At 36.3% G+C, this 144,179-nt stretch overlaps 2 protein-coding genes and 1 pseudogene across 9 annotated transcripts; 2 read left to right on the top strand and 1 right to left on the bottom strand.

Annotated features, from left to right (window-relative positions):
- The first annotated feature begins 30,042 nt into the window (after positions 1-30,042).
- LOC140512088 (ribosome biogenesis protein NSA2 homolog pseudogene) lies at positions 30,043-36,834 on the top strand (annotated as a pseudogene).
- Positions 36,835-51,058: 14,224 nt separating this feature from the next.
- On the top strand, positions 51,059-89,560 carry GNPDA2 (glucosamine-6-phosphate deaminase 2). 6 transcript variants are annotated; one of them, XR_011969575.1, is made up of 8 exons: positions 51,059-51,237; positions 52,952-53,113; positions 56,093-56,194; positions 58,093-58,275; positions 63,451-63,635; positions 71,409-71,583; positions 77,115-77,182; positions 88,512-89,560. XR_011969575.1 is itself a non-coding variant. In XM_072620645.1 (8 exons), the coding sequence occupies exons 2-8, from the start codon at positions 52,990-52,992 to the stop codon at positions 88,531-88,533; spliced, it is 990 nt and encodes a 329-aa protein (XP_072476746.1). In that variant the 5' UTR covers positions 51,059-51,237; positions 52,952-52,989; the 3' UTR covers positions 88,534-89,560. The 6 variants fall into 6 exon arrangements, 3 of the variants coding, with proteins under 3 accessions (XP_072476746.1, XP_072476747.1, XP_072476748.1); XR_011969576.1 differs by lacking the exon at positions 88,512-89,560 and adding an exon at positions 80,957-81,420; XM_072620645.1 differs by lacking the exon at positions 77,115-77,182 and adding an exon at positions 82,443-82,641.
- Positions 89,561-90,170: 610 nt separating this feature from the next.
- On the bottom strand, positions 90,171-122,105 carry GUF1 (GTP binding elongation factor GUF1). Of its 3 annotated transcripts, none has more exons than XM_072620644.1 (17): positions 121,709-122,105; positions 120,556-120,667; positions 120,084-120,232; positions 119,768-119,848; positions 117,908-117,985; positions 116,558-116,641; positions 112,874-112,938; positions 112,482-112,685; positions 111,137-111,276; positions 109,199-109,322; positions 108,200-108,332; positions 106,514-106,657; positions 103,868-104,001; positions 101,056-101,157; positions 93,526-93,645; positions 92,574-92,610; positions 90,171-90,422 (listed from the first exon to the last, which is right to left on the bottom strand). In XM_072620644.1, exons 1-17 carry the CDS (start codon positions 121,889-121,891, stop codon positions 90,285-90,287), a joined length of 2,028 nt encoding a protein of 675 aa, XP_072476745.1. In that variant the 5' UTR covers positions 121,892-122,105; the 3' UTR covers positions 90,171-90,284. The 3 variants fall into 3 exon arrangements, with proteins under 3 accessions (XP_072476745.1, XP_072476743.1, XP_072476744.1); XM_072620642.1 differs by having other exon boundaries at positions 93,515-93,645; positions 121,709-122,079; XM_072620643.1 differs by lacking the exons at positions 90,171-90,422; positions 92,574-92,610; positions 93,526-93,645 and adding an exon at positions 93,748-93,979 and having other exon boundaries at positions 121,709-122,079.
- Between the last annotated feature and the right edge of the window lie 22,074 nt (positions 122,106-144,179).

The following is a 144,179-nucleotide window of genomic DNA, read 5'->3' as shown; positions in this document are numbered from 1 at the left end:
AGCAAGAGTTAAAGGGGGTTGAAGAATAAAGGACAGGAAAGTCACCAAATAAAAGGACGCTCCAAAAAGTCTGTGATTAACTTCGCCTGACAGTGATGGTCATGCTGTGTTCACTGCTGAAAGAGACAAACCCTGAGTACAAAAGCTGACATGAGTGTGGCCAATTGGATTGCTCATCCCTGGCCTTACACTGGGACAGAGTAGCTAGAACTGACAACTCAAGGTTGCAGACTGAAAGCACAGTGAGACAGTCAATATAATCAAATATAAATAAAATTAACCTCAGCTTGTAGACCATTTCTCCTTGAGCACTGGATTTGGGGACAGAAGATTTGGAATCAAATCTTTATTTATATGACCTTGGCAAGTAACTTTATATCATTTGACTTCCATTTCTTCATCTCTCCAGCGAAAGGGTTTGGACTTTATTATTTCTGAAGTCCCTTCTAGATCTAAACCTATAATTAGAATTATGTTTGGGACTTTTCATAAAACTCAAGCCAATTCAGACAGCTTTCTCTGCCCTCTATCTAAAGCCATGGTCACTGTATTTCCCCCTTCCCCTCACTGCTGACTTTAATGTTCATTGTAAACTAGATTTTCCCTCTACAAAAATGAAATGGGGAAGGGGAAACTGATGCCTTGGATTAGGGCCCTCCCATTCCTGTACCTTACCATCCCCTAATAGAACCTAAGGGCCCATCACAAGTCCTACATGCCTTTAGTTTAAATCACCTTTTAAAGGAATAGGAAATTTCCACTCCATTGTATACACCATCCAAGCCTTGACTCACCTTGACTCCTTTCTCTATCCATAATATTCCAGAAATAGTATTCTGTCCATACCATAGGGCTATCTAGACTTCCATTATTTGCAGGAAGAGCCTGAGTAGTTTTCTGTAAAAGTATTGATTCCAAGTATAATACTATGTTACGATTTTGACCCAGAATTCATAGGAGGGACACTCAGAAATCCCCATCAAATGCCAAGGGATATTAATCTCCAGTACTTCTCTACACTCTTTTCCTTCTTTCTTCTATTTGCTTGTTTTTGTCTAAAATGGTACAGCCATCCATTTTCCCTGGTGCTCCATCTATTGTGATTCACCAAAGCTACACTTAGAAAAATGAATGGCAATTTCTGTCAATGCCAGTTACCCATAATTGAGCCATTTGGGTTGGTGGCAATGGGAGAATGCTTTTCAAATCCTGAGGTTTGGTGCATTAAGATGTCGATTTTATAGTCCTCCTGTCCAGATATTTACAGGAAGCAATTACACCTACTGAACTCTCTTTCTGTGTCTCTACTGGGGTTTGAATTGACTTTGGAAAAAAAATCATTTTGATTTATAAAACTATGCTAAAATATAGTTTGCTTGCTTTTGATTTACTTGCGATCAAAAAATAAAATTAGAAGTATAATTTTGTCAAGAATTACCTTAATTACTAGACACATAGTTGGTGTTTCAATTGTTATTTTCCCCTCATTTTCTTCTGAAGAAAGGAGACCCCCTACATGGGAGACTGCAAAAATATTAAAGCAAAAGAAACTACTGTAGTTTTGGCCGTCAGTGGCCCCTTCCACTCCCCAAAGCCCTTCAATACCATAAATTAGAGTTCTGAACAAAAGGTAGGAGGTGCACAATCATTATTTGTATTCCTCACTGAGGATAATTTAGTAGGGGTATTTTGTTTGGTTGGTGTGTTTTATTTATATTTTTGTCCTCCGTGTCCTTTCTAAAAATTCACTCCCTTAAATATTTTTAAGCAGATTGTGGACTTCAGATTTTAAAAGGACACTGGAAAATAACCATCACTGCTCTGCTTTGGGAATGTTAAACAAAGACAAGGAAAAGACTGATGACTTCTTATATCTTAAATCCTTTTCTTCTGGATGCCAATTTTTTTCTTGTAGCTATAAAGTTACTTTTATATAGTATAAAAATGTAAAAGTACTGGGGTGGTTTTCAATGACCTTTCAGGGAGCTTCAGTATCATGACCACAAATGTAATCAAAATATGTCTTTGGTGTGACTTGGAAAGGTTTAATAATGTTGAGTTTTTAAAATGTCATGTAGCATAACCATCAATTTTCCATTATTCATGAGAATGGAGGGAGGAGGTAGCATGGGAAGAAACATTCCAGGGATCATTTGTGTTTTTGTAGATAATGACTGCTGTAATTTATTTTGAAATCAATGTATTTAAATCACATCTTGATAAAAAGTAAAATTACCTTGCATTCCAGGCAGATGGTGCAGTGAAAGGAGTGCTAGAGTTGTGTGACCAGAGGACCTGCATTCAAGTCTGGACCCTGCCACTGACTAGTTATGTGACCTTGGACAAATCATTTCACCTAGCTGAGACTGAGGTTCTTTATCTGTAAAATGAAAAAGACTAGATGATGTCTAAAGTCTCTTCTAACTCAAAATCTATGATCCTACGTGCTAGTTAGCTGTGAGGATGGGGAGTCTACGTTTATAACTTTTTAGAAATTAATTTGTATAAATTTTTCTTAGGTAAAAATATTTTTTATTCTGGGTTGGGTTTATTTATGGGTTGGTTTGTATGTATACTTCTTCAAAATACAGAGTAGTTGACTCTCGAAGTCAGAAAGACATAAGAATTCATCAAGACTATGCGCTCTTAATCACTGTTTGTCTTGTGGTCCCCTTTGGCAGGCTGGCAAAGCCTATGAACCCATTCTCAGAATGATGTTTTTAAAGGAATAAAATTAAATGGGCAGAATTACAAAGAAAACCAATTATATTGAAATAGTTTTCAAAATATTTTTAAAAGCAAGTCCGTGGACCGTAGATGAAGACCTCCTGTTCTAGACCATCTCTGTGTTAAATATATGAACCTCTTCTACAGTATCCCTAACAAATGACCAGCCAATGCTTAAGCATTTGCTGGTACCTTGGCAAAGTCAGAACTAGATGACTGGGACGAGTTTACCCCACTGTTGTCATTGAATTTTGAGAACACTCAAAATACTTGTACTCCTTGGAGAGTTCAGAAACCACAGAGTAACCACAGAGATGACAAAGAAAGCCCATCTTGGGAGCCAGGTGACAAAGTCAAGAGCACTGGGCCTGAGGCCAGAAGACCTGAATTCAAATTTGTTCTCAGACACTTATTAGCTGTGTGACCATAGGCAAGTTGCTTAACCTGTTCTCCTCAGTTTCCTCAAATTTGAAATGGGAGCCATAATAGCATCTACCTCCCAGAGTTGTTGTGAGGATCCAATGAGATTGTAGTTATGAAGCATTTAGTACAGTGCCTGACACAGTAGTTGTTTAATAAGTACTTGTTCCCTCCACTACCCTAACCTCTCCATGCCTATTTTGCTGATCAAGGAACATAGATTTTAAAGTGATAAGTGAGTCTAGTGGTCTTTAAATTCAATCTTCCCATTTTACAGACAAGGAAACTGAGAAGTAGAGAGATTAAATGTTCTGGATTACCTCCTCACTCCAAGAACAACATTCAATACAACATTTCCTCATGACTGATAACAAAATAAAATTGGAATCACCATGGTGATTTCCTTAGAGTTACTTATCATTACTTAAAAATCCCCATAGATTTTCCTAGGGTTGCTTACAATGCTCTGTGAAGTAAGTGCAGAAGAATAATTTCAGTGGCAAGGGAAGAGATTGTGAATAAAGTCAAAGACAGGAAGACAAAGAACTCAAAAGAACAAACTATCTTTGCATAGGCTATATCCTTTTGAATCTTGCTTTCTAGTGGCAGCAGTAGTGGCAAGATTGGAAAACTGTCCAAAGCCTTTCCTCCCACCTCCCAGAATTCCTCTTCCTATGACTCTGCTGCTATTTATTTACTCCAGATTGCTGACAGGAGCAAGTGGCCAATTCGGGGCTCTTCCTTTGGCAAAGTTCAAAATAAAAAGCCACCTGGTGGAGGAAATTAGCTGCCAGCTGCAACTCCCTCTCCCTGGTCATGCTATGATCTAAAGGGTCCCCAATGCTAGAGGATTCCCACTTCATTTTATGTAATATTTCTAAAGCTTTCGATTTTTCTACTATTCTGATGAGACCTCCCAGACTTGTTTCTCTGCTGGAGTCTGCAACATTCCCTTGGGCAAGGCCATGTGACCAATCCTGCCTCATCCAATTGTCCATCATCACTCAAGCCAGGCAATAAACTCCTTGCACTGGATGACTCCAAAGGACTTAAATTTAATCCTACTTAACATCAATGTGTTTGGTATGCTTCTGTCACAGGAAATGCTTAAGACTGAAATCAAAGATGATCAGGAAGGCTTTGGAGAGATGAATGCCTTTTAATAAACATGCCATGGGATGTCCTTGGAGGTTTTCACATTAGCAGGAAGTGTGAGTTGCCATTCATATGGTAATGATGTTGATAAGCTTGAGCAACAAGCATTAATACGTTGATATTGATATTGACCCCAAAGGATCTCTTAGATGCAGATGAAAAACAGAAGAAAAAAGCATTTCAAACACCACTGCCAGTGGCCAGAAGGTTAATGCAGAGATAGAAGGCATCAAGAATTTTCAATGCTGTATTTCTGATCTGCTTCCTTTCTCCGGGCTAACTTAGAATTTTACCAACCAAAAATGATCTTCAAGTAATCTCAGTTCTTTTACTAGATATATAATTAGCTTGGTTCTTATTTTCTTATCATATTTTTTAAAGCTTGTAAAATGTGAAGATGTACTTTATGTTCTAGAAAAATATGTTTACACCCTCCGCCTCCACTTCCTGTCCTCTCACCTCTCAACCCTTTGCAATCTGTCTTCCAACCTAGTCAAGGAGCTGAAACTGCTATTTACAAAGTTGCCAGTGATTTCTTAATTGTCAAATCTAAAGATCTTTTCCAGATCTTATACTGTTCTTACCAACCTATCTGCTGTATTTAACAGTTTAGGCCACTTTCCCTTCCTAGATACTCCCTTTCTTCTGGACTTTCAGAATACTACATTCTTTTGGATCTTTTCCTATCTGCCTGTCCACTCCTTTTCATCATTTTTCCTGTGTCATCATCAATAGCATTGATTGTCCCCTAGCTTTTACTGTCACCCCAAGGCACTGTTCCTTCTCTCTGTCTCTCTCTGTCTCTGTCCCTCTCTGTCTCTCTCCCAAAAAAAAAATTGGGGTCACTTCCCATTAATTTATCATCTCTATGGCAATGATTTCCAAATCTATATTATCCACTACAGTCACTCTCATGAACTTCAATCCTGCATCACTAATTTCCTATTGTACATTTTAATCTGGATGTCCTAAAGATATCTCCAAGTCATCATGTCTAAAACAGATTGTTTTCCTCATCCCTCCTACTACCCACACCTCCTTCTCTCAAAGGTCCTTCTTGTCTCATAGTTTCAGTGTTTCCTCATCTCCCCCTCTCCTTCATGCCACATAGCCAAATCTTACTGTTCCTACCTCCAAAACATCCCTCGTATCCAACATCTTCTTTCTACTCACACCACTACCAGACTCCTCCCCATCAAGCCCTCTTGCCTAACTGATTATAAGGGTCTCTTAATTCCCTGCCTCTCTGTCTCTAGGCCCCCACTCTACAGTCTCTTCTTCTGGTCCTCCCTCTTCTGAGGGATATGGGGGAGACAGAAACACTGTGTGATAATAAGCAGCAGCTATGGGTGTGGAATGGCTAGAAAGGGAAAAGCAGGTCCAGGGATCTTCTCCATATATACACACATGTGACCAGAGTGCTTGAATTTATTGCCCCAGGCCAAGGTCAGTTCCAGGAATGCTTCTACTGCCTCAGTTGTTTGAACTGCAATTGTAGAATCTGTTGAAGAGCAAAGAGTTTCCAACAGCTTGAAGTGTGTGACAGCAAGGACCGCAACATACACAGAAGGGTCTGCTGTACAGGTTCTTAGATCTCCTTTTCTAAAAGGAAAGCAACTTTGGAGAGATCAACAATCATTTTAATCAAACACATATATCATTCACTTAGTTCAGGGGAAAAAGTCAGCACCCTGAACTTCAGACAAAATATAAGCAGAGAAATAAAGACCAACAGACAGGGCTTCCAACTGTCTGACCATAAGCAATATATTCATCACAGATCAATAGACAGATCCAACTATCTGACCATACATACAGAGTTACCAGAGACAGAAGCACCAACATCTAGATTTTCAAAACCAAGTGGGTCCTTAGCGGCTGCACAGACTCTCCTCTGGCTAAGCAAACACTTGCAACAAGTAAATGACAAAGTAAAACCTCACCTCAGAGTATTTATGCACTTTTCAGTGCCTGAGAGCACAGCCCTCTGACCCAGTGTCTCAACAGAAATTAACAAAAGGTATTGAGGTCTATTGATAGGTGGAGAGTATCTTTAACTCTTTCCCCCACCCACCATTAACCTTACATGAACATTACAAAGTGTCCCCACACTCTCTCTTCTCCAGCCCAGTAGATTTTCCTGAGAACTCCTTGAAATAGCAGCCTCAGCACACAGAATGATATTTGTCAGCACCACCACTCACTTCAACCTCTTTCTCTACCCCCCAATCTCTTGGTATAAGCAGTTTCCCAGAAGTATTCCATGCACACTGCTGTCAGTTTCACCACACTTTCTGCCAGTGGCACCAAATTCAGGATATTCCCAAATGCCTTCCTCTGAAAGAATTCAGTCTGGTGCAACTCAAACCCAGCACCACACTACTTAGCTGCCTAACCAAAAGGTAAAAAGTTAGTTGAGAAAAGACTAGAAAAAAATTTGTAGCTGTGTTCTGAGTTCTTATGATGATGGATGATTATCAGAGCTTAGAACCCAGATGCAATTTTTTCTTCCATGCTAAGAGGAAATAACAACTCTCTCTGCAAACCTTGTTGGCTCTGCTGACCGAAAAGACAAACCAAGACAAAACAAAACACTATCTCCTTCTAATGGTGATCCCAATTCTTATGTATTCTGCTTCATACGTGTTGTGGATAAAGAACAATTAATTGAAAAATAAGACAAATGGCCCCTAGGATACTTGATGGAAGAGGAGGAGAATTGTAGCTGTTTAACTCAATGATTTTGATTTACCTTGTCATTCTGTTTTCATTAAATGCCTTTTACTAAGTATTTCATGTGTCAAAAACTAGTTTGATCTTTTATAGACTACACTGGATGGGGGTGGGGGGAGGATCAAGATGAAGGTTTAAATATCTGAACTCTGAACCCAGGTAGTAGAGGTTTCAGAGTCCTATGAGGGACCTGAGATACCCTGTGTTGTAACATATGAGTATAGACATCAAAAGATTCACATTATTAAACAAAAAAAAACAACGAAAGGCATCTTATAGGCAATTTCATGTAATCCCTTTATTTTTTAGCTGGAGACACAAAAACTCAGAGGTTGTGACTTATTGAAGCTTATGCAACTGATGAGTTGAAGAACCATAACTAGGATCCCTTTTTCTTCAAACCATTGTTCTGGATGTCAAAATCATGCCTTTACTTTTGTCTCTTCTTGGAATTGACTTCTGCTGGGGCCTCCTCACTCTAGAATGTCCTCTTAACCTTGACTAGACCTCTGCAAGACCCATTTTTATAGTTCCTGGTACACAGTAACTACCTAATACTTCCTTCCTTCTGTCTCTTATTAAAACCATGTCTGCTTATCATCCCTGAAAACCTAAGGAGAAGAGTAAGCTTTTTTTGTCACTAATGCTATCTACTATTGATGATAATACAATTCTTTCCTTATTCCAAAGGGAAAGAAAATGGCTATGCTTGTCCATGTGTATATGAAAGATGGGGTGGGAGAAGAAACACTTTTCTTGTGCACTAGCTCTATAGCACTGAAAATAGCTCAAACAATAGCAAAAATAGCAAAGAGCAAATAGCTCAAATCTGTGTATTTTTCCAAATGCAGAATGTAAAACTGAAGCATAGATAAGACAAGACAGAACTCAAATGGAGATGAGCTAGAAAGAACATTAACAGCATTAATAACTCACCTTTTAGTATCACTTTAAGGCAAACCAAGTACTTTCCTCACAAAAATCTTCTGAGAGAGGTAAAGCAAGTATTATTGAATAGAGAAGGAAACTGAGATCCAGAAAACTTGTGATTTTCCCACATACATATTATAGATGGTGATTAAATAAGTATGAAAGCTGAGGCTTGAATCCATATCTCCAGATAATATTACATTACATTTTCTAATTACCTATACCTACACTTGGTTTAGTGCACACACACTCACTTACACACACGGAAAGAGCTGCGGAAAGAAGAAATTCCACACAAATGCTTTCCAGACAGGAATGTTTGATACTCCTCCTTTTAACTTATACTGTAAAGTGAGAGAACAGCCTAGAAGTATTCATACTTATGAATACTTCAGACTCATGAGTTAGGGATGGACAGCATGCTTTATATTTAAATATTTTGAGTAATATTCTCTTTCATCCCATAGATAATTTTTTTTTTTCAGGCTGAGCACTCTCTGGTGGCTTGTGGAAACACTGCAGGGTTTTAGGAAGACTCCTGCCTGGGCCAGAAAGAAAATGACAAGCCTGTTGGGCTTGGTGGTGTAAATAGAGCACCATTTGGTGAGCAATTCAGACACACATAAGGGTTAAGAAAGGGTCAAATTACCCAAAAGTAATCATCAATCATTTGCGTAGAACAATGTGAAAAAAAAAAAAAAACTTAGAGTGACTTAGACTATTCATGTTTACTGGACAGATAGGAAATATGATCTGTGATAGACCTACAGGATGAGAAAAAGGATTACTTATACGGTGTTCTTTCAGTCATGAAAAGGCAAATTGAAAGGGCTCCTTTGCCACCTTCAATTGAAAAAAATATTTTTTATTGCCATTACAGCAATTCACTTGTTTCAAATCTGTTTTTAAAAAAGTTGCTTTGTTTTGTTTTGTTTTACTCCTGAATTAGCATCAGGAGTCAAACCCATATTCAAGACTTCATTCTGTCACTAAGTATAATGTTTGGAAAGTCACTTGTCTCTTGTGCTTCATTTTCCTCCTTGGCAGTTGGAGGATCTTTTGGTTTGTTTGTGTTTTTTAATTTATGGAATAAAACAAGCATTTTCATAATACAGTGTTATTTAAAAAAAGATGACTGCACATGAAACTGCAACTCTGTTCATGTTCAACTTGCTATTCCTCTTAAATATATAACAAAGTTATCTTAAAAGATTCTCTAATAGAGATTTTTAAACCTTTTTTTTTTTTTTGCGGGATAGACTGCCCAAAATACTGCTTTTTAAAAATTCATAATTGAAGAAAATTTTAAATTTCAGATGTAAATATTTTCCCATCCAAGTTCACAGACTCTTAAAATCTACCCATGACTCCTAGTGGCCAGGGTCATGAACCTCATGTTAAAAACTCTTGTTCTAATTTGGAACTATGTCCGAAAGGCTATAAAACTGTGCATATCCCTTGATCCAGCAATGTCACAACTAGATCTGTATCCCAAAAAAATCATAAGAAATAAAAAAGGACCCACACGTACAAAAATATTTATAGCCACTCTTTTTATGGTGGCCAGGAATTGGAAATGAGTGGATACCCATCAGCTGAGGAATGGCTGAACAAGTTGTGGTATAGAAATGTAATGGAATACTACTCAGCTATAAGAAATGAGGAGCAGGCAGATTTCAGAAAAACCTGGAAAGATTTACATGAACTGATGCTTTATGAAGTGAGCAGAACCAGAAGAACATTGTACACAGTAACAGCAACATTGTATGATGATCAACTTTGATATATTTATAACTCTTCTCAGCAATACAATAATCTGAGACAATTCCAAAATACTCATGATGGAAAATGCTATCCACATCCAGAGAAAGAACCATGAAGAATAAATATAGATCAAAGTATACTGTTTTTTTTTCTTTTTTTATTTTTTGTGGATTTTTCTTCTGTGTTCTGATTCTTCTTTCACAACATGGCTAATGTTGAAATATATTTAATATGACTGCACATGTATAGCCTATATCAGTTTGCTTGCCATCTTGGGGAGGAAGGAAGGAGGACAGGGAGAAAAAAAAATTGGAACTCAAAATCTTATAAAAGTGAATGTTGAAAACTATCTTTACATTTAATTAGAAAAAATAAAATACTATTAAGTGGAAAAACAAAACAAAACCAAAAGAACTCCTAAGATAATTCTATTGTCAATTAAAATGTATTTACTGGTCAATCTCTTTAAAATTTTGACTATGTGAATTAATTAAATAATTATTATATTTTTATCTATGGGAACTGAATTCTAAATTTAGGCTCTCCTTTCCCTAATGTTCACTTATAGGGCAAAGCTACACATCCCACATATTTGTTTCTTTTACATAAAAAGTATGTTACTGTAATATGTAGATAAAGAGTGACCTCCAGTGGTGAAAACTATTAGTATTGAATCAGGTAAGATCTGAAACAAAATCTACTAAGATCTAATGTTGTATGTATGGAGGCATATTCACTGACGTTATTATCTGCTTACCAGGGTCACGGTGGGTTGATGAATGAGAAGTTAATAAGTTCTTATCTAGTGATGTTTGTGAAGCACTGAACTTTGGACAACATACAATGAACATTAAATATGTAGTTCATACTTGAATATGAAATATTTTCAATTTAACAAAGCAGCACTTAAAACATGCAGAGTATTGTGCTAGCAATTTATAAAGAGAAATAAAATGTTTGTTTTCAATATGTTTTCAAAATGAATTAATTGGAAAACTTTCAGTCAATATTTGAAACTATGTCTGAAAGACATGAAATATTTTAGTTTTTTTTTTTAATTATCAAAAGGTAAATTTAATTACACTATCTGTGGGAGCACTACTTAATACTTAAATGAGCCTTTGCAAAGAAGAGTTTTTCCCTTTATTGCTAATAAGATGGATGTAAGCATTATCTCAGAGTATTTTAATGTGCATTTCTCTAAATATTAATGATTTTAAATAAATTTTCACATGATTGTTGGCAGGTTACAGTTCTTCTTTTAACAACTGTTCATATCCTTTGCTTGTCTTTTGAGGAATATTTTTAACCTTATCAATTTATGTTAATTCCCTATAAATTTTTAAATGTTAGATTTTTTTATTGAAGATTTTTAAAGAAAAAATTCCCTCTCAGTCTTCATCCTTTCTTATTTCTAGCTCCATGAGTTTTCTTTTGCACAAAAATTTTTCAATTTTATATTATCATTTGTTATCTTTTGCTGATTATGAACTCTTCCCCTATTCAGAGCTGATAAAGAGATTGCATTATCCCATAATTTCTATAACTTGACCTTAATATTTAGAACACTTATCCATTTGGAATACTTAATAAGTAGACTGCTTTTTTCATTTCTTTTTAGATCTTTCTTACCTTGTTTGTCAGGCTGATCAACTTTTCTATTTTTATGTAATAGTAAAAATTTTACCTTCAAAAACTTCATTTTTGTAATATCATTTGAAATCTAATAGCCTCACTTTTCCACTTTTTTTGTTCTCTTCCTTGATAATTTTTACCTTTCATCCCATCAAATTTTTGTGATATTTTGTCTGATTCTATAAAGTATTTCTTTAATAATTTGATTGGTATAGAATGATTTGGGTGGTTGTTCTTTACTATATCAACGTCACTTTGTGGTGCATATTTAAAAAATCTCACAATTTATTTAGGTCTTATTTTATTTCTGTAGCTCTCATAAAGGAGTTTGCCTAAAATTCTGTCTTGTTCTGTTCCCCCTGACAGCCTCCACCTCCCACCATTTTAGTTGTTGTTGTAAAAAAATCAGGAAGTAAAATTACAAATTGGAAGCTAGAAGTCATGTACAGGTTGTCCCAAAGATCAAAGAAATATAATTTACAAACTATTTCACATACTAGTCCAAAATCACATCCTGGTAATATGTGCTAAATAAAGGGAAGGTCTTGCTGTCAGAGCCTTTTAGTCTTATTACAAGTAAATTTTGGATAAGTTCCAGATATCTGCAGTAAGTCTAGCAGAATGCTGAATGTTAACTGATAACTTTGAGATGATGTGGATATGTTAACTTTAAAGTTTTACTGGCAAATTTGAAATGATTTGGACATGTTAATGAACTAATCCCAACATAGCATGGATAAGAGTTAGTTCTCTAAAAAATTTCTATAAAAATAAGACCTCAAATTCCCTCCCCCCACCACCTGTCTCAAGCACTTGTCCATCTCCACATAGGTCCATGCTACCTATTGCTTCCAACTCTAATTCATGATTACATGAGTTATTTTCTCTAACTCCTCCCTCCCCGTTCTCTTCTGCAAACCAAGAGTACTTGGTCAATTTCATAATTCCATAAATTAATTGTCAGGAGTGTGTGTGTGTGTGTGTGTGTGTGTGTGTGTGTAAATATTAATGAATTTTTTAGATTTTGTTTCCTGCTTCTTTACTGAAGCTATTTCTAGGGAATTGGTTGTTTTTCTAGGGTTCTCTAAATCTGCAAACATGTATAATTGTATCTCTTCTTTCTTTGTATTTATTTCCTCTCTTTTTTTTTTAATCTTGTTGCTATAGCTAGAGTTTCTACTACTAATAAAGGTAATAGTGGAGACAGTGAACACCACTGCTTCACTTCCAATCTTATTGGGAAAGCTGTCAGCATTGTTTTGATACAAATAATACTAATTTGTGATTTTATATAAATGTTTTCAATCAGAGAAAAAAGTATTCTTTTAGCACAAGTGGTAAATTTAGTCAACAACTATTTTCCTGTAACTATAGTCACATTTCATTTAGCTTATTAACATGTTTATTCTAATTGCTTTTCTAATGTTGAGCAATCCTTATGTTCCTGCTATGAATCTAAGTTGTTCATAGTAAATGATTACTGTTATTTTTTTGCTAATGTTTTAATTTTTTGCATAAAAAGTCAATTCCGTTGGTTTACTATTTTCTTTCTCTTCTATTAGTACTATATTTGTATCACAAAAAAAGCATCTGAATATGATTTTTGCTTCTCTATTTTTGCAAACTGTTTATGTAGCACAGGCATTATTCTTTAAATGTTTGATTCACTTTAAAATTGCTATGAATTATATAGTATAGGTACATGTTGCTATTACTATTGCTTTTTTTAAATTTGGAAGCATATTCATTGTTCACTCAAATTTTCATTTTTGTTTTTAGTTTTTATAACATTATTAAATATATTACTTTCTAATAATTTTCTTTATTTCCTCTCTATTATTGTTAATTCCCCACTCTTATTTTTGTCTTCCCTTATATAGGCAAATTCAACCCACTTACCTTCAAGTCACAACCTTAAATATTTGTGTATCTATCTGTCTGTCTGCCCTCCCCCTTTCCCATTCACATTTTAAATAAATAAGCCAAATGGAAGGATGGTTCACTAGTTAACCTTGGAGAGATAAATAAAAAAGTCAAGATAGTTGGTTTTATCATGTATCCAGTGGCAACAAGAAACATTATCTCATAAGGTATTTAATAATCTTGTGTTGTAGAGCACGGTAAGCATTTGCAAAAAATATACAATAACATGAAAATGACTGTGACTTATGTACAAACAACATCTACTGCAAGGGATAATGAGTTGTAAAAATTCAATGAAGAATCTGATAACACTATCCACAAAAAAGTCAACCTATATTTTGAAACACTGTTACTTCTATATGATTCCTTGGAAAATTTTACAGATAATTCTGGTCACTGCCAATTGATTATTAATATCAATTATGGCATTATATAGAGGGATATATGCTCCCACAAGTGTTTGCCACCACTATCATGAAGAGTGTCCAAATGCAAGAAGGATATTCTGTGGATGATAAGGTCCTTCAGGTCAATGGTGTCAAATTCAAAGAGAAACAGTGTGGGAGGTGGAGAGGGGAAGTACTAAACATACACAAGATTTCCTATGGGTCTCATAATAACTTAGAAAACCATTTATTAATATAATCTATGTTTGACTGTACTTTTGTTTATTTTGTTAAATATTTCCCAATTACATTCTTCTAATTTAAAATCTTTTTAGACAATATTTAGTATTTTATTCTTCCCCAGTTGCATGGAAAAACAATTTTTAACATTTGTTTTTAAAACTTTGAGTTCCAAATTCTCTCCTTTCCTTCCTCCTCAATCCCCTCAACTGAGAAGGCAAGCAATTGTATATAGGTCATATATGTGTAGTCATGCAAAACATTTTCATCTTAGTCATGTTGTGAAAGAACACATAGATCAAAAAAAGGGAAAAAGCCATCAAGAAAAATAAAGTAAAAAAATGTGTGCTTCAAACTGTATTCAGACACCATTGATTCTTTCTCTGGGGATGGATAGTGTTTTTCACTATAAGTCCTTCAGAGATGTCTTTAATCATTGTATTGCTGAAAATAAATAAGTCATTTACAGCTAATCATCTTACAGTACTGCTGTTACTTTGTAGATAGTGCATTTCACTTTGCGTCAGTTCATGCAAGTCTTTCCAAGTTTCTGAGAGCATCCTGCTCATCATTTCAGTATTTTTTGTGTCTCTTTTACCAAGCTGTTGACTTTTCATGATTTTCTTGCATCACTCTCATTTCTCTTCCCAATTTTTCCTCTAGCTTTCTTACTTGATTTTCAAAATCCTTTTTGAGCTCTTTCCATGGCTTGAGACCAGTTCATATTTTTCTTAGAGAGTCTGGATGTTGGAGCTTTGATTTTGTTATCGTTTTCTGAGCGCATGTTTTGATTTTCATTGTCAGCATACTAACTTTCTATGGTCAGATTTGTTTTTCTGTTTGCTCATTTTCCCTAGGGTATTACTTGACTTTTAACTCTGTTAAAGGAGGGCTCTGCTTCCAGGGTGGAGGGTGCAATGTCCCAAGCTTCAGGGGTTTTATGCAGCTGTTTTCAGAGATATTTCTAGGGACCTATATGTTTTCAGTTCTTCCAAGGTGGTATGATCTAAGGAAAAGTGTTTACTACTCTCTCAGCCTGTGCTTTTGTCTGGGAGTGACAACAAGCACTCTTTTCTGCCCTGGAACTGTGAGGAGGGTCCCTGTTTCACTGTGGCCACATGTTCCTCTTCAACCTGGGACAGCCACCCAGTAGTGCAACCCAGATCTGAGTAAGGGCAAAGCAACAGAATCCTGCCTCAGTGCTAGCAAAGTTATAATCTCCTTCTGACCATTTGTTTGACCCCCTTACCATCTGTGGGATGAGAGTTCCAGAAGCAGCTGTTGCCACTACTGAGTCAGTGACTCCCAAGGTCTGAGCCTGGTTTGCTAGAGCTGCCTGTACCTGACTGTTCTCTATTTTCACCCAGCACAACACTCTTTCCTGCTGTGAAAAATTGTACTTGGTGTTTGTGGGCTGAAAGCTCTGGAAAACGCCACTGCTGCCACTGATTCAATGGCTTGCTGATGGATTACTGTGTCCTGTGTTGTGACCTGTGCTGAACTGCACTCCTCTCCCACCCTGCTGTAGACACTTCCTGCCAATCTTCTCAGTTGCCTTGGACTGGAAAAATCATTTCACTCCACCTTTTTTGTGGCTTCTGCCACTCTAATATTTGTTTAGCAGCATTATTTAAAAGTATTTGGTACTGCTGGATCAAAGGGTATGCACAGTTTTACAGCCCCTTGGGCCAAGTTCCAAATTGCTCTACAAACACAACTACAACAACAGTGTATCAGTGCCTTAGTTTTCCCACATCCCGTCCAATATTTATCATTTTCCTTTTTTTTTGTCATATTAGCCCATTTGACAGACATGAGATTGTACCTCAGAGTTGTTTCAATTGGCATGTATGACTATAGATAGCTTTAATTTCTTCAATTGAAAATTGTCTGTTCATGTCCTCTGATCGTTTATCAGTTAGGAATGACTTATATTCTTATAAATTTGACTCAATTCTCTTTATATTTGAGAAACGGGGCTTTTATCAGAAACAGTGACAAGTAAAAATTGTTTCCCATTGTAATATTAATTTATATGGAAAAATCTTTCCCATTCATTAATAGGCCCATATGATCTGTTTGAATCGCTTGGAAACCTAAATCACATATGGTGGGAGGAGCTTGATGAACAACCAGAATAGGAAGGGTGAAGCAGAACAGTGAGTAAGTGAGTGAGCATGGTCAGGACAGAGGAGGGAGGATGCAAGCAGGCAGGCACAGCTTAGGCTTGTGAGTGTTTGCTTCTGAGGAAGCCCAGGCAGAGGGGTGGAGGCTTGGGAGTGGCTTTGCCCCCTGTGGTGATCATTTTTATTAACTTCTTGGTAACCATGACAAATTGAACTTTCTCATCCTGGGATTTAGCTCTCTGGTGTCTGAATAAATGTTTTTCTTCTACCTTCTATATAGTCTGTTATACTTTGTTACTGAGAACTATGCCAGTATATTCATAGTCACCACCAGTGCTGTGAATATTGCCTTGGTGATACATTTGGCATTATGAACAGGATTGCAGGGTATAAAATTTCTATCTGGTGGCAGAAATGATTTAGAGGAAGAAACTAGTATCCCAGGTTGGGACGATTTAACTTTTTCATCACTAGCCAGAGAATGGTCCAAAGATACTGGACCCTGTGAAAGCTGGGAAACAAGGTTACAGGAGGGAGAAGCTGGAGATGTGGAAAAGTGTTCACAAGATATATCAATAAGACCAGGGAAAGAGTTGGCAGGGGAAGTAGGAGAGGATGGATTTTATTAAAAGGTTACCATATTATGTGGAAAAAAAAAAACAGAGACAAGTTGCTTAAGGAAAAAATTCAAATGGAAAAGGAGTTAGCTAGTTTGCTTAGAAATTCTCAGCTTTTGGGCTCTACTTTGAAGGAGCAGAATGGGGGGTCTCAGGTGGAAGAAATGGCTGCTCATTTGGCCCAGAAGAAGCTGGAGGCTGATAAAAGAAATGCACACATGAACTTTGTACAGACTCAGCCCAGTTGCCCCAGTGAAGATTGCCAGGAGAGGGCATGGGAGGAAAGTATAAGGAAGTCAGAGCATGAAAGTGAAGTTTCTCAGACAGAAGCATGCCCAATAGTGAGGTGGAAACAGGAGAACCAAGGAGATAACACGGTGTTTAGGGAAATAGTTGAGGATTGTACTCAACAGGAGGTAACAGAAATTTTGAGTTGGTTCACCCAAAGGATGGGAGAATCATTAATATCTTGGATGGTGAGAATCATTGATGAAGGAGCTGGAGGTGTATCTATAGATGGCATGGACTGTTTGAAATTTATAGGTATTAGAAGGCTTTTGTACAGCAAGCCTATAGAGATTACAGTATGCAAGGAGGTAACAATATGACTAATCCATTAGTTCTGGCTGCAGATGGCTGCAGTAGGCAGTATCCTACTGACTCTATGTGGCCTAGTTGAGATAGACCCTGGTATTCACTTAGGGACTGTATAAGAAAGTTAAAGGAGGAGGTAATGAAGACTGCCATAATGATAGGAAATGATGCATACTATGATATTCCCTTTGCAGTTTACCATAGGAATATAATAGTGAAGACAGCTCCTCCTATTTACAAGCATTTAATTTTGATTCTAATAATTGCGGAAATAGGTCACCCTCTTTCACAGGTGCTGGACAAGATTTCACAGTTAAGTGACTTAGGGGACTAGAGAAAAGACAAAATTCCTAGAGAGAGAAGAGTAAATATCCAGAGGAATCAAAATCAGAATAAACTGACAAGAAGAGAATGGTTTACTACTCTGTTGAGAGCAGGGGCAGATTTTGGAAGTATAGGTGTTGTTCCAACTAATGAACTGTACAGAATGTATTGAGAAAAGGAGCTTGATAGTAGAGAAAACGGTTGGTTGGTTGATTGTTGTCCGTCTTCAAAGAGGACCAAAATGACATCACCATTGCAAAGTAAAATTTCAGTGTGTCTGACTGTGGCTGATCAGAGCAATATGAGCTTGGGATGCTCTACCACAGGTTAGGCACAGATAGTCCGTGCAAATATTTGGGATGAATATCCCCAATTTGCACATCCTGCATTTACTTTGTCTCAATTCTGCTTTGCTCAAAGAGCATAGCACCTTTTCTTATGTGGGCATGACATGCTGAGCAATCCTGTGCCAGTGTCTCCCATGTTGCACAGTCAAATCTAACATTCTTGAGAGAGAAAAACTTTGAGAGTGTCCTTGTATCATTTCTTCTGATCAGCATGTGATAGCCTGCCCCATGCAAGTTCTCCATAAAATAGTCTTTTTGGCAAGCGTACATTTGGCATTTGAACAATGTGGCCAGCCCATCAGAGTTATGCTCTCTGAAGCATAGTTTGAATGCTTGGCAGTTCAGCTCGAGCAAGGACTTCAGTGTTTGGTACCTTATCCTGCCAGGTGATCCTCAGAATCTTCCTAAGACAGTTCAAATGGAAGCGATTCAGTTTCCTGGCATGGTGCTGATAGACTGTCCATGTTTCACAGGCATACCACAATGAGGTCAGCACAACGGCTCTGTAGACCAGTTTGTTAGTCAGTCTAATACCTCTTGTCTCCCAAACTTTTCTTCAGAGCCTCCCAAATGCTGAGCTAGCTCTGGCAATGTGTGTATCAACCTCATTGTCAATGTGTACATCCCTGGAAAGTACACTACCAAGGTAAGTGAACTTATCCACAGCATTCAAAGCTTCTCCATTTGATGTAATTGATGGTTCCACATATGGATGGTGTGGTGGTGGCTGATAGAGCACCTATGTTTTCTTGGTGTTAATTATTAGGCCAAAATTAGCATAGGCAGCAGAGAATTGATCCATACCTTGTTACATCTCAGTTTAAGAGGCTTCATTGAGTGCACAATCATCTGCAAACAGAAAATCATGCACCAACACTCCTTCGACTTTGGCCTTGGCTTGTAGCCTTTTCAAATTGAAGAACTTACCATGGTAGTTGATGCCGTGTTCATCCTCATTGAAAGCATTTGTCAACATGTCTTAAAACATCATGCTAAAAAGCATAGGAGCAAGCACACAACCTTGTTTTACTCCTTTGGTGACTGGGAAGGCACAAGACCTTTGTCTATTATCCAGAACCCTGGCAAACATGCCATCATGAAGTTGATGTACAATATTGATGAACTTCTCTGGGCAACCAAATTTTGACATTTCCATAAGCCCTCTAGACTAACAGTGTCAAAGGCCTTGGTCAGATCTACAAACATTGTGTACAGACCTCTGCTCCTGGCATTTCTCCTGGAGTTGTCAGACAGCAAACACCATACTGACTGTTCCTCAGCCCTTTCTGAAGCCACATTGGCTCTCAGGAATATGACCATCTTCCAGGTGAAGGATCAGCCTATTAAGAGGGACTCTAGCAAGAATTTTGACAGCAATGACTAAGAGAGAGATGCCCCTGTGATTGTCCCACGACAACCTATTCCCTCTACCCTTATAGAGATGGACAATGGAGGCATCCTTGAACTCCTGGGGGATAACCTCCTCTTACCATATAACCTGGAAAATTTCAGTCAGTTTTTGTATGAGCAATGGTCCCCTTACCTTGTAAATCTTAGCTGGAATAGAATCAGCACCAGGTGTTTTGCACATAAAAGGAGCCTAATGGCCCTAAAAACTTCTTCTTCAGCTGGAAGTTCAGCTAAAGAGGGATTGACTTCAACCTGAGGTAAACTGTCAATGGCCTCAACATTGATTGATGATGGTCTGTTAAGAACACTATGGAAGTGTTCAGCCCATCTCTCTAGGATCATGTCTCTATCACTAATATATGTGACTGCATCAGCACTGAGTAATTGTGATGCACCACAGGTTTTTGGTCCATAAATAGCTTTCAGGGAATCATAAAAGCCCTTTGGATTGTTACTATCAGCATAAAACTGAATTTCATCTGTCTTCTTACTGAGCCAGAAATCCTGCATCTCTCTAAGCTTTGCTTGTACTTTGTTTTTGAAGGAATTAAATGCTACCTTCTTAAAGGTGGATGAATTATCCTGCTGGTAAATCCTGTGGAGTTCTCACTTTTTCATTTAGCAACTTCTGAATTTCCTCATCATTTTCATCAAACCACTCTTGGTGTTTGCGAGTGTTCTGACCCAGATAAGCAAATGCAGTGTTGTACACCAAACCTCTGAACACTGCCCACTCCTTTTCTGCTCCACTGTTGTCAACTGTGTGTTAGTGAACTGTTCATGCTCAGAGAAGAGCTCTAATTTGTTGACATTAATTCTTCTGGTAGTCATTTTGCCTTGGGGTTGGCGCATTTGATGAACATGAATATTTAGCTTGGAAAGGATAAGTCTATGATCAGTCCAGCACTCTGCACCACACATTGCCTTTGTTACTCTCACATCTTGTCTGTCTCTTCTCCTTACAATTACATAATCTATTAGATGCCAGTGTTTGCTGTGAGAGTGCATCCATAAAGTTTTAATGCATTTAGGTAAGCAGAAGACAGTGTTGGTGATGAGAAGGTCATGCAATGCATAAATCTTCAGCAGTAAATGACAATTACTGTTGCTGTTTCCAACTCCATTCCTCCCTAGGACTCCCTGCCAAGTCTGGTAGTCTGAGCCTATTTTAGCATTAAAGTCACCCAGAATTATAAGCTTGTCTTCTTTTGGCACATTGACAATAAGGGTCTCTAGGTTTTCATCAGAGTTTGTTATGGAGGGAGTATAAGTACTGATGGTGGTGGCATGGCATTTTCCTGTGAGTGGCAATCGTATTGTCATGAGCCTGTCATTCACTCCTTTTGGCAGGCATGCCAGCTTGCTGATTAGGTTGGTTTTGATTGCAAAACCCACACCAGCTTCATGGTGCTCCCCTTCACTGCACCCACTCCAGAAAGAGATGTATCCAGCTCCAATCCCAGTAAGCTGACCTTCATTTGCCAACTTTGTTTCATTCAGGGCTGCTATTTGGATGTGATACCTGTTGAATTCTCTTGCAACAAGAGCAGTTCTTCTTTCAGGTCTACTGGATTTTGTGTTCTCTATTAGGGTATGCATGTTCCATGCGCCAATGGTGAGTGGAATCGCCTTTGCAGAAGTTTTCATACTTTTTTTGTGTTTCGACCACATAGTGGGATTCCCCGCCTGACACAGTAACCAGACCAGGATTGGGTAAGCAGGCAATGTTTAGGGCAACTTTTCTAGCTCCCTTCCTCACACCAGGAGGAGAGCAGTATGATCCTTAAAAGTCTGCTGAGACACCCAGGGGGCTACCGAGTTCTACTACTTCTTCAGTGAGAAACGACCCTATGGCCTGGGCCACTTGTGTGCAGGGTTGTGACTAGAGCTCCCAGGGTATCCACACCTACTGCTTCATCACTTGTCTATCGCCACAGGACTTTGAGTCATAATAGTGAAATGGTATGGCTGATGTCTTCTATTTTGTGCATAAATTGGATTTAAGTGAGGCAGATTTGCACGAAGTCGTCAGCCTCACTCTCTCCTCCAGAGAGTCATAGTCCAGTGGCAGGACAGAGTCCAGACGGTTGGTCATGGCTCAGGATGCAGTGGATGACCTTGGCATCTTTGGTGTCTAACCAAGCTCTAAATGTTCCACATCGCCTGCTTCATCTGCCTTCACGGCCTTTGGAACAAATTGTTCTCATCCATCCATTCCACCAGATGAAGTCTTCACATGCTTGGGGTAGCCCCCCCCCCCAACTCACCAAAGGTTTGAGAACCCTTGGTTACCTTCAACCTGGTTTGACACATCTGCCAAAACGGTTTACCAGGGCGTGGCCGCTGCGCATGCTGCAGCTTCTTGGAGCCACAAGTGAGAGTTCAGTGGAACAAGTGGACACCAAAGGTGGAAGAGCCCTGAAAAGGGCTCGGCAGTCATCACACCAAAGGTACTGGTACTGGTCCTCCATGAACACACCCTACACCCCACTAGACAAAACAGAGAAGTAAGAATTTCCTATTCTCCCTACAGATCCTGCTGACCCCTTGTATCCAAGTTTATTGCACCTTCAGGGAGAATAGGATATTGGCCAGGTCCCAGATCAGATCAAAGAAATATGCAGACAGGATTAGAGACCCCATATCAATTTGATCATATCTTGGAAAAATGGATCAAATGCTGTAACTAGGGCATTAATACATACTGGGGCAGAAGCATCCCTTATATATAGAAACCCTGATAAGTTTAAATGTGGAACTCCTGTCACCATCACAAGATTGAGAAGGGCTGAAATATGAGCCAGATAAGTCAATCTAATGATGAAAATTGGACAATTGCCTAAGAAAGAATATACCGTGGTAATTGTACCCATTCCTGAATACACCATTGGAATAGATATATTGAGAGGTATGACTTTAAATTTACCTGAGGGGAGATACCAGTTTACAGTAAGGAAGATAGGCTTTAGTGGGTAAAATAAAAATGAACCCAATCACTTTCCCTGAACCTTCTGAAGTGATTGCTTTAAAGTAGTACCATGTGCCAGGTGGGCAAGATGAAATTACCAATACCACAAAGGAATATGTTGAGGAAGGAGTCTTAGTCCCTACAACCACTCGATAGAATAGTCCAGTCTGACCAGTATGAAAGTCAGATGGGACATGGAGGATGACAGTGGATTATAGACAATTGAATAAGATAACTCCTCCCTTGTGTGCTGCTGTTCCTGATACCATTACCTGAATAGAAAAGATCCAGAAATATGATGGGACTTGGCACGCAGTTATTGATTTAGTCAATGCTTTCTTTACTATCTCATTAGATTTGAAACAATGGGACCAATTTGCTTTCACTTGGCAGGGCCAACAATATACTTTTACATGCTTACCACAAGGATATCTACATAGCCCCACTATTTGTCATAGCATTGTGGCTGAACATTTGGATGAATTAGAGCTGTCTGTTGTACAGCTTACCCACTGATACAGGAAGAACCTGTAGAAGAAGTGAAGAGTTTGACACTTTTAATTGAGTTTATGAAAAGCAAAGTGTGGGAGATAAACACCGCAAAGATTCAAGGGCCAGTCCAAACCATAAAATTTTGGGGTATACAGTGGAATCAGGGGCTGCAAGAGATTCTCCTGCCACCCAGACAAAAGATTCAGGATTTTATTATCTCTACCAATAAGAAAGAGGACCCAAAGTTTATAGGATTATTTGGATACTGACGACATCTCATGCCACATATAGGACAAATTTCGAAACCCTTATATAAAATTACTAGGAAAAAATATGAATTTGTTTGGGGAATCCAAGAGAGCAAAGCTTTTTTTTTTGCACAATGAACTCTATTTATTCAGCAATAAATTAAGCACTGTTCAATAAAGTCAAGACATTCATAGCAACATGCTTAAGTAAAACACATCAATCAATCAATCAATTAATCAATATATATATATATATATCTCATAACAATAGCAATGTCCTTAAGTAAAACACATCATTCAATCAATATCAAGTATGTAAGTAAAGTCCTTTTTCAAAGTAACACACCATCCATCCCTAGGTCACTGGAAGAACAATCTTCTTAATCAATGCCAAGTGTCCAAATAAAGTCCTCTTTCATCTTAACTTGAGATTGGCTTCCAAGTCCCATGACTCTTCCTCTGTGGGCTGATCACTCCCAGATCTTGCCTGGATTAATATGTAGTCATCTCTCTGCTCCTGTTCCATTTGTCAGCTCATAGGGATTGCTCCATTCCAAAGATTCCGTCTCAGTTTTCTTTTTTTAATTAATTAATTTATTTTTCATTTTCAACATTCATTTCCACAAGATTTTGAGTTCCAAATTTTCTCCCCATCTCTCCTCTTTCCCACCTCAAAACACTGTACATTCTGATTACCCCCTTCCCCAATTTGCTCTCCCTTCTATCACACCCTTTCCTTTGCTTATCCCCATATTCTCTCTTTCCTTGAAGCGCAAGATAGATTTCTATACCTCATTACCTGTATTTCTTATTTCTCAGTTGAATACAAAAACAATTCTCAACATTCGTTCCTAAAACTTTGAGTTCCAGCTTCTCTCCCTTCTTCCCTCCCCAATCATCCCTACTGAGAAAGCAAGCAATGCAATTTAGGCTATATATGTGTAGTTTTGCAAAAGACTTCCATAATAGTCATGTTGTGAAAGACTAATTATATTTCCCTCCATCCTATCCTGCCCCCTATTTATTCTGTTCTCTCTTTTGACTTTGTCCCTTCCCAAAAGTGTTTACTTCTAATTCCTCCCTGCTCCCATTTGCCCTCCCTTCTATGTCCCCACCCCACCTCACTTTTCCCCTTCTCCCCTACTTTCCTGTAGGGTAAGATAGATTTTCATACCAAATTGAGTGTGCATGTTATTTCTTCCTTGAGCCAAATATGATGAGAGTAAGCCTCACTTTTTCTCTCTCACCTTCCCCCTTTTCTTGCCTCTTTTATGAGAGATAATTTGCCCCATTTCATTTTTCCCTTTCTCCTCCCAATATATTCCTCTCTCATCCCTTATTTTTATTTTTTTACATATCATCCCTTCCTACTCAACTCACCCTGTGCCCTCTATGTGTGTGTGTGTATGTGTATGTGTGTGTGTGTGTGTGTGTGTGTGTGTGTGTGTGTGTGTGTATAATGCCTTCTAAATACTGAGAAAAGTCTGAAGAGCTATAAATATTATTTTTCCGTGTAGGAATGGAAACACTTCAACTTTAGTAAATCCCTTATGACTTCTCTTTCCTGTTTACCTTGTCATGTTTCTCTTGATTCTTGTGTTTGAAAGTCAAATTTTCTACTGAGCTCTGGTCTTTTCATTAAGAATGTTTGAAAGTCCTCTATTTCATTGAATGACCAATTTTTCCCCTGAAGTATTATACTCAGTTTTGCTGGGGAGGTGATTCTTGGTTTTAATCCTAGTTCCTTTGACTTCTGGAATATCATATTCCAAGCCCTTCAATCCCTTAATGTAAAAGCTGCTAGATCTTATGTTATCCTGATTGTATTTCCACAATACTCAAATTATTCTTTCTGGCTGCTTGCAATATTTTCTCCTTGACCTGGGAATTTGGAATTTGGCTACTATATTCCTAGGAGTTTCTTTTTGTATCTCTTTCAGGAGGTAATTGGTGTATTCTTTTAATATTTATTTTACTCTTTGGTTCTAGAATATCAGGACAGTTTTCCCTGATAATTTCATCATGGCTTTCAGGTAGTCCCATAAATTTTAAACTGTCTCTCCTGGATTTATTTTCCAAGTCAGTTGTTTTTCCAATGAGATACTTCACATTGTCTTCTATTTTTTCACTCTTTTGGTTTTATTTTGTAATTTTTTGGTTTCTCATAAAGTCATTACCTTCCATCTGCTCCATTCTAATTTTTAAAGAACTATTTTCTTCAGTGACCTTTTGAACTTCCTTTTCTATCAGCTAATTCTGCTTCTTAAAGCATTTTTCTCCTCGTTGGCTTTTTGGACCTCTTTTTCCATTTGGGTTAGTCTAAACTGAAGGTGTTATTTTCTTCAGCATTTTTTTGAGTTTCCCTCAGCAAGCTGTTTTTAATGATTTTCTTGCATTGCTCTCATTTCTCTTCCCAATTTTTTCTGCACCTCTCTTACTTGATTTTCAAATTTCTTTTTGAGTTCTTCCATGGCCTGAGACCACTGTGTATTTATTTTGGAGGTTTCAGATGAAAATGTAAGTTCTCAGTTCCTCCATGGTGGCATAATCAAGGGAGAGGAGTTTACTCCTCTCCTGACCTACGCTCTGGTCTGTGAGCAGGATTCCCTCTCCAGAGCTTCCACCAGCTTCACTACAGAGCCAGCACTCCTCCTCACCCAGGGCCATCATGCAGGGTTGAGATCCAAGTCAGCTGCTCAATTGTCCCAGGGTCTTTAGGCCAGGGATCCAAAAATGGAAGCTTCCACTGTCTGGTGCCAGGCCCAGACCATGTTCCCTTCTCACCCAGGTAAAAGAACTTTCTCACTGACCTTTGAAGCTGCCTTTGGCATTTGTGAGTTGAGGAATCTGGGACCCCTAGCTACTGCCTGTGGTGCCTTGGAGCTTACTCCAGTCCTGTTCTTGTGATGGCATGGCCAAGGCTGGGCTGTACCTTGTTCCACACCTGATGTGATAAACCTTTCCTGTTGGCCTTCAAGGTTCCCTTGGGCTGGAAATCTCTTTCACTCTGTCGTTTTGTGGCTTCTGCTGCTCTATAATTTAAAGTCATTTTACAGATATTTTATGGGTTTTGAGGGGAGAACTTCTAGAGGTACATCCTTCTACTCTACCATCTTGGCTCCACCCCCCAGCAGATAAAAAATTCTTAACTAGGGATCCATACACTCCTTCTGATGGGGATAAGACCTGAACTCCCAAAAGGAAAAGACAGTGTCTTTGGGAACTGAACCCCAAAGCCCCTGAACCAAGTCTCTGGAATTTACATAAGGCACCATTCCATCTCAATCAATAATCTTTTTAATTGTCCTTTCATTGTGCCTACTCCCTCCATACCCTACCCAGGTCAACCCTCCATTCTCTATTACCTCCAGAGCTCCCCAGGCTATTCACCACTCCTTAATCCCATGCAGATCTTCCCATAGTCTTTCTTTATAAAAGTTTCCATCTTACCTCCATTAAATTGCTCAAATTCTTAAAATCTGGTCCATTAGTACTGGAGTCACAGATATTGCAAATTCTTAAAATCTATCCTGCTTTTACTGGTGACACAATAAACCTTATCTCTGACTGAAAGAAGGCTTGAGTGGTCAAATTCTTTCAAGGCAGACCCATGTCCTTTGCCCTGTAATTTCAGGTTTCTTGGTACCCCTAGACTGCAACACTTCCTGTTGAGAGGTTTGGGGAAGATGGAAGACTGGCAGATTAGAATTAAATAAACAATATTTATCAGTCCTTTGGGGAAAAGTTAAAACATCAACAGGGAGATACTCTTTGATTCCAGAACACTGTTATTGGCAAATTTTAATAATCTACACAGTGTGCTCAATATTGTATAATTAGAGACGCTCAGGTTGACATATTTTCTACACAAATAAATCTTCTAAATAAACCATTCATTTGAGCCCAGGAGCCAATATTGATTGGTTGTCAGTGTCTATTAGCAGAGATGTACACTTAAATGCACAATTGCTCATACTGGCCCTGTCCAAATATATGGAGTAGTTAGGTATAATTTAATCCATTGAGTCTAATAACTCTAATTTGAACTAAACAGAGGAATTAAATATCTCCCCAAATAGAAGCTAGCTCTGGTGCCTAAGTTTGATTTTCAAAGTTAACATAATAAAAAATTTAAAGCATTAATGTTCCATAAATTGCTTTTAATTTATTATTGTTTTGTTTATTCTGTGTTTTATACATCAGATTAATTTGACATTCTTATTAAAATTAACTGTCTTTAAAATTCTATAGAGAATATTCTCACAGCACTGTGGTTTCATGATGTGTTGTGGTAGAACCATCTCAAAGAATTCAGTCAGACTACCTCTAATCCAAATATGGTCATTTATTGAAATTGACACTTCTTATGAAGTGACCTAAATTTCAAGAGAAGCAGCAACTTCAGAGAAAGTAAGGTATATTTTTATATAATAAAGATACAATTACATAACAGAAATTGTGAATATTAAAAAAGGCAGGAGGGGTTTGTTAAGGGATAAAATGGTAATAGGAGAGGGGTCCCAGCCACAGTGGAACTGTGCATGCAATTATCCACAATGCATACAGAAAATACCATTGTGAGGAGTATGTGTGTATGATAATGATATTATAATAATCCTCTCTATGGGCAAAAAGTCAGCTTCTGGAGGTGCCTACTTAGGGAAAGTTCCTTCTTTTGTTTTGGGTCCATATCTTGCTTGGGCATCCTGGTGGTGCTACTTTCTGATTGTCTGAGTATTGTGGTCCTGTCTGAGACTAGCTGGATGTGGCTGATTAATAGGCTTCATAGTCTACTAACAGCAAGGAACCTTGGGTTGAAATCACCTGGAAAGGTAACACTTAAAAATTTCCATTTTCAAAACAAAACAAAACTTTCAAGTAGCCATGAGGAGACAATTCACTTTATAGGCATTATTCAGCATTACTTATAAATTGTGACTGAAACAAAAGACTGGGATATTTTGTATTGAATAGCAAAGAGTTTAAGCCCGGGATAAATTTATTTTGCAAAGCTAAAAATAATATGCTAAAGGTTTAAATGATTTTTAAAGGCACTTAACTTACAAAATTTGTCTCAGAATTGAATTTTTTTAAAAAACAAAATTCAGCAGAGAAAAGAAACTTAGAAAAATCCAATTAGGTTGAATGGACCAGGCAGATAGATCTGAAAAGGTAAGATAAGACTATTGTCCCTTGGGAACACTGCCCTTGCTAAAGGTATGGAGGAAAAATAACATCATGGGCTTGGATTCCTGGATTGGTATTTATTATAAAATGAGATGGCAGTAGGAGAAAAGGAAATATTCTTTCTTGAAATTCATGAATTTTAAGTATAGGTCATTTAGAATAAGATATGAGAATGGGAAAGGAAAGCTCATAAATTACATTTTTACCGAGCCAAGGCTAGAGAAGTATATTCCATAGTAGTAAAATCTGAATAAAATACTTAGAAGGTGATCCAAAAAGGAAGAGCAAAGAGCTCTTTCCAGAGTCAAGGATGGAGTTGGGGAAAGGATTGTTTCAAGTAAAATCTTTTGGTTAAATCTTAGCTTAAATTTTCCTGAAACTGAGGTATTCTAAGATGTATAACCCTACAACATCATTAGAAAAATATTGTTAGAAAGATAGCAGTTGTTGTGGGGAGAAGATACATATTAATAAAAAGCAATGTACAATTTCTCAAAGGTGATCCTTCTGACAGGCAGCTAAGTGGCATAGAGCATACAATGGTAGGCCCTCAAAGGTTATCCTTCTGACAGGCAGCTAAGTGGCATAGAGCATACAATGCTAGGCCTGGAGTCAGAAAGACTCATCTTTATAAGTTCAAATCTGGCTTCAGACATTTACCACCTGTGTGACCCTGGTCAAGTCACTTAACCCTTCTTTGCCTCAGTTCCTCATCTGTGCAATGAACTGAAGAAGGAAATGGCAAACCATTTCAGTATTTTTGCCAAGAAAACTCCAAAATGCGGTCATAAAGAGTTTGACACAATTGAAATGACTGAACAACAATCCTTTCTGATTCTTCCTGTTGAGCTGTGAACCAAGGTCATTGCAATTTGTAGTGTCTGTCCAAGATATTTGTACAAATAAATAGTTCTATGCATTGTCCATTTACCTTTTCCTACTTCTATTTACATTTCATATTTTGGACAATAGGTTTTCTTTATCCATGTGGTTTTTCCTGTGAGTGTACTTGGACAGAACACTTTAGTTATTATGGATAGCATTAATAAAGGTTACTTTATTCTAGATCTCATTTAGTAAAATTAACACAAATCATTTGAAAAGAGGAATACCTGGAGCAGAGGTAGCAAACATATGCCCATTGGCAGTACTACTGAATGCACCTGAACTAGATTAAAATGTAATTGAGAAGACAGAGCCAAGATGACAGAGTAAAGGTAGGGACTAGCCTAAGTTCTCCCCCAAACCCATCCAAATACCTTTCCCTACCACCACTTAATAGTATTTTATTTTTTCAATTACTTGTAAAGATAGTTTAACATGCACTTTATAAGATTTTAAGTTCCAAATTTTTTCTTCCTCCTCCTCTCTGTGTGGGATGGCAAGACCCCTACTCAAATTGACTACTTAGAGGCATCTCAAAGTATAAACAGAAAGTCCTTTATTTGGTTCTTGCAAGAATCAGGTGGTCCCTTCACCAGGAGAGAGGTTGCAAGTGATTTTACACCTTTAAGTTTAGAAACTCAGGCCTAGGGTCTGATCTACTCTAGATGAGAAGTCTTCACTTTATCCCACTCAATCCCCCTTCTTATTTTCATTCCTTTGAAGACTTCTCACACCATTCCCGATACATTTGCTCAACCAGGGAATTTTCTTTGTCCACTAGTTCACCCCCTTCCTCCACATTCACGGGGATACACTCTTGCACATTCAGAATCATCGTGTCATGCAAAGCAGGCAGACAGGCAAAAGAACAATGACGTTAATGCAATGAGACCAAATCACAGTATTTGCTTCCACCAGCTACCCCCAAACCATGACCACCAGGATGTATTGAAAGGAGAAGACCAAGTTTGGATGGCAACATGAGCAGTTTTTAGAATTTCTGTTTCCATACCTAAATCCAATCAATAGTACCTCCTCATATTCTTTCCCCTATGAATTCCTCCCTTCATCTATCCCCTTCACATGAATATAGGGAAGGGATAAAGTTGAAGCACTGACAAATTACAAGGGAGCAGTCCCCTTGTTATAAGTACAGATACAGAGATTCAAAATACAAAGATAGATCATTGAATTATCCTTTCAGAGGTTCCATCTCATATAGCAATCTGGGGAGTAACATCATTTAATGCAGTTTATATAGCTTCTAGTTGAAAGAACCATAAGCCACAACACACAAAGCCTCAAGTTCTCAGCACAAGAAACATGAGATAGAACCCACTGTGCCACAGAAACAGAGATCCACTTTAAAAGCCAGGAAAAAGGCAATCACCATGAGCCAGAATCAAATAAGAAAAGTAAAGACCATAGAATCTCACTATGGGGACAGGGAAGATCAAAATATGAATTCAGAAAAGGACATCACTGACACTGTACTCACATCTGAAACCTCAAAAGAAAATATGAACAGATCTCAAGCCCAAAGAGCACTCTGGAAGAGCTCAAGAAAGATTTTAAAAGCCAAATTAGAGAGGTAGAAGAAAAATTGTCCAATGATTTTAAAACACAGTTGGCAAAATAAAAAAAGAATTCACTGAAGAGAAAAGCTCCTTAAAAAGTAAAATTGGTCAAAGGTACGAGGAGGTAGAAAACTTAACTGGAAAAAAATGGACAAATGGAAAAGGAAGCACAAAAGCTAACTGAAGAAAATAATTTGTTAAAAATTAGAATTTGGGAAGAGGACACTAATGACTCTATGAAGCATCAAGTATCAGTCAAACAAAGTCTAAAGAATGAAAAAATAGAAAAAAATGTAAAATATCTCATTAGAAAAACAGCTGAACTTGAAAACAGATCCAGGAGAGAAAATCGAAGAATTATTAGTCTACCAGAAAGCTATGATGAAAAAAATCCCAGACAATATCTTCCAAGAAATCATCAAGGAAAATTGCCCTGAAGTCCCAGATCCAGAGGCCAAAAGAGTCATCAAAAAAATTCATCAATCACCTCCTGAAACAGATCCCAAATTGAAAATGCAAAGGAATATTGTTGCCAAATACCAGAACTATTAGGTCAAGGAGAAAATACTACAAATGGCCCGAAAGAAACAATTCAAATATCGAGAAACTACAGTCAGGATCACATGGGACCTTGCAGCTTCTACATTAAAAGACTGGAAGGATTGGAATGATATTCCGTAAGGCAAAGGAGCTTGAACTACAATCAACAATCAATTATGCAGCAAAATTGATAATAATCTTTCAGGCAAGGAGATGGACATTTAATGAAATAAGGGATTTCCAGACCTTCTGGATGAGTCAAAAAACTCAGTAGAAAATTTGATTTTCACATTTAAGACACAAGAGAGGCATAAAAAAGCAAACATGGGGAAAAATTGTTATTCAATATGGGCAAACTGTTTGGATTGCTATATGGGAGAATGATACTTGTTAATTTTGAAAATTGAGTATTTATTATTACATTTAAAAGGGATATACATAAATAGAGAGAGTGTATATAAATTAACTGATTTGAAGATAAAATATAACTAAAGGATGTGAAGGGATTGTAATGGGAGAACAGGAAAGGAGAAGGCAGAATAGATAAATTATATCACATGAAGAGGCACAAAAACATATTATAATGGAAGGAAAGAAGGGAGGGAGATGAGAATTATTTGAGCTTTACTCTCATCTGATTTGGTTGAAGGAGGGAACAATATACTCAGTTAAGTATAAAAGTCTAACTTGCCCTACAGGCAATAGGAGGGAAAAGGGGAAAGAAAAGAGAGTTGGTGGACAGAAGGGAGGGAAGAAGTAATAAGGGAAAAGGCTAATAAAAGGAAGGGAAGACTGAGGGAGGTTGTGGTTGAAAGTAAAACTCTTGAGGAGGGTAAGGGAGAAAAGAGAAATAAAACCATAAACAGGAGGGGGAATAGAATGGACAGAAAGACACAGGTAGTAATCATAATTTTGTGAATGGGATGAATTCTTCCATAAAACAGAGGTGGATAGCAGAAGGGATTAAAAACCATAATCTTACCATATGCTGTTTATAAAAAACACATTTGAAACAGGGAAATACATACAGGATAAAGGTAAAAGGCTGGAATAGAATATATTATGCTTCATATGATGTAAAAAAAAGCAAGGATAGCAATCCTAATATCAGACAAAGCAAAATCCAAAATTGATGTAATCGAAAGAGATAAGGAAGGAAACTAAATCCTGTTAAACAGCACCATCAAAAATGAAATAATATCATTACTAAACATAAATGCACCAAGTATTATAGGATCCAGATTCTTAGAGGAGAAGTTAAAGGAGTTATAGAAAGAAATAGATAGCAAAACTATACTAATGGGGGACCTCGACCTCCCCTCTCTGAACTTGATAAATATAATCTCAAAATAAACAAGAAGGAAGTTAAGGAGGTGAACAGAATTCTGGAAAAGATGGATATGATAGACCTCTGGAGAAAACTGAATGGGGATAGAAAGGAATATATCTTTTTATCAGTGGCATATGGCACATGCACAAAAATTGACCATGCACTAAGGAATAAAATCCTCACATCCAGTGCAAAAAGGCAGAGACAGTCAATTCACCCTTTTCAGATCATGATGCAATAAAAATTATATGTAATAAAGGGCCATGGAAAGACAGACAAAACATTAATTGGAAACTAAATAATCTAATCCTAAAGAATGAGTGGGTCAAACAACAAATCATAGAAACAATCAATAATTTCATTCAAGAGAATGAAAATAATGAGACAACCTACCAAAATTTATGGGTGCAGTGAAAGTAGTTTTTAGGGGAAGTCTTATATCTCTGAATGCTTACCTGAATAAAATAGAGAAAGAGGAGACCAATGAATATGGATGCTAGAAAAAGAATAAATTGAAAATCCCCAATTAAATAACAAATTAGAAACACTGAAAATCAAAGGAGATGTTAATAAATTTGAAATGAAGAAAACTAATGAACTAATAAATAAAACTAAGAGTTTTATGAAAAAATAATAATATTGATAAACCATTGGGTAAGTTGATTTTTAAAAAAAGAAAGAAGCAAAAAAAAATTAACAGTATTAAAAATGAAAAGGGGGTGAACTCACTTCCAAGGAAGAGGAAACTAAAACAGCAATTATAAATTATTTTGCCCAATTGTATGCCCACAAATGTGACAATCATAGTGAAATCGATTAATATTTACAAAAAATATAAACTTACAAGAACAGAAGAGGAAGTAAAATGCTTCAATAACCCCATCTCAGAAAAAGAAATTGAACAAACCATCAACAAACTCCCTAGGGAAAACAAAGCTTCAGGTTCAAATGGGTATCCAGTGGAATTCTATCTAACATTTAAAGAACAGTTAATTTCAATACCATATAGAATATTTGGGGAAATTGGAAAAGAAGGAGTCCTACCAAATTCTTTTTATGATATAAATATGGTTCTGATACCTAAACTGGGAAGATCCAAATCAGAGAAAGAATATTATAGACAAATTTCCCTAATGAATATAAATGCAAAATTTTCAAGTAAGATATTAGCAAGAAGATTATAGCAATTCATCAAGGGAATAATACACTTTGATCAGGTAGAATTTATACCAGGGATGGTTCAATATCAGGAAAACTATCAGCATTATTAATCATATCCACAACAAAACTAACAGAAACCATATGATTATCTCAATAGATGCAGAAAAGCTTTTGACAGAATACAACACCCATTCCTATTGACATTCCTACTGTCCTATGGACAGCATAGAAATAAATGCAGCCTTCCTCAAAATAATAAGTAACATCTACCTAAAACCATCAGCAAGCATTATATGTAATGGGGATAAGCCAGATGCATTTCCAATAAGATGGAGAAACATAGATATCCATTATCACCACTGTTATTCAATATGGTACTAGAAATGTTAGCTTTAGCAATAAGAGAAGAAAAGAAATTGAAGGAATTAGAATGGGCAAAGAAACTAAATTATCACTCTTTGCAGATGATATGATGATATACTTAAAGAATCCCAGAGAATCAAGTAAAAACTACTTGAAATAAGAAACAACTTTGGCAAAGTAGCAGGATACAAAATCAACCCACATAAATAATCTGTATTTCTATATATATATTACTAATCAAGTCCAACAGCAAGCAATAGAAAGAGAAATTCCATTTAAAGTTACAGTAAAAACTATAAAATACTTGGGAGTCTACCTGCCAAAACAAACCCAGGGACTACATAAACACAATTACAAAACACTTTTCACATAAATAAAATCAGATATAATTAACTAGAAAACATCAGTTGCTCATAGGTAGGCCAAGCTAATATAATAAAAATAAAAATTCTACCTAAATTAATTTACTTATTAAGAGCCATACCAATTAAACTACCAAAAATTATTTTATAGAGCTAGAAAAAATAATATCAAAATTCATGGAAGAACAAAAGGCCCAGAATATCAAGGGAATTAATGAAAAGAAATGCTAGAGAAGGTGGCCTAGCCATACCAGATCTCAAATTATATTATAATGCAGTAATCATCAAAACCACTTGGTACTGGTTAAGAAATAGATGAGATCAGTGGAATAGGTTAGGTTCACAAACCACAGTAGTCCATGATTATAGTAGCCTACTGTTTGATAAATCCCAGGACCCCAGCTTCTGGGATAAGAACTCACTGTTTGATTAAAAACTATTGGGAAAATTAGAAAATAGTGTGGCAGAAACTGGCTATAGACCAATGCCTGATATCAAATACCAGAATAAAATCCAGATGGGTACACAATAGGTATGAAGTCTGATACTATAAACAAATTAGGGGAGCAAGGAATAGTTTATTTGTCACATTTATGGAGAATGGAGAAATTTATGACTAAACAAGAGATAAAGAACATTATGAAATGCAAAATGGATAATTTTGATTACATTCAATTGGAATGTTTTTCTACAAATAAGTCAATCCAACCAATATTAGGAGGGAAGCAGAAAATTGGGAAAGAATTTTTATAACTAGTGTCTGTGATAAAGGCCTTTTTAAAATATGTAGAGAACTGAGTCAAATTTACAAGAATACAAGCCATTGTGCAATTGATAAATAGTTAAAGGATATGAACAGGCATTTTTCTGAGGAAGAAATTAAAGCTATATATAGTCAAATGAAAAAATGCTCTAAGTCACTATTGATTAAGAGAGATACAAATCAAAACAACTCTGAGGTATCGCATCACATCTATCAGATTGGCTAACATGACAAAACAGGAAGATGATAAATGTTGGAGAAGTGGGAGAGTTGGAACACTAATTCATTGCTGGTGGAGCTGTGAGCTGACTCAACCACTTTGAAGAGCATTTTGAAACTATGCCCAAAGGACTATAAAAATGTGTATACCCTTTGACCCAGCAATATTATTTCTAGGACCCAGAAATATTGTTTCTAGGGCTCTATCCCTAAGATATCTTAAAAATGGGAAAAGGACCCACGGGCACAAAAGTGTTTATAGCAGCTCATTTTGTGGTGTCCAAGAACTGGAAATCATGGGAATGCCCATCAATTGGGGAATGGCTGAACAAGTTGTGGTATATGAATGTAATAGAACATTATTAGGCTATAAGAAATGATAACCAAGGGGACTTAAGAATATCCAGGAAAGACTTATATGAACTGATGCTGAATAAAATGACCAGAACCAGTAGAACCTACACAGTAACAGCCACAGTGTATGAGGACTGTTTGTAATAGGTTTAGTCCTTCATAACAATTCAAAGACCTAAAACATCTCCAAAGAACTCGATGCAAAATGCTATCCACATCCAGAGAAAGAACTATACATTTGGAACTCAGAATGAAGCAGACTATTTCCTATTTTGTTATGTTTCATTTCATTTTGGTTTTCCTTATGGTTCCTCCCATTCCTTTTAATTCTTCTATGTAACATGACTAATGTGAAAATGTGTTTAATAAGAATGTATTTGTAGAACCCATATAAGACTGAATGCCATTTTGGGAAGGGAAGGAGGAGGGAGGGGTAGAGACATTTAAAACTTATGGAAGTGGTTGTTGGAAACTGAAAACAAATAAATTAATTATTAAAAACAAACAAAAAAAGAATATTGAAAAAACTCTCCAAGGAGCAATGCCTGAATATCTGCTGGATGGAGAGGGACAATCCCAAGCCAAAGTCCTTTTCAACATGGTTAAACAAAAATTAAAAGAGAAAGCTGGTAAATGGGAAGTGCCCTTGCCAAAAGTTCATGCCCAGGAAGAAACAGAAGTGTTAAATTTTATTCATACAGGGAACAGAAAGGTTTGGAAGAAAATGTTTAGGAAAGCCTGCTTTGTTGGGAAGGTATTTACTTGAAAATCATTGAAATATGAAAGATTTATTAGGCTAATGGGTATATGTTTTAAGAAGGCTCATACTGAACTTCAAGCCACTTTTTATCTAATCACGCTTGGTATGAAGCAGAATACCTCATTTCCACTATCTCTAACTTTAGATATTATTACCAAAGGTATTGTCATTGAAGTGAATGTGAGTGAGCTGGGTCTTGTGATAGAAAGAAGCAAAGTTATCTGGGAAAAATATAAACGGGTTCCTAACAATTCAGAAAATGATAGATGCATAAATGCTGTCTTGTTTGATTGACTGAACAAAGTTCTGCATTCTTGACAATTAGTAAAGACTTAATATATCAAGAAAAGTTTAATAGTTACTATGTTGAACAGTCACAGAACATAACCATTCTACAAAACCTGATTATAAAAGAGGTCTACTATTCCTAGGCAAATTCTATTTATTATGTTGCATATTACTTTTGAAATACCTAGTTCTATATATTGGTTGTTTTGATTTGAGGTTAACTTGGGAAGGAGATGAGACTATTTTCTATTCTTTTATGTAACTTTTTTTTTCTATTTTGGAGTGGTAATAATAATTTTAAAAAAAGCTGAAAAAGCCAAGCTGTAAAAACTACAGATATGTTCCAAGTGATGGACTATATGACTATTTGTTAAATACCAGCCAATAAATAAATAAATTCAGAAGATGGTGGAGTAATCAGCACACACTTTCTAGAGCACTGTCCTCAAGCCCAGTCAAATACCTGTAAAAACTGGCTCTAAACAAATTCTGGAGCTGCAGAACCCACAGAATGATGAAGTGAAGCAAATCTCCAGCCCAAGACAGCTGGGAAGGTTGTTGGGAAGTGTCTATTGCACCACACAGGGGGCAGGGCACAGTCCAGCCTGGGCCACACTGGCACAGACAGGATCTGAGCAGGCCTTGAGGAGACTGAATTTCTTGTATTTGTGGCAGTATCCAGACTTTAGGACCCCAAAACGCTGAGGACAAATTAGAAGGTCAGTGGAAAAAGCCTGTGGGACTGTGTGAGAGAGCAGAGAGGTCCTGCCCCAGTCCCAGGGCAGTAGAGGGGGAAGGGGACAGAGGAATCCACAGCAGTCACAGCAGCAGCAGGGGTAGAAACAGCGACTGTTTCTGGAGCTCTAACCCACATGTCGTGGGAGAATCAAGCCACTGACATTACACTCCCACCCCCCACCCCTACTGGAAGCAGAGCTCTACCTTTACAAAGAGCTCAAAAGTTAAGTACACTGCTAGTGAAATGAGCAAAAACTGAAAAAAGAATCAGACACAGAATCTTACTTTGGTGACAAGGAAGACCAAAACATGCAAACAGAAGACAACAGTCAAAGCTTCTCCATCCAAAGCCTCCAAGAAAAATATGAATTGATCTCACCCATGGAAGAGTTTGAAAAGGATTTTGAAAATCAAGTAAGAGAAGCAGAACAAAAATTGGGAAGAGAAATGAGAGTGATGCAAGAAAATTATGAAAAATGAGTCTACTGCTTGCTAAAGGAGACCCAAAACATGCTGAAGAAAATAACACTGTAAAAATTAGACTAACCCAAATGACAAAAGAAATCCAAAAGGTCAATGAAAAGAAGAATGCCCTAAAAGGCAGAGCTGGCCAGATGGAAAAGGAGGTCCAAAAGCACACTGAAGAAAATAATTCCTTAAAGATTAGAATGGAGCAGATGGAAGCTAATGACTTTATGAAAAATCAAGAAATTATAAAACAAAACCAAAGGAATGAAAAAATAGCAGACAATGTGAAATATCTCATTGGAAAAACAACTGACCTGGTAAATAGATCCAGGAAAGACAATTTAAAAACTATGGTTCTACCTGAAAACCATGATCAAAAAAGAGCCTACATATCATCATCATCTTTCAAGAAATTATCAAGGAAAACTGCCCTAGAATCAGAGAGTAAAATAAATCTTGAAAGAATCCATTGATTGCCTCCTGAAAGAGATCCCAAAAGGAAAACTCCCAGGAATATTGCAGCCAAATTCCAGAGCTCCCGGATCAAGGAGAAAATATTGCAAGCAGTCAGAAATAAACAATTTGAGTATTGTGAAAATACAATCAGGCTAACACAAGATCTAGCAGCTTCTACATTAAAGGATCGCAGGGCTTGGAATATGATATTCCAGAAGTCAAAGAAACTAGGATTAAAACCAAGAATCACCTCCCCAACAAAACTGAGTATAATCCTTAAGGGGGAAAAATGGTCATTGAATGAAAGAGAAGACTTTCAAGCATTCTTGATGAAAAGACCAGAGCTGAATAGAAAATTTGATTTTCAAAGACAAAAATCAAAGGAAGCATGAAAAGGTAAACAGAAAAGAGAAATCTTAAAGGGCTTACTAAAGTTGAACTGTTTACATTCCTCCATGGAAAGATAATATTCATAACTCTTGAGACTTTTCTCAGTACTAGGGTAGTTGGAGGGATTATATACATATAGACAGAGGGCACAGGGTAAGTTGAATAGGAAGGGATGATACCTAAAAAAATAAAATTAAGGGGTGAGAGAGGAATATATTGGGAAGAGAAAGGGAAAAATAGAATGGGGCAAATTATCTCTCACATAAAACAGGCAAGAATAAGCTTTTTCAATGGAAGGGAAGAGAGGCAAAGTGAGAGGGAAAAAGTGAACCTTATTTTCATCACATTTGGCTTAAGGAGGGCATAACGTGAATACTCAATTTGCTATGAAAATCTATCTTACACTACAGGAAAGTAGGGGAGAAGGGGAGAAGCAGGTGTGGGGGGATGATAGAAGAGAGGGCAAATGGGAGGAGAGTGAAATTAGAAGTAAACTTTTGAGGAGGGATAGGATCAAAAGAGAGAATAGAATAAATGGGAGGGGAGGATAGGATGGAGAGAAATACAGTTAGTCTTTCACAACATGACTTTTATGGAAGTCTTTTGCATAACTGCACATGTATAATATACATAGAATTGCTTGCCTTCTTAGTGGGGATGAGTGGGGAGCGAGGGAGGGAGAGAAGTTGGAATTAAAAGTTTTAAAAATGAACGTTAAAAATTGTTATTGCATGCAACTGAGAAATGAGATATACAGGCAATGGGATAGGAAAATCTATCTTGCCCTCCAAGAAAATAGAGGGGATAGGGATAAGAGAAGGGAAGGGTGTGATAGAAGGGAGGGCAGATTGTGGGGAAGGGGTAATCAGAATGCACACTGTCTTGGGGTGGTCAGAGGGAGAGATGGGGAGAAAATTTGGAACTCAAAATCTTGTGGAACTGAATGTCAAAAACTAAAAATAAATAACTAAATCAGAAATTAATTAATTAATTCAAAGAGGCTTAACTCAGGTTGACTGTAGGGTAACATATTTTTCAGTGATTTATTCTTGGAACCCATTCATTAGTTTATAGTGGGGTTCTGATCTGTACTCATGGAAAAAACACCCATATTTACACATCCTTAAAGTTGTTCAACCTTCACTTCAGAGAGGATTAATGTCATGAAGAGGTGATGTCTTGACTCCTCCATGTAGATTTAAGTGAGCCAGAGTTGCACAAAATCGTCAGCCTCACTCTTACTCACCAAGTCATAAAAGTCCAGTGGCAAGACAAAAGTCCAGACAATTGGTGATGATATAGCATGCAATAGATGACTTTGTGTCTTAGATGACTGATCAAGCACCTGCTTCCACCACCTTTCTGGCCACTGGAACAAATTGTTCCCATCTGTCCATTTTGCTGAGGGAATTCCTCACATGCTTGGGGAAAGACATCTCCCTAAATCATTGATGGGTTTAAGGCCTGTCATTTACCCTCAAAATATGTATGTAAAGTATGGGGATACTGGAGACATTTATAGAGTGGTTAAAATTCTATCAGGTGAATCTGATTTTGCCACAAAATTATTTTTTAAAATAGACTCAATTTTATTGAATTCAATTATATGCAATACATAATTATTAAGTACCTACTACATACAGGGCATTATGCTAGGTGTTGGGAACCAAAGACAAAAATAATAAAATAACCTTGCCCATAAGAAGGTGTTACCGTCTCAACTGAGGAGATAGAACATGCTCACAAATAGATTAATATAAGATTATACAAAGTAATTCAAAGAGGAAGAGAATACCCATAACTGAGATCAGTAAAGATCTCATGTTGGCGTTGCCACATAAGCTGTGATTTATAGGAAGCTAGGCATTTTTGAAGCAGAAGTGAATAGAGATTATATTCCACATAAGAATCAATTGTACAAAATCATGGAGATAAGATTTGATAACTTCAGATCATTTATTTTACATGGAGAACATATGAAGAAACATTAATATGAAACAAGATTAGAAAGATAGGTTGAAGTCATATTTTGGAAGAATTTAAATACAGGTTGGGAGGTTTTTTTTTTATTTTTGAGGAAAAAGATAATAATTGATGTTTTTAGTAGGGTGTTGACAAGGTGAAATCTATCTTAGGAATATCAACTCCATAGCCATATTGAGGGTAATTTGGAAAGGGGAGAGAGACTGCTTCTATTATGGTACCTCTCTCTGGTACCTATTTTGCTGGATTTACATGTACAATTTTTGCCTTCCAACCTTCCCTTTGAGTCTAAAGCCTTCTTGATGACATTTGTGAAGCTCCAAGAAACTGCAACCCTTGTTAAGTACAATTTCAACTCTGGTCAAGGACTGTCAATCCTATACTGGAATCTCTGGTCCAGAAATTAGAATCCACTACAAAATACCATCTTCTTAAGCATCTGTTCACTTTCCAAATCTACTGTTCTCTTCTGAAGCCCCTGCCAACAACTGACAGATGTTATAAAAATATTACTTGTACCCTAATGGTCATCATTTTCTTGCCCAAGTCTTCATCATCTTTAGCAGATCTTTCTGGATTCCTCCTGGTCCTATCAGTAATGTACATGTGAACCATCATAAGTGGGTAGGACTTATTCACAGGTTTCTAATTGTTATTTCCAAAATGACAAATTGCTAGCTCAGTATCCTTCAGCAAAGAACCACCAAGAACTATTGTTCCTCTTTTCTTTTTCAGTTCCTTGCTGGGTGATTTCTTACTGACAAAAGAATTCCACTTTGGACTGGACCAATCTCTAACCTGAAGATGGTCAGAGCCAAACAAAGCAGGCCAGAGACGTGAGTCAGCAATCAAAACACAGTTTAATTTCAGAGTGAGGAAAACGACATATAAACAAAGTCCACCTTCCTAAGAAGTGGATCTTGAGGGCAGGGGTAGGATTTTTAAGCACAAAACTCACAAAAGGCTGGACTACCACATAGTCATTTTTAGGTCTCAAGTAAATGGTTTCCATGGTTGGCATTTTGGCGGGACAATACAGGTACTCTTGGGTCCTGTGGGAATCACTGATCCTTGTGACTGTCTCAAGTTGTTAGGGTTGTTGAGCCTTGTGATAATTCAGTGGGGTACAGAACCAGAGTTTTGGTGGTAGGAACAGGAGTGCAGCAACTGGTTCAGTTCACTTGGCAGTCATAAGCACAGAGATTGTTAGCATGTCAGTGATTGATCACTTTTCTATCATATCAGTTTGGCCCCAGCTCTCAGGTCAAGATCCTCTGGGAAATAGAGAAGCTCCAAAAATATCTAAATAGTATAATCATTATGCATAATATGAAAATCATAAATACAAATTCTGGGATTTTGCTGTGGCTGAGATCATCCAGAGAGTGAGCGCAAAGAATTATTGTTATGTCAAGTTCAGAGCAAAGCTTGCTTGTCTGGGCCTTAGCTCTGGAAAACAGGGCATTTCCCAGTATCCTGACATTATTGAAATTGCTTGTTAATCCACACAATCACTCTTTGAAGGACAAGAAGATGTTTCCTCCTCAGAGAATCTGAGCATCTTTCCCCTTTGGAAATAGTTTTGTATCTATCTCCCAGTGTCAGTTCTTCTGGGTGAAATTTTTCTAACCTCCAACATTCTAACACGGGCCAAAATTCCACTCTTTACTCTTTATATCTTTTTCTTTATTTTCTTTCTTTGGGGGTGGTAGTGATTGTATTCAAATTAAGCTATTTCTGTGGTTGCCCTTCTACTGTTTGTTTTAAGGAATACTTTGTTCTACCTAATAATCTAGAGAGACTCCTAGAGCCCTTTTGCCTTTCCTTCTAAGAGGGAGACTATCCTGTATTTTGAAAATAGATAGTAGTTACTTGACCTTGGAGGAAATCAAGATGTCACAGTTGATATATGTCACTGCAAAGTTCTCCCTAGTCTTCATCTTGCTAGAAATAAAACCTCTCAGTCTTTGGTCTTCTTGTTAGCAGTGCTCCTGAAGAACATCTGTTTACAGCAGCTCAGGTGATATCTTCTTCTCTGAACATGTTAATTTTCTGACCATATTAGCATCTTCTTATGTTCTTAGTACTTTGATAACTTTACCCAATTTCCATTTCCCTTCTTTTACTTTGACTTACCAATTTATTTCACTTTCCTTGTCTTTCGTTCTTTTACCCAAAAGTCCTTCTCCTTCTACGCCTCCTTCTTATTCTCTTCCACAGGTCTTTCACCTTCTCCTGCTGTTCCTTTATCCTAAGTCTATCCAAACAAGTACTCTTATGAAAAATGAATCTTTGAGAGGATACCCCTTTTCCCCACTCTATCACCAACTATTTCAGTCTTCAGTTTGCCCAAGGTAGTAAATTTGCCGAAAGGTTGTAAAAATTATGCACAAAATATGCTACCCAAAACACAGACTTTGCTAATCTATATTTTTGAGAATAAAAATTCACCACCCACACAGTGTATTCTCTTTATTAACTACAGAAACACTAAGAAAATGGAAGATATTCTAAAAGAAGTAATTTTCATTTGACTCAATATTAAATTTAAGATCATGGAATATAATAGGATAAGAATAAGAATGATTATCTTGTAATTTTTGAATTCCACCTAAATATAAAGAAGCTAATTTATAGAATGTCAAGGTCATATACAACTTAGGAAATCTTGAAGGGGAAAAGGGAAGGGTAAATTATAAATAAAGGATTTGAAAGTTGCCTAACTTTTCAAAATGCCACTTCCCCATCCCAAACCTTAATTAGAGTTATAAGAAAAAACAGGAATTTTTTCATGAATACAAAAACTTCACAACTATAATAGTAACAGGAAACTGTGGACAATATCTGTCCTTCACCATACTTGAGATATTTACAGAGTACCACACAAAAACTGCAGACTGAGCAGAGGCAAAAAAGCCAGTATACTTATCCCAACATCACACTCTGTATATTAATGACTCATCATAATCATATCTCTGATTTTGATTGACCTTACTTTTAAATTTAAAAAAAATATCTTTTAATTGTATTTTAAAAGTAAAAAATGTATTGACAGCTTTTGATATTATCTTCAGTTCAAAATACAAGTCTCCCCAACCTCCTAGGCAGAGTCATCTTTTGTGGCAAAGATTTAAAATAGAAAGAGAAACAAAAGCTGTTTGGTAAAACTAACCAACATATGAACTGACTGTGATAGTACATGAAATATTTAAAGTACTTTTAAGGCCCAAAGGTGATAATTAAATATCAGTAGACACACTATTTTATTGGGAAATAAAGCCTAATTTATAGGCAATAGGAGATAGTTCTTAATATCCAGACCAATTCTACCTAATAAAATACTTCTTTAAAATATTTATTTCAAATCTGCTCATTCCACTACGTTGAGAGGAATTTTCCTTCCAAAATGTTTCTTTCGGCATTATAGGATTATTGATTTAGACTGGAAGGGTTCTTAGAGGTGGCCTAGTCTAATACTCTCATTTTACAGTTGAGGAAAAGGAGGACCAGAGAGATGAAGAGACTTCCCAACACCGTTAGTAAATAGCAGAACCAGGTCTTGAAACCAGGTCTTCTGACTCAAAGGCCAATATTCTTGCCTCCACACCAAAGAATGGGTAGGAATTCAATACTTGAAGGACTAAGGAAAAGACATTTTCAGGAACAGAGAATCTCACGGAGACCAAAAGGTAAAGGCAGTGTTCGGAGGCAAGTGAGTAGTCCAGCTTAATGGAGCATGGAAAATGGGTTACATAAAAAGATGTGTAAAAATAAATTAATTTAAAAAAGCTATTTGAGACTTAAATATTGCTACAAAATTTTTATCATGGGTCTATTTCCTCTATAATGAAGGATATGCAATAGATTTCCATGGTATCTTGCATATTTAAAACTCTGATTCTATAGAATGTTGAAAGAACATAGTCTCAAGGCTATATATACATAAATACAAAAGTATATAATAAATTTGGTAGTACACTTATTAGTAAAAACCACCCCAAATACTTGAGTGTTTCAGCATAATTTATATGCAGTATTCTATCAACAAGGTTTTAGAAGACAAATAATGTTGTAAATGTTGCTTCCCATCACTTCACTACTCAATCTCTCCCCAATTTTTTTACAGGTAAACCCAAAATCTTCTCCAGCTTTTTTCCATTATATGCCATCCCCCTAAAGTCAATGTGCAGCACAAAAAATCTGCCTACTCAGGTATGAATTTGCTATAACCAAGGGATGATTCTGCATATTTAAATGGAATCAATAGGAGACAGTTCTTTAAATATATGGAAGATACTTTCATTGATTGCAGTTAATGTGTTTTTTAATGCAATTTGTAATCCATAGTACTTTGATACAGAGAATTTCACAATAGAAGAGGAAGTTTTGTGGGGTCAGAACTGAATTTTTGCGTTTTCTGTCAAGAAAGAAATGCAACCAGGATACTGGGAAGGCAAATGGTGAACTCCTGATTTGATTATAAAAGAGTGGTTCCATTAGTGAAGTGAGTGATAGTGAGTCAAGATAAGGGAAACGAGAGGCTAGTGTTAAAACAGCGCAACTATAACGGGCCAGAGATTGGCCAGGGGGTGGGATGGAGGGGTTGCTTTAGCAGCCTAAAAGTACTGAAGAAATGTTGTTTGGACTACTGTTGACTGCTAACATTCCATTAAGGAAAATAGGTACTAGATGGGAAAGCAGTTGTCTCTCATCTCCCCTTCCGGTGCCCAGAATAACAGACATTCTTCCTCCAAAGTTGTCCTACTCTAAAGTTGGTTAATACTTTCCATCTCAATTAGTATCACAGCCAATTTCAATAAAAGAGCCTAATCCTTCCCGTTGTGTGTTACATTGTGAAACATAAGGCAGAGTACAATAAAGATAAACAGAGAAGACATCTTCTGGCTAAATGTCAGGGTAGGAGGAGTTCTTATCACCCTTTCCAGTGGGGCTCCCAAGCTAAATGAGAAAATTATTGGTACTTTTAGAATTATATTCCATGTGAATAGCCAGCAAAATGGAAAATTTCGATCTGGGTTTCCCTACCTTGTGTGAAATCTGAGCCGCTCTTATTGTGGGTGACAGTATGTAGGGTACCATTGCTTTCCCACTCATGTATGTGCAGTGAACGTTCTCTGTAGAAATTGAAGGGAGGAGGATCAACTAGAAAATAGGTTCTGCCTGGTGCAAGGAGAGGGAGAATAAACAGAAAATCTGGCATCCACACATTCCAGAGGGTAGTGTGGCCAGAGGAGGGAGTGATTGAATACCCACTTCTTTCTCTGCTCAGTAGGTAAACCTTTTCTGTTTTACTCTGAACCAAGCAAACCTCCAACCCTTACAGGCATCTAGCTACATACTTTACTCCAGGAAACAGAAGAGACCTGTAATTTAAGATAATAAACAAAGGCCACATCAACTGTATAATAAGTCCTTTTTATTTTCTTGGGGGTGGGGGAAGGGAGGAGATGGAGGGGTCAGTGCAGCCGCTAAGTCTGCAGCCATCAAGACCAAAGAGGCTGTACCAATCCAAGGGTAACATTTCAGTGACTCAAATTTAATTTTAGCATCCATCAAGCACAGAACTTCTCTGCCTCAGACTGTGCATCAGTCTAACTCTGCCTACCTCATTATAAAATGACACATCCTGTAATGGCCTTGAGGTCAGAGTACTGCCAGGATAGTTAACTTCCTGAGATCAACTTCAGCGGCATCATTTCCCAGAACTCACATGTTTCCTTGTATCTTTTTGATATGTACACCAGAGGCTAACACATTAATCAATTAGCTCTGTAGCTTGATCAACTAAGTATTCTGTTCCTTGAAATCCCAGTCCTGACCAGGAGATAAGGAAAATTACAATTTGGTAACACAGAAATCTGGCAAAAATCAAAGTCCAGCTATATTAGAAGTGAAAACATAAATCTGTTTTTTAAGATAAACAGTGGTAAATAAGTTTGTTATCAAATATTATAATTTTTGAGGGTGATTTTAACTGCTCTGACAATTCTTTTAAGTCAGTGGATACTAGGTCCTGCCTTGTATTTATGACAAATGGAAAGTTTGAGAGACATAGTTTTATTAATCATGCTGAAAGATAATTAATAAAAGGGGTCTGTGGCATCCTCAAATGCCAAAGACCTCTCTTCAAACTCACTCAACACTTCTGTGCCCTTGTAAGAGTGGATATTCCTGAGGATGGCAATCAACTCTGGTTAACAATCAGTGAGAACTGACTATTATAAAGAGAAATGAACCTTTTCTAATGAGGGGCTGGGGGACACGACTCATCACTCTCACTCCCAGGACACCCCCAGCCTCAGGCAATATACTCAGACCTGGCTGAATGGAACACAATGAACCAGAATTTACTTCAGATGAAATTCTTTGTAAGATTCTTTAGTTGAGTAGGATAACAAAATTCCTACCCTTTAGAGAACTAAACTTTGACCTAATCTCCAGATGAAGAAGGAAGAGAATCCTGGATCTCCCTAATATTTGGACATTTAATAATCATTACTCATATTTAATATCATCTAATTGGCTTTTGATAGCCTTTGATGCATCAGCTTCCTCTTACCTCCCTCTTTCTCATTAGCAAGGCCACAGTAGAGATATGTCTTACTTAAAAAAAATTGAGGAAAATATAAAAGTTACTGCTTTAAATGAAACAATAGTGGAACTACTGCCATACTCATTAGAAAAAGGTCCTGCCTTTTAAATTCAGGTTCAATTACTGCCCTCTTGTGTTTGAGTACTTGGTAGAGTTGGTTACATTTTACGTTTCATGATACTAACAAGTTTGTCCTTATTAGAAAATGTTTCTTTTTTGAAAAGACTCCATTCAGACATTTGCATTAAAACAGAACAGTTTAGCACTTTCCAAACCAATGACTATGCTTTCTACAGTTATTTCTACAATTATTATTCTTATAAGTAAGTGAAGGATCTATATGTATGAAGAACTCCCTCCATCACTGGAATCATATGCAAATCTATGACTTAACTGAAGGACTTCCCTGGAGCACATAAAATTAAATAACTAGTCCAGTGCCATAGCTAGGGTCAAACGTGGAATTTTACCCTATCACGAACATTAAGTCCATCCTATCCCCTACACCATGATACATCTGTCAGTTATAAATATTAAATTCATTAGACCACACACCTTGATTTCTATCAGCATATAGCAATTACCTTTTAAAAATATGATGTTAATTCTGTCTGTTATGTAATATTCATATAGTCTAGTCTAGTTAGCAATAAATTTAAATCTAAAGTCATTATTTAATCATGACATGCATTATCATTTATAACCCTCTAAGACTGTGTTTTACAGTTTATGGTCAAACTTTTCTGATTCGGTTACAATCAAGAGAAGAAGGTGTTTTATTCTTGGCTGCTAAAATTGAAATACCCTCTTATTATGTCCACTTGTGATCTGTATTTTTATAGTTATTTTCTAAAGAAACCTTATGAACATCTGAATGTTAACATAAATTCTTCACATTTTAAAGTCTGATGGTGGTGGCTTCTAAAAGGTCAAGCTCTCATTTTAAATTACAGAAGCAATTAATTAAATTCTGATGGTTACTTACAATTGATCTATTTTCTGGTATAAGTATGCCGTAGAATTGAGAATTGTATATAGAATATGATCATCATAGCAAGTAGCATCTCAGATGCCATCTATCTAGAAAAAAATTGCCAATGTAATTCCTCAAAATAATTAGATATAATAATATAAGACTTGATCCTAGTAATTAGATACCACAGGGGCTGGTTGGTACAGTAGATAGAGCGTTGGGCATGGAGTCAGGAAGAACTGAGTTCAAATATGGCCTCAGATACTTAATAGCTACATGACTTGGACAACTCGCTTAACTTCTCTTCATCTCAGTTTTTTCATCTGTAAAATGGGGATAATAATAGAACTTCACTCCTAGGGTTGTTGCGAGGATCAAGTGAAGTATTTGTAAAACATACAGTACAGTGCCTGGTACATAGCAGGTGCTTAATAAATGTTTGTTTTAACAATCATACTCAAAGTCCTTGGTGTGATAATTTCTCACCTCCTTTGTAAGCAAGCTAGCTTCCTTGTATTTCAGATTCTTCCTTTCACAGATTCCATGTTGAGAGGGAATATAGGACTGTAGGAAGGGCATTGGGCTTGTAGTTAGAGAACAGAAATTCACATGCTGTATCTACTATTTTCTACCCTGGTGACCTTGGGAAAATCATTTAATCTCTATAGACCATAGTTCCTCATCCCTACAATGAAGGGATTAGACTAGATGATCTCTAAACACTGGAACAAACCAAAGCAAAACAAATGTTATATGTGCAATATCCCACACCCATGAGCCTCTATCTTTGTAAAAGTGGAGGAGAAAGTGTCTTCTTATTTCTCTTCTTTGGTGGCAAACTAGGTCATTATATTTTTGGAATACTCACTGTTAAATTGTGTTATAGTTGTTGTTTTTTCCCTTTGTATTGCTACTGTCATCGAGTTTAATTTTCCTGGCTCTGCTTCCTTCACTTTGCATTAGTTCACACATCTGTCTTTTTTGTCATGTTTGTCTTTCCTTATAATACAGTAATATTTCATTACATTAATGTGTTACAACTTTTTAGGCATTTGCCAACTGATCATCTACTTTGTTTCCAGTTATTCACTACCTCAGAAAAGTGCTTTTATAAATATTTGTTACGTATTGTACCCTTTCTTTTTGTCAATGACCTCCTTAAAGTATACGTGTAGCAGTAATATTTCTGGGTAAAAGCATGCGGACATTTGAGTCATCTTATTTGCATAATAACCAATTGTTTTCTAGAATGATTGTACCAGTTCAGAGTTTGGCCAACAATGCATTAGTTTGCTTGTCTTTCCACAATGTATACACACTTTTTCCTCAACCTTCATTATGATCAGCCATAGTTCAAAAATTTCATCCTAAAGTTCTCTACAGACTGGCAATAATCAGTCCATTCCCAATCTACATTTCCAACCTCATTTCTCACACTATGAACCCCATTTCGACCAACTTGCTCTTCAGATAGTTTCTTGCTAGCCCTCAGTTAAAACTTTCTGCTTAGCAGATTATGCTGAGACTATAGTTTTGTTCTGTTTCCTTCACCCTACTGCACCTTTTGTTCAGATGTTTCCATCACAAGGAATGGTATAATTTATAACCCCTTCTTTTCTCCAACCTATTTTCTATTTCAAGATACAAATAAATCTCTACCTCCTCTGTGAAGTCTTACTGACCACAACTACCTTCCTCTAGGCATTTTCCCTAAGGAAAGCTGAACACTACCCATTAATTACTTCACTTTGCCTCACGAATGAATTTTAGGAAGACGAATTAAAATCCTCACCCCTCCATAGTTCTCCCTCCCCCAACCCCATTGTGTTGTGCTCGTCCTTCCTTGCTGAATAAGACCATGCCATCAGTAAAACCCCATACTTACAATCTAGGCAGGCCAAGACCTCTCAGCCTTAGGTTCCTCAAATGAGAAATGGTAATAAGAATAGTGGATTGAACAGCCCCCTCAGAGTCAGGAGCACGAGTTCAAATTCGACTTCTTAGCTGTCTAACCCCGGTCAAATGACTTAACCCGTTTGTCTCAGTTTCCTCTCTTGTAAAAAGGGGATGATGATAATAGTACCTACCCCTGCAAGGATCATATGAGATAAAAATTGTGATGCGCTGAGCACACAGTAAGTGCTTTCTAAATGTGAGCTATATTATTATGACTGCTATGATGATATTGCTTTTAAACCTTAGCTCTACAAACGCCAGCTCCTGGAGCTTTGATTTTTCTCTGAAAAAGGGGTTAATAGGACCTACCTCAAGACATTTTGGGTGAGGATCAAAAGAGATAACGTGTAAAGCGCTTCTGCAAGCCTCAAAGGGTTATATAAATCATTCTACACGGAAACAGACCCAAAGAGATTAAAGGTCTAGCTCAAGGTGACGTAGACGGAACCTCATGATTGAGCCTAGACGCCCAGAGCTCGGATTCCTAAATCGCGAGTAAGGCCACGGGTGGATCCACGGGCTTGTAAGCAGGACTGGAGGATACAAAGTAACTGAACAAAACCGACACCCCCCCTCCTCCCCGCCCCGCCGGCCCGGAGCCGGCCCTGATTGGCCGTTTCCATCCTCATCCCTCGAGGCTAAGAAGGCGGCGCGCATGCGCAGGGCATCCCCCGGCACTCTTCCTCCGTCTCTTCCTGCTGCCGCTGTCTCCATCCGGGTCTCCGGGGTTCCGGCCCCAGCTCTCCCCAGGGTCGCTTGTTGATTGCCTCTCTCCCTTTTCTCGAGTGACAGCCGAGCTCCGCCAGGGGGTCCCCAGGACCCAGTTCCGGCGGTGAGTCCTGTGGGGGTTGAGGGGGACGGCGTGGGGGGCTGGAGGGTGAGTGAGACCTCCCGAGCCGGGCCTCAGTTTCTCGGAGAGGAGATGGAGCCCGGCACCTTCGCCCTGTCCCTGTCGGGCATCGGGCCTCGCTCTCCTCTCCCCCCTCGTATCGTGGAAGCCGAGAGAGCGTCAGACTCGGAGCCAGGAGACGGGCGTTCCAGTTGGAACTTGACCTTCGTGGCCGTGTCCCTTGTGGACTGCGTCTTCCTTCCCCTTCCCCCCCCCGCCCCGCCCCTTGAGGTGCACTCCATCGGGCAATTAGCCAACATTTGTGAAGTGCCTACTACGTGCTTGGCACGGTGCGAGCCCTGGGGATGTGGGGGAACGGGAGGGCCAGAGAGAGGGGCGTGGGAAACAGCCCCTGTCCTTGGGCAGCTTCCATTCTTGTTTAATATGGGGACGCGCGGGGTGCGAATACTTAGGCCATCCTAGCCCAGGGGATCGTCGTGAGGAAAGTGCTCTGTCCTTTTTAAAGGGCTGTCTGTGTAAGTGGGAGCTCTCGTAGCCCAGACTGGTGGTCCTGGTCCAGGCCGGAGTGCTCCTGCTCTCCGGGAGGAGGAATACCTTCCCCAGCTGTCCTTTCCTTCCCGCTTGCGTGTAGTTTTGAAGAGGAGACCTGGAAAGGGAAAATGCACTTAAAGTTATGGTTGTTGGGCTTTGCTGCTAATAGACCTGTTAGACGCTTGAGGGCGTCACTCAGTTTTTTCATCTGCAAAATGACGGGTGAATTAGATGACAGTCTCCAAAGTCTTTTGTGGCTCCTTAGCTAAGGAGGATGATCAGCTGAGGATAGGGGAAATGTTTGTGATCCCAGAGAAATGCACCAGGTGGGAAAGCAGATAATGCTGGGGTTGGGGGAGAATGAGTTGTGTATATGAATTTAATGTTGCACGGAAAGAGTACTTTAAAGTGTGCCCTCAAGAAACTTTCTTGCACCAGTATCTATACAATTTTCCCTTTTATTGTTGCTACAATTGTATCCCTTTAATACGCTTCTAAGAGGTGCAACTATTCCTCGGCTCACGACACTCCAGGTGTTTCTAATTTTGTTGTCAGAAGACTTTTGCTAACTAACTAGGTGGAGGTGAATTTTGAGGGATGCCAGATTGATTCTTGTAACTGACCTTGTGATACTTGTGTTATCGTTGGTATAGCCGAAATGTTTGAGTTACAACACCAGAGTCTATTCCTGTTGAATGTAAGGGTATTAGCAGTATATCCTCTAATTGTATGTTTTTTTAATCAGATTGAGTTGAAATATTTAGCTACTGTTTGTGATTCACTTTAAAAATCACCTGATATATTCAGTATTCCAAGCCAGTATTCCAGAAGAGTAATGCGTTACTGTATCTAAAGGAGGAAAAATATTTTCATATTCCTTTCATAAAGAGTGATCTGAAAAAGCTTTTTTTTAGAAAATAGTTACTTTTCAGTCATTACTTTGATCACAACATAGAACTTGATTTGTTAATAAGCTTTTGTGTATTTGATTTCCTCTTTTAGGGAGAAAGTCTATTGTAAACTCTGTACTTAAGGTACTTCAATTTAGTGTTATAACTCTAATAATCATACTTTTTAAAAGTAGCATTCTTTCTGGAATCATAAGCATAATTTACGTTTGCAATTGTAAACTACTTTAAAGTGTTGTATAATGGAATTTTTCTAGGTTTGAAGTGCTTGAACGAGGAGCTGTGTATCACCAGAATGAGACTTGTAATTCTTGATAATTATGACTTGGCTAGTGAATGGGCAGCCAAATACATCTGTAATCGAATTATCCAGTTCAAACCAAGACAGGACAGATATTTTACCCTGGGCTTGCCAACAGGTAATAAACTAATTTTTCCACATCAAAAAGTAAAGATTTGTGAAAATGTTAGTATTTTGTCTTCCTTGCTCTATTTTTTTATAGTTATTACATGATTATTGCCTATATTGGAATACAATGAAAAAATAAACGTTCTTGAGATACAAAAATCTTAATGAGAAAGGAGTGCATTAGATACTATGCTTTTAAGATATTTCTGTCTTGGGTCGTCATTAACTTTCACAAGATTTTTTTGTATCTTTTTTTGTTTGGTTGGTTGGTTTTGGGGGAGAGGAAAGGTTTGTTATTCCTATCATTTCTCCCACTTTTTCCAGTTTGGGCTTCGGCAGGTTAAACGCTGGTTAATAAGAAGTGGTGAAAGAATTTGGGCAGCTTGGCCTGAAGTCAGGAAGACTTCCAGTGCTTGCTAACAGTGGGACTCTGGACAAGTCACTTAACCCTGTTTGCCTTATCTGTAAAATAAGCTGGAGAAGGAAATGACAAACCACTCCAGTATCTTTGCCAAGAAAATCGCAAATGTGCTCACAAAGTGTTGTACACGACTGAACAGCATCAGAGTGAAAGAATTAAAGTAGCGTGGCTTTGTGGATAGAATGTGAGACTTGGAGTACACAGTGATTTAAAATCCTGTTTCTAATACACTGAGGCTGTGTGACCATTGGAAAGTCATTTAACAGCAATAATACTGAGATTTAGAATTCCAGGAGCCTTAGACGTCATCTAGTTTAGTGCTCCCGTTTGCGAACTGAGACCAGAGATTATTTGCCCAAGTAGTGATTGGAACCCTGGTCTTCTGGGTCTGAATTCGGCTCTTCCCACTCTGACATTTATGTAGTGCTTTAAGGTTTGCAAATCACTTGATGTGCGTTATTTCATTTTATCTTCACTAACAGTTCTGTGAAGTAGGTGCTCTTATTAACCTTTTATTATTTAACCTTTCAATCTTAGCTCTGTTACCTAGAAATAACACCTATAGGATTTAACTTCACAGGACTGTCACATTGGATAATGTGTGTCAAATGGTAATGCAAACTTGATAATGCTGTATAAGTGACAGCTATTACTTCCTGTATTTTCTTTTAGTCATTTGCTCTGTCCGTACCTCTCTTTTTCCCCTTTTCTTGAAGTGTTACAAGAGAATGATAATTACCTTACTCTAAAGGACTTTTTCAAGACAGAACCTTAACTACTTCAGCCTAGTCATATTACTGAAACACTGGCGACATTAGGTATTCGGTCTTTACTATTGATGAAGTGACTCTTGGGTAGAAAAATGCAAAGTGATTAAGGCATTAAAATTTCCTTTTTTCTTAAGTTTACCATAAAGCATTTTAATTGGCTTTCTCTCTTAGGCCACTAGATTAGGAAGTGTTAACAAGAAAGTGAGTTTTCCTATACCTTTGGTAATCACTTCCCTTTTTTCACTTTCTCTAGATCTACATCTTTAATTAAGAGCAAAGTTCTTAAAGATGACCATTCTACATTATCCTGGAAACATTTCTCAGCTTGTTGAATAAATAAATAAAAATCTATCTGGGACTTATTGAAGTCCAGGAAGATACCCAAGGCACATAGGGGTTAAATGATTTGTCCAGAATCACACAACTAGTAAATATCAGTCTCAGAATTTGAACTCGGGTCTTCCTGATTCTAAACCCAGCAAACTCATTTTAAAATAAGGAAAGTATTAAAAAAAAAGCAAATTGAGCCTCTTGTCTAACGAGAAAGGGAAAATGGAATGAATTGCTTAATCTTATATCTGATAATTCATTTTTAAAGCCACAATTGAAATTTACCATGAAGAGTAAAACCATTTTTAAGTTTTGGGGCAGCTAGGTAGCTAGGTAAGAGTGCTGGACCTGGAATCAGGAAGACTTAACTTCCCAGGTTCAAATCAGGTTTTAAGACACTTAATAGATGTGTGACCTGGGCAAGTCACTTTGGAGCTAGAGAAGGAAATGGCAAACTACTCCAGTATCTTTGCCTAGAAAATCCCCAGTGGGGTCATGAAGAATTAGATGCAACTGAAATGACTGAACAACATTTTCAAGTTTATTTTATTGTGTTTTTTAAAGTAATTTAAAGTTGAAATTTGGTTCAGCCCTAAATACGTATCTAATGTTAAGAAAACCTATTTTCCTTTTCTCCTTATCTTGTTCCTCTTGGTGTTCTTTGTTCAGTATTTTTTTTTTTTTTTGCTTTTTCCTCAACTTTTTAACATTTTTATTTAAAGTTTTGAGTTCCAAATTCTGTTCCTTTCTCCCTCCTCTTCTCTTCCCTCTCCCTGAGACCAAAAGCAGTCAGATATAGGTTATACATGTACAGTTAGGTAAAACATTTCCATGTTAATCATTTTGTACAAAAAGATTTGAATAAAAGGAAAAAATGAAAAATAGCATGCTTCAGACTATATTCAGTCCGTATCAGTTCTATTTTTGAGGTAGAAAGTATGCTTCATCATTAGTCCTTTAGAATTGTCTTGGATCTTTGTTGTTCAGTATTTTGGTAGGATTTACTTATAACCACCAAATTGGTGGTTCACTAATTATGAAGATAAGTCATTTCTGTATAGTGCTTTAAAGTAGACAAAGTGCTCTCCTCATAACAAAGCAGTGAAGTAGGTAGTGTAAGCTTCCAAATTTTATAGATGAGGAAATTGAGATACAAAGAAGCCAAATAATTTTCCCAGGGTCACACAATGGGGTGTGTGTGAGTGTGTGAACTAGAACTTGAAATCAAGTCACTTTACTCCAAGCACAATGTTTTCATTTGGCTCCTTTCTCTTCAAGATCTTCCCAAACTGTAAAATGGCTGTGAATTTCTTCTGTCCCTTTGACAATCCTCAGCAACCTAACCCTGAAAGGACAGATTTTCTAGTCATCCTAGAACTGAAGTCCAAGAGTTAGGATGGGTCTGATATTTTTTATGCTTCTGCTAAAAACAAAACAAAACATATTGTTTTTTTTTTTTTTTTTCCAGGAAGTACACCTTTGGGATGTTATAAAAAATTAATAGAGTATCACAAGAATGGAGATCTTTCCTTCAAATATGTAAAGACCTTTAACATGGATGAATATGTAGGTAGGTAAGCTACATTTTTCAGTGATACTAAAATAATTTCTTAGAATTACACATTATTTTGTGAGTAGCTTGTTTTCTGCTATCAAGTGATTGCACTTTATATTTTATACTCTTATACTATATGTGTGTGTGTGTGTGTGTGTGTGTGTGTGTGTGTGTGTGTGTGTGTGTAAGTCTTGAAACTTCTGAGTTTTGTTAGGAGTGTATAGCCCCACTCCTTTAATAAATGTGTTGCCCATGAGCTTCTTGACTTTCTGGAATATCTATTAAGAATTCCAAATGTCACTGGAATAATTTTCCTGGTATATTCTTAAATTGTGTGGATGATACAGAGGTGGAAGAGGTAGTTAAATACATGGATTAACAGAATTGTGACCCAAAACTACCATATAATACTAGAAAGGTAGATTGAAACTACCTAGCAATTATAGGGATAAATGCAAAGTTCTGCATTTGGGCTGAAAAATCCAATTCTATACTTATAGGATAGGAAATATGTGGCTAAGACAGTTTATAATAAAGATTAAGGGTTTTAATGGAATTAAGTATGAGTCATTAGAGTGATGTGGTAGCCAAAAAAGCAAATGTGATTTTAGACTACTTTAACTGAAACATAATGTCCAAAGTGAGAGAAGTAACGGTTCTGCTTTTTTTAAACCTTCATCAGACCTAATTTAAGTATTAAATTTTGAGTGCCCTATTTTGAAGCAACCATTGTTAAGTGGGGATAGATGCAAAGGAAGGTAACCAGTATGGATGGTTAAAAAAACCAAGGATCCTTAACTTGGAGAGAAAACTTGGGTGACATCATCACAAATCTTTAAATATTTGAAGGGGTGTCATGTATAAAAGGGATTGGATTTGTTGTATTTGATTCTTGAAAGTAAAAATTACGAAGAGAGAAATTTTAGTTCTTCATGAGAGAAACTTGGAATTAGAGCAGTCCAAGAATGGAATGGGCTACTTAAATGGATAATAAATATCCTGTACTGGGGGTCTTCTAATAAAAGCTGACAATGTCATGGGGTATTATAAGTGGACTCATGATTTTGAGTATAGTTTTACTAGATAATAATAATAAATAGCATTTACGTAAATGCTTGCTGTGCGCCGGACACTATGTTAAGCACTTTATAATTATCTCATTTTATCCTCAACAATCCTAGGAGGAAGGTGCTATTATCATTCCCATTTTTACGGATGAGGAAACTGAGGCAAACAAGTTAAGTGACTTGTCCAGGGTCTCACAGCTAGTAAGTGTCTGAGGCTGAATTTGAACTCAGGTCTTCCTGACTCCAGGCCTAGCATTCTATTTACTTTACCACCTAGCTGCCTCATACAACCTCTAAGGTCCGTTCCAATTGTATAATTTTGAGATTCTTTGATTTATTTTAATTTAAGGTTGGATAGTTGAACAAAATATGCCAAAAGAATCAGAATCATTTGGAATAAATACTGTCTCTTTGTTTAGGAAACTGATAAGAATCAATGTACATATTAATATGCCTTATATTAAAGACATTTCAGCATATGGTTATAAGGTATCAAAATAGTTTTCGGATTTAAGATGTTCATAGGATATATTTATGTAGGGAAGACAAAAGAGAAAGTGTACTTATAATAGCATGTGAAAGATCTTGTTCTAAAACTAAAAGATACCTGAGCTTGTTATCCTGACTCAAATTTTATATTTGAAATTTTCAGTAACAAAATATGACTAAACTTAAACGTGATCTAGAAAAGCAGTGTGTTTAAAAGATGTTTTCCCAGGCTTCATTCATATAGTGCTAAAAGGGACCATAGTTAGAAGTATGGTGTCTACAGTGTTCCTGAGAGATTCTGGAAATTAGTTAATTCCCTAGTTTTAAAAGTTATCAAATTGACTTTATTAACTCTAGGACTTCCAAGAAATCATCCTGAGAGCTACCATTCATATATGTGGAATAACTTCTTTAAGCATATTGACATAGATCCTAACAATGCTCACATCCTTGATGGAAATGCTTCAGATCTACAGGCAGAATGTGATGCATTTGAAAAGAAAATAGAAGAAGCTGGAGGAATTGATCTTTTTGTTGGAGGTATGTAGAACACCTTACCATTAGTTGTGTACTAACATGGAACTTTTTTTAAAATTTAAAACTGTAGTTCAGTCAATACCCATATCTTTCTGCAACAAATGTACTATCACCAAAACAACTAAATGAAGATGAGATCCAGAAGTGTGCTAGTAAATGTTTAATGATTGGCTTTCTGGGAAGAAACATATAAATAAATAAATGTGTATATATATATATATGCATTGTATGCTTTTAAGTTTAATCTGTAGTAGCAACATTTATTTTTATCATTTTAAGTTCAGGCAATCAACAAAACAATAAGGCAAGCCCTGATTTGTAGCATTTGTGGATTTCTGTGGTGCAGATGCTCACACAGAAAATTTTAACATTTAGCTCTCATCAGCTGGTAAGAGCCGGCTTCGGCACACTACTCATTGTGCTCCGTTAACCAGATCCTTCGCATTCTCCACTAGGCTGTCCTTCTGTAGATATTTTTTTAAAATACATATTTTGAACTCAGGATCCTTTGACTTTGGTAACATTGAATCTTCACATTTTATTCATTAACTTACGACATGGTTTCTATTGAAAATAGATATGCGTGTTTATGAAACTCACAAGGTACAAATAAACATTGCTTACTTAGGGTAAATCTGGCTTACTACTAAATAACAAATGCCTTGAATGGAAAACTTTAATAATTTTCTTACACAGAGACAGGGTTCCTTTAGTTTGATGATACATTCAAATTTCTAGTCAGGAAAAGTGGAAGAGAGGCTTTTCTAGATAGGGGACAAGTCCCTGGGACCTTGAGGTGGAGATGCCTTCCTTCTACTTTCCAATTTTGTATTATAGGATCATAGATGTAGAGACAGAAAGACCTCAGAAAGAATGTAATTAAACCCTGAAATGAAACTCAAATGAGTTGCCCATGGTTATGGTTTGTAAGTGGCAGGGCTGAGATTTGGATCCAAGTTATTTGACTCCCTATCCAGTGTTCTTTCCAGTGTATGATATTGCAGTTATCTCATACCTGTAGTTTTTGTAATAACACTGCAAGAGAGAGGAAGATTGAAGAGAAGAGGCAGAGAGCTCCCCATATGGGAGGAGGAGTTCTTACCCTGTAGTGATCTAGGGATTTGTTTTAAAAGTATTTTGATAATTTTATTTCAGTATAATTGGTTTCCTTTGTAATCTTAGATATTTTATGCCTATAGAAATATTCTGAAAACAAATCCGTAGGTTTCTTCAGAGTTCCAAAGAAGTATATTATAGAAAGTTTTAAGAACCTCTGACCTAAGGGGATGTCCCCAGGCAGCAGACATCAGTTTGATAGAATTTTGAATAGGGGCTAATTACTTATCTTTTCCTCATGTCCTGGTTCTTTCCATCACTTTAGGATCTTTAGGGTAAACTGAGGACATGAATATAGTTTATACTTCACATTCTTTTTTACTTTCTTGTCCCAATCCCAGATAACAGTTGAGTCTGTTGTCTTTCTTGAAGAAAGATATCAGTGAAGGAACAGTTTTGCCAAATGTTGGATTTTTTCATTTATTCTCACTATTTCTGTATGTGTAGAATGAAATCCTCTATGCCCTTTTCTGCATCTCAATAAGCAGCCTACCTCACAGTCATATTTAATATTAGTAGTCAGTCTGCCAAGGCACTTTTACAAAAACTACTAATTCTAAGTTTCGCATTTCATTTTAAAAGATGACTCATATAATTTTATTGAAAGTCCTCTGGTTAGATTTGCTGTGAATTTAAAAAATTATTTGAGAGTGATTTGTAGTTAAAATAAGACATCTAAAAATTTTCAACTCAAGTATTAAGATCCCGGCTATACTAGAAAATTTGGAGTTTTTTCCAGACACATCTAAAAATGTCCCTTTTTAGTCCTTTTTAAAAGAAGTGTTTTTAATGTCTTATAACTTTGTGAGGCGACCAATTCTGTTCTAAGATATCTACATGCTACATATCTATCTTACTGTCTTAAGGCTTCCTATTAAGTTTTTGGTAATTAATTCCTGAAAAAGGATCTTAAGAAGAATACTTTGTCTCAGCCAGTAGCATCCCCACAATAGTAATATGATTAGTTATACTGGGCATTCAGAGGCATATAACTTGGGTGAAATATAACAATTAGTGAAATTTTATCATTCATTTTCTTAGTGCTTTTACCTATTCAGAGGACCTTATTATAGCAAATTTGATATGCAAAGTTGCATTGTATTCATTCGCTGCAGTTTTATTTTTTTTCATTTTCCAGTGGCTCAGTGCCATGTTACAAATTATAAAACACATAACAGTGAAGTAAACCCAAAATGATTGGTTAAATCAGGAAATATGGTAGGGTAACATTTGAAGCACTGATTTATTAGGTACCAAACTTACCTGTAAAAAATTTAGGAAATTTTCCTAATTAGGAAAAACAATTTGTGTCTGACATGATCAAACAATTGTTGAACATAGCTATTCTGGTATCCAAGAATGTATCAGAAAATTGATAAGCAGATAACATGATGTAGTTTAAAGAGTATTGGACTTGGGGTTGGAAGACCTGTCTTTGCTTAGAAGATTGTCATACTTCCAGTAACCCAGGTTGGAGTTATTTTGGATGTTTCACTTTTCCTCAGGTTTTATTTCAGTCAATTGCCAAGCCTTATTAATTCTATTTCCACATGTCTTTCAGTCATCTTCTGTCTATATACTTGCAGCTAGAACCTTATTAGTTCAGGCCTTCAACACTTCTTACTGAATCTTTTCCAGTAGCTTCATTACCAATGGTCTCCCTGCAGAAGATTCTTCTTCATTCTGTCTTCCAAACAGCTGACAAATGACACTCCTAAAAGACGTGTCTAGCCATGTTACTAATGTGCTCAAAAAGTTTCAGTGCTCCCTGTTATTTCTAGGACAAAATAGAAACTTCTCTCTTTAATACTTAAAGCCCTTCACACATCTGGTTCCAACCTACCTTTCCAGGTTTAGTACATATCACACATTTTGCATTCTGGCTGGACTTGCTTTCTTGGTATTCTTTGTTTGTACAGTATTTACCGTTCCTGTAACATATTTCCTCCTCATCCCTTGAAGAATCTCTAGAACCTTTTATAGTTCATCTCAAGTGTTAACCGATACCCTCAAGTCTCTCCTACCCTGAAATTTCTTTTTTATTTACTTTGTATATATTTTGTTTTTTTCCTTACGTGTGTGTTATTTGAACTGATAGAATGTAAACTTCTTTAGAACAGAAGCTATTTGATTTTTGTCTTTCTGGCCCTAGTGCACAGTGCCTCATGTTTAATAATGCTTGTTGATTAACTAGACTCCAGGGAGTCATACGTTCACTTTCCGTATTTGTAAAATGGGCATATTTTTGCATTTTCCAACTCAAAGATTGGCATAAGGAAAGCACTTTTAAAAAATTGTACATTCTACATCAGTGTGAGCTTTTGTTGTTAATATTTGAAAAAAAGTATGGCTGACTTAATATAAAAATGCCTTATTTATTTGGCATTATTGGGAACTAGATATTTATGTAAGTGAATTTTCATGACAGATGAAGCCTGCTTACTGTTTTGGATACTAGTTTTTTTGTTTCTTTAAATAATGAACTATGTACAGTTTTATCCCTCATCTGAAAGATGTGAAAAAAACCTCAGAAAGGCTGAAGCCTGCCCAATATTACACCAACTTAGAAGCAGTGGATTTGGGACTTTGAGAAGGCTTTCTCATTTAAAGAACAATGGTCTTTCTGCTGAACGACACCCTCTTTTTCCTTAAAAAGACCGTATTGTTTATTTGTAACATTTTTCCCCCTAAAAGACTCAATATGATCATTATGGGTAAAAGTTGTTTTTATGTCTTGTAACACAGGACATAATTTAGGAATTTTGAAGTGAATACCTCAACCAAAAAATATTTTGGGGTCGCAGATTTCCAGGGACCTCCAAAGGTCATCTAGTTCTAACCCATGCATAAACTAAGATTTACTCTACAATGTACCAAACAAGTGGTCATCCATCTTTTGCTTAAATGACCTTCAGTGAGGGAGAACTTACCACCTGCCTAGGAAGGCCATTCCCATTGTGGATAATTCTAATTGTTAGAAGACTTTTTTCTTGTATCAAGTTTAATAGTGCTCCTTAGTAACTTCTAACTACTCTTCCTAATTACAGTAGAACAAATCTAATCCTTTTTCGATCTCATAGTTCCTCAAACACTTGAAGTCTGTCATGCTTTTGTAGGTCTTTACTTCTTCAATGTTGCTTTGTGTCTCCTTTTCCTTTTTTTTCCTTTCTACTCACTTTTCACTGCTATTAATATATCTATGTAGGAGTAATTCTTCCTTCTACTTTCATTATTTTCTGCTTCTATCTGTATTGTTTAGGAGATCAGTTGACTAAACTAATTGATACTGACTGTTTAAATAAGAGTCACTAAGACTCTGAAGGTCTTTTCTGCCAAAAAAAAAAACCAACAGACCAAAACATGGGTTTTGTGACACCTACTTTTGTTTAAATTGCTTCTGTTATTTGGAGGATTGAAGGTACTAGAAACCTTAACCCTCCCATATAGCTGTGATGTTATTTCTGTTTGAAATTTTTATTCATTTTACAAAAAAAAAGTTATAAATATGGCATTTTCATAACAAAGAGCATATTACACTAATTAAATCACAGGTTTGGATTAAGAAAAAAAGCATAATTCACTAATGGGTACTTTCTGATAGTGAACATATTTCAAAGGAATTTTATACATTTAGCACTGATAGGGATTTTAGTGATGATTCTAGTGCATTGTATTCATTTAAATGGATTTAGAAACTGAAGTTTACAGCGGTCCAAGGTTATGTAGCTAGTGGAAGATCTGCTAGCAAAACCCAGGTTTCTGGACTTCTAGTCAGATTCTCATTCCTTTTTACCATATACTGTTGCTGATACAGTTTGCAATACACTACAAACGGTACAAAGCACAAATTAAGGATTCAGTAAACAGTAGTTGAGTTTAATATGATTCATCTTACAGGAGCTTAAGGGATTTTAATGCTTTTACTGTAATTTCAAAGGTGACCAGGAAAATAGCCTTTGGGGAAAAAAACAAAGATAAATTTGTATTTTATTATTTCCTACTCTTAAAACTTTTGAGAAATTTTATTCTTTGTTATATGTGATTATATGTTTCTTTTGAAAGGCATTGGTCCAGATGGTCACATCGCTTTCAATGAACCAGGATCCAGTTTAGTATCAAGGACAAGAATAAAGACTCTAGCAATGGATACCATTTTGGCAAATGCTAAATATTTTGATGGAGATTTATCGAAAGTGCCAACTATGGCTCTGACAGTTGGTGTGGGGACAGTGATGGATGCTAGAGAAGTAAGAATCCTATTTTCTTTTAGTATCTTTTTAAAAATATGTGTGTGTGTGTGTGTGTGTGTGTGTGTGTGTACATATGTGTGTGTATGTCTCCTTGGAGTTTTGGTGTTGAGTGATAAATATTTTTGCTTAACCCTATGTAATATATATATATATATATATATATATATATATATATATATATATATATATATATATATATATATTCTTTTTCAGTTTTTAATAACTGATATCTCTTAGACTCACAAGACCCATTCTCTTAAATTCAGAATAAATTTTTTGCATTGATAGATTCAAGACTGTTCCTGCATCTGTTTTGAACTAAACTCTTAACTTTGCATTTGTTAGATGTGTGTGTTCAGTAAAATGGTCTTGTTTGTAGAGCCTGTTATGCTGACCAATGATGGGAGAAATGGGATGCTAATTAGTATTTGAAATCCTCAAGAAATAGATACTTTGGTTCATTCTTTCTGAAAGGTCATTTGCAGTTACAGAATAATCGTCAGCAGAAAAGGAGGCCAGTTCTTTAAACTTTTGTAGATTTCCTCTGTCCTTAACTGTCTTTATTTCCTACTAGTCAGGAGTGAATCTTTTAAATTTGTTTTAAGTCACAGTCTTTGAGTAATGTAGTATTTTTGATTGGATTAGCATCTTCTTTGGCTGATACAAACTGGCCATTGCTTCATAATTTGTGTCTGAATATGAGGAAATAAAAAGTACATTTAACTCTCAGTTATTGACAAATAGATCACGTGGAGCCCTGGAACTCTTCTATCATCTAGAAAAGTTACAGACAATAAAAGTGGCAAGGGTAGTGGCAGTAAAACTGAGACAACTTCAGTGGTTTTTCTTCTTAGTAGAAAAGTAACATGGTGTATAATGAGGTAGATTCAGATCAGTATCAGATTTTCAAAGTTGGCATTTTGGGCAATTCCATACCTTGCATCGAGTCTGTTCTCTGTCTTTGTCAGTGTCTGGTTTCTCCATGCCTCTAGTCCATCAGCCATTATTTTGACATTACTTCTCTCTTCATAGCCTTTACCATAATTCACTTTCCTCTATCCTTGAATAGCTTGTATTTCCCCTAATTCTAAACTCCTGGTTGATAATCAAAATCTTCCTTTTAACAGAACAAGCAGAAGGCATCAAGTGATGCTGGGAAAATAGTCCCATATTGAGTTGGTCCACCATAAATACATGAGAGTCTTCGTGGCTCTTCCTCATTCCATTTACTGGTCCCTTTTTTACTTCCCAAGGGGAACAATAATCATTTATATAGTGCCTATTGTATGCCAGGTACCAGTATCTCATCTGATCCTTATAACAACCTTGAGAGGTTGGTTCTGTTATCCCCAGTTTGGGGAGAGACAAGGAAAACTGAAGGAAGAGGTTAAGTGAGCTGCTTAAGGTTACACAGCTAGTAAGGTTCTGACATGAGACTTGAGCTGAAGCCTTCCTGACTCAGACTCAGAGCTTTATCACAACACTGTGTCATCTAACTGCCTCTCCCTACCCTCTTTCTCATAGCAAATATTCCAAATGTTTCTCCTCATATTCCCCATCTCCATCCACACTCTGTTTTCTCCATAAGTGTTTTAATTTACCTTATTGAGGAGATTTTTTTTTTAAAATCTGATACACTTCCTCTCTTCTTTCCTCTTGAACTTTTGTAGCATCTTAGGCTGCTGACTTCTTCTTAACCTTCTGTCACCTTCCATTTATTTCCAGTAACATTCTTCTCTTCTGCCTTTCAGAATGCTTCAATTGGTACTTTATATACCTTAAATGTGTTCTCTGCCCTGTCCCCTTAACTCTTTTCTTTTTATATTCTTTCCCTTTGGCTATCTTGTCCATTGTTATAGCCCCCAGATCTATCTTTAACTTTGACACTCTGTTGAGCTCTAGTTCCACATTTCCAGCTTTCTGTTGGACATGTTTATCTGGATATACTGTTACCAACTCAAGTTCAATGTGTTAAAAGTGAGCATATCAACTCCTTTTCCCAGATTTGCCCCACTTCCTAAATTCCCTGTTTCTCTTCTTGACGCTACTACCCTTTCTGTCACTTAGGCTTAAAACTTTAGTCATTTTTGACTCTGCTTGCCTCTCACATCTTATAAGTTGCCCAGCCTAACAGAGTAATACCTCTCATATTTATCCCTCATTACCATTCTTGGTCTTAGTTTAAACCCTCTTTATCATCCTGTTAGACTTTTGAAATAGCTTCCTAAGTAATTTCTGACTCTGTAGTCTCTTGGCTTCATTTCCTTTTTTACATTGCTGCATGGTAATCTTAATCCACAGGTCGGACAGTATCTTTCATTGTCTTTTTTTTTAGCACCCAGGATGAAACTCATTTCTAGAACTGACATTTAAGAGCTTTAACAGTCTAGCTTTAGCTCACCTTTCTAACATCATTTCACATTATTCCTCTTTTCTTGATCCATTGTCCATTCCACCATCATCTAACAATAATAATAATAAATAGCAGCTAGCGTTTACATATTGCTTTAATATTTGCAGAGCTTATTATAATCTTTTTTTATCCTTACAACAACCCTGTGAGGTGGATACTATTATTACCAGTTTACAAATGAAGAAACTGCAATTACAGGAGGTCAGGAGCTTTGCCCAGTTTCATACAGACAATGATTATCAGTCAGTTTTGAACTCAGATCTTCTTTACTTCAGATCCACCACTCCAACCTCTTCACCCCTTAGCAGCCATAGGTCATATCAGTCCATCATTCAGTCAAATCCATTGGCTCCCTATTGACTCCAGAATCTATAAACTCTTCCTGTTTTGTAAGCATAAGGGGAAGTGTTCAGAGATGGGAAATGATGTTGTAAATGAGGAACAGCAAGAAGGGCATTGTGGGTAGAATGGTAAAGTGTAGGAAGAGGAAGTACGTAATTTGTTTAGGGCCAGGTTGTGAAGGGCTTTCATTGCCAAATAGAGGAGTTTACTTTTGGTTCTAGAATCAATAGAGAACCTTTGGAGTTCATTGGATAGCCCCTCCCAGAATTACCATGTATTTACCTTGTAGATACTCTGTAGATGTTACTTATATACATGTTGTATCATCTGAATGTTTCTTCAGTTTAAACTATTTTCATTTGTATCTTGGTATCTCCATAATAAATGCTTGTTCATTGATTAGTATATTGTGCATTCTGGCCAGAGTAGAGTGCTAGACATTCTTTAGACATCCCGTGCTCATTTTTTACACTTGTCATAGATCATTCCCCCTAACTTGAAATATTCTTCTACATTACCTGTTGAAATGCTGCTTATTCTTTAAAGCCTAGCAGCTTCTCTTAATGACTGACACATTTCTTTCTTTGCCTTTAGCTAGAAGTATTCTTCTATCTTATTCCTCACTGATCAACTCTTCCTAGGTATTTCAGAATTTTATCTTGAATGAGTTCGTTGTTTACATACTTTGTGGGTCTTTTAATTCCCTTCCCTCTAAAGCACTTTGCAAGGGCTTAATAAGTTTTTGTTGAATTGACTTCTCTCCTTGCTATTGAGGTGGTATGGTGTAAGACAAAGAACACTCAACCTGATATTATTTAAAACAACCACAACAAAAAATAAACCAAAAACTTAGAGTCAAACCCTATCTCTGACCCCTTACTAGCTATGAACAATGGATCAGTAATTTAAACTTTTTAAATCTTGTTTTCTATTTAAAATGCAAATAAAACTGTTTGTGTCAACTACCTTACATGGGTTATTGTGGGGAAATCTGTTACTATAAATCATAAAATGAAAAGTAATTAATATATAGATTAAGTCTTGTATTTTGAAGATTAATATTCATGGTTTTATGAAAGATTTTAATGCCTTGATTATAGTTGTCGGCTTATTAAACTGCTGACTGAAATTTTGTCACTGCTTTTAGTTCAGAAAATGTTATGTGTCTCAAAAGTCCTGTTAACCTCTCCACTCTCTTAAAATATACTTGAGGAATTTTATGTACATTTTGATTTACTCATAGACACCAGTAATTTTAATTAAGATAGAGCATATAATAAAAATCAACAAATAATTGTCCTTAATGATAGAACTATATACAGGACTCTGAACTAAGAATTTGTCATAGTGTCAGGGCAAAGCCAAGATGGTGGAGTAACAGCACCCACTTTTTAGAATGTTGTCCCCAAGCCCAGCCAAATACCTGTAAGAAATGGCTCTAAACGAATTCTGGAGCTGCAGAACCCACAGAATGACGAGGTGAAGCAAGACACCCTGGAAGGTTGCTGGGAAGTGTCTATCATGCCTCACAGGGGGCAGGGCGCAGTCCAGCATGCTGTGCATGAAAAGGTAAACAGAAAAGAGAACTCTTAAAGGACTTTCTAAAGAAGTGTTTACATTCCTCTATGGAAAGATAATATTTATAACTCTTGAGACTTTTCTCAGTACTAGGGTAGTTGAAGGGATTATATACATATAGACAGAGGGCACAGGGTGAGTTGAATAGGAAGGAATGATATCTAAAAAAATAAAATTAAGGGGTGAGAGAGGAATATGTCAGTAGGAGAAAAGAAAAAATAGAATGGAGCAAATTATCTCTCACATAAAAGAGGCAAGGAAAAGCTTTTTCAATGGAAGGGAAGGGGAGAGGGGAGGTGAGAGGGAAAAAGTGAACCTTACTCTCATCGCATTTTGCTTAAGGAGGGAATAACATGCACACTCAATTTGCTGTGAAATTCTATCTTACACTACAGGAAAGTAGGGAGAAGGGAATAAGCAGATGTGGGGGGATGATAGAAGGGAAGGGCAAATGGAAGGAGGGAGCAATTAGAAGTAAATACTTTTGAGGAGGGATAGGGTCGAAAGAGAAAATAGAATAAATGGGGGGCAGGATAAGATGGAGCAAAATATAGTTAGTCTTTCATAACATGATTTTTATGGAAGTCTTTTGCGTAACTACACATGTATAGCATATATCAAATTGCTTGCCTTCTCAGTGGGGATAGGTGGGGAGGGAGGAAGGGAGAAAAGTTGGAACTCAAAATCTTGTGGAAATGAATGTTGAAAACTAAAAATAAATAAATTAGAATTAAAAAAAAGAATTTGTCATAGTTCTCCTTTTGACAGTAACTCTGGATCTTTAGCAGTAAAATATATAATTTATTTATGTTGTCATAAGATCAGTGGTTCTCCAAGTTGTTGCAGTTAAAGAGTCGTTTGCATTAAGAAATTCTTTGGGCATTCTTTCAGTCCACTGTGTTTTGACCTTAAAAGTTAGAGAATTTGCTTCTTAAATTTGGTGTGTTTTTGTTTCTGAAACTTAGTTTTGTCCTAACAAAAGAAGCATTCGGGGACAAAAATGTATAACATAACATCTTGTGTACCTTCAGAATATTCAGAAGTAAATCTATATTGGAAGTAGCTATGGTCATATTTATATTTTTTTTTCTTTTTAGGGGGGATTTGGTCCTCAAATAAAGTTACTGGATGTCTCATTAACTGAATATTGAATATTAATACTTTTTTGTTATATTGTCTTTTAAAATTTACAGATTTTATGTAAGCATCACATGATAGATTTCTGACAAATAAAAAAAGATTTTTAAAACTGAGACTATAAACTGAATACCAATTGTTTTTAACATGCCTTCTGTTAAGATAGACCAACAGTGAACTGATTATACATCGTATGTTATTGGTATGCTCAAAGACAGATTCTATGTCAGTCAGAGGCCAACTTTTCAATTATGTGATAAGTTGTTTTAACCATTCTGGTACTTTTCAACACTATCTGAATGTGGATATTATGCATAACTAACAGACTAGAGAGAGGGTGTTGTATTTTTTTTTTGTTTTTGTATGGCATTGTCTGCCATTACAACTTTTCTTTTTATCCCTGTATTATCTCACAGTACCTCATCATTTCCCTAAACAGAATTTGAGAAAAACACTAGATAATTTTTTCATTAGAGCAATGCATTAAAATTTCCTCATTTGTATTTTTTCACATGGTGACAGTCCAAACATACCTTTGTTGAGAATTTCTGTCAAATTGAGATGACAGCGTTGTGTATATTCATATGTCTAGAATTTTATCATGTTGTATGAAAAGACACTTCACAGACGGTGATTAATAAAATTAGTAAAATGGATTTCTCTCCTTTTAAAACATTACTTTTGACAGCTCTCTATATCAACACACATAAAGAGTGAGTGGGACCAGTGTCCGAGACTTCCTGTTGAAAAGTAAGACGAATGTATCCTTAAGTTGCAAGGTCCTTAGTTCTTTTCTGTGTCGGGATTTTTCTCCCAACAGTCTGCTATAGGCATTCTCACAGAGATTAATATCTTCTACGAGCCTTCTAAGGATTCTCTTTCAATTCATTCTTCTAATATGAACATATTGCATTTCTTGATCTTATTTAGTTTGAGATCACCCCTGTGTACCCAATTAAAAGATTGTTTCTAAGTGCCCTTGCCTTTTATGTATCTTTTTTTGGTTTTGTTTTCAAAACAGAAAAGTTTTGCATCTCAGAGTCCCAGTGTTCTTTGTCACCCTATTAAACCTATCCCAGCTTCCCACATTATGCTTATTCATTTGCCTCAAACATCTAGGTACAATTTTGCCACATTTGCAAATTCATTGCTTATCTTTATTCCTAAATCTTATCATCATTAAAAGTGAATCAACACCGTGACTTATTCGTTAAACCTGGCACTAAGTAATTGTTCCTTCTTAAATTTTTCTAAAAAATATTTTATTATGAATTTAATCATCTAATATTTCTATATAAAGAGAACAAAATAGAGGATTATGCACTTAACTATGAACTTGTTACATATATGAACTTGTCCCCTTCTGAACTTTATAGTTTTCTTTTGTGTATTTTTAAAATGTCATATTGATTTTTTTCCACTCTTGGAATTCTTTCATTACTAATTCATCACTGTACCTTCAAATAAAAGCTCCTCCCTTGTTGTTGTTGTGGTGGTGGTGGTGGTATCCAATTTTTTCACAACTCTTCATGATCCCATTTGGGATTTTCTTGGCAAAGATACTGGAATGGTTTGCCATTTCCTTCTCTTATTCATTAGCAAACTGAGGCAAACAGGGTTAAGTGAGTTGCCTGAGGTCACATAGCTAGACAATGTCTCAAGTGATCTGAACTCAGATTTTCCTAACTTTAGGTCTGGTGTTCTATCCACTGTGCCACATAGCTCCTCCTTGGTAACAAATTGTAATAAATTAATATAACAAAACAAAATAAGAAAAACAGATTGGCCATGTATGGAAATGCATATCTTATTCTAAATCTCTTTTCTGAGTGTTGGGAAGTAGGGAGGGTTGCTTTGTCATCTATTTTCTGACGTCATGATTTGTCATTATTGATCAATTTTAAAGTCTTTCAGATTGATTTTGCTTTAAATTATTGTGGTTTAAATTGTTCAGCTGGTTCTACATATTTCTCTATGTATAGGTTCATATAGGTCTTCCCAAATTTCTCTGAATCTATGATATTCATCATTTAGTAGAACACAGTAATATTCAGTCTGTCATTCAACAAGCATTTATTAAATACCTGCTATATTCCAGACACCATGCTATTAATTGAGTCTTTTAGGTTTATAGTTTTCCTAACATTGAACTAACCCTATTATTCCTGATATAGTTCTAGTTTTGCAGAGTAATGTGTAAACTTTCAGGAGGCTGATGTTACCTCTTTCCAATTACCATTGCACCATTTAAAATTGTATAGAGTCTTTTGGAATCTAATGTACATTTTACTATTTTCCAGGTAATGATTCTCATAACAGGTGCACATAAAGCCTTTGCACTGTACAAGGCAATAGAAGAAGGAGTCAATCATATGTGGACTGTTTCAGCTTTCCAGCAGCATCCTCGAACTATTTTTGTATGTGATGAAGATGCTACCTTAGAATTAAGAGTTAAAACTGTGAAATACTTTAAAGGTGAGCATTGAATTTAAGTTAACTACACATGATTTGTTAATGATATACTTAAATTAATATATGGCTATGGAATTAAATCCTGCCCTATATTTCTGAAAACTGGCATTGTGCTGGCACATTACCTATGTTTTCAAGAAGTGAGAATGTCCAAATTAAAGTAATAGTGGTTGCTGAATGGCTTTTCTGTTTTCTAATTTTGAAAAAGGAGAGCAATAGGAAGACCTTTGGTCTGTACTTTTTGTTAAGACTTTTTGTTCATGGCTCAGTTTTGCATATGGAAATTTTAGCCAAGAGTGAAATTATATAGTTTCAGTTATTTTATATCTATGTGGGACTTTTTCTCTGCTATTGGTCATTGTGTTTTTACAGTTTAGGGTTCTCACCCATTTTGAAATTCATGTCAACTTGAGTTACATTAATTTGATATGATACTAATGTCTTACCTACTTTGAAACTTTATAACCAGTGCTATATGTAGTACATCTAAAATTATATTTGATGTTATTTTTTTCTTGACATTCTCTGCTAGTTTAGATGAAAGTAAATGAGTTGAGCTAAATAACTTTCAGATTTAACTGGGAGCTTTCTTGCTTTTGTCTCAGTCGTTCTTTAAAATAAGAAATATCTATATTATTAAATTACAAATTATTTAGATTTGTACAAGTAATTTTCACATGTAAAGAAGAACATGGAAAATGAAGAACACTTTGTAAAAATGATACTTGCATTAAAGACCTCAGTACATTTCAGGGGACCAGTTATTAAAAAATTTATAGGGAAACTTTAAAAGTAAAGTATCTTCAAACTATGAACATTTAAATGAGGACTGAAATTTTGAATGTCATATGAGTGAACTTTTAAGTGCAAACTTTTGTAAGAAGTTTTTATTTTTCCCCTTTGTTGTACTTTTAACTGCTTAACTATGGAATGTCTATTTTACTTACTCTTTCTTATTCACTTGTATTTATTGTAACAGGAATACTGAATTTCTTAATGCATTTCCTTATGATATTTCTGAGTCTAAGAAAAAAAAGTTCATTTTAAACACAACTTTCCTTCATTTCTCTCCTAAATTTCATTGACAGACCATTTATAATAAAACATGACATTTATGGTAACACTTCAATTAACTTTGATTCCCACACTATATAGAAGGATATAGAAGAGAAAAGATCCATTTAGATTTGAATATGTTAAATTTCATTAATCTTTTTGCCAGCTACAAATGCATCATTGAGAAATCAAAAACATTTGTAATTTAAAAATGTGTGTTTGTTGAATAAGTGAACACTGCAGTATTGAGTTCTGAATAAAATGGTTTATGGTCACAATTTTTGCTGACATTTTCCTATTTTTTCCTTCATAATTCTTCCTAAATATCATATCACTTGGAGAAAAAAAATTTTACAACAGATTTTTTTCATGATACATTTTTAGAGAAGGTTGGGCAATGGCTTTTTATGTTTATTGGTGGTAAAACACTTACATTTTCAACTACAGCAGGCATTTATTAGCACCTACTAAGTGCCAAGCATTGTGCTGGGCCCTGGGGATACAAAGACAAAAGCAAGTTCCTGGACTCAAGGATTTAACATCCTATGGGGGAAAGAGAGAAAAGAACAAGCATTTTTTTTTAAGCACCTACTGTGTACCAGGCACTGTACTAAATATTTTGCAATTATTACCTCATTTGATCCTCACAACACCTTGATGAGTGCAGGTGCTATTATCCCCATTTTATAGTTGAGGAAACTGAGGCATACCGAGGTTTTTAAGTGACTCACCTAGCGTCACGTAGCTAATAAGCATCAGACTTCCTTTCACCACTCAGGTTTTCATGGCTCCAGCTTCAGCACTTTATCCACTGTGCCACCTAGCTCCCTTTGGAAGAAAGGGAGATTTTTATAGAGAATTAAATAAAAATAATTTTTAGGTGGAGGATACGTCATTTCTTTCACAGTACAATTATATAGTAGTAAAGAGTGCTAGAACTCACCTTAGAGATTTTGTAGTCTAAACTCCTCATTTTATAAGTGAGACCCAGAGAGGTCAAATGATCTATGAAAATTAGTACGTAATAAAGCAGAGATTAGACGTAATGTCATGTGTGAGTTTTCAAGAAAAATAGCTCTACTAACCAGAAGAGGTCATTAAATAGGGCTTCACTTTTTTCCAATAATAGTGCTAATAAGATTTGAACTTTCCTTCTTTGAATATTTTCCATGTGAGATGATTTGAGAGGCATGAATACATTTTGTGTTTCCTTGTACATGTATATATTATTTCCCTATAGAATGCAAACTCCACATGCAAGGACGATTGTATTTTTGTTTTGTATCTTGAGTGCCTACCACAGTTCATGACAACTAATAAATAGTTTATAAATTTGAAAAAGAAGTAATGTCATCAGATTCCTAATAGTGTTTCTTTTTACCATTTTAATATCATACTGCCTCCTCATTTATTATCTTGGATTTAGTGTATCACTTGTAGCATCTTTCTTTACTGTTTCCAATTTGTCAGCCTTGGTATATGGAATGTCTTTTCTTGAAAAGTACTATAATTCCCTCACTTACAGATCTGGAAACAAAGGCCTTAGGATGGTTAAGTGACTTTCCCAGGGCCATTCAGCAAGACAAGATTCCTTGCTGTCCAAGGCAAGATTCATACCCATATCTTTCTGATTTGTAGTGCTCTGTCCATTTTCCATACTCTCTGCCTCTCAGTTGATCAACCTTTTAAGTAACAGTACTACACTTATTTTTATCTGGGTTTTTACATATCTGAATTATGTCTGATTCTAATGAATGCAGATAGACAGAGCTGGGGTGTATTTTGAAGCTATTCCATTACATTATTGTGGTATCCACTGATTTTTCTGAACGTTTATAAGGCTGCTTAACGTTTTCAACCTGGGTTAGTAATCTCCTTTCTTGACTGGGGAGCCATCTACATTATTCTCTTTTTTTCCTTCTTCCTTTAAGAAATGTTAAAAGGAATCTAAATGAGATTTTAATTACTTGTCTAATATAGTAAAAACCTCTTAACCATAGCATGTATAAGTATCATCAGTTACTGATTTAAAAAATTTCATTTTTGTGATGTCACGTGTAGAACACACACACTCACACACGTCACTCTCACATAGACAAAACTCAAAATGATATGAAGAATTTAGTTTCCTGTTTCTTGTTGGTTGTCTTAAAGCAATATGTTTCGGGTGTCCTTGGGTTGTATGTACTTAGGATCCTAATAGATATTTTTATCTGTCTCAACTCAACTCATTAGCCCAGTGCTATAATAGAGTTTCAAAAACTCAGGGAAAAAAAAAAAAGATGTTTCTAAACCCTATTAAAAAAAATTATACCTTTTTTCTTCAATACTTATTTATTTAAAATGATTTATTTATATTTAATCATTTCCCTTTCAGTGGCATTGACAATGAAATAGCATAAATGCTATGGTATTTAATAGTCCTCATCTTTTTGGAAAAAAAATTTGTAAACTTTTTTCACATAGTGCCAGACGCTCCATTATGTGTGTTACTGTGTACAGCAGATTAGAAAAACAGTGAATTTCTTTGGGGTTTTAGTAAATCCTTGGTTTATTATCTAGCTTAAGTTTACAGTTATTATGTTTTAAGAAAAATTTCCCCTAGTTAACCCAGTGCTATCTTGCTCATTCTTATGTCTCTCTATTTTTCTCCTTCTCCTTTGAATATCAGTCATAGTAAAACTGGGATGTTCCCTTCAGTTCCTAGGAGTCGTCCTTCCTGGACCTTTTACAAAAGGGAGGTGATAACTCATTTCCCTTCACCTCTCTGACTCAGTCGCCCTTTTATGTGGAAGAACTTCAGTTAAAAGATTTTCCCAAATACTCCAATCTCGATGGGAAAATAAAATCAAGAACCTAGTCAGATTCTACATATTTTTAAAACAATTTCCTTATAACCTTTCTCTGAACAATATATGTATTTTCCTGAAAAGCATTCAAACTAAATTTTTGTAAATTAAATCCTATTTTGAATCAGTTTTATATTTGTGAAGAAAGCTTTTCCTCAGGGAAGATGTCTTTTGTGAGCCAAATAATCATCCCTAACTTAATTGCTTCAGATATCCAAATTTTTATAATCAGGTTAATGTTAAGAAACCAGCTAATATTTGGTTTTTTGTTTTGTTTTTTTTTACCAGCTAATAATTGTTGAGCAGCTATTTGAGGTCCAGTACTGTGATCTACACTGTGAAAGATTTTCAAGAAATATGACATTATTCCTTCCCTCAAGGATATTATAGATTAGTTGGAAAGAGAAGATTAACATACATGAAAGAATGAAAGGAGAGTATATAAATATGTTAAGATACTTTATGAAATAAAATCACTTGAAACATTAGTAAAGAACTTCGAAATATGTGGTATTAAGAACTCCTAAATTGTTTGATAACAAAAAATAAGGAATTGATCCTCAAAGAATTGTGCCTTTTCTGGTCACTTTTAAGATGGTCTGAGGTAGCTGGAGAGGGTTTCATTGAAATGAGACTTGGTGAAGAATTTGAGGGATATATAGGTTTTCCATAGGTCAAGAAAAACAGCAAAAATAATTTGGGAATAATCATTTGGTTTTGATGCCCTCTGATACTGAATTCATCAGTAGAGTGAAGCCTGATTAATTAGACCTTGAAAATGAAGCACTAAAGTTTCAGGTTGCATGAATAGGCAAAGTAGTGCTTTAACAACCTTGCTTAATCTTGTTAGGACAGCTAGGTGGCACAGTGAAGAGAGTGCCAATCCTGGAGTGAGAAGGAGAGTATTCAAATCCTGCCTCAGACAATTATCATCTGTGTGACCCTGGGCGAGTCACTTAACCCAGTTTGCCTTAGCTCTTCATCTGTAAAGTGAACTGAAGAAGAAAATGACAAACCACTCTAGTACCTCTGCCAAGAGAACCCTAAATGGGGTCACAGAGTTGGACACAACTGCAGTGACTCAGCAGCAATAACAAAATAACGTCGTTAGCACAAGTTTCCCTCACTGTCTTGTAATCTATAAGATTGCCATATTAATACTTCTTCATAGTTTGGAGTCAAAGGCAAAACTGTAAACAGATTTCTTTGTCTAATGGGTCCTTATTTCAATTAAATTACTGATTTCTTTTAGTTTTAAAATAACATTTTCTTTTTTTAAGTACTCCTAACCATGTGCTTGAAAGATATTCTATGAGAAATTATCAGAATGTTTTCAGAGTGAAACTTAGGCAGCAAAATTGTCCACATTTAAACACATTTAAATTCTCAGAGCTTTTGGTGAAGACTCAAGAGTATGAGGGGCACAGAGTAAGGTTGCTCTTGCATTTCTTCATGTACCCAAGCTTCCCCAAAAACAGCTCAGAAGAACTGAAATTATATTGGTTTTTAAGTAGAAGGAAGAAGGCAAAGTTTATGGTGGTAGTCACTTTGTATTGGCATCAAATTGCTTCTAATTCTTTGTAGTTGATATAAGGAACTAACATAATTCAATTTATTTTTTTTGAAAAGCAAAAACTTAGAGATGCACTACCCAATTGGAAAATCAAACGGATATTGTATGAGAGTCCTTAATTAAGGTGAATTTTTTTCATTTTACATAGATATTATTTAACTATGATGATAACATGCCCTTATTATGCCAACATCTTTAGTACTTGTTTATTCAACATAAAGTTAGTATCATTTTTATTTATAATTATGAAATAGTGTAATGATAAGCTAAGTGTACCTTAGTTATGTATCATTTATCAGGTAGTTATTGAAGGCCTCTTAGTATTAGCCACTGTACTGGTCACTTCGAAGGATACAAATGTATAAGAAATTAGAAGTGTCAACACGGGCAAATTCTACTAATTTGTAATAGGTGTTAGCTGATTAATTAATCAGCAAGACATCCCGAATACATAATTATTTGGAAGGAAGTGCAGGTTTGTTATTTGTATTGCTTTTTAAATTTATATTGTAGAACTTTATAGCCAGAATGTTTGAATCAATAAGCATTGAGTAAGCACCTATTATGTGACAAGCTCCGTTCTGTTCTTCTCCAAAATAAAGCTGCTACTCCAAGAATTCTGTGCTGACAGTAGAGACAAGACATATTTAAGTATGTGCAGTAAGTGACTGTACAACATAAATACAAGGCACAAGAGGGAGGGCACTAGGAGCCAAAGAATCAGGAAAGCCTTCAGGTAGAATATGGTGCTGAAGAAGAATGGAAGCAAGGAGGGTAGTGCATTCTAAACATGAGAAACAACAGGGAAAAAATGCCATTGAGATAGGAAATGAAGTGCCAGACGAGGAATTCTAAGAATAGTGGCTAGAATGTACAACTCAGAAAGAGGATTAACACCTAGTAAGACAAGTAAAGGCCAGGTTGTAAAGCACTTTTAAGTGTCAATTAGAGCAGTTTGTGTATTATTCTAGAGGTAATAAGGGACACTTGTTTTGAGCAGAAGTGCTACAATCAGACCTGCACTTAAAAATCTTTTTGGCAGCTGTATAAAGAATGAAGGGGAGAAGGGATAGACTTGAGAAAAGAAGACCAATTAGAGCTGTTGTTTAGTGATGGAACACCTAATCTAAGGTCACAACTGTGTGACTAAAGGCATTGGATGTGAAAGATGTGGGACTAGAAATGACAAGATTTGATAACTGAATGGATATATGGAAAGAGGGAAAGTCTTCCAAGAACTTCAAGCTTTTGAACTTGGGAGCCTGCATAGAAGGTGGTACCCTTGAAAGAGGTTTGGAAAAGGAGTAGGCTTAGGAGGAAGGCAGTAGGTTCTGCTTTGGACCTTTGGATTCACAAATGTCTATGGGACATCTAGTTTGAACTCTCTCATTCCTCATTTTATAAATGGAAGAATCAGGTCAAAAGTAATTTTGCTCAGGGAACTGTAGGATCCAGACTTCCAAACTCCAAGCATACCTTCTATTATACCATGTTGCCCTTTATACCTACAGAAATGTTATAGATCTCTTCCTAGAAATAGAATAAAGGTTTGTTGGTTGTTGTTATGTATGTTATTAAACAGAACAAAGGAGGAAAAAAATAGAATAAAATTTTGTTCATGGGGTTTTTGTTGCTATTGTGTATTTACATAGATAGTATCTTCTACATTTTTCACCAAAATCTTTCTCTGATTCCTCATTGTGGTATGAAAGTGATCCTGGATGGCAAGCTTTGATAGATCCTGATAAGGTGGAAAGTGTAGGCTCAACATTGCCCTTTTTATCTGTTGATATGACCTACTACCTAAGTTTGGAAATGTTCACCAGGTGGATATAGCATGTTCTGTGTTTATTTTTTGCCCAGTTAAAACCAGGTCAAGGGTTGAGTTTTAGAGTAAGGCCTAAAAAGGTCATTGAAGTAATTAAGTTTCTACCAAAAATTTAAACTGGAGATTAAATGCACTTTGAACAATGGCTTTGTTGCCAGCTAGAAAACTTTTCATACGTTATACAAATTACTTTGGGAAAGGTAGTGATAGTTACTATAGAGACTGCAGATTTTCAACTTGAATAGAACCAGAGCTTTTATGTCACTCAAAAAGAAAGCCCCACCCACACACATAGAGTTTTTTAGTTGTAACATAAAGTAGAATCTCAATAGCTTTCCTTTAGAGATTTATAATATCCTGCCCCTGTCTAGGGGAAATTTTTCATGAAATAAGAATAGGAGGTAAAAGGAAGACAGGAGTTCAGCATAATGCTAAAACTAATTAAGAAAAGAGAAAATCACTTGTTCAACCAGAAAACCTAATTACTTAAATGCCTTTGGATTGATAAATTTGGTTTTAGGTATTTTTATAGCGTTCTTCATGTTACACCTACTTATAGCAAGATAAGCTAGGTGCACAAAAAAGACAAGACAAACCAAATGGTGGTTTGATTTCTTAAAGCTTTACTTTATGTAAACCAAAAATAGCCTTGAAAATGTACATTGTCATCGTTTTCTGTATCACACTATTTGTTTGCAGGAAGCTGCTTGTCAACCAACAGTTTCTATAAGCTAGCATTTACTTTATCAACAAACGATAACTGATTGATATTCTTAATAGCAGCCTTGATTTGCTTTAGCATCCATAAGTGCTTTCTAAGTCATTTAAGAAAATTCAAATTATGTTCAGTACAGTTTTAGTCATAAATGATTCTGTTTCATTCTAACTTCTTGGAAATTGGTGATTTGTGTATTGAGACCTATTTTCTAGATTAATGATTATCCTGAACAGTGTGTCCTCAAGATATGCTAGAAATCAAAGCTATTATATTCTTTTTCATTTTACATATTATAAGTTGATAGTTATTTTTAAGAAGTTATTTCTAGAAATTTTTTTTGCCAATTCATGGTATTTCTTAATCCACCTTTTAAAGAAAAAGCAACTAGTTCAAATTTTCTCTTCTTTATTTCATGTCTATTCCCCAAAAAGTCTGATAGCAAGGAATTTAATCTTATGATCCTGAAGGGTTAACTACTTAATTGCTTCTTTCCCCAATTTTAAATATTTATTTAAACCCTCCTTTAACTGTATCTAAAAAAAAAAATACTTCATCAAAATAGCTATAAATAAGTCAACTGGCTTGTTTCTTTTAGTTGTTACCTATCCTTGGACATGCCTTCTGGCATGAAGATCACCCTCAGGCTTTTCTGTTTGTTTTTATTTGTGTATTTGTTTAAGGCAGGGCCAACTGAGTGTATAACCAGATAGAATGTAAATGTTGGCATCCCCTAGAATAAGGGAAAGAGTTGGGAAGGAGAGGGAGTGGTGAGCTAGCTTGCAAAGGGAAGGAGAATAACCTGAGGGTCACTATATACAATAACCATCATGGTAAAGATTTGGAAATTTGAGTAGACAGTAGTTTCATTAAATAACTACTCTTTTCCTTCGCCTCAGAATTGTTCCTTTTTGTGTCCCTTTGAATTTCATTCTTGAGAGCTCCCCAGTATTCCTGGGCTTATTCACCTATAGAATTTTAGTCCATGATATCTTTTCTCAGCTCTCTTCTTGGTGAAAATTTAAGAATCTGCTCCTCCCCTCTTCAGGCACATGGTGGACTGTGATAAACTTTCTTCTTCCCCTAACACTGATTCTCAGGTGGTGTTATCACTAGTTCCCAAGGCTACCAAGATTTCTGTAACTGTCTTCTTATTGATGAGAAATTATAATAAAAGTGGAATTTTACCTCGTTGGTTCTTCTACCTCATGTAGCATGAAATTATAAAAATAAGTTTTGGCAGAGAGAATTTCAGTGTATGTTCAGATAATTAAAGTCCTCTTTCACAACTACATCAGTCCTCTGTGCAAGGATCAATTTCCTGAACTATTTTTCTGTTTTTTATTTCTGTACAGGAGGTCCTGCCTATCAAACAAGGCTTTGAGAGTATGGGCCTAGTGACACACCAGAGGTTTTTATGTTACTTACCAGTCTCCCCTTTCCTCTGTATCCTTTTGTCTGCACAGTTACCATACTGGTTCAAATGTAGGTTTCACTTTGCCCAAAACATGCTTTATAGAAGTCAAATAGTTTAATATAAGTGCACTATAAGTGCCAATTGATAGAGCTAAGATCAGATTTAACTCCTCTCATCCTAATTTACTTTATGACAATGGACAAGTCGCTTAAGCCTGATTTCCTGTTCCAAAAATGGAAAATGGGACAGTAATGTCTATATTGCTTCTCAGGGTGGTCATGAAGTTCAGATGAAATAATAGCCATTATGTTCTTTGTAAAGGTTACCATTATTGTATACATAAAACTTGAATGAGCTATGTAATTGGTATTATTTTTAAAGTACATACAATTTTTTTCAATATCTCTTTCACTTTATATATTTTATTCAGTTGTCAGATCTTGCCATTTCTAACTCTACAACATTTTTTGCATCTAACACTTTCACATAGTCATAACCTTAATTCAGGCCTTCAATATTCTCTCTGTTATGTTATTACAAGGGCCTCCTAATCTGTCTCTCTTGACTTCAGATCATGCTCTACACTGCTGCTGTTTCCTTAAGCTCAGATCTGACCCTGTAATGCCAGTGACTCTCTGTTGCTTCTAAGATAAAATATAAACTCAACTCAGTTTGGCTTTTAAAGACCTTCACAACCTGGCTCCAGTGCTTCCTTGGACACTGTTCCATTATTTCCTCTCCAAAAATCTGCAATCCAGACTGACTGTTTTCCTTGCATGAGTCACTCCATCACCTCCCCTGCCCCCAATCTTTTATTTATTTATTTATTTTGCATTTTCAGTGCTCCCTCCACTCTGTGTCCCCTCTCCCACAACTCTCTCAATTAAATCCCTCCTCACCTGTGTCTCTTAGATCCCTTTCATCTTTCTGGAGACAGCTTAAGCACTACTTTCTACATGAAACTTCTTTCTGATTCTCCCAACTGTGCCTTCCTTCTCAAGTCACCTTATATGTAATTACTTTGTATTTTTTTATATTTATTCTTTTTGCATGCATTTTCTATATACTTAAATATGTGTTTTCTTTTAGAACGTAAGATCCTCGAGAGGGATTGTCTTTCTCCATAAATCTGTTTCCAACACCACTTAATAAATGCTTGTTAGAAATAGAATATGCTATTGCTTGACTAGAGGTTGCTAAAGTTTTTATTAGCACATTTTAAAGACTTCAGTCTTATTTAACAAATGAGTTGAGTACACTTGATGAATTCAGATTTTAATTCTCATGAAAATTTTACCTACTTAAAATCTGTTCAATTGTTTACAAGGAACAGCTAAATGTGTTGTACTTAAATGCAGGTATATAGCAGACGTTTTCAAAACCAAGTACTTACAAAGAGATAATTGTTTGTGATTGGTTTGTAGAGTCCTTCATCCACTATATACAGGGAGCACATCTATACTGCAGTCTGTATCTTCCAACTTTGATCCAGATTTCCACAAAAGGAGAAAATTCATTTCAGTTCATTAAATATTTTGAGCAGGGGGAGTCAGGGAAATTTTCATGGAAGATGGAAATGAGAGCTTCACAGTTCAGCTTGGGAAGAAGAGAAAGATGTCCCAGGTATGGGTGAAGGAAAACCTATCCAGGCATTGGAGTCAGCCTTTAAAAAGAGAAAGTGAAGTAAAGAGGAAACATAGTCATGGCTGGAATTAGAAATAGGTACTTCTCATATATTTGAAAATATTTCCAATAGTTCTCTTATGTAGTTTAAGCATTTCACATTTATATGTGTGTGTATATGTGTATACATGTTCATATACATATATTTACATATACAGACATAAATTACTAATTTGCCTTGACAAATACTTTTTTCCCCAGAGATAATGTTAACTCTATTAAGCTCCTGTCTGAATTATCAAAAAATTCACATAATCCTGGTTTTTAAAATTTTTCTAAATAAAGTACAGAAACACTCAAAAATTAAGCTATTATTACACGAGGGGGGTGGATTAAGTATATGAAGAATGTCTGTTGTCTAGATATGTAATAAGGTAAGTTAGGTCTGTCAGTAAATATATTTTGGACAGCGCCATTGGAAAATGAACTGGTTCCAGAACTGAACAGTAGGAAGAGCAGGCTAGATTGTCTATGGGAAACCATGCAGTTTTTGTCTTAAGTGTGTCTCTAAAAATCCATTCTTTTAACATCAGTATTTTCCCACCGATGCTCAGTTTGTTAGTCACAGAATGCCAAATCTTTAAAAATTAAGTTGAAGGTTACCCACGAATATGTGATATGCACAAAAAGGTTGCAACAAATTAGTAAATAGGAATTAGTTGCACAAGAGACATACCATAAAGGATGGGTAAGTGGAAAAGGAGATAGGCTGATCATAAAGTGAGAGCGAAGGATACAATTTGGGCACTGGCCCACCCAGCATGTTGGATGAATCCCCTATGAATGATCTCAAATCCAGTATCTCAGATCTCTGTGTTGGTAGACATATATACATATATATGTAAATGTGAATACACATATGCAGAGTTATATAAATACATATTTCAACCAGAAAATCACGTGAATTAATGCACAAAATTTGCTAAAGATGAGGATGCATGACTAAATTGTGATCTGTGTGGGTGGAGATAGTATCTGCATTGATTAAGATAACAGTTTTGTATGTTTTCTACACATACCTACATACACATTATGTGTGTATATGTATATATATTTATAACATGTATATAGACACATATATATATATGGATACATTCACACATACAACCACTTCAAGGTTTGTAAAGCACTTTACAAGTACTATCTCATTTGATCCTCACAACCTGTAAAGTAAGTGCTGTGCTTATCCCTATTTTGTAGATGAGGTAACTGAGGCACACAGGTTAAGTAAATTACTTAGGGTCACATGCTAAAAATTGTCTATTTCTAGATTTGAACTGAGGTCTTCCTACCCCAGCAGTCTGTTCACTATCACCGAGCTGCCTCCACTGTAAATTATATTAATACCAGACAAAGAAGTTTATTTTTTGTCCTGTGGATAGTAGAGAAACACTGAAGGTTCCTGAGCAAGGAAGTGATGTAATCATACCTATCAAAGCATTAGGAAAATAACTGGCATCTGTACAAAGGAAATAAGGGTTAGTGTTATTTGTCTCTCACACCCACTTCTATTTCTATTTAAAAATGAATCTGACTTTTAATACTATAAAATAAAAATTATGAATAATTTGTCAAATTTGAATCAGTGAAAATTAGAATTTTTTTTAAAGCTAAATTTTTTTCATTTCAAATAAACTATCAGATGATAGTTTTGCCTTTAAGAGACCTGTTTTGATGACTAGCTAAGAATTATTTCTAATTACTATTTCAGTTTTTCTCTCTAACTAGGGATAGGGTCTAGACCTGAATTTTCATTGATACAGAAAACTCAGGTGAGGAAAACTTTCTTCCAGTGGAGGCCTGAACCTTTTCTATCATTTATAGCCTTAAAGAGAGTTGCCTGGAGTACTCTGAGGTTAAGTGACATGCCCAGCACCACTCAGGCCTTTGTGGCTCTGAGTCCCAGTTGATTATACCTATTTTGACTTCCATTAACAAATAGGTGCATCTAACATATTTGAAAATGCTTTATTGTTTGTGTTTAAACATTTTCTTTTAATTCTAACCATGTCATTAATTTGTTTTAGTAAGCCCCCTTTTCATGAATTCAAAAGTGTTGTATTAGGTCTCCAAGAACTTAATTTTCATGAGTGAATTAATGTAATTTTGTATGCATGTGTAGATATTTGTTGCCAAAGTTTTAAATATTTAGATGTTATAAATAATAATTGAGTAATTTATTAATTAGGATATATTACTAGACATTGTTAGACATTCTATGGGAGAACTTGTAATATTTTATAGTGTCAGTAACATGTGCTATAATTATGATCATCTATTGCCATATTATATTAGTCACTATATATTTTTAAGAGAGTACTAAAATTTGCCTCATTAAAATGTAAAGTTGATATTAATCAGGTCAATTGGAATTACTTTAAACTATTGCATTTAAAGAGATATCTCTTTTTAAGAGATATACAAATGATAAAGAGAAACACTTCATGTTTTCAAATTTACAAGGTTGTCAGTAATCTGACAGTTTCTAATCCAACCTTCATGTCACTAGAATAAGCTTTCTTTTTTAAAATTTCTTTATTTTCAGTTTTCAACATTCAGTTTCACAAAATTTTGAATTTCAAATCTCCTCCCTACCTCCCTCCTCCCCCCACCTCAGGACAGCTTGTATTCTGATTACCCTTTCCTCCAGTATGCCCTCCCTTCTATCACCACCCCTCCATCCTCTTCTGTTTTCCTGTGGGGCAAGATAGATGTTGATACCCCATTGCCTATATACCTTATTTCCTAGTTGCATGTAAAAAAAAATTTTTAACATTCATTTTTAAAGCTTTGAGTTCAACATTTTCTCCCTTCCTCCCTTCCCATGCACCCTCACTGAGAAGGCAAGCAATTCAGTATAGGTTATACAGGTGTAATCATGCAAAACACTTCTGTAACAGTCATGTTGTAAAAGACTAACTATATTTCCCTCTATCCTGTCCCACCCTCCATTTATTCTCTTCTCTCCCTTGACATGTCCCTGTACCAAAGTGTTTGCTTCCAATAACCCTTCCCCCAACCTGGTGTCCCTTCTATTATTCCCCCTCTCTTATCACCTTCCCCTGCTTTCCTATAGGGTAAGATAAACTTCCATACCCAATTGAATGTTATTCCCTCCTGAAGCCAAATCCAATGAAAGGAAGGCTCATTTATTCCCTCTTGTCTTCCCCTTCCCCTCCATTTTAAAAGCTCTTTCTTGCTCCCTTTATGTGAGATGATTTACTACATTCTACCTCTCTTTTTCTCCTAGTACATTCCTCTCAACACTCAATTTTCTTTTTTAGATATCATCCTTTCATATTCAGCTCACCCTGTGCCCTCTTGTCTACATACACACACATATTCCCTTCAACTATCCTAATATTGAGGAAACTGTTTTTGGTTAAAAATATCTTTCCATGTAGGAATGTAAACAGTTCAACTTTAATAAGTCCCTTTTGGTTTCTCTTTCCTGTTTACCTTTTCATGTTTCTCATACTTTTTGTATTTGAAAGTCAGATTTTCTATTCAGCTCTGCTCTTTTCAACAAGAATGCTTGGAAGTCCTTTATTTCATTGAAGTTCCATTTTTTTCCCCTGAAGTATGATACTCAGTTTTGCTGGGTAGGTGATTCTTGGTTTTAATCCTTTCTCCTTTGACCTCTAGAATGTCATATTCGAAGCCCTCTGATCCCTTAGCGTAGAAGCTGCTAAATCTTGTGTTATCTTGATTGTGTTTCCACAGTATGTGAATTGTTTCTTTCTGGCTGCTTGTAATATTTTCTCCTTGACCTAGGAACAAATGCTGGACTTTGGCTACAGTATGCTGAGATTTTTTCTTTTGGGATCTCTTCCAGGAGGTGATTGGTGGAGTCTTTCCATTTCTATTTTACCTTCTGGGTGTAGAATATCAGGGCAATTTTCTTTGATAATTTCTTAAAAGATGATGTCTAGGTTCTTTTTTTTAATCATGGTTTTCAGGTAGACCAATAATTTTTAAATCATCTCTTTTTCCAGCTTAGTTGTTTTTTCAGTTAGATACTTCACATTTTCTTCTATTTTTTCATTCTTTTAGCTTTATTTTATAATTTCTTGAGTTCTCATAAAGTCATTTAGCTTCCATTTGCTTCATTCTAATTTCTAAGGAATTGTTTTCTTCAGTGAGCTTTTAGACCTCTTTTGCCTTTTGACCCATTCTGCTTTTTAAGGCATTCTTCTCATCGAATTTTTTGGACCACTTTTGCCATTTGGGTTAGTCTAATTTTAAAGGTGTTATTTTCTTCAGCCTTTTTTGGGAGGTGTCCTTTTTCCTGATTTTCTTGCATCACTCTTATTTCTCTTACCAATTTTTCCTCTACTTCTCTTACTTGATTTTCAAAATCTGTTTTGAGCTCTTCTATGGCCTAAGACCAATTCATATTTTTCTTGGAGGCTTTGGATGCAGGAGCTTTGGCTTTGTTGTCTTCTACTGGTTGCATGTTTTGATCTTCCTCATCAGCAATGACATAAGAAAATACCTCTTCACTGAGAAAGAATCTATAGTGTTTCTTTCCCCCCATTTGCTCATTTGCCCAGTCAGTTACTTGATTTTTGAGCTCTTTGTTAAGTGGAGGGTTCCAGAAGTAGCCTCAGATGCAGTAGTGACTGCAGCTGCCCTGGAGCTGGGCCCAGACCACACTTCTTTCCCATTGACTTTCGAAGCTGTCTTTGGCCTTTGTGGGTTGAGAAGTCTGGAAACCACAACAGCTGCCCGTGATTCATAACCCTAAGGTCTGTTCTACCTCTGTCTGCACCAAAATGGTCCACACAAACTGCTCCACTCCCAGCCTGATGCAATAGGCCCTTCCTGTTCATCTCCAAGATTGTCTTGGGTTGGAAATTTGCTTCAGTCTGTCCTTTCATGATTTCTGCTGCTCTAAGAATTTGTTTAGAATCATTTTCTACACATTTTTTGAGACACTTGGAGGGATAGGTCTAGTAGGTCCCTGCTTCTACACTGACATATTCAGACTAATTTTTCTTTTATATAGATCTAGCAATAGCATTCATTCCTTTGCTTAAAAACCTTTCTAATGGTTAACAAAGTGCAAACTTTCTTTTTTGTCTGCAGCCTAGCACATCACCCAGTTTTTCCTGAACTGGTTATTCCAGCACTGTTCACTGTCCCCAGAATATCTTCTCTACCATTCTTCACTGTTTTCTTCCTTCTTTAAAGCCCAATGCAAAGGCTAGCCCCTCAGAGAAATCTTCCCCATTCCTAGTTATTGACTTTTTCCCTAGACTTCATTTTACAACCTGATTTCACAATTCTCCATTGCAGTGTTTACTTTTCCTTCTACCTGTAAGTTTCATTAGAACAAGGGCTTTCTTACCTAAACTTTATCTTCCCTATCATCTGGCTTAGTGTTTGGCAGTGTCTAATAAATTTTGCTAAATGAACTCATGTTACAGATAGGGAAGACCCATCTTCTACATTTCTTTTATATAATCATTCATACCTGCAATGCTGGGTTTGAATACTGAATTAAGAGACTTCCTGAAATACTGTGCAAGAAAAAAAAGTCTGTATCTGGATTAGGCTTTTCATTTTGAGCAGAATCTAAGCTTGCTAAAATTTTTACTACACTTAAGTTTTGCTTTAAGTATTATTTGTATTGGATGTTGCAGTGTATTCTTTTTATTAAAACTGAATAGGTAAAAATTACTGATATGGGAAGGGAAAGGATAATAGTACTTTCTATGAGCTAGACACTGTGGTAAGAAGTTTTGCACATATGATCTTATTTGATACCTCAGGTACAACTAGAACTGTGCTTTTTTTTCTCCTTTAAGGTTTAATGCATGTGCACAATAAACTTGTGGATCCACTGTACAGTATGAAAGAAGAAAACTGAAGGATTGAGGCGAAATTCTCCTTGAATGAACAGAGCAACATTTTTATAGGTAGTGAACTAAATTTCCTGCTATGCAATGTGCCAAATAAAACACAGAATTTGGAGGATTGTAATTTAAATGTCCAGTACCTACATATTGTTAAACATTCCATATGATAAGAACTTAAGTCCATTTCCCCAATGAAGTTTTGAAGAGAGCTTTCAAAGTTGTTCATTAAAAATGTAGACGCTGCAAATCAAAAATTTAAGTCTGCCTAATTTAGAATATAACAGTAAGAATTTGGTAAATCTTTTATCCTCATTCTTTTGACTATTAAAATTTGTTTATAATTTTTTTCAATACTCTGCTGGCCTGTAAATTGTTGAAAGTATGAACTATAACAGTTGCACAAACCTTACTTTGGGAAAAGCTGTGTTTACATTTTTTTATGAATTTCACACAAGCTTTTGCACGTGGTTGCCTTAAAAGCATCTTGCTACGGTAGCATTTGGACATTTCAAGTCTTGTTAAATTATGCTTATAAAAGAAACTAATTTGATATGAGAAGACAGTGCCTATATACTTCCTTTAGAAAAGTCTCTTTTTATGTGTGTTTTTTTGCAGCTTCTGCCATAGCACTTTTAAGTGTGCTTTTTCATTTACTTACTCAGGTTTGTGCTTTCAGTTAAGTACATAACTTAGCAATTAGGCTCTTTATACCCAAAAAACACATCTTTTAAATTGTTAAACTGATTCAATGATTGCTTTAATTAATAATATATCAGTGTGGCTAAAAGGATTGATAAGCATGCATAACATGAATTACTTATAATCTGTTTTGCATTACAGTATTAATTTGCATCATTTATTACTATGTGAGCTCAAACAGTAGGATTATTTTTAACTTTACGCTTGTAATGTATAACCCTTTACAAATTTTACTTCCAAAAATGATTGAAAATAACTATGCTCTGGATACATTCCAAGTAATAAATCATAAAACTCTGGATGGTCCTGGTGAATTTGCATTTATTTTTCAGGTCCTTTACACCAATACAACGAAGACTATTTTGAGATGCTTTGTTTCAGTGTATTTAGTTTATGCTCATGTTCTCCTTGGGGAAAAATGTGAAAACTGTATTGTTTAGTCAACCTATTAGAAAGCCATCTGGTGAGTAAAATACCTTCAGCCAATCTTTACATGATGGTTTACAAATAACTAGAATTTTTAAATATAATGGGAATATATATATTGATACACAGGGGAGAGACACCAACAGGAACAGAAAAATAAGTATTTTCTTTAAGCACTAGACAGGTTTAGAAAGATGTCAAGGAAGGTTGTTCTAGGCCTTGTTTTTCCTTCCGGGCTCTAAAGTTTTAAAGATTAGGTGTAATGCAAAAGAAAAAAAGAAAAAAAAAGAAAAACCCACAACATTAAAATAAGATTCAAATCCATTGTCTTTCAATTATTACTTTTAGGACCTTGGACATGTCACCAAAAAAATTGATGAATGAACTAGAATTACATTTGTTTTTCTCAATACCATATCTAACATCCTATGAACTTAGAAATAAACTAATAAAGAAAAGAAAAATTGGAGGGAAAAAAACCAGTAACTTTTAAAGTGAGATTAATTTTATTTAAAGCAGATTTTAAAATCATATATACACAGTATCTTACATAAAATTCAAAATAAACCAAATATAATTAAACTTAATCATTTTTATTCATTTATCAGGTTGTCTTTTTAAGACTTTTATAAAAGCATCCTTTGGAACTTCAATATTGCCAACTTTTCTCATTCTTTTCTTTCCTTCTGCTTGTCGTTTTAATAGTTTCATCTTTCGAGAGATGTCTCCACCATACTGAGGAAAACCAAACCACCAGTTAGAGGGGAAAAACAGTTTATAACCTAAGAAAGGTTTAACTATATCACTGAGTCTTGATTATCTATCACCTTAGCCACAGTGGCCTTAATTCACTATATGGTTCCCTTTGAATAAACTCTCACCCTATGCAGGTGGCTTAGAGTTTGACTCACTCTTTTAGTACATCATGAGGATTCTCTGGATTCCTTTTGTCCTCCCCAGTAAATGGAAATTCAAAAGCTAATTATGTTACATCATCTAACCAAATTACCTACTTAACTTGTTGCTAAGCAGCTGAGTCTGTATGATTCACAATCTTTCTATAATCAACAAAGCATTGTTAACTGGCCTTTTATTAAGAAAATAACTTTTGCTATCCAAAGGTCTTGTGCTCAAAATGTTTAGGAATAACAACAATGCCCAAGGCTCCACTGCTATCATCCAGGGGAGCAAACTGTGGAGATGGTACTTGGCAACTGCTACTGCAGCCCCCACCATCCTTGAAGACTTCCCTGAAGTTTAGCTGAAGAAGATCAATTATCCAAATGCCTTTAATATTCTAACCTAAGAACCACTGGGCCTTTCCATTTGCAGCTGAAATGTTCTGTTACAATGACAGCTTCTTGACAACAGGAGCTGTCTCTTTCTATTTGAACCTCTAGTACTTAAAACAGTGCTTTCCATAGAGTAAGCATTTTCTCATTCATTTGCCAAATTCTTTCCTTGAAGTTAAAGATAGTGCTGTAGAATGAAATAAAACTATACAAATACAGGTAAATTAAAGCGATTTTGTTGTTTTTGTTGTTCTTATTTATATCTATAATTTCACTCGTGTCTCAGTGAGGAAACTCCCACTGTAGGGGAATTTCATAGAGGCAACTGTTTTGCAGCTTGTATGATCTTATCTTAGCCCATAGTCTGTGGTGGGACTTTGAACCTAGGTTAGGGGTGGCGAACCTTTGGCCTCCACACCACATGTAACCTTCTAGGTCCTTGGGTACAGCTGTTCGACTGAATCCAAATCCAAATGCTTTTATTAATGGGATGTTCTGTGAAGTTTGAATTCAAAGGACCACATCTGAGGACCTAAAGGGCCACATGTGGCTTTCAGGGACACAGATTGCCCACCCCTGACCTAACAGCTAGATCCAGTGGGCTACACTGTACCTCTGTATGTACTGGAAACACAAACAATCCCTCCTTGCAAGAAGCTTATGTAGTTACCATTGAGTCAACAAATATGTTTATCAGGATAGTTTGAGATAGAGGGTACTAGGTTTGGGGTAATCAGGAAGATTTCATGCAGAAGAAGGTGCTTGATTTGTACTATAAGGCATAGAGGGATACTGTTTACTTTGGAATACACTTCAGTCTCAGTAGCTCCCCTCCCTTTGGTGAGATTTTGGGGGGGATAGGGGGTGAGTGGGATGGTCTCTATTTTTGGGGAGGCACCCAGGCCAACCATCCTTCCCCACTCAGGTTTGCTTTTAACTCTCCACACTTGGCCACTATACCATAGCTGCCTTCTCATCTTGCAACCTGTGCCATACACCTCCCTATCCACGCATTCGTTCCAGAACCTCCAGACCTCCATTTTGGGGAGTGACCTAGGCCATCCTTCTTTCTTCCTCTCTACATTCTCCCTCTTTCCATGTCTTGTTTCCTTCCACTAAAAAGTAAGCTCCTTGAAGCAGGGAAGAGTGTATTTTTGTGGTGGTACCTATCCCCAGCATTTCTTTAGTACCTGACACGTAGTAATGTTTTATTAAATGATTGACACTATGAAGCAAAGTTAAAGAGAGGTGTGTGAAATGACAGTGCAAAGGAAAAGAGACTAAAAGTGGAGTGTATTATGTGAGAAACAAAAGTATTGGGGGACTTTAGGAAGGGGTAACAACCAATGTGGTTGGAAAGATAGGTTGTATAAGGCTATGGGAGCTAAATAATGGGGTTGCTGTTTTATCCTAGAGCAGAGGTTCTTAACAAGAGACCTGCCAATTACTTGTAATCTTAGATACTGCATGCGCAGTCATCAGGAAGATCCTTTTGACAACCTAGGCTTTTGTTTTCAAACTCCTAAAATCTTAATTACCCATAAAAAAAAGTCTTCCAGAGATTTTTATAACAAAAACAAAATATGATACATACACATTTTGCCAAGACATTTTTTCGGTAAGCTTTCACACTGTAAAAGGAAATATTTTGCATTAACATTTAATACTTTGGGTACAAATTTACATTTGTTACAAATGATTTAATTGGATGCTAAATACATAGATTTAAAAGAGCACCCCTCATTTACCAATGATCATAATAGGACACTGATGTAGCTGGTAAAGGAACTTGAACCCGATCCTGAATCCAAGTCTAAATGCTTTTTCCATTATTTAAAATTTGCATCTAATTCAATATAGTAATTTTGCAAATGACAAGAAAGTCTTAAAACTTAACTAAAACATGGAACTAAGAAACACTTTTGTTCTTGCTGAGCTACTTAACTTGATGACATTACATTAATGATACAAAGACTTTTGGCCACAATTTCTCATAATCCTCTGAAAACAATAACTAGTCATAGTCATAGGCTGTACTCTAACTTCAAGTACCTATGTGAGAGCCTGGGATTTAGGACACATTTTAACTCAAACCAACTAATTCAAACTCAAACTAATAGAAATCTTTTGGACATGATCCTTGTGGAAATGTTTTTTGCTCAAAGGTATTCATTAAATGTAAGTTGAATGAAACCTACCCCTCCCCTACAACCACATTAATAGAATTAATGTTTAAATAGAAAATGTTTAGTTGCTTTAAGCAGCCCACGTTTTTATTTTAATAACCTATTTGGAATGAACCTTAGTATTTAAAAAGTACCAACACATAATGATGGAGCTCTAAAAAATGACACTGTATTCTAAAAAAAGTTTCCCAAGAAATTTGCATCACCTTGATTTAAAAAAATACAGGTAGTGGAGTGAATATAACACTTATATTCAATAATTTTACTTAAATAACTCCCCCATACGTATGTACACTAACAAGCTATTTTTTATCTGAATAAGCCTAGAGATGAATATTAGCTATATTACTTTCAACTCACGTTTCTCTGGCAATGATTTTACTTCCAATAGCTGCCTGAATAGCTATTTCAAATAGCTGTCTAGGAATTGTATCTTTCAGACGTTCACAAATAGTTTTTCCAACAGTATGCGCTTTTTCTCTGAAAGAGTAAGGGCATGTTAGAGTTACGTATCTGAAATAAAAATATTTGAAATAATATTTTAGGCAATAAGAACAGGAAGTCTGGATATCCATAAGTATTCTCAATATAATAGCAATTGTGATTTATTTTATTTGAACATGAGTGTAAAACAACTAGAGGGAACCCAATATGGCAGAGTAGAGGCAGCAACCCAGCTGAACTCTCCCAACTTTCCTCTCCAAATAGCTTTAAAATAACACATCAAATGGAATTCGGCAATAGCATAGTCAACAGAAGCCCAGGATAAGACTTTTTTCAAGATGAAAACAACTTGGAAGGTTCATAGGAAAGTCTGTGAAAGAAATGAGTTCATTATTAAAAAACATGGAAAGAGAATAAACAGTTTGGTAAAAAAGGCACAAAAAATACTGCAACACCTTAAAAAAAAAAAACTGGTCAAATGGTACAAAAATTGGCGGGCATTAGATTTCCTTCAGAATTATCACAGTTCAGTCACTGGACCTGACTGGAAAAACTAATCTGGAAGACATATCAAGGAGAGAGAATTTAAGAACTATTGGATTACCTGAGCCATGAACAAAATAGGAGCCTAGATACCTGATTTCAAGAAATTTTACAGGAAAACTATCCTGACATCTTAAAACCATGGCGTAAAACAGAAATTGAAAGACTCTTCTCAATCACTTCATGAAGGAAATCCAAAAATGAAAACTCACAGGAATATTCCAAATTCCAGAGCTCCCAGATCAAGAAGAAAATATTGACAAGCAGACAGGAAGGCAAAGGAACTAGGATTACAGCCAAGAATAAGCTAACCAGTAAAAATGAGCATAATCTTTCAAGAGAATAATAGACATTTAATGAAACAAAACATTAAGGCATTCCGAATGGAAGAGAACAGAAATAAACAGAAAATCTGACTGCCAAGTACAAGATTCAACCATAAAAGAAACAATGAAAAAAACATGAAAACATGAAAGAGAAATCATAAGGGATAAATGTAACTCGTAAGAACTTCATAATTATTAGGGAAATTAGAAATTTCTATAAAGGCATTGGGGACAGGTGTGAGTCGGCTATGGTGGGATAATATAAAACATAAGAGGTGAGAAAAAAATGCACTGGAGAAGGTGAAGGGAAAGGAAGAATGGGGAAAATTATCTCACGTAAAAGAGGGATGAAAGGAAGAGCTTTTAACAGTGGAGAGGAAAATAGGGGATGGGGGAGTGTGCAACCCTTGAACCTCACACCCATCTGAATTAGTTCAAAGAAGTAAAAAAAGAACACACACACACTCCAAGGCATAGAAGCCTATCTTTCCCAACAAGCAAGTAGGAGGGGAAAAGGATAAGAGAAAAGAAAGAAGGGGGTGATAAAGAAAAGAAAGCAGTAGTCAGAAGCAAACAGACCTGAAGAGGGACAGGGTCAAAAAAGAAGTCATGGTGGTTGTCCATCTTTGAAGAGGACCAAAATGACATCACCTTGATAAAGTGAAATTTCAGTATGTCCGACTGTGATTGATTAGACCAATTACGAGCTCAGAATGGTCAACCACAGGTTGGGCACAGAGAGTGCACGTGAATATTTGGATTTAGGGTGGTTACTCCAAATTTGCGTGTCCTATGTTTACTCTGTATTGTCTCAATTCTGCTTTGCTCAAAGAGCACAGCACCCTTTCTGATGTGGGCATGCCATGCTGAGCGGTCCTGTGCCAATGTCTCCCATGTTGCACAGTCAAATTCAAAGTTCTTGAGAGAAAACCTTGAGAGTGTCCGTGTATCACTTCTTTTGGCTACCATGTGATCACCTACCCCATAAAATAGTCTTTTTGGCAAGCGTACATTTTGCATGCTAATAACTCAGCAAGCCCTTCGAAGTTGCGCCCTCTGACGTATAGTTTGAATACTTGGCAATTCAGCTCGAGCAAGGACTTCAGTGTTTGGTACCTTGTCCTGCCAGGTGATCCTCAGAATCTTTCTAAGACAGTTCAAATGGAAGCAATTCAGTTTCCTGGCATGGCACTGGTAGACTGTTCATGTTTCACAAGCATATAACAATGAGTTCAGCACAATAGATCTGTAGACCTTTAGTTTGGTATCAGTCTAATACCTCTTCTCTCCTAAACTTTTCTTTGGAGCCTCCCAAACACTGAACTAGCTCTGGCAATGCATGTATCAACCTTATTGTCAATGTGTACATCCCTGGAAAGTACACTACCAAGGTAAGTGAACTTACCCACAGCATTCAAAACATCTCCATTTGTTGTAATTGATGGTTCCATGAATGGATGGTGTGGTGGTGGTGGCTGATGGAGCACCTGTGTTTTCTTGGTGTTAATTATTAGGCCAAAATTAGCATAGGCAACAAGAGAATTGATCCATACTTTGTTACATCTCAGTTTCAGAAGCTGCACTGAGTGCACAATCATCTGCAAACAAATCATGCACCAACATTCCCTCCAATTTGGTCTTGGCTTGCAGCCTTTTCAAAGTGAAGAACTTACCATCAGTTCAGTATTTGACCTTAATGCCTTGTTTATCCTCACTGAAAGCATTTGTCAACATGGCTGAAAATATGATAAAAAGCATGGGAGCAAGCACACAGCCCTGTTTCATTCCATTGGTGACTGGGAAGACATGAGAGCATTGTCCATTATCCAGAACCCGGGCAAACATGCCATCATGAAACTGATGAACAATACTGATAAACTTCTCTAGTCAACCAAATTTTGACACAGTTTTCCATAAGTCCTCACAACTAACAGTGTCAAAGGCCTTGGTCAGATCTACAAACAGGTACAAACCTCTGTTTTGCTCCTGGCAAAGAAGTTGTCGAGCAGCAAACACCTTATCGACTGTCCCACGGCCCTTTCTGAAGTCACACTGGCTCTCAGGCATATGACCATGTTCCAGGTGAAGGATCAGCCTATTGAGGAGGACTCTAGCATGAATTTTGCCAGCAGTGACTAAGAGAGACCCTCCCCACGCCCCATAATTGTAGCAGGACAATCTATTTCCTTTACCTTTACAGAGATGGACAATGGAGGCATCCTTGAACTCCTGGGGGATAACCTCCTCTTGCCACATAACCTGGAAAATTTCAGTCAATTTTTGTACGAGCAATGGCCCCCCTACCTTGTAAATCTCAGCTGGAACAGAATCGGCACCAGGTGCTTTGCCACATGAAAGGAGCCTAGTGGCCCTCAAAACCTCTTCTTCAGTTAGAAATTCAGCTGAGGGACTGACTTCAACCTGAGGTAAATGGTCAATGGCCTCAGCACTGATTGATTATGGTCTGTTGAGAACACTATGGAAGTGTTCAGCCCATCTTTCTAGGATCATGTCCTTATCACTAATCAATGTGGCTCCAACAGCACTGAGTAGTTGTGATACACCATAGGTTTTTGGTCCATAAATAGCTTTCAGGGAATCATAAAAGCACTTTGGATTGTTACTGTCAGCATAAAACTGAATTTCATCTGCATTCTTACTGAGCCAGAAATCCTGCATCTCTCTAAGCTTTGCTTGTACTTTGCTTTTGATGGAATTAAATCCTGCCTTCTTACAGGTGGATAAACTATCCTGCTGGTAAATCCTGTGGGGTTCTCATTTTTCATTTAGCAGCTTCTGAATTTCCCCATCATTTTCATCAAACCAGTCTTGGTGTTTGCAAAGTGTTCTAACCCAGATGAGCAAATGCTGTACACCAAATCTCTGAAAGCTTCCCACTCCTTTTCTGCTCCACTGTTGCCAACTGTGTGTTGGCTCATCTTTCCCTCCATGTTAGCAACAAACTGGTCACACTCAGAGAAGAGCTCTAATTTGTTGATGTTAATTCTTCTGGTAGTCATTTTTCCTTGGGGGCAGTGCTTTTGATGATTGTGAGTATTTAGCTTGGAAAGGATAAGTCTATGATCAGTCCAGCACGCTGTACCACACATTGCCTTTGTTACTGTCACATCTTGTCTGTCTCTTCTCCTTACAATCACAATCTATTAGATGCCAATGTTTGCAGCAAGGGTGCATCCATGAAGTTTTATTGCATTTAGGTAAACAGAAGGCAGTGTTGGTGATGAGAAGGTCATGCCATGCACAAGGCCTCAGCAGTAAATGACCATTGCTGCTGGTGTTTCCAACTCTATTCCTCCTTAGGACTCCCTGCCTAGTCTGGTAGTCTGAGCCTACTCTAGCATTAAAGTTGCTCAGAATTACAAGCTTGTACTCTTTTGGCACATTGACGGTAAGTGTCGCTATGTCTTCATAAAATTTTTCTTTGACTTCATCAGGGTTTATCATGGTAGAAGCACAGGCACTGATGATGGTGGCATGGCATTTTCCTGTGAGTGGCAATCGCATTGTCAAGAGTCTGTCATTCACTCCTTTTGGCAGGCATACCAGCTGGCTGATTAGATTAATTTTCATTGCAAAACCCAAGCCAGCTTCATGGCACTCCCCTTCACTGTGCCCACTCCAGAGAAAGGTGTATCCAGCTCCAACTTCAGTAAGCTGGCCTTCATTTGCCAACCTTGTTTCACTCAGGGCTGCTATTTGGATGCAATACTCGCAACAAGAGCAGTTCTTCTTTCAGGTCTACTGGACTTTGTGTTGTCCATCAGTGTGCACATATTCCATGTGCCGATGGTAAATGGAATCATCTTTGCACATGTTTTTGTATGTTTTGTACATTTTTTTTGTTTTGACCACATATCCTATCATGGTAATCAGGTCAGGGTTGGGTTAAGCAGACAATGTTTAGGGGACCTTTTCTAGCCCCCTTCGTCATACCAGGAGGTAAGCAGTGTGATCCTTAAAAGGCTGTTCAGACACCCAGGGGGCTACCGAGTCCCACTGCTGCTTCCAGTGAGAAACAACCCCATAGCCTGGGTTGCCTGTGTGCAGAGAAGTATAAACAGAAGAAAGTAGGATGGAGAAATGTACAGTTACTGATAATAACTGTGAAAGTGAATGGAATGAACTCACCCAAAGAAGTGGATTGTAAAATGAATTAGAAACCAGAATCCAACAATATGTTTACAAGAAACAGAAAAGACACAGAGTTAAAGAAAAGAATTGAAGTAGGACCTATTATGCTTCAGCTGAGGTAAATAAGGCAGGGGAACCAATCAAGATTTCAGACAAAGTAAAATTAGCAAAAGTAAAAAAAGAATATAAAAAAATTTTTCTCCAATTAATTGTCAATTAATTCTCCAATTAATGGTCAAAAGATACAAACAAGTACTTTTTAAGAAAAGGAAGTCAAAGCTATTTATAATCATGAAAAAAATGTTCTAAATTGCTACTGACTGGAAAAATGCAAATTAAAAGAACTTTAAAGATGCCATCAGATTAACTAACATGACAGAAAAAGCAAAAGGCTAAATAATGGAGTGGATGGGAAAAACAGGGACACTAATGCACTGCTGGGAGAATTGTAAACTGGTCCAATCATTCTGGAAAACTATTTGGAACCATGGCTCAAAGGGTTATAACATTGTGCATATCCTTTGTCCCAGAAATAACCACTATTAGGCCTGCCCGTATCCTAAAGTAATCAAAGAAAAGGGGAAAAGTCCTATTTGTACAAAATTATATAACAATTCTTTTTGTGATGGCAAAGACCTAGAAAATGAGATGATACCCACCAACTGGAGAATAAATAACTTGTCATATATATGATTGTGATGAAATACTATTACAATATAAGAAATGACAATGGGATGGTTTCAGAAAAACCTGGGAAGATATATATGAATGGATACAGAATAAAATAATCAGAAGCAGATTTTACACAGTAACAATAATGTAACAATGACCACCTGTGAAAGACTTAACTATTCTGATCAAAACAATGACTCAAGACAATTCTGATGGTGTTCACCTCCAGAAAACTGATGTACTCTGATCGCAAACTGCAACAAGTTAACTCCACCCTCTTGTCTTTTTTTTGGAGGAGCAACATGACTAATACTTTGCATGATTTCACATTTTTTTCTTTTTTCCCCCAATTTCTTTCCAATTACATGTAAAGATAGTTTTCAATATTCACTTTATAAGATTTTGAATTCCAAAATTTTTTTCTCCCTTCCTTCCCCCTCCCCAAGAAAGCAAGCAATCTGATATAGGGTACACATCACATGTTTAATTGACATATTACTTGTCCTCTAGAGTGGGGGAGGGTTGGGAGAGAAAATTTGGAAATAAAAATTTAAGAAAATACTTATTAAAAATAAATAATAAATCCAAAAAGACCCTCTAAGCGAGATAAAAATCAGATTTGAATACACCAAGAATTATTTTTTGAAACAAGTTTCATAATAACTTAAATTTCAAACCTAAATACTTCATGCTACAATTTTAATTCTTTCTAAAAACCTGCCTTGTGTAAACACAAAACTGCTCTAACTATTGGTCTAAGCATCCTAATTTTCCATCATTAGTTTCTCCAAGTTCTTTGGGGAAAAGGTAGAAATAAAGCTTGGTTGTTGTCCTTTGTTCCCAAAGAGGACAAAAATGACATCACTATGCTAGAGTCAAGTTTCAGTATATCCGACTGTGGCTGATGAAACCAATATAAGCTTGGAATGCTGTACCACAAGTCGGGCACAAATATTCCAAGTGAACTTTTGGGGTAGATTCTGTAAATCTAAGTATTCTGTTTCCTTTGAGCTGTTTCTCATAGACCTACATACAGCACAGCACCTTCTCTGATGTGGGCATGCCATGCTGAGTGGTCCTGTGCCAATGTCTCCCATGTCACACAAACAATTCCAAAATTCTTAAGCAAGAGTTTGAAGGTGTCCATGTATCGCATCTACACTGAATCAAGAAAGATATAACTGTCCAGGAATGTAAAGATGACAGTCCCACCATGTACTCTTCCCTGATCAAATCACATTTGGAACACTGCTCAATTCTGAAGACAATTTAAGAAAACATTCAGCAACTAGTAAAGGATCGGAGATCATGCCACTGAAACTCAGCTAAAGGAATTGGAAGATATTTAGCATGTAGTGGAAAAGAAATAAGTGATATATAAAAGAGGGATTATACTTGTCATGCTGTTCCAGACAACAAATTTGGGTACAAAAAGTAAAAATGGGAAAGATGCAAGTTTAGTTTTAGTTTGAACATTTTGGTGCATTTGGAAGGTACTAGATTTTCCTTTTGATGGTCTTCAAGCAAAGGGTGAATCATCCACTGTATTACAGAGGGAACTACTGTACAAATTAAGATTAAACTACATGGACTCTTATCTCTTACAATTATGATTCTATGATATATCCCAAATATACAATTTCTTCAAAGACAATTCTCCTTCATAGTTATAAAAAATGAAATTTCAGTAATACTAAAAACCTTAGAAAAGCGATTCTTTTAATTACAGATAACTGGACCCCAGGCAACTTACCTGTGAACAATTGTTACCAACTCTTCCACAGGACTGCCATTTAACAAAATATCCATTTTTACAAGGTCTGCAGTCTGATATCCAGCATCTTCATAATCAAAACTAATGGAGGAAACATTACATGGTTAATGAACATTTCTTGTTTTCTACCAAACAAGAAACAGTCAGGAAAACGCAATATTGAAATACCTGGCTTATTATTTAATCTACAGTTCTAGACTAAAGGGGCACCATAAGAGCTACGGGGTAAGTAAGTTTTTATTAGGCTACACACAATGCTTCCACTGAACTTAATTCAAAAGCTGTTGCAGGATAAGGGGAAGAGCTAGGAGGGAATTTGGTTCAAACATTTCACTGTATAGAGAAGGGAACTGAAGGCTAGGTAGTCAGAGGCCTGGGTAGGATTTAATTTGGGCCCTTTGACTTCCTTGCTTTGTCTGCTAGGCCTTCTTTGCTACTCCAATAATGTCATCACCATAAACCTTCCACTCATCTTAGTTTTCTTTCTATAAAGGCCACATCAGACACTGGTCCATAGAGTTGAAGGAGAGGCTCCACACTGGAAGAACTGGGGGCTGAATAACTGAATGTCTAAAAGCAGTTTGGTAGAGAGGGCAAAACATAAATATGTAACAAGAACTTTTAAAAACTGAATTTCTAACAAAAGATGTCAGTGTTGGTGTTGGGAAGTGTAGTGTGGAAAGACACAACCATTCTGGATGACCATCTGGAACTATGAGAAGAAAGAGATTAAAACGTCTATTCTACAGCCCTTGATTCAAAGATTCATTGTTAGATATAGGGTAATTGTCTTGCTAAGAAGTAACAGAAAAGCTTCATATTCCAAAATGTTTATAGCAGCATATTTTATAGTAACAAAGTAAATGGATGAAACAAAACAATGCTACAATTATCATAACCAAACCTGGTCCCAAAGATGAGCATGATAACGCTCTTCCTCATTTTTGTAGAGGGAGGACTATGGGTCAACAATGAGTATTTACTAAGCCCTTATTGGCCAGGTACTGTGCTAAGTCCTGACGACGTGAATACAACAAATAAACAATGCTTGCTAGGAAAAGGCTTACATTCTAATTCGGGAGATAAATATGTATCTACATATATACAAAATATATAATGACAATTATCCAGTTACATAAGAGTGACAGTTTGAGAGGGAAGGTATTATCAACTGAGGGATCCTGGAAAGGCTTCATACAGAATACAGTCCTTGAACTCTATCTTTAAAGAAGGGAAGAAATTCCGAGGTGGAGGTGAGGGGGATGAGTATTCCTAACACCATCTCCCCGACCCATGAATGGGCACTTGTCAGTGCCACAGAAACATAAGATAGAATATCAGGTGTTAAGAATAGAGAAAGACAATTTGGCTGGATCAGAGAGTAGAGGAGTATAACATCCAATGAGGCTGAAAAAATAGATTGAGGGCAGGCCGTAAAAGCAAAGGACTTTATATCAGAATGTGTAGATGATGTAAAAAATAAAAAGTGTCTATCTACACATACACACACTTTAAGTAAAGTTTCTTAAGTGTAAGGAAATCTAGCATGCAGCAGTGTTTAGCCATCTATTTCTTAGGCAGTTTTCATCTTTGGAGGTAAGAGTAAACCAAAAAACAAAGAAATGTTACTTCATTTCATCATGTAGAGCTAGAAACAAAAGGACCCAAGAGATCAGAGTCCATCTTCCACATTATAGAGATGAGGAAACATACCCAGCTAAGTCAAATGGCTCGCTCTAGGTCACACATATAGAACAGATCAGAGGTAGGATTTCCAGTGGATTAAAATGCATTGACCAAGTTATGATTTTGGATTCCAGCAGTTCAGAGGTTTAGCTTTGTGTTTAAACGATACAAGGTTGCTTTTCTTTTAAATGAGAGTTTCCTTTTCATTGTCATTTTATCTCCAGGATTTCTTCTTCCTGATAATCACCACCTTCTACATAGAGCCCAGCTCCTAATATTCTCACCCAAAAATAACCTTGTATTTAATTTTTCTGTACTTGATAGATGTGCATGCTGTCTCCCTGATAAAATATAAGTTCCTTGACAACACAGACTGTTTCACATGTATATTTTCAGTAAACTATGTTTCCATGAATCATAATTTGAAACACCTTGCTAGCTCTTTAACTGGGTTAATAATTTGTTTTGCCCAGTGGAGAACAGCGAAAATCTCTACCAGAAACTTTACAGGCTGGCACCCAGCACTAAAAAAATCCTTGCCCCTTCACAGACTCCACTTGCTACCCAAAAAATTAGTATTCTAAATTCCAGGCAAAAGGCTGGCTGGTTGTTCACACCTACCACTAAATAATAGAATATCTAAATAGTGAAGGTGTTTATCCCTGTTTTCTGCAAATGAGTTTCTAAAGATTTAAGTGATTTATCTAAGGTAACACAGCTTTTAAATTCTTCTGAGATAGGTCTCATACTCAAATCTTTCAAAATCTGGTACTTTTTATTATATCACGCTCCTCCAGGGGCTTTTTAGATAATTTTAGATCAGAACCTGCTTGTATATTTTTAAATCTTAATTTTCAAATTTTAATTATTTTATTTCTAGCTATACTACCAAAAATACATTTTCTAATTGGGGCAGCCAGGTGGTGCAGCTGAATAGAGCTGGAATGTTGGTGTATAAACTCTGACGTTTTTATCAATCAAAATATAGATTCTCATTCTGTGTTTCAGAAAACTGAGACCACCTGATAAGAAATACCTTGGATAACTAAAATATTACACTCTTATAAGAAAATGTGTAAATGTATTTCTCACAAAAAATACTTACCTAGCATATCCAGAAGAAAGAGATTTCAAGGAATCATAAAAATCCACCACAATTTCATTCAAAGGGAAGAGGTATTTAAGCATAACTCGATTCTGATCAATAAATACCATATTTTTTTGAACTGCCCTTCGAGCCTAAGAAATATAAAATATAGTCACAACCCATTCAAGGTACTGACTATTGGTTGAAAAAAAATATGTAAATACCTTGCTTAAAATTCCCTTTAAAATTCTAATTAAAAACAAAAACCCAACCTGATGTGCAGAAAAATTCAACTAGCATCTTAACAACTTCAAAAATAGCCATGTAGTTCTGAAGTACAAGGGGCCTGAATCCCCTCTAGCCTGGCCTAAGTGTGACTAAATCACCCCTCCTCTTAATTCTATTAAGAAAGAAAGATTGGTTAAGATGACAGGAAAGGAAAAGGACAAATGCTATAGGGGATGTGGAAAAATAGGGACCCTAATGCACTGTTGGAGTTGTAAACTGATCCAATTATTCTGGAGAAAAATTTGGAACTGCCCAAAGACTCTAGAACTCTACATACCCAGTGACCCAGTAAAACCACAACTAGATCTGTGTACCAAAGAATCAAAGACAAGTGAAGATGACCTACTCGTACAAAAATCTTTATAGCAATTCTTTTAATGGTAGCAAAGACTTGGAAATTGAGGGGATGCCCATTGAGGAATGGATAAACAAGTTGTGGTGTATGATATAACGGAATACTTCTGTGCTATGAGAAATGATGAGCATGACTAGTTTCAGAAAAATCTGGGAAATCTTTTATGAACTGATGAAAAGTGAATTGAGCAGGAGAACATCATACACAGTAACAGCAGTTTTGTAATGATGCTCCTACTGTGAAAGACTTAACTATTGATCAATATAATGATCTAAGAAATTTCCACCTCCAAAGAGAACTGGTGAACTCATAGGGCAGACCAAAGTATATACTTTTTTCACTTCATTTTTTGTTTTTTGTTGTTGTTGTTTTGTTTTCCTTTGTATGGAAATGTTTCGCATAATTTCACATACATAATTGCTATCACATTGCTTGCCTTCTCAAGGGGTGGGTGAGGGAGAGAATTTAGAACTATTTTTTTAAATGAATGTTAAATACTTTTAAAAATATAATTGGGAAATGTTTAATGAAATAAAATTATATTTAAGAATAATGATAATTATTCAAGAAAGTTTAGAAAGTGCTTTACACTTCAGAACTTGGGGAGGTAAGGTGCCACTCTCATTTACATTTTCAATTCAGAAATAGTTCAAAGAGGATAAATGACTTGCCCAGTAACAGCTAATAAAAGCATGAAGGCAAGATTTTAAATCCAGGTGTTTCTGAGGTCCTAAGATTACATATTTAGAGTTAGAAGGGGACATATAGGCCAATTAGTTCAATCCTCTTGTTTTACATGAATGGAAACTGGAGGCACAGAGAAGTTAAATTACTTGTCCATAGTCACGGGTTTTAAGTTTCTTATAGGAATCAAATTTAGGTCTTCCTGACCTGATTTAAGTCCAGTACTTTATCTGCTACGTCACCTAGCTCAGCACTCTTATCTGAATACATTAATATAAAAGGTTGAAATTTTTCAAGAACTTTATTAGAAAACTAGGGGAGAGAAGAGAATGTAAACAATTTGTTATGAATAAGTTTCCTATCTTCTTTTGGCTTTGGTGAGAATTGTCATTTTTATTTTAATCTTGCCTTAACCCTGGTTGGGTCTCTACTGTTCAATGAAACTCATCTTCACTAAAACGAATATATAGGTTTAATCTCACCATATTTCATGTGGCCTTAATACCTTGCACTTTCATTTCTAAAATTTATTTTCCTCATTTCTGTTTCTTACAGAAGTCACAAGTTTACTGTCATTGTTTTTTTCTAATTCTTATATTCCTGTGTACCTCTCATTAAGTTTCTGGTTCTAGTGTGAGGGGTAATATCAGTCTTTATATCATTTGCAGAATGTAGGTAACAGACCTCACTCACACCTCCAAAATGATCATGGCCAAGTTACTTGCTGTACTCAATACTACAGGCTTTCACTCTCGCCACTCACTGTCATCCCTAGAAGAGTGACTTTACTAAAATCCTATCAGTAAAGTTTAAATACCAAAAAACACTTGTAGTTATACCAAGTACTGACATTTACAAAGCATTTTAAGTTTTACAAAGAACTTTGTATATATAAAATCAGCTGAACCCCACGACTCTATGAAATAGAGTATTATATTTTATATACACATCTCATTTTATATATAAGGGAACTCCGATCCAAAAAAGTTAAGTGATTTGCTCAGATCACAGTAAATGTCAAAGAAGTGAGATTCAAACCCAAATCTTCCAAGGACAGTGCCTTCTCCATTATGTTATACCACCTGAACAATAACAGTAACAAGAACTATGAGAACAAGGTTTCTGATACTTTATGCTACATTGGCTTCAAAGCAAATTTATTAGCAAATCATATGTAATTTTGTATGGTAAATGAAAACATTTATTTTGAATGAGCATTTAAAAAATATGAACATACTTTATATTTAACTTAAAGCAATACAGTGCTATTCTAGAGTGAGGCAGGAAATTAGGTGAAGTAATAAAGAGTTAAGCATTTCATTTTATTATGTATATACCAGGCAAAGGGTCATTATTTTTCCAGTGTATTCATCCGGTGTTATAATGGTACCCAGAACAACTGGCTCCAAATATTCTGCTACTTTTGACTTATCAGGAAACTGGGAAGGATTGATAATGGTAATTTCCTTTTCTCTATATTCCTGAAAATGGGAAAAATGAATGATTGTTAAAGTATTTCCAAAGTAATCTCATAATTTGTTTATTTCTCAAAATTTGGCATTCTTTACTAGGATCAGAAATAACTTGGAATAAAATGAATGCTACCTGAATCCCAGTCTGCAATTTACTTACTATTTTTGTGATATCGAGACAATAATTTAACTTCTATAGGCCAGTTTTCTCACCTGTCAAAGGTAGAGATAGGTCTAGAGGGTCAGTGAAGTCTCTTCCACTCAGAAAGCCATGATCTTATGATTCCTGAAGTATCAGTTGTCTACTTTGTTTATTACTCAACACTAAATTCCAAATTTATGATCATTTAAGTTGATAATTTAATACTGATATCAACACACACATTTTTGTCCACAAATATTTTAAAAGTACCACACACTACTCATGCCTTCAATGTATAAAAAATGAAGTGTATTGTAATATAAAATTTAATTTGCCCCCTACAATAGTCATGTAGATGATTCTCAACCTAATTTAACTTTAATAGCAAGACATATATATTTTATTTCCCTCCAGTCCAGATGTATAATTTAATTAATGTGAATTAGTGTATTTTAAAATCTATAAGCTTCAGTTGTTACCTGTAGGTCTAAAACAAAATATTAACTACATTGTTTGGCACATAAAACCCTTTTACAATCTGGCTTGAGCTTACTTTTTTCAGACTGATTACACTCTCTTTCTCATATATACACTACCGTTCTCAAATACTCGAAATCCCCATCAAATTGGGCTACTTGCCACTCCCTGTACATATTATATCTCCTATCTCTTCTTTGTACAGGCTGTCCCTACCCCTGGAACATTCTCCCACTTTTTACCTCTTGAACCCTAGCTTCCTTCAATGATAAGGTCAAATAATACCACTGGCAAGAGGGCTCTCCTGATTTCCCTAGTTAAGTACATCATATCTAAAAGCATCTTTTATTTACCTGTATTTACTCTTCTGTAAATATGCAGTTACACCTCTTTGGAATATAAGCTCCTTAAAGTTGTGGCGTATTTATATCCCAAGCAACTGGCACATAAGTAGACAACAAATGCTTGATGACAACTCAACTGCTGTTTTGGATACATCCTCTATCAATGCAAATAAATAATCTGTCTGTGTTCCAATCAGAGCAAGAGGCCTGATCTCTTGAGAACTTAAATCAACCATGGTAATATATTTACTATTTATCACTGAACCAAACTCTTCCTGATTTGGAGGCCAGTTATTCAGCCATTGCTAGCATTCAAGGCAAATATAGAGCTTTACTATATTTATGGACTTCAAGGTAAAATTTGCTCAAAAGAAAAAGACTGTAATTCAGAAGGAACTTACTGCCTATACTGTTGACTCTGAAAATTACCGTTTTCTGTCATGTTTTCCATTTTTTACAAAAATAAATGTTGGCCAAAAAAATTATTAATTTTACTAGTCAAAATTGACTTTACATCTCCAACTATCACAATGCAGAATATAGGGTTATAGAAGTACTATTAATTTCAAGATTATAAATTTTATGTACCTTTATTAACTTTGCTGATGAAAGAACAGCTTTATAAGGGACAGTAGGTGTAGTCAAAATAACAGAAGCATTATATTCTTGTTCCAATCGTTGATTAAAAACCTCCATGTGTAGAAGACCAAGAAACCCCAACCTGGAAAAAAAAAATCAAAATAAAATTATGTCACTCAATTGTATATGCCTTAACATTTGTTTTGAATAATATTACTTTAAAACACTGTTTTTAAAAAGCAATCAATATATACAACTTAACCCACATATCCAATCAGTTGCCAAATCTCATCTTTCATCCATTCCCTTATCTCCACTCATGTGGACACCACTTTAGTATCAGATCCTTTTCACCCTCCCTAGACTATAGACTTGTAATTAATCTCTCTGCTTCCAGTTTCTTCCCTCTCTAATCCATCTAATCCAATCCATTTAGGAATGTCAGGGACATTCCTAAAGCAAGTATATGTTATGTTGTCACCTCCCAGATTCAAAAACTCTAATGGCTCCCTATGACACAGAATCAAATATAAAGCCCTGAATTTGGCATTTAAGGCATTTTACCAAATGGCTTGAACCCAACTTTCCAGCTTTTTACAAATCACCCTCCTTTACCTAATCTTTAGTACAGCCCAAGTGGCCTTCTTGCTGTCTCTCATACAGAATATTCCATCTCCTAATTCCATATCTCTGCAGTTTGTCAACCATGTGTGGGAAAGAAATGCACTCTTTCCACACTGCTATCTCCAAGAATCCCAAGTTTCTTTCAAAAGGTCAGATTAGAAGACACCTTCTACAGGAAGCTGTTTCTGATATATTATTATATATATTATATGTGTATATATCATCTCCTCTTATAAGTTATAAGGAACATAAGTTCCTTAAGTGCAAGGTATCATCTTTTGCCTCTGTATTTCTAGCACTTCCTTCACATAGCTCAAAGCAATGATTAATAAATGCTTAACCAATTAAAATTATGAATAAAAATAAATGGATAATGAATATCACCTCCAACCAGCACCCAAGGCAAGGCTACTATCCCGATGTACTGTTACACTGGAATCATTTAGTGTCAGTTTTTCTATAGCACTCTTCAAATTATTATATTCAGATTGATCTGTGGGGTACATCCCTGTGAAAATATTTGAGAAAACATTTCATTTACCATATTAAGTCATACTAAAAGGCTTTACCTCGTAGTGTTAAGACATAAAGCTACATACATCAATCCTAAGAATTTATCATCACACCCCTTCTTCTCATATTTAAGACACAAATATTCTCCAATCATTACCTGAAAATATGTACATAAAATTACAGTAGAATGTCTTTCTAACTTTAGTCTCTAGCATCCTGCTGATTGATCATATAGCCTTAACCACCTACCAAAAAAAATATTTTTACAGGAATTATAGTAATATTTGGTGAGGAAGTAAAACTTGGGAATGAATTCTTATAAAAATAAACTCTACAATGTGTAATCCTCAAAGATTACAAATATATTCTACAACAAATGAATTTGTATCAGTCTCTAAAAAAGTTGTGAGGAAGTTTTTTGTAAACTGTCAAATACAATGTGCATTATGTTTATAAAAAATCGTGAAAACTAAGATAGTTGACTCTTGACTCTACCAAAAAAATTGCCCAAAATGAAAACAGGTAACTGCTCCAAATCACTGACAGTATCCTGAAATACCTGTTTTACTTACAGATCAGGATTCCTTAATCTTATCTAACAAATAGCTTCTGGGAGTGGGGAAACTGCAGCCTCAAGGTCACATGTGGCCTTCTAGGTCCTTAGGTACAGCACTTTGACTGAAAACAAACTTCACAGAACAAATCTCCTTAATAAAAGGATTTGTTCTTTAAAACTTGAGCTCAGCAAAAAGCCATCCTTAAGAACCTAGAAGGCCACATGCAGCTTTGAGGCCTCAGGTTCCCCACTCATCATGGCTCATACCTTACAGAGAAGCCTTTGAAACACCCAAATCCTGCTCCAGAAATACCAGTCAGGTGAAAAATTTTTTTAAATAGTCTATTTCCAGCATATCATTTTTAGAAAAGGGGACAGTGCAGAGTAACTGTAAAGCTGACCAGCTCTGACTCAATCAGGTCTGCACAAGTGATTTCCATTAAATCTTTTATTTAAAGAAAATTACCAGAACAAAGCACACATGTTCAGATCTTAAGTAAAAAAAAAAAAAAAAAAAAAAAAATTTGCTGAAGATAAAGATGTGCACAAACACACAAATTCTATACCTTGCATTATCTCAGGCCTATGCTTCTCTTCATCAGCAAAACAAACAAAAAAAGAAATAACGTTATTCTGATAGCAAGATATTCTGCTTGTTTCTATTATAAAAAAGCATTATTTAAATAAAATTATATTGAGGCATTCTGACTCCAACAAACCTTGAAGTCAAGAGGACTGGGTTTGAAGACCAAAGTTGTCTGATACTTATCTTTTTGAGGGACCAGTTAAGTCAGCTATCTTATCAGTGCCCCAGACAACAATGTTCTGAAGATGCGGAGTAGTTACACAGCTAGAAGGGCTAAGAGTTACCTATACCAATGAAATCACAGATCTAGACCAAAGGAACTTTTATTACCTGGGGAAGAGTGAGACTGAAATACTATCATAACAGATCCATTTCCTTGGAACAAGAGCTGAATTACAATTAGTACAAGCTTTAGCACTTCAGAATATATTTATTGGGTTAATTTATGTAACACTCTTTGATGATAAAAGTTTAAAAACCACTATGGAGTTAATCTCTTTAAAAACTACTTAAATCTTAAGCTATTTCATTTAACTTAAAATGAATAGTTCAAATAGCATAAATGGATACTGTACTTATGGAATCTGTCACAATTATTCTTGCTGCATATTATATATAGGGAATAAAAAAATTCTGCTCTGATTTTTTGAACTTGTGAACTCCTCACCTGCAAAAACCATTGGTTTCGCTGACTTAAACCCAGGCAAGGGTTCCACTGGTTGTTTATGTAAATATAATGTATCTCCTATTTGAGCTTCAGTGACATCTTTCATCCCAGCAATCAGATAGCCCACCTGTCCTGCATATCTAAATAAAATTAGTATTATGTGGAAATAATATTGATTGTTTCAAGTATACCCCCACTCTTACAGCTCAATTCATTTATGATTATTTCAAACCCAAACCTTTTCTTTTTGTAAACAATCAATGGCTTGATTCTCAAGGTCTGAAGTAGGTCTACATATGCAGAAGTTTCCAACTGGACAAAATCCTAAGATCAATTTTCATACCTCTGAATAAACCCACTGTTTCTTCTTTCCAAATGAAACAGATAGGAAAAAAACGAATCTAAGGTACTGAGAATAATTGTGAAGATGACTTGTGACACTGACCTCTCTCCCTCCCAAATATAAAAATAAAGAAACTCTCATCAAGACAGAAAGAAAACCCACAATGATGTATTAAATTCTAAGACATTAACTGAGGCATGCAGGGCTAAGCAATTTTTCCAAGTTACTATTCAGTGTTAAGAGTCAAGATTGGAACCCAGGTGTTCCTGACCCAAGTCCAGCACTTGAATATTTGATCCATCACAAAACAGTGCTTCTCTCCACTGGGAATTAATAATGTTGCACATTAAGTACAATTCAAAAAAAATCACAACTGGCCCCAGTGTTTTTCTTTCATATACATGACTTTTAGGAGAGAGAAACAGACAAAACAAAATGCCATAGATTTGGTCCCCCCCACAAAAAAAAAGGAAGAAGAAAGGCAAGTTCCTAGATGTATCCTGGGCTTATATTTAATAAAGAACACTGAAAGGATCTTCAATCGTGAAAAATTCTTTTATTTACAATTTTGCAAAAAGGAATGACATTAAAATAATTTGAGACATTTCCATAAATACAGTTAAAATAATGTTTTCTGGGAAATTATTAGCAGTAAAATCAGAATTAATAGCTGAGAAATGGAATTTTAAAGAGATCATCCATCCAACCCAATTTCAACATTTTTCATTAAATGAGTTTTTAAAAGATTAAATAATTTGAAAAATACAAAATCTGACTACAGCCTCAGTCTTTTGACTGCAACTCAATGGTACTACATTAAGCTGTCATTAAATTAAGAATTTCTCCAAACATTCCAGCTTAATTTTTAAAAAATTTTAAATGCTCTATCACAAAATTAAATTAATGGATACTGGGTTAAACAATACAAGGTTTTATACTGAAAATTCAGTTATTTTTACAGATAAAAATTTATCAAAACTCTTTGTAGCACTGGTTACTTACAGTTTCTGAGTTATTTGTTCATCTGGGCTCAGAATTCCAACTTCATTAACTTCATAAGTCTTCTGTGTATGAGCAGATACAATCTTATCTCCTTTGGAAACAACTCCATTAAACAGTGCTATATTAGCTACCACCCCTCTATACTGGTCAAAGGTAGAATCAAATACTAAAGCCTTCAGGGGATTTTTTCGACTCACTTTTGGTCTATGAAACATGAAAAATAAAAATAAAAATTCCACTATATATACACACGTAGAGGTATACAATAAAAAACATGCTAAGGATAAAAGGACTACACTTATGATTTCACCAGGATGAGGAACTCCCTCTACTAATACAGGTTAGCAATTAATCTATAGCATTCTTTCAGATAGGATAAAATCAATACTCACGAAGCTATCCTTTCAATGACAGCCTGAAGTACTCTTTCTATATTTGTTCCTAGTTTAGCAGAAATCTAAAGAAAAGAATATAAAAAATACAGTTTTAAAAATAAAATAATCTATATAAAATATATAATCTGAAATACACTGGAGTTAGTGCATCCTAAGAACATTTAATTGTAAAATTTGGATGACAAAAGAAAAATGTGAAGAACTAATAAGGATTTCTACAATGCAATATTTTCCCATCAATACAAAAATTACCACATTTGGACTCTAACATCAAAGACTCTAATGGTCCACATATGCAGGTAGAAATGGCATTAAAGAAATAACGGAAGAAAAGTTGGATCAGACCAAGCACACACAGCAGAAGTCTGTGCTAAAAGGAATGAAAGTGTGAGGAATTCAAGTCAATCCATTCAAAGATCCCTCAAAGAGGGCCAGATTACATATATATATATATGTAATATATATGTAAAATATCACACAATATTATTTTTTTAAATGATGGAGAAGATAACAATCACCACCAACCCAAATCTTTTTCAGAGTAACTTATTCACTTATCTAGGTCATTTTTGATACAAAACATAAGGAGAAAATCTTTCACAAATGATACTATATAAAAGACCTCATCTTCCTAAACACTTAACTGAAGGTAAAGAGAAAGTAAGGATCTGCTATGATTGCCAATTACAAAAAAACATTTATTTTGGTATAAACAAACTGCATCCTTAAAGACTCTCCTCCAGTAAGGTGTATCATATGCCAAGGTATGATTGTACAAGACACCCTGATAGAGGCAACAGTGAACATTTGATGATTGTAATGATCAGTATAAAGAGAGGCACACAAAGAGATCCATGCCTGTGCTAGAGATGTCTTTGTCATGGATAATACACACTACAGAATAAAAAGAAAAAAGCTTCATTACATATAGTAAGGTTTTCCAGGCACCATTTGCAGATGACAATGCATTAATTCAATTAAGCCATCGGAATATTGCTTTGTTGAGCTTTCTAAATAAGATCTAAAATTACTTAAGAGTTCAACTTAACAAACCACAGAAAAAAAACAAGTGGATGAAGAATGCAAATTTTCTATGCTGTGGTAAGTCATTTGATGGGAAGTTCATAGAGCTGGTTCATATGTATGTACAATTTTTTAAACAGACACTGAAGCAGGCCTAGAATTGGGTAAGACTGTGCCAAATTACATCTAGAAAATTGGCTAGTACCTTAAATACCACAAGTTTCTCCCAGAAAGAAAACCCCATATTTTAATATCAAATATTCTTCCTGTGATACTTAGTCTAAAAATAATGAATTCCAGAAGCTGTGACCAATCAAAATTGCAGGTCACTCAAAGTGGAAAGGACAAAGTAGCATATTACAACTAATGACTTTACACAAACAAAAAGGTGTAAAAGACATAAGAAATGTATAACTGTGAAAGTAAGCAGGCCAGTCAACTAGCAAGAGCAAATGTTAATGGAAGTATAGAGCAAAGGCTGCTTTAGTACCCAAACAACGTCAGAAGATATGGACTAAGCCCTAAAGCAAGGACTCCCTGAAGAAAATTTACAGGACATAGTAGATAAAAGTTGCACAATATCACGTGTGGACTGCTGAAGTGCATTAATGTGAAGTCTCCACATCAAAGCAACAGATTCTTTTAAGTTATTAAGTGTTTAATTCAATCTTTAATTTTAACTTTTTAAATTTTAATTTTAACTTTAGATACAAGTCAAATAATTCTGACTAAATCACTAGAAAACATGGCATGGATGTGAACACCGAATGTACTTTTTTTTAGGTATTTCTTTTCTTCTTTTCTCTTTTTAAATTTTATTTTTAATTCATGGAATAAAACAAGCATTTCCATAACACAGTACAATAAGACATCTGTACATAAAACTGCAAATCTACTACGCACAGATTGCTATTCTTTTCAAATATACAACAAAATTATGATTCAAATATTTTTTTAAAAAACTTATTTTTATTCTGAACTTAAGAAACGAAGCAAGCACTTCCATAATAAAGTGGGATGGAAAAACAAAGGATTACACCCAAAACTGCAAGTCCATTACATACAACTTACTATTTAAAATATACAAAATTATTATGTAACTTTATTCCCCTCCCTCTCATAACTTCGAGATGGCTATCCATTAGACACAAATGTATGAAGGTATGTATACACATCTACCTACATATACATGTATGTAATTCAAACATTCCTTCATAAGAATTTTGAAGTTAATTTGGATATTTATAATAGAATGACTTGGTCACTCAAATTGTTCTTAAAATAGTACTGCTGTTACTGCAATACAGCATTCTCTTGGTTCTTGCTTCATAATTTTGTGGAGGTTTCTCCATGGCCCAGGGGTGGGGAACCTACAGCCTTGAAGCCACATGTGGCCCTGCAGGTCCCTGAGTGCAGCTCTTTGACCTTATATAAACTTCACAGAACAAATCCCCTTAATAAAAGGATTTGTTATGTAAAACATGGACTCAGTCAAAAAGTCATACATACTCAAGGACCTAGAAGGCTACATGGGGCCTCCAGGCTGCAGATTCTCTACCCCTGCTTCATGCTTTTCTAAAATCATTGAGCTCACCACTTCTTATAGCAGAGTAATATTCCATTTCTAAAAGGAAAGCAACTTTTCAGGGGTCAACAATCACTGTAATCAAGCACTTAAGAACTTCAGAGAAAATACAGAAAAATAAAGATCAACAGACAATGCTTCCAGCTGCCTGACATAAGCAATACATACATCACAGATCAACAGACAGATGCAACTGCCTGACCATAGATACAGAGTTACCAGAGAGAGAAGCACCAACATCCAGGTGTTCAAGCTGAGGAGGGGTGTTCCTTCTCGGCTATCGATGCCCACTTCCAGTCAGTAAGCCCTAAAGTAAAACCCCACCTCAGAGTACTTATACACTTTTCAGAGCCAGAGGGCATCACAACCCTAGACAACCAGTGCCTCATTAACAAAAGGTGTGGGCCTCCCTTAATCAAACTTCCAGCAATGGGCAGGCCCACTAATGGGTGGGGAAGATCTTTCTCATCAGCATTACACCAACTGACAGGCATCCCCACAATGTCCAGTTCTTTGCCACCACCAGAAAGTACTTTCCAATAGAACTCTGGTTTGAATAAAATTTGAGTATAGCCCATCGTTTTTGTTGTTGAGTTATAAAATTGTGGATGCCCTATACTTGGGGAAAAAAACCTTCTTCAACAACTATTCATATCAATACTTTAAGAAATCATTTTCTCCACAATAAATCTATGAATTAAGTAACAAATATATTATATATTATCTTCACTCTTACAGATGCAGAAAGACTCAGAGAGGTTGTGTGACTGCCCCAGGTCAAACAACGTTAACTATTGAGTCAAGATTTGAACCCGAATCTTCTAACCAAGTCAAAGTATTCTTTTTACTGTACCACATCATCAGATAGTGGCTCAATAATTTGGTCAGAATATCATGGAAAATCAACAATGGATCAAATATTCAACTTATCTCCAAAAATGTGACTATCCCACTGAATCTATGAAAATATAACTTATTTTTCCTGAAGTCAATGATAATTAAGTGAAAATCATGTCCACTTTACCCCTGTGGGTAAAAAAATTCAAATGAAAGCACAAAAATAAATGTTTTACCTTAATACATTCATCACTGGGGATATCAAACATCTTTTCAATTTGTTTTTCAACCCTTTCAGGGTCAGCATTCTTCAGATCTATCTATAAAACATTAATATTAAATCTCAATATACTAAAATAAAAACATAGTTGTATGTTCAAGGAGATTTTTAAAGAGTCTGTTTTACCTTTCTTTCCAAACTCATATTTCAAAGTGCACTGTAGTTTACTGAATATGCAAGTTAACATTTTAACACAAACTATTACTGAGTTCAAATTAAGCACTAACAGCATATATGCATAATGCTTACAATTAAGTCTTCAAACATTTCAAAAGACCAATAACTTCACTGGTATAGATTATCTTAACACCAATGTAAACATCCTTTTATGCCTAATTAGAAACTTTCTTCTTAGGTTGCCATTGCTAAAAAGACTACTTAGTGAACAACCTTCTAGCAATAAAATGTCTAAATAACCAAATTCCAAATTAAAAGAATAAAAATTAATGAGGTACTGTATTTTTTAAATTATATTTTACTTTTTAATTATGAGGCACCTAATTTTCTCACTGCCATCTCTAAGTACTATATTTTAAAAAGCTTAAATTTTCTCAAGCCTTGTTCAAAATTTACCTTCTCCATGAAACCTTGGATTTGCTCAAATGGAACTTTTCTGACTTCTCCTGTTATGAACTCCTGACACATTTTTGTCCATATTTACTACATCTTATCTCTCCTCATTGTAGCTTCTTTAAGGGCAGCAAACATTTGTCAATAAACATTTGAACACCTATTACGTTCCATCACTAAAACGCAAATAGTTCCAGAACTATACCTACTCTATCAATATGGAATTTACAATCCATACTCTTTTCTAAACTTATCCCCCATATTAAAACAAACACACACACACACCATTTTACATTTCAGATTTGTAATGTAAGGAGTTCTTCTTATTTCTTAATTTTGAGATTAAAACAAAACAAATGCTCGAAAGCACTATATCATTTAGCACTTTGTTTTCTAGCGTGTATGAATAACATCCCTTCTAATGCCTAATTCAAGGAATTCTACATATATTAGGAGTTGAATGAAAACATTTTAATCTTGCCTCTCCCGTCAGACAATAAGCTTCTTAATAGCAAGAACACTTCCTTTACATAATACAGTTCCGTATAGTACATGCACCTAGAAAGCAATGCATAAATACTTGTTAACTGGCTATAGGCAATTCATTTTCATTTAAACTACACTCGTTGAGGAGAAGGGGGAAGAGAAACACTTAGAAGGTATGATACTGGCTATTTCATTACTAAACCTGTCAGTTATTTTTAAAACATAAATATAACACAGTACTTAGAATTACCTTGTTTATAACAGGAATTATCGAGAGCTGTGCTTCAAAGGCAAGAAAGAAATTTGCTACAGTTTGAGCTTGAATACCCTGAAAACATCAAAGTAGACAAATTTACAACTATAGCTCACTATTCACAACAAAATTCAAATCAACATAATTTAGGCTCCTTTATAAAAACTAACACGAACATGATCCCCACTTAGGTACATTTTTGGTTTTAGGGGGCTCAAATCAAGACAGAGTTGACAGCAAGGCAGAAATGTTGAACAGGTGGCACTGAACAATCACCACCCCAGGAGATGAGTGACAAGTTAACCAATCAGACATAAAGACAACAGCACAAGCAGAAAGAGGAATCTGAATGATCATATTTCAATATAGCAAGAACCTTCTTAGTTCTGAGAAATCAGTATAGTCCTTTACCCTCCCTGAACATGAGCTTACTAATCTATCAGTCAAGAGTTATACTGGGTGATCTCTTAAACATCTCCTTCCACTTCTAAAATTCTGTACCAGTGTCTGCTGGAGAACAAAGTATTTTACAAAAACAATATCACAAGCAGTTTACTAGATCTGATATTCCTTACAGATAGAGCCAATGTCTTTGTTTTCTTCCTCCTGGCCTAGAATAAAAGCAAGCTCTTAAACATTGTTGGAACTGATATTTTGTTACAAAGTGTGTGTTTTCCAGAACTTAATAAGAACTTTGTGCTAGAAAGTACTTTTATTAAGCTTCACAATTGTCACTGTGGTTTAGTCAGTCAGCTGTGTCCAACTCTTCATGACCCCATTTGGGATTCTCTTGGCAAAGATACTGGAGTGGTTTGCCATTTCCTTCTCCAGCTCATTTTAGAGATGAGGACACTGAGGCAAACAGGGTTAAGTGAGTTGCCCGAGTCACACAGCTAGTAAGTGTCTGAGGCTGGATGTGAACTCACAAGGAAGAGTCTTCCTGGCACTGTGCCACCTAGCTGCCCTCAGCAAAAAAATAAAAAGGCATTTTGTTTTTCAGTTGTCTGACTCTATGTGATGCCATGGAAAAGATACTGGAGTGGTTTCCTTCTCCAGTGTGTCTCAATTTACAGATGAGGAACTGAGATCAAGAGAGGTTAAGTGATTTGTCCAGTCATATAGCCAGCAAGTGTTCGAGGTTACATTTGAATTCAGATCTTCCTGACTCCAGGTCCAGTGTGTACCATCTAGGTGCCCTAGCTATTTAGTAGACTAGAATAAAAAAAAAATTATATGGCACTTTAAATTTCACAGAGTGCTCTAAGTATATTATTTATTTGAGCCTCACAACCACCAACAACTCCACATATTATTATCCTTCTTTTAACAATGGGGAAATGAAGCTCAGAGAGGTGACTACTGGTCCATGCTCACATAGTATCTGCAGGATTTATAACCAAATTGCCCAACTCCAAATCGAACAATCTCTTCACTGCAACCGGGCAGTACTTCTCATCAACCTTCTGGGAAATTTAGCTATTTCTTTAAAACCTAATATTTTCTCAAATAATGATTTACCACATTTTTTTTCCTAGTCCATGACTCTTTATAACCTACTCATTAAAGTTCTCAAAGTTTATGTTTCCAAAGTACACCAGAAATAAAAGTCAAATTACAAACTCTTACGCCTTGAGATTATAACTGAAAATGGGCATCACACCTTTAAAAATTCCCTTCCTGCACATTACTTTTTAAAACTTAAATAGCAGCTATACACATCAGCATATAAAGTTTAATTAGAACTGATCTTTTCCATCACAAAAGAGTAATAACATCTTTTAATAAAACATATTTCAAGGGAAATCTGTAAATAACAGAAAAATCATTATTATTAAAAAATTAAAATGAAGTTTATACCTCATTTGCATCCACCACAAGTAAGACACCTTGACAAGCAGAGAGTGATCTTGACACCTCATAGTTAAAGTCAACATGTCCCTAAGAGGAAAAAACATCAAAATAATTGAATATAAGCTAAAACATTCCTTTCTAACTATGATTGGATCTGAACTCTTTCAATTAAACCTGGATTTATTTGCTAATTATTCACAAAACAATGATGACATTAAACAGAACAGTAGTGGGGGGAAAAAGCAGAATTTACACAGAGTAAGTTTAAGGCTAATTTAGATAACATTATTAACAAACAACCCAGGATGAACATTTAACTTACTGGTGTATCAATGAGATTTAAAAGGTATAGTTTTCCTCCATAACTATAAAAAAGTGATGCAGTCTGTGCTTTAACAGTGATTCCTCTTTCCCGTTCCACTTGTAGCTTATCAAGTACTTGTTTATTATGGTCAGTTTTGGCAATTGTACCTATTAACATAATTTTGTGAAAAATTTTATTAGAACATAACAACATTGGGTTTTACAAACCATATGAAGATGAGTCAGGTTAAGCAAAGCCATATTCAAACTCTTTACTTAAGTTCCATTCAACATGATAATGAAATATACCAAATGAGTCTTTCATAAAGGTAGGCCAATAAACCTGACTAAATCAACACTCAAAATATTTTGAAAATATACAATGAAGCAAAATAACAGCAAATATGAGCAATCAGTCTATGAAGTGCCTGATGTCAAATTATTTAACTGTCAAGGGTCCAATCCTTTAATTTTAAAAAGAGTTCACACACCTGTTAGTTCCAGAAGCCTGTCAGCTAGAGTACTTTTGCCATGATCCACATGAGCAATGATGCCAAAATTTCTAATATTTTCCACAGGAAACTGAGACATATCCAGTCTTTCCTAAACAGGTAGAAAAATAGAAAACTCATGAATAATCCAATGAAATGATTTATTTACTGTACTTCCAGATTGAACCAATCCAAACGACTTACTTTCATTCTAATATAACTACTGAGACTACTCTTTACTTTCTAATATAACTAATTAAACTATTCTTACTTTCATCCTAATATAACCACTTTCACGGAATTCTTTCTTAATGTAGTCTTTTTTATTACACTTTCCACAACAACCAAAGAGTTACTAGGATTAAAGCAGAATTTATCCAGTAAGTGTCACAATGAAGGGAAAACATGGAAGTAAAAGTCTATTTCATCATTTTCCTCTGTTTACTACAAATAACTGCAGGTCTGGGGATGGCACAGTTTCTTTTTTACTTTTAACTTACCAATCCTATTTAAATATATATTTTCTGTCACTTAGTCTAAGCTTTGACAGATATAAATTATATCAAAGATACCATACTTTTTATCTTCTTCCAAGTTGATCTTAGTATGGAAATGCAAAAATACAAAAGATGCACTTGAATTTTATAACTCCCATACGTTTAATACGGAGCCTTATTTTGCCACAAAACTTTGATTTGCTTTTCGTAAGGATTTTAGTCTTTAATTTCAAGTTATTGCTAAACTACAGCAATCCGAAAGAAAACCTTTGTTGTTTTTTTTTTTCATGTCTGTTACACTCGTATTACCGCGAGGTGGACGGAATACGGTTTCAGAGTGCTGAGTTCAAATGCTGCCTATACGACTTTGGACAAACTTCCCGCACTTCTATCAAATTTCCTCCTCTGCCAAAGGCTGGGGATGGGAATGGGGATTCCTAAAAAGTCCCTCCTGGCTCTCAATCCCACGATCTAGGCGAGGTTTTGTGAGGGAAGGCTAAGGGGGGATAAGGCTGAAAGCAGCAGCTCCTTCCCCGCCATCTACACGGAACCCACAGTTCCACACAAATTCCAGGGACAAAGCGGGGTGGCCGTCCCTTCCAGCCTCGGACCCCGCTCTGCCCAACCAGCCACCCCCGAGTCCGCGCGGCACTCACCGTCCGGTCCGCGGTGCTGCGGGGCCTGGCTGGGGTCACCCGGAAGGCAGGGTTCTTTTCCGAACGCGGAGAGAAGGGAGAGGCCCCGCCAGCCGCCGACAGTCGGCGCCGAAGGCCCCCCAGGGCGGCCTGCGCCACCCAGGCCCAGCGGCGCCTCGGTCCGGGTCCTACGAGGGCCAGCATCGCCCCGGCCTCCGTTAGCGCTTCGCTCTCAGGACGGACCGGGTCCCGGAGCCACGTCCATCCACTCCGGAGGTGGCCGCTGGGTTCTCCCACCGGATCTCGGCCGGAACCCCCTCGGCACGTCTCAACGGACCAATTACAATCTCCACGCTGCTGAACCCGCGCCCGCGGCCCTTTGGAGAGGACGTGACCCCACGTTACATCATCACGCCGCCCTCAGCGATGCGCTTATGTCATCACGCCGTCCCCTGCGATGACGTTAACGTCATCACGCCACAGGCCGTCCTCTGAGAGCGACCTTGTGTCATCACGTTCTCCTGCCGGCTCCGCCCTCTCCGGAAAAGGCCTATTGACAGACGCCTTGTGAATGTTATCTTGTTCTCCGTTTCCACTTTATTCACTTTACTTGTGCTGGCTTTCTGGGGGACGGGGACGGGGACGAGGGACGAGGACGAGGGAGTGAGGGGGAGAGGCTTGTTTTCTAACAGAACTCCCCAGGGGTCCAGTGTCACTTGGAGTACATCCTGCCCCCTGGGGCGTTTGGAACTTGCCTGGAGTCTCACTTCCATTTCATTAACACGTGCTGGGTCACCTCCCAGCCCTTGTGAAGCCCCGCCCTTGACCTTGCTCCCTGCAGATCGGTCCGGGGGATCCTCCTCCTCCTCCCCTTCCTCCACTTCTCCTCCTCCCTCCTCCCCTCCCCCTCCTCCGCCTCTCCCCATACAGACTTTCACGCGCAGCCTCGGCTTCCTCTGTAATCCCGCAGCCCTTTGCCATTTGGATTCTCCTGCCCTTGCCCAGCCTTCCGTCTCTCAAAACCAAGTCCAGTGCAAGTGACGTCATCATTTCTGATGTCACACCAGATTTATCAGTGCAGCCTTCAAAGCTAAATGCAATATGCTTTCCTCCGCCCTTCTTCACCTAAAACAAACAACAACAAAACAGTTGTGCCCAGACCTGGACCGCTGAGGCGGAAAGGGAAGGCTGACGCCGTGCGAGCCCGGCCACTCAGGCGGTGGCTGGGAGATCTCTCAGTCCAGTTTGGGACAGCTTGTTGTTGGTGAGCTCCTGACATTCATCCTGAGTTTGCAAGCAGTGATTAAAACTTCCTAGTGTCATTGTCCCTAATTCTGTTGTTAGAAAGGCAAGGTGAGATGGGTACAGATGTGCATGTACGTACTTGGTGTAATAAGACCTATGCCACCCTCTCTCTAGTTTCCTCGTCACCGTCGGGAGCACCACTATCTCTCCGTCCTCTCTTCTGTTCTCCTCATCCCTTGATATCCAATAAATCCTATTCCCTGACACTCCCACTTCCCTGGGGCAGATCCTGTAAGGTAAACAAGGTACGAGATCGGTGTTAATCTTGACACAAAACAAACGCTTAACACAAGGTTCTCACAAACATGCCTTAACAGAAGTTTAAAGGGGCAGGGTGTAACATTGTTACACTGTCCTAGGACGCTGAAATTTACAAATTAGAACAGGAAACAATTTGTGGGACTGCTGAATTTCACCTCATCCTGCCCTCAAGATAGAAACTTTATGACAAGGTCAAGGGGAGATTAGATTCATCCCCAGCTGATAATTATCTTCAAGAGCAGAAACCCTATCCCGCTACCGCTGCTTAGCTCTAGCCAAGATGTCCTGGAAAATTAAACCTAGGTTGACTCCAACATTAGATACATCTAACTCAGCAACTCTGGTCAATTAACAGTCAGTGCATTCTTGTCATTTGCAGTAGTTATATGCTATAAATTTTCCTCCAATAATGAATTAGTAAATACTGAACCATGGCAACTAGGGGAAATACAGCCTTGCAGGTTTTCTTCAAGCTTCCAGTCACAACATTGACTTCAGCACTTTCCTGAGGGCCTCATAGACAGATCAGTGATTTTCCTCTTCCTTTTTCTGAATATACCATATTGTTGTTTCATTAAACTGAAGTCATGGTCTCCAGTGAAGCTTATCTAATAGCTATTTTTTCTATAAGGCACATTACAGCCTTCTTGTGCTTAAGAGGGGTGGAAATGCTTCAACACTATGCTTGGGGTCCATTTTAGACAGTGAAATCACCAACAACAAAGCACAAAAATATGAAAAGTGGGGCACTAAATAGAGCACAAAAAAAAGACAAGTATTTATGAAACAAGAAAGCAGAGTATTGCCTCAGCTGAGAATGTGCATATCCAGTGACTTGAATTTTTTGCTTCTCCACAGATGTTCAAAAATGACCAGGAAAGCCTCATGAGTGTTGATTTAGGAATTACAGAACATTTTTATGTAGTAGGTGAATAAAGAGATCTGACTGTATGCAAAAAAAATAATATGAAGGGGAAAAGGTAACCAGAGGCCTCAAAGACCAGGTGCAACTTACCTGTCTGAGGGCCCACCTGTTCTGCCAACTGGGAACTCTGCCAGTTGCTAGAGAAAAGGAAGTGGGAAGCCACCTTCTCACTCCCACCCAGGATGGGCTTGGACAGACCTAATATAATTTGCCCCCAGGAACTGAAGAGAGAACCTAAAGATCCATTGAGTTATTAAGTTTATTTCTGTTCTGTGGTCAGTAATGGAATGGATTCACATTCCCAGACACTGGAGTCCTGGATCACTGAGCCATATTTGGTCTGAAAGAAGAGACCAGAGGTTTCATCATCGTCATATAATACAAGTGCTTAACCAACACAAGTTGTTGGCCAGAAACAAGCTAGGCATCTCTGGCAATGCCTTGTTACCTAAGCAAACACACAATTTATACAAAAATAACTGGTGGGTGAGTTAAGCACTAGAAACTTAAGTAATTACAAAAGGCCTTATGTTAGAGCTGAGCCTTGAAGAAAGCTGAGATTTTAGAAACAGAGGTCAGGAGAGAGCATATTTCAGTTTTAGGGGACAGTTGGTCAATCCTTTACTTACTGATGTCAGTTTAGATTACAATCGCACTTTATGTAATAGCAACAGATGTTTGTGTCTTATTTAAAACCAAATCAAATTCACCTCCTCAAGACAAATTTCATCCTTCTCAACTTGCATGTTGAATGTCACTGATTTCAGTATTTAAGAATATCATTGATTTATGAAAGTGATCTTCCTATGTTTCCCCTTAGTTTTGCCATGCTTGGAATTACAAAAGCCAGTTAATCTCCAAATTTGAGTTCACCTGCAGTATGACTTTTTGCTCATCTAACCTTTGAAATCATCGCTACTTCTTGAACTTTCAGTTTCCCAACCAAAGTATCTAGCATAAATTTGAATTAACACCTAGAACATGGATGTGCTGTTTGAATTGCTCTATAAATGTAAACAGACATTTCTTATGCTTAAATTCAGTCATAGAGCTCTAAATCACTCCAAAGAGTTATGCACCATGACAATGCCTATCTTTACATTTCTGATTAAAGGGCAGCTGGCCCTGGAAGTCAGGAGGATTTGATTCAAATCTGTCCTCAGACACTTATAAGTTGTGTGACCTTAGGAAAGTCACTTAACGCTGATTGCCTTCAAAAGGTAAAATTCTGATTGATACACATCAGCACATTCTTTTTTTTTTCTTAAGAGAGTTTATAGAGGTGAGTCAATATGTCACATACTTCCCACCTCACATTCCATTCATACTTCATTGGAGCTTTCTCCTTCATAATTTGAACATTATAGCACAGATCCCTAAGGCTCTCCACTAGAGTATCAAGAGAAGCCATTGGTTGTAGAATACTTTTTTTCATTAGAAGAGTTTCAAGTGCTTTGATAGATGGAAGTATTATTAACTTCATGCTTTCATATTTTTACTTGCAAAGGTTTTATAGATATGTCATTAAAACATAGAGAAATAAGATATTTAGAAGAAATGTATAATATATAAACAACTTTTTTTAAAGATAGTGGGAGGACATATATTCTCATACATAAAAAATAAAGACAAAAAAAAAATTAATCATTCCCCAAAAATGTGCTCTCCATTCTTTCTTGAGACCTATATTTAGTGATATTTCTACTATTCTATTCCAACTCATACCACCCTCTTTTCAATTCAAGGATCACCTTTCATTATTCCCATTACTGTCACCTTCACACTCTGAAGTAATCTATGTGTGCTATGTTTAACACTATGTATCTACTCTTTCCATTTCTATGCTGTAATGTTTTCATACAATTTTAAGTGATTTTAGCAAAGTATATTAACCATTTATACAACATTGGACTCTTTCCTGAATTTCCTTTTCCTCTTTCCCTAAGCAACAGACCATCACATCACATTTTGAATTTTTTCAACCTTTTATGATACTCTCTGAAACCATTCTCTTTTTCTTATCTGGTCAATAAATCTGACTGGTGTTGTTCTTGTTTAGTGGGACAGACAAAGTAATACTGTAATACTCCTATGCCTTTTCTCCTTAGTGTTGTGTAATAACCTAGAGCTCAGTGCTTCATTCTATGATGTTCAACAGTTTTATAAATGCCTTGGAATGCCTAGATGGTATACTTGTCAAATTTACAGATGACACAAAATAAGCAGGAATAGCTATCATGTTGGATGACAGGATATAAAAAGACCTTAACAAGGTAAAACACTGGCACAGATCTAATAAAGTGAAATAGAAGGAGATTTCTGATTAAGCTGACAAGGGGATTTCTTGTCATAGTAGAGAAGTGAAAAGTCATAGAGGTGCCTGTCCCACAAGGGCAAGAAATAGATTTTTTATACTTGGAAGAAACTCTATGTGTTTTCAAAGAAAGGCATGTTTTCATACTTTGACTCTACTCAAAAAAGAAAGGAAAAATGTTACAGCTGTCTTTTCTTTTTACGTGTATGATTGATACCTTTTGTTTTATACCATGGTCATTTGAAGATATATCATAAATTACCCAATGAGCCTTACCTTATAACAAAGAAAAAAAGCACAACCAACCAACATAATACCCATATCTGATGTGTATGCAACATTCTGCACCCACAGGTTTCTACAACTCTAATGAAGGGTGGGAAATATCTTCTCATTTCTTTTCTGGAGCCAGACTTGATCATCATAAATATTTAGCATTTGACTGTCTTTGAGTGCTCATTTTTTCCCCCTTATATTATAGTCACTGAAAAAACTCTTCACTCTGCTGCTTTCCCTGTGTTTCATAAGTCTGCCCACATTTTACAGAATTCCTCCTATTTGTCATTTCTTACTATGCAATAATATACATTTGTAATCAAAAGCCAAAATTTGTTTAGCTATTAACCAATCAAGGAACACCCACTTTGTTTTGAGATTTTTGCTACTGCAAAAAGTGCTATTAATGTTTGGGTATGTAAGAAGAATTTATTTATGTCTTTTATTCCCATAGAGTGTAACCAATATGGTGATCTCTGGTTCAAAAAATATTGAGTTCAGTGACTTTTCTCACATAATTCTAACTTGCTGTCCAGAATGGCCAGACCAAATTACATCTCTTCCAGCACCGCCTGTATGTCTCTTTTCTCATTGCTTTTCCGGGATTAACAATTTCCAGCTCTCATCACCTCTGCTAATTTGTTGAGATATTTTTGTGGCTGTTATTGAATCACTTCAGTTGTGTCCAACTCTTCATGACCCTATTTGGGGATTTTCTTGGCAGATATACTGGAATAGTTTGCCATTTCCTTCTCCAGCTCGTTTTATATATGAGGAATGAAGGCAAACAGCATTAAGTGACTTGCCCAGGGTCACACAACTGGTAAGTGTCTGAAGTTGGATTTGAACATAGGTCCTCCTGACTCCAGGGCTGGCTCTCTACTGAGTCACTTAGTTGCCCTGTTAAGTGATAGGTGAAATCTCTTAGTGATTTGGGTCAATCTTTCACAACACTTGTCAATACTTGTTTTTTTGAAAACTCTTTTTCATTATCCTTTGACCATTTATGTTCTGAGGAATAGCTCTAGGCCTTATAGATTTATTTGTTATTTTCCAATTTCTTTTGAATTTTAGACATATAGGTATTTGATACAGAAGTTTTCTCCCCACTTGACAGTTTGCATTAAAGCTACCTTATTAATTTTGTTTATGAAAAAGCTTTTTAGTTTTATGTAGCAAAAATTGTCTGTTTTCTATTTTTAGCACCCTTATTCCTTGTTTGGTTAAGAATTCTCCCTTCTAACCATTGCTATTCCAATTTCCTTTGATTTTTGTTTTTTATAGAGATCTTTTATATTTAAACTTCATATACATTTGGAATTTATAGTGGTCTATTTCAGTATATGTCCAGGGCACAATGGAATTACATTTCCATTAAGAAAATCACAGAATCACAGAATTTTAAGGATGGAAGGTGGTTTAGTATCTGTCTAGTCCAACCCATGTGCCAAAGAAGTGGTGTCAAGTTCAAATAGAAATGGATCCCTACTGAATCTTGTGTTGAGGCAGCTGAGTGATGCAGTGAATAGAGGGCTGGACTTGGAATCAAGAAGTCACTTTTTGAGTTTAAATCAAGCCTTAAATCTACCTTAGTTGGGTGATCCTGAATCCTTAACCTCTCTCAGCTTCAGTTTTCTTATATGCAAAATGAGGACAATAGCACCTACTTCACAGAGTTGTTTTGAAGTCAAATGAGAAAATACTCATCAAGTACTTTGTAAACCTTGAAGTGCTATATATACGCCAACTATTCTGGTTGCTGTTGCTGCTGTTGTTATAAATATTATATATGTTATATATAATAATAGCAATTCTTTTTTCTTCTTCCTCCTCCTCCTCCTACTGCTCTGTGTACTATGTATCTAACAAGTGGTCATACAGCGTCTGCTTGGACACCCCCAAAAAGGAGACGGCTAGTTCTTTTTTTTTGAATAGCTCTAAATATTAGTACATTCCCCCTCCCCTCACATCAAGCCTACATGTACCTTTGTTATCTGTCATTCACTGTCCTGGTTCTGTTCTCTGGGCCCAAACAGAACAATTCTTACTCCTTTTCCAAGGGGTGTGTCAAGTTAAACATCCCAAGTGCTAGTTTTATTAGTAAATTTTTCCTGTTTCTTAATTTTAAATAGATATTGATGAGAGATTATGTGCCTATATGAAAAAGGGATGGCATTCATAAAAGGCCCAGGTGGGCAGTCCTTGAACTAAAGTAGTTCCTCACCCTGTTTTTTGGACTGACCTAAAGCTTCTTACTAACACATAGAGAACCCTGGAGCAGAAGTATGGAATATAAGCCTTCAGTCTGCTTAGTTTAGCTCTTTCCCTAAGTCATAAGGACCAAATAATCATAGACAATCAGGACTCTTTATCACTCACAGCAGGAACACAAATGAAAATGAATCCTTCGTTCAGTCCAGGGGATATACCCAAGGTAGCCAGTCTTTATGTTATTCCTATTTTGCTTCTACTTGTTATTTTACTGCCTTTTACTCTGAGTATCTTGCCTTCTGATATTAATCAGGCCTATGTTCCTTAATAATATTAAAAGTGTTAATTCTTCTACTTTTTACAATTAGTTTTAGACTTTTATTAAACGCTGAAAAACAGCATTTATGTGTTATAGGAGGATAGCCTCGTGGGACCATCTATTTCTTCTTTATATTTATTTTTTCTTTGGCAGTAGAGGCACTTATTTCTTTATTTCTCTGTTGGTCCCAAAGAAGGAAATGCATGCATCTTGAGTAAAGAATGTCAGAAATAAAAACTTTTAAGTTGCATTAGGAACATGAGGGAAATAAACAACTGTCAAAAAAGGCCTAGAGGCCCCACTAGAAAAATCCCCAAAGATTGCAGTAGATTTAAGTTCGCAATAAAATGTGTTAGCAGAAAAGGTTGATATTGTTAAGTAGCACACTGAGAAACATTGCATCATAGGTAATAGTTGCTCCCTGAAGATCTCTGGTGAAGCCACTTAAGTTCTGGAGCTTTTTGTTTGTTTTTGGTGAATCCTTACTGGCATTCATTTTAGTGGTTATAGAGACATAAAGTCATTAGAATTGTAAAGTTAAGAGCGACCCTGTAAGTCATTTAGGGTCACTCCATCATGATGAGGAAGCCAAGGTCTGGAAAGGTTGTTTAAGGTCCTAAAAAGAAGAAAAAAAGACTAAACAAACCAAATTTTTTAAAAACTGAAAATTGACAAGAACCTTAGACTAACTTCAAGATTGTTGCAACAGGGATTGAGAAAAGATTCAATGACAAAACTTGATGGTCAGCTTAGTGGAGTAACTTGTTCTTCCAACCTCTAGAATAGACCAGGTTAACCTACAAACAACAGACATTCCCAGGTTTCCAAGGGCCAATCTAGTGCTTCTTCTCACATCTTCCATAACCACACAAGGTAATATTTAGCTCCATCAGTTCATATATTACAAAGGAAGGACTTTGCAGGAGAAATGGCACAAAGGACATCATTAGAGCAATATTTAACTGCAAGACCAATAGCAAAAGTAATGGACAGTAGATCAAGATACTCTATTGGTAGCTAGGTACAGGGAAGGCAGTATATGCAAATTACTTAACCTTACTTTTAAGGAGGACACCCAAATCATCCATGTCTCCATTCTTCTCCAGGCAGCATTTCTGACTCCCAGATTTTCTCTATAATACCCCAGAAACCTTTTATGCTGGGCAGGATATTTGTCTCCACCAGTGTGGAGACAATCCCATACCAATGGGCTTTTGGACTGGGTTAACACTAAGATCTAGATTAAATTTTGCCTATCACATTTTACTAGTTTAGTTAACCTGTAAATGAAAAAAATCAAGTTAGTTTGGCAGAACCTGTCTTTAATGAAACTATGCCAGCTCTCTGCAATATTTACCCCCTTTTTGAACTGTTTGCTAGCTAGCTAGTTAATGATACATTACAGAATTTCCCCAGGAATGAAAGGGAAGACATGATAGAGACTGCCAGCTCCTCTTCTGTCATCTCAGAGTCCTTTTCTTCAGCAACTTAAAGTGGGGTTGACATCTCCCATCTTCCCTCTTAAAGCTTGAAGCCTTCAGAAGCAACCTGTGTGACTGTAGAACCCAAAGCTTGGAGGACGCTCAAGAACACTGAAGAGAGTGAAGCTCTCTTTCTCTTGCTAACTCTTCCCTGCCCTTATGCAAAGTAGGGCATTTATCACTTCCACTAAAAAGAGAGTCTCATACTAAAGGGCTTTGGGACTGGGGTTACCTTTAGAAAACATTTGGTAAAATATTGGTAAAGTATATTCTCAAGGAAAAGATGGAGATACTTGGACTGGATTACAAAGAGATAGAATTGAAACTAGATAACTGGCCATTCTCCAGAAGTATCGACTTGACAAGAGGCCTGAGTGAACTCCTCCAGAAATCTGTGCTTGTTCTGTGCTATTAAGCATTGTAAATGACTCCAATACTATAATAGATGACATCCAGATGATGCAAAACTGTGAGGAATATCTTACTCACTGGGTGAAATAATCAAGATCTAAAAAATGTAAGTAGGCTGATCGTTAGGCTCAATCAATAAAATGGAATTCATTGGGGAGAAAAGTAGTCAAATTTAAAAGAAAAAACAACATAAGTATAAAATGGGGCTAAAAATGCTTAGCAATTTATTTGAAAAAATGATCTGAGGAGGCATAACCAAGATGGGGGACTAAACTTGCCTGAGCTCTTTCCCAGGCTTTTTCAAATACCATTAAAAAATGACTCTAAACAAATTCCAGAGCAGCAGAACACACAAAAAGACAGAGTGAAGAAATTTTCCAGCCCAAGACAACTAAGAAGGTCTGAAGGAAAAATCTGTTGCACCAGGGTGAGAGAAGAGCACAGTCCAGGCTCCAGCAAACCAAGAGCAGGTCTTGGGGAGACTGAATCAGTAGTATCAGTGGCTGTTTCCAAACCTCTCAGCCCAGAGATGCCAAAGACAACTTAGAAGGCCAGCAGGAAAGGTCTGTGGCACCTGGGTGAGAGTGAAGCACAGTCCAGCACAGGTTGCTTCAGCACAGGCCCAGCCCCAGGAAACCAGGAGCAGGCCTTGGGAGCCACTGAATCAATAGCAGTAGCTGCTTCCAGAACTCTCATCCCACAGATGGTAAGTGGGTGAAATAACTGGTCAGAAGGAGATTACAGGGGTCTCTTTGCTAGCACTGAAACAAAACTCTCTTGCTTTGCCCATACTCTGATCCTGGTTGCAGTTCTAAGTGGCAATCCCAGGACAAGCATACCAGAGCTTGTAGCCACAGTGGAGCAGGGATCCCCTCACAGTTCAAGGGCAGAAAAGAGTATTTGTGGTCACTCACAAATCATTGCACAGACAAGAAGAGTAGTAAACACACCTCTACTTAGATCATACACCTTGGAAAAACTAAAAACTTATAGGTCCCTGGAAGTATCTCTGGAAACAGCTGCACAAAACCCCTGAAGCAGAGCCCTAACTAAGAGTTAAAAGTCAAATAATAGACTGGAAATATGAGCAAACAACAGAAAACATTCTGACCATAGAAAGTTACTATGGTAAGAAGGAAGATCAAAACATGTCAGAAGATTATAAAGTCAAAGCTCCTGCATCCAAAGCCTCTAAGAAAAATATGAATTAGTCTCAGACCATGAAAGAGCTCAAAAAAGGATTTTGAAAATCGAGTAAGAGAAGTAGAGGAAAAATTGGAAAGAGGAATGAGAGTGATGCAAGAAAGAAAATCATGGAAAAAGATTCAATAGTTTGGTAAAGGAGACAAAAAATACTAAAGAAAATAATACCTTAAAAAACAGCTAAGTGAAATGGTAAAAGAGGTACAAAACTTCACTGAAGAAAATAATTCCTTAAAAATTAGATTTGAGCAAATGGAAGTGAATGACTTTATGAGAAATCAAGAAACAATAAAACAAAACCAAAAGAATGAAAACATGGAAGACATTTGTGAAATATCTCATTGGAAAAACAACTGATCTAGAAAAATAGATCCAGGATAAATAATTTTAAAGTTATTAGACTACCTGAAAGTCATGATCAAAAACAAGAGCCTAGACATCATCTTTCAAGAAATTATCAGGAAAACTGCCCTAATATTCTAGAACCAAGGGCTAAAATAGAAATTAAGAGAATCCACTAATCACCACCTGAAAGAGATCCACAAATGAAAACTTCCAGGAATATTGAAGCCAAATTCCAAAGCTCCTAGGTCAAGGAGAAAATATTGCAAGCAGCCAGAAAGAAACAATTCAAGTATTATGGAGCCACAGTCAGCATAACACAAGATTTAGAAGTTTCTGCATTCAAATTTGGGGGCTTGTAATATGCTATTCCAGAGGGCAAATGCTAGGATTACACCCCAAAATCATCTAACCCCCAAAACTGAGTATAACCTTTCAGGGGGAGAAATGAGATTTCAATGAAATAGAGGACTTTCAAGCATTCTCGTTGAAAATATCAGAGTTTAATAGAAAATTAGACTTTCAAATACAAGACTCAAGAGAAGCATAAAAGGGTAAACAGGAAAGGAAAATTATAAGGGATTTAATAAGGTTAAACTGTAATGGTAATTTAAATGGGAAGATCTTTCCCATCCATTAATAGGCCCATGTGACCTTCTTAAGTCACATGGAAGCCTGAGTCACATGAGTCAAATCACATGGAATAGGGAGGGATGGAGCAGGAAGAGTGGAACAGGAAGAGGCAGGGTTAGAGCAGAGCTGAAAAGGATATTGGTCAAAGCAATCAGAACTGAGGGAGAGAGAAAGCAGGCAACTGGCTAGCCTGAGTGGGAGAGCTTATTTGTGATTTTGTTTAAGGGAACCTGTTTGTGGTTTGTTTAAGCTTGTGGAAAGCCTAACAGAGGGAAGGCTTGGGGATAGCAGTGCCCCTTGCATTATTATTGTGTATAGATTTCTTTGTCACTATGCGGGATTTGGCTTTCTGGTGTCTGAATAAAATGTTTTGGTTCTGTCTTCCATGTGGAGAGTCTGTTGTATTTTGCACTTCAGAATTATACTAGCATATTCATAGCTGCTGTAGGCACTGTGAATATTGCATTGGCACTACATATTCCTACATAGGAAGATGATACTTCTAACTTATAAGAACTTTCCTCTTAATAGGGTGTATAGAAGGAGTATATATAGACAGAGGGCAAAGATGTGAGTTCAATATGAAGGGATGATATCTAAAAAAATAAAGTTAAGGGGTAAGAGAGGAATGTACTGGGAGAAAGGGAAAGGGAGAGGCACAATGGGGTAAATTATCACATAAAAGAGGTCAGAAAAAGCTCTTACAGTAAAGGGGAAGAAGTGGGCATGGAGGTGGGGTATGAGTGAACCTTACTCTTAGAAGAATTGTTTCAAAGAGAGAATAACATATAGACTCAATTGGATATAGAAATCTATCTTACCCTAAAGTAAAGTGGGAGAGGAAGGGGATAAGAAAAGGGAGGGGGGATCATAGAAGGGAGGGCACATTGGAGGAGGGGGTAGTCAAAAGCAAAACTCTTTTGAGGAAGGACAGGATGAAAGGAGAGAGAGAATAGAATAAACAAGGGTGGGGAATAGGATGGAGGGTTACAATATATACATATATATATATGTATATATATATATATATATACACACACAATATATACAATACAGTTAGCAATAGTAACTGTGAAAAAAATTTTCTCTGATAAAGCCCTCATTTCTCAAAGAGAGAGCTAAAAATAAGAGCCATTCCCCAGTTCATAAATGATCAAAAGATACGAACACTGTATAGATGAAGTAACCAAAGCTACCTATAGCCATGTGAAAAAATGCTCAAACTCACTATTGATTGGAGAAATGCAAATTAGAACAATTCTGCGGTACTGTCTCAAACTTATTAGATTGGCTAACAGGACAGAAAATTAAAATGACATGGTGGGGAGATGTGGGAAAAATGACACATTAATGCACTGTTGGTGGATCTGAGAACTAATTCAACAATTATGTAGAACACTATGCCCAAAGGGCTATAAAACCATGCATACCCTTTGACCTAGCAATACCACTACTAGGTCTGTACCCCGAAAGAGATAAAACCAAAAAGGAAAAGGACCTACATTAATTGGAAATTAAGAGGATCTCCATCACTTAGGGAATGACTGAACAAATTACGGTATTTGATTATGATGGAATACTATTATGTATAAGAAATGATGGACAGGATGCTCTCAGAAAAACTTGGAAAGACTTACATGCACTGATGCAAAGTGAAGTATATACTATGTACAAAGTAACAGCAATATTGTAGGATGATCAACTATGAATGACTTTGCTATTCTCAACAATACAGTGATCCAAGACAGCCCTGAAGAACTTAAGAAGAAAAATGCTACCCATTCCCAGACAAAGAACTGATGGCATCCGAATACAGATTGAAGTATACTTTTTTAAACATTATTTTTCTTGAGGTTTTCCCTCCCTCTGGTCTGTGTTTTCTTTCACAGCATGACTGTTATGGAGATGTTTTGCATGACTACACATATATAATCTGTATTAAATTGTTTGCTTTCTCATTGAGGGGTAGGGAGGAAGGAAGGGAGAGAATTGGAACTTTAAAGTTTTAAAAATGAATGTTAAAAATTGTGTTACATGTAACTGGGCAAACATGAAATACTAAATAAATTATAAAAAATAAAGAGAAATGATCTAGGAGTTTTAATGGATTGTAAGCTCAACAGCAATCAGTACTGTGAATTGACAGCCAAAACAAACTAATATATTGAGAAGCATTTTCTTAAAAGCGGCAGCATCACATAGTGAATAGAGCCAGCCTTAAATCCAGGAAGAACTGGGTTCAGTTCTTTGACACAACACAGTAACCCAGGGCAAATCACTTAACCGCTTGGTGCCCTAAGCTATTCTCTAAGACTGTAAGTTGTAAAGAAAGCACTGAGAGAACTCCTAGTGGAGAGTCCCTTTACTAATACAGATAGTCTCTCTGCATTCTGCTCTAGTTAGATTACATCTGGAGTAGTGTGTTCAGTTCTGAGGCCACAGTCTTGGTATGACATTGCCAAGCTAGAGTACATCCATAGGACTTCACCAGAACAATGAAAGGCCAGGCATTCATGAAGATCACTTGAAGAAACTGGGAATGTTTACCCTGGAAAAGAGAAGCCTCAGGGGGAATATGAGAGCTATTTTGAAGTATTTGAAGAACCATCATATTTAACAGAGATGATGCCTGTTCTGTTTAGCCCGAAAGGACAAAATCCAGAGAAATGAGTGAAAGTTATCAAAGAAGCACATGTAGTCTTAAAGTCAAGAAAACCCTTTGTAATGATTTCTCTTGATTCTGCTCTCTAGCATCCAGATTGATGAAATCATAGATCCCCTGAATAATCAAAGTATCTTTTTTTTTGATAAGAAGGAAAAAGTTATAATAGCAAATGGCTTGGATCTTTAAGAAACTGTTTGACTTCCTTGGGAAATGTGCATTGTCCACTCTCTGGAAGCTTAAACCTCTGACATAGAATTAGCATAAATATCACCATGCTATATAGATTAGTCTTTATATTAATGTAGTTTTCAATTTAAAAGGCCATGTGTCATAGTGGCTAGAGAACTGACATTAGAGTCAGGAAAACATGGTTTCAAGTCCTACCTCTGACACGTCCTGGTTGTGTGATTCTGAGTAAATTCCTTCAGTTCTCATGGCCCCAAGAAGTTCTCTGTGACTATACATTGTAAAGCATTTGCTATGATCACAGAGGGAGTTTCCTTACCAGAAGTTCTCTATTCCAAAGAACTCACAGGTATGATACCTAAATTTTTAAAAAAAAATCATATAGTGATAAAAATTCATTCACAATACAGTCAAGCCTTATTGGATGTAGCTTCTGCCCATATATTCAATGATACCTTCCGCTGTACCATACTGTCTCCCCCAAGTTGAAGTGAAATTGCTAGGAATTGAACAGGAATGTTTTTAATTCAGGCATTTTATGCATAACTACCACATATACTTCTTTCATCAAAGAGCCATGATTTCTTCAGTGTATATTCTTTCTACTGATGTAGACTGGGACTTTTCCATGCCTCAGTGAGTGCAGTTGTTAAGCCCAGAAAAATAAATCACTATCTAAAGAAGAATTTTGTTGTTCAGTCATTCTCAGTCACGTCTGACTCTTTGGGATTTTCTTGGCAAAGATACTTGGCCTTTCTTTTTACAGATAGGAATGGAGGCAAACAGGGTCAAGTAACTTGCTGTAGTCACACAACTAGTAAGTAGGTGAGGTTGGATTTGAACTCATGGAATCTTACTGATTCCAAACCTAGTGCTCTACCCATTGCACCACCTAACTGTCAACCAAAATACAATTTTTGGGATGTTTATATCATATATATTATAGACCTTAAACTGAAAAATCATAATTGCCTTACTTGAGTTCTATTTTGGGTGTTTTATTTTTTGAGTCTTTCTCTGAGACTCAATAGCTCTAGCTTCTCCAAGCCAATGGAGCAAAGCACAAACTCTTGCAGGCCCTAAGAAGGTGGGAAGGTTTTGAGTAAAGTTCCAGTAATGAAATATATTAACCTATCATTTGAAGACTAGCCTAGCTAGCCTTGGAGAGACTTATCAGCATACCCTACATTCTAGCTTAACTGTTTCTCATGCTTGACAGTCCATTTACCACTTCCATGATTTTTCTCTGGCTAACCCCCATGCCTAGAATGTACTCCTCTCTCAACTGCCCTTTGTTTCAAGACTCAGTTCAAGTGCCACGTTCAAAATAAGATATGAAAGTAAATTTTCTTTTCAAGTTTATAGATAACTCTTGCTCACAAATTTTCTTAAACTCAAGGAACAAGAAAACATAGAATATTATTTTTCCTAAAACTCCTCCTCTTCCAGCTAGAGGGAAGGTTAATTAGAAATGGCAAATGATCCCAAAGGTTATACACAATAATGAATGAAAAGTATGATTTTTGAGACTAGTTAAATTTCAGTGAAGTCCAAAGAATATTGATGTCAAGTGGTCTGAGCTCTTCTGTATGATGTTGTTTTTGTGGGGGTATATTTACACAATTAGAAATGCTGATGGGTCTCATAAAAGACTTCTGGACTCAAAAGAATGATTTGTTTATCCCTTCATTCATGTTAAAGTGAGTTATCCAATCTCTTGTCTGGTCTCTAGAGCATGCTCTATGGTTCACAGGATCATAGATTTAGAGTTGGATGTGACCATAGGAAGCTCTCATTTTATAGTTGAAAAAAACTAAGGTGTCTTCTTGACCACGTTCTATATGAAGTCTTTTCTGATCCCCACAAATTGCTAGTGCCTTCCTATCTTAAAACATTTATATTTGTCCAACATATGTGAATATTGTCTTCCTTCCAATAGAATGTAAACTCATTGAGAACAGGAATTGTCTTTGAATCTCTAGTGCCCAGTATAGTTCCTGGCACATAGTAGGTACTTAATAAATACCTTTGATTAATAGATTGGTTGAAAGAGACAAGCCTTTATTTCATGGAAAAGTTTGGATTCTTTCAAAGCACTGCACCATCTCACAAATACAATCAAATTCACTCTCATCCTCCAATTCTAAGGCTAATTCATTTTCATTCTCAGTGTTTTTTAAAGAAATATGTCTCTATGTACCAGGTCTTTGGCATATTCAGACAATTTTATATGCAGCAGTCCTTAGGCTGAATGTCTGAGAATTAATGAAAATGCAAACGCCACCTGTCATAGTTTACATCAGTTTTGTGGTTTTGTTTTGCCTTTGCTTTTAAAAGATGCATTAATACAGGTTCATACCTCAGATTAAGTTGAATTTAAAAGCTAAAAATAGTAAGGTCCTGATTTTATGTATATTAGGAAGAATTACTTTACTACCTTTACATAGATTAGGAATTTGTATTGTGATAATTAATTTTTTTTAAGTCTCATGTAAGGTCATTTGCCTTGAAGTTATCAAAACTGCTTTCACCCAGTGGCCATAATAAAAGTTTCAAAATAAACTCTGAATATCATAAAAAAAATAAAAAACTTAATCAGAACACATACCTATAGGCCATAAAATAAGCTGTGCTGTCAGAGCACTGTCATTTATAGTAGAAGAACATTGGAAACCTTTTTTTTCCCTTTTTGTAATAAAAATATATAATTTCACATCTTTATGTGTTTAAACCTAAGGGTATTTTACTAGCAAATTGAGTTAGTATCTTTGCTGATAGCTCTGTTCTAAACATTTATTATTATTAGAAACATGTTTCTTTATTGTGAGAATCTGAGGTGAAAGCTTCCTAATTATCTTTCTACATGACAGAAGTATTTACAAGGAAACCATACGAGCATAAAGAAATAGGGACTAGGCCTACATTGATATAGGAAAATCCCAGGGTAGCAAAGTCTCTACCAATGCAGGACAATACCTTTGCTGCAAATTATTGTCTTAGAGAGTTGCCTAGAGCACCGAGAGGTTAGGGGACTCACCTACTAATGACACCCATTAGGTACCAGAGGTGGGACTTAAAGGCAGGTCTTCCTGTCTTCAGAGCTAGATCTCTATGCATTGCATCACATTACCATTATACATATATACATATTAAGTTTAGCAGGCTTGTATTAAGAACTTACAACGTGTGAAGAACTGTATGAAGGCAAGAACAACATATCTTGCCCTCAATTAGCCTATAGTAAACAAAAATAGGAAAAATGGATTGTGATTCAGATCGACACGGTATCAAAGTACAGATTAGCAAGAAAGAATATGTATGTTTTCTTTAGGGGAAAAGAAAGCTGGCTTTGTATGTATACTTATATTTGTCCACAACATGTACAAACTTCCCCTCTGGAATTGTTTAGACAGTCATCCAAACCATATCTTATAAAGTTGTCATATTTTTGTTTTATTTAATTACTTATTTCTTGCTTTAACAAAAATGTTATCCTATGGCAGAATCAGCAAACTTTTTACCAGACTTGGCTTTGAATAATGATTGACTGTTTGCAGACACCAAGTCCACTATCAGTAGGTACTGGTTTGCCACATCTGAAGATATGTAGAAGACTAGGATAGGATTGGAAGGCAGTTCTTAAAGGAGTTTCCCAGTATTGTGAGCACTGATAATGTCATTCCAATGATTTTATACAATCTCAAAGTAACAGACTTGAACGAAACACTAGTCATTTTCAAAAACTTGGGCATGTTTGGTTAACATGCCATTTACTAAAAGCTATTGTCTTTACAGTATTTTGTATTCTAGGACATACTCCCTGTGAAAATTAATTGTATATTTCATAATAATATATGTAAATTGGAATTATATCATTTCAACTAAAATAATGCTAAATTCATTGTCATTAAAATGACAATATTTATAATATTAACAGTAATCCATTGCTTTCAGCCCTACGTAATAATTTAGAACATTTTTATATTTAGGCAGAACCATGCCGGGGAAAAAACATTGACTCTAGAGTCAAACAACAGAGGTTCAAATTTCATTTCTGATGCCTACTTTTTATCTGACCTTGGAAAAGTCATGTATCCTCCTTGGCCCTCAATTCTTTTATCTATAAAATAAAGAAATTGGACTTTATGACATCAGAGGGTCTATGATCCTGCGAACCACTGCCTATACATGCTTTCCTTATTATGGGTGCAAGCAATAGTTCTAAAATTTATGACTTAAAAGGAGTTGGATAAGTTGTCTTAAAGTCAAACATCAAAATATATATTACAATCTTAAGAGGTGATGTGGTATATAACCTAGAATGCTTGGCTTGGAGTTAGTAAGAACTCTGTCAAAATCTCTGCTCTGATAGGTACTAGCTGTGTGACTGATCAAATCACTTAACATCTATGTGCCTCAGACAGTATGTCAGAAATGGACGAAGTTCTCTACCCTGATAAAATTATGGAATCTTTATACATCTGAGTACGTCATTAAATACTGTTATACATATATAATTGTTTTATTATCAAGTCAAAAGGGGAGGATGAAAAGAATGGCTCAACCAAAATGAGAAGAGAATTACAATAATATTTTTAATTTGCAAAGATTTTTCCATGTTTTAAAAAATTCCTGTCTTAGAACTTTATTCTTATTAAAATTTTATTTCTAGAAAACAGGATTTTGTTCCCATTGTCAGTCAGATAATTGTGTTAATATTCAGGGCCGCACATTTTCAGACTTGTAAAATAGAAACTACCTGGTCTTTAAAGAGAGGATGAACAGGAATGAAACTTATGTGGACGTCACAAAATAGGCATTTAGAGAATACTAACCTAAATCATTAAAAGAAATTCTAGAAAAATGTAATTAAATTTATATTGATATATAGGCTAATAAAACCAGTAACATAGGTAAAAATTTTCATAAAATTTCAATAGAGATTGTGTCTAGATTGTCAAAGAGAAGTGAATAATCAAGCCATAAACTACCCATTTGCTTGGCAATGGAAGTAAAAATTGTGACATATTTTCCCCTTGGTCCATCAGCAGTATTTTACCACCAGAAAACACAGGCACACACACACATGCACACATGCACACACACACGCACACGAGCGCGCACACACACACACACACACACACCATCATTCTCTGGTGAGAGTAAATGTCGCATATGGTGTCCAGATAGACACATTACCCTAATATCAGCTGCTTTTTGATCTTGTGATCAATGTTGGTCATGTGTTTAGGATAAGCCATCTACATAACCATGAGAGTTCCAGGATCTTGTCAATGGTTATTGCTATCATCATATCATCATAGCATCTGACTATGATGGAAGATCTCATTATACTTCCAGTAACTGCCTTATCTTTTCAGCTGCATTATGGCTGTCAAGTGTCTTCATGTTACTTTTTCCATCACTAAGAACAACAGCTGTGTGTGTGTGTGTATATATATATGCATGTATGTGATATATATTGTTCTATTTATATTTTCTTTATTAAGAAATTTTCATTTCCTGCACCGTATTGAGGAAGAATTAAGTGAACTCACGCTACATATATCTTTCCCCTTCCCCCCAAGATTCATTTGACAGAACTGGAGATATTTATCCTAGACAAGAAAAGGCTTGGTGGGGAGGGGGTGAGGAGAGACATGATCTTCAGCGGTCACTCAGATAAAGGACTGTTGTGTTTGGCATCACAAGCCAGAGCTATAAACAAAGTATAGAAGTTACAGGTAGGCAAATTGAGGCTCAATATCAGGAAAAACTTCCTAACAATTAGAAATATCTGTACAGGAAAGGGTTATGTCAATGAGTAGAGAGTTTTCTGTCACTGGAGACCTTTAAGGAGAAGCTCTATTAACACTTGTTAAAGATATTGTGGAGGAGAATTCCTGTTCAGATATAGTTTAGGTCCCTTCCAATTTTGATATTCTGTAATTCTGTGATTTTTTTTTTTTAGGAAAGAGTTTTGAGAAGTCTCAGCTCATATTTTAGATTTATTCTTGTAGAGACCTTTTAGATAACATTTTCTGTTAGGAGCTGAACACAATACTCATGGGGGCCATAGAGTTTTCCATGGTAAAGTTGGTAACTGCATTAGTTCCTTAATACATGGAGAAGGCCCAGATGGTGTTAAATCCAACCAGGCTAGGTACCTTAATACCTAGGTACCTAGGTACCTAGTTTCCTACTCACAGCTACCCCACCACCATATCTTTACTCATGGAGTTCCTTCCACTTAGAGTGCTATGTCATGCCTTATTCTCCATTAATCCATCAATTTATTCATAATTCAGCTTAAGACTCAGCAGATGGCTTGTTGCTAGTTCAAAGGATCTCATTTTTATGCTATTATTATTAATAATCATTATTTCTTATATTTATGTAACACACTATAATCTAAAATCTTTTCTAACAACTCTCTGGTAAAGGCAGTTCAAACATTCTTCTCTCTATTTTTTTGGATGGGGAAAATGAGACTCATATTTTGATTACATAAATGATTACACTAAGTGACAAAGCTAGGACTCAGATCCAGATCTTCTGGCTTTAAGACTGTTGGATCTTCATTCCCCCTATGTTATACTTCCTTGATTCTTTGAATTCCTGCCATGGTTGAGAATTGCACCTATTAGACATTCATTAAATATTAGTTGAATGGATCAAAGACTTTGCTCCACAATGATTAGGACCCTATTCTCTGTTCCTTCAGAGATGACTATACAGCTTGTGTTACATCCTCCTGTACTTGTCTTTGGTTTTGTATTGGTCTCTTCCCCCCTCCCCCCATGAGTTTGCTTTTATCTTCTTGGTTATATATTTCTCTAAGAGCAAGTACCATATCTTTTAATTTTTCTATTCCTCACAGCATCTAAACTATCTATTTAAAGAATAAGCCCAATAAATAGCTGTTGAATGAATGGATAAATCTGTATTCTATGTTTTGAATTCAAAGTAAATAATTTCTGCTTTCTTTGTGCTTTCTCTACTTCAGCTTTACCAATGCAATTAAAAAACTCATCTTTTTTTACCTGCCTATCCAACATAAACACCTAATTTCATTCAAGAGCTAATTAACCTTGTACAGTATCTGTGCCCTTTCTTCTTTCTCTCTCTCCTCACCTTGCCCTCCACTCAACATGACAACCCTTGCTTGCAATTTCTACAAAATTAGAACAGCATTCATTTTCTAGTCTAGACCATCCAAGCTCATTGACCAAATGGCCACAGATGATGTGGCTGAGACACAACTACCAGCTATACTAGCTATTGAGATATTAGATTGATATGGATAACTACATTGGGAAAGACCAGACTTATTGGGTATTTTCATCCTATATATAAATGCTGAAGTTGGGATTTCAAATTGTGAATATTTCCAGACATACCACTGTTTTCCTCCTCTTAATGTGCCATTTTTGATATACCTCATTTCCTGAAGTAGACATATAGTTTGCCATATGGAAACTCTGTTTCCAGAGGAGTATTGTCTAAAGATAATGGCACTTTAGGGTTTGCCAAGTGTTTGTCTCATGATTCTCCTGTGAAGTAGGCAGTTCAAATATAAGCACCACCCCACCTCCATTCTCCTATATGAAAGGAGGAAGGAAACGGTCATTTATTAAGCACTTACTGTGTTAGACCTTGTGCTAGGAACTTTATAAATATCCTTTCCTTTGTTCCTCACAACAACCATAGGAAGTGCTGTTATCATCTTCATTTTACATTAAGGAACTAAGGCAGACGGCAGCTAAATGACTGGTTCTGAGATGAACAGCTAGGAACTGTCTGAGGTGAAATTTAAACCCAGATCTCTCAGACTCCAGACCCAGGTCTCCATCCACTGCGCCTGCTGCTAGGCAGCTAATACTTGTACATGACAATAGTAAATTAATTGTAAACTAATTAAGATTAATTAGCAAATTCATAATAATACTGATAACAGCTG

The sequence above is a fragment of the Notamacropus eugenii genome, chromosome 6, assembly GCF_028372415.1.
Source record: "Notamacropus eugenii isolate mMacEug1 chromosome 6, mMacEug1.pri_v2, whole genome shotgun sequence".
NCBI classification, from domain to species: Eukaryota; Metazoa; Chordata; class Mammalia; order Diprotodontia; family Macropodidae; genus Notamacropus; species Notamacropus eugenii.
This window is presented reverse-complemented; position numbering and strand designations above follow the sequence as displayed.

What these genes read in the sequence shown, in the direction of transcription:
- GNPDA2 (XM_072620645.1), top strand. Translation starts at nt 52,990, where the DNA reads ATGAGACTTGTAATTCTTGATAATTATGACTTGGCTAGTGAATGGGCA. An exon ending in TAACATGGATGAATATGTAG is followed by an intron (nt 56,195 to 58,092) that starts GTAGGTAAGCTA and finishes TATTAACTCTAG; the next exon opens with GACTTCCAAGAAATCATCCT. An exon ending in AATTGATCTTTTTGTTGGAG is followed by an intron (nt 58,276 to 63,450) that starts GTATGTAGAACA and finishes TTCTTTTGAAAG; the next exon opens with GCATTGGTCCAGATGGTCAC.
- GUF1 (XM_072620644.1), bottom strand. Translation starts at nt 121,891, where the DNA reads ATGCTGGCCCTCGTAGGACCCGGACCGAGGCGCCGCTGGGCCTGGGTG. An exon ending in GAAACCAATGGTTTTTGCAG is followed by an intron (nt 109,323 to 111,136) that starts GTGAGGAGTTCA and finishes ATATTTTCACAG; the next exon opens with GGATGTACCCCACAGATCAA. An exon ending in AAAATGTCTTGGCAAAATGT is followed by an intron (nt 90,423 to 92,573) that starts GTATGTATCATA and finishes GGTTTTCCTCAG; the next exon opens with TATGGTGGAGACATCTCTCG.